Source organism: Haemorhous mexicanus, chromosome 5, assembly GCF_027477595.1.
Source record: "Haemorhous mexicanus isolate bHaeMex1 chromosome 5, bHaeMex1.pri, whole genome shotgun sequence".
Taxonomy (NCBI): Eukaryota; Metazoa; Chordata; class Aves; order Passeriformes; family Fringillidae; genus Haemorhous; species Haemorhous mexicanus.
The window spans coordinates 14191846-14319324 of NC_082345.1; the positions used below are offsets into that span (position 1 = coordinate 14191846).

At 41.8% G+C, this 127479-nt stretch overlaps 2 protein-coding genes across 7 annotated transcripts in view; both read left to right on the forward strand.

Annotated features, from left to right (window-relative positions):
• Positions 1-19263, forward strand: part of SLC37A3 (solute carrier family 37 member 3) — a 22667-nt gene extending 3404 nt beyond the window's left edge. For 4 of the 5 annotated variants that reach the window (XM_059845960.1, XM_059845964.1, XM_059845962.1 and 1 more), the window contains exons 2-15: positions 411-584; positions 677-791; positions 2817-2909; positions 3338-3421; positions 4594-4739; positions 5353-5449; positions 6486-6570; positions 7612-7796; positions 10224-10365; positions 11561-11662; positions 13181-13228; positions 14044-14195; positions 15920-15985; positions 16794-19263. In XM_059845960.1, the coding sequence (XP_059701943.1) occupies positions 411-584; positions 677-791; positions 2817-2909; positions 3338-3421; positions 4594-4739; positions 5353-5449; positions 6486-6570; positions 7612-7796; positions 10224-10365; positions 11561-11662; positions 13181-13228; positions 14044-14195; positions 15920-15985; positions 16794-16886 (1582 nt within the window). In that variant the 3' untranslated portion in view covers positions 16887-19263. Of the gene's footprint in view, positions 1-410; positions 585-676; positions 792-2816; positions 2910-3337; positions 3422-4593; positions 4740-5352; positions 5450-6485; positions 6571-7611; positions 7797-10223; positions 10366-11560; positions 11663-13180; positions 13229-14043; positions 14196-15919; positions 15986-16410; positions 16705-16793 lie in introns of those variants that run through there. The other variant, XM_059845961.1, reaches the window with a different exon arrangement.
• Positions 19264-46223: 26960 nt separating this feature from the next.
• KDM7A (lysine demethylase 7A) lies at positions 46224-108157 on the forward strand. 2 transcript variants are annotated; one of them, XM_059845967.1, is made up of 20 exons: positions 46224-46392; positions 71872-71957; positions 77897-78014; positions 78870-79030; positions 80712-80853; positions 81116-81302; positions 82164-82326; positions 85000-85087; positions 85829-85935; positions 88518-88609; positions 91772-91861; positions 92738-92947; positions 93539-93663; positions 94178-94335; positions 97488-97585; positions 100087-100235; positions 100374-100582; positions 100940-101025; positions 102150-102426; positions 103150-108157. In XM_059845967.1, exons 1-20 carry the CDS (start codon positions 46277-46279, stop codon positions 103242-103244), a joined length of 2757 nt encoding a protein of 918 aa, XP_059701950.1. In that variant the 5' UTR covers positions 46224-46276; the 3' UTR covers positions 103245-108157. The 2 variants fall into 2 exon arrangements, with proteins under 2 accessions (XP_059701950.1, XP_059701951.1); XM_059845968.1 differs by having other exon boundaries at positions 100090-100235.
• The last annotated feature ends 19322 nt before the right edge of the window (positions 108158-127479 follow it).

Here is a 127479-nt window from a genome sequence, read left to right on the forward strand (position 1 = left end):
TGTCCAGCCAGGTAGCAGCAGAAAGCTCTTATTTATGGTCGTTCTGTAGTGCACCATGTGTGTAAATGGTGCACAATGGTCTGTAATGGGAGAATGCTGGAAATTGGTAGATCCAGGGGGTGTTCCTTTGGTCCTGGGCACTGAAGAGGCACCTACTTGGAGAGAACCAAAAAAGAAGTGCCATGAGGGTACTGGGAGAATGGGAATAACAAGACACCTTAAGCCATAGAAGTTACTGAGGAATGTACAAGTGACGAATGGGTAGTGGTGTGGAGCAAGTTGGAAAGGCATGGCATGGAGTTGTTCCATCTGGATTCAAGCTGTTTGGGGAACAGAGCTGTAATTCATACTTGTGTTTTAATTCAAATTGGTTTTCTCTTCTCCTCCCTTCCCATCTTCTTCTGTTTAAGGGAGAAGAAGAATGACTTAATCACCATCCAACCCTCGTGGCAAGGCAGGAGCAGGGCTAGGGCTGCCAGGAACATGGCTGTGCCTGGAGGCTTACGGAGGCAGCCTGCCAACAGAGGCCTTGTGTCCCACTGCACCCACCATCATATTGTTGTGTTCCTGCTGACCTTCTTCAGGTAGGCTGAGTGTACCTCTGCTCAGAGATTTGTATTTCCACCCTTTCTCCAGAGGAGATTGGGCCAACCTGTGTCTGTGTGTTTCCTGGCAGTTATTCCCTGCTCCATGCCTCCAGAAAGACATTCAGTAATGTCAAAGTCAGCATTTCCAGACAATGGACTCCCTCCTGCCAAAACAGCACGGCCCCCGAGCTCCGGCCGTATGAGGTAAGGACACAAGGGAGAAGGGAGTGCTAGGAAAGGTGGGCAGCTGCCAGTGGGCTGAGCTTGTGGAGCTGAAGAAGCCCCTTTAGGTGTTCCTCACTTCTCAGAATGTGAGTGGAAGCTTCAGGTGCTGGCATTGTAGTTCTGTGGATCACCAGGTGATGCTGAAAGCTTCCCTAATGGTGCCCAGAGAGAAACTTCTCAAGAAGCTGCAGTGTTTCAATGGAAAGGGGAGCCCAGAAGAGTCTGCAGTAGGCAGTAGCATGGAGGAGGGGGAAGAGGGACTCTTCCTCTGAAGGGTTGGAGGCAATAAACCAAAGCAGTTAATGGGCTTACAGAGTCCTGTGAAATCCTGGCTGTGCTTTCTCTGCAGCAGTTGCTGCTGCCACCCTCTTAAAAGGAAAGCCAAACTAGGAGAGAAGAGAGCTGTCTGACTGTGCTAGCTGTTATCCTCAATTGATGGTGAAGAATGACATTTGATCTTGCCTCTGAAAGGCCTGGTTTCCATCCTGAACATCCAGTACCCCTTGTCTGTAAAATCCTGGTTTCAGTTAAAGCAGTGGGAGTTTTGGCGGTGCTTGCTTGGAGGAAAGGAAGTTCTAAACTGCTTGGTTCTCACAAATGGGAAGGCAAGAGCTACGTCCTGGTTCCTATCATGGGGTTTTTAGGGCTTTTGGGGTTTTTTTGTAGTGCTTTGTCCTGATGCTTTTGAGAAGTGGAAGAAATCTCACATCGAAAGCTTGGCCACAGGCCATGAGATCTATTAGGGCTGGGAGTTCCAAGTTAGCTGCTGGAGCATTGCCTGTGTTAGAAATCATTGGTTAGTTGAATATTTGACAGAAGGAATAGAAGGATGATAAATGCTGACTTCTTGTGATAAGTGAAAACAGTACATTTGGCTTGTAATGTGTTCAGGATTTTATAGTATGGCCAAAAGGAGTGAGCACCTCAGAGATGCTAAAATGAAATGCAAGGTGTTTATATTTAGTTCTTTAACTAGCATTCAAACAACTAGTATATTTTGGAAGCTGTTTTGATTTTTTTAAATATATAGATGGTTTGGTGTTGCTGGATGTTGAGATGCATGTGTCTGATCAATAAAAATGGTCAAACTGATCCTTTAGTTACCAATTTTTGTTACATCTGTTAAACTAAGTGGATGTATGTCTGTACAGGATGTTCTCCTGGAGAGGTAGAATCAAGCTGAAGCTGATGATATTTGAGTTAGGCACATCTGTAGGTCAGGCTTGTGCTGGGTTTGTTTTCTAATGGAGACATGGTGGGAAGGGAAGAAAACTTTGTTCTGATTATCTTCATTAATTCTTCAAATTATCCTCAAAGCTTGCTGGGTTTTTTTTTTATCTGATGTCACTAATCTTTCTTTGGGGACAAGTGAGACTTTTTCTCTTTTTTTGATCATACTGAAACTAAAGTGAAACTCAGAGCAAGCACAAAACCCAACAACATTAGTGATGACTGGAGTTTGTTGTAAATAGTTTCCAGCCAGTCTATTTCTTTCCCTTGTTGCTTTTGTGTTCTTTCTTTTCTGTTTGTTTTCTGTCATTTCTTATTTTGGCTGCTGCCACAAATACTTTAAGGGAATTATTCATTTAGTGAAGACAGCAAGAGAAGTACAGAGGAGATGCTGCACATAAAACAGAATATGCCTTTATTGTATTATTCATTAAAATGCTCATCAGTGTTTCAGAGTAAGAAGCTGTCTAACAGTTGCATGCTTGTTAGAAGTAGAGTTTGTTTTGCCTCTCATTTGTCTTGATCCAGGTGAAAGGAGCATTTCTCACTTCTGGTTTGTTAGCTTGCATTTTAGAAGTGAAGCAGAGTGTCAGTGGACATTTTCTGCCCAAAGATAATGCCAGAATTGTTAATGATTTGATAACTAAAGTGTTGGAGAAATGGGAGGTTGCTTGGGCCAGATGCTGTTCTGCTTTGGAGCTGGGGTTTCCATTGAAAAAAAGTAGAATGAGCTGTGCCTCTCCCCACTTACCTGTCAAAATTTTCCCTCTGTAGCTCTGGAACAGCAGCCATTTATTTCCAAGTGCAGAAGAAGCAACTCTCTTCCTGGGAACATTGGACACCATCTTTTTGTTTTCCTATGCTGTGGTGAGTAAAACTAACCTCAACCTTTGGTTGACTCTTGTTGGGAAGATCACACCCACAATAAAAAGCTTAGATCAGAGACAAACCTCTTTCAGTTTCTGTTAGTTCTGCCCATGCCTGTCAGTCATGTGAAGATGCTTGTTAACAAACACAAGGGAAATACTATCACTTCAGAATTTCTTACAGCCCTGTCACTGGGGAGGACTAGTTCTGTCTCTCCAAGAGTTCTCAGCTGAATTCTTTTAAACAAGAAATGAAATGAGCAGCTACAAGCAGGGTTTCTGTGGTGGCAGGAGAAGTGGTTAGAATCAAACTGTATGTTGATGTAACAGCAGTGTTTGGATTAGTATGGCCTTTCTATGTGGTTTTAATTCTTACAGCTGTAAGGTGCAAATCCTCTGGCTTTGTTTAATGCTGTGGTTTGTTCTCAGGGTCTCTTTGTCAGCGGCATAGTTGGGGACCGCCTGAATTTACGCTGGGTTTTGTCTTTTGGCATGTGTTCCTCTGCTCTGGTGGTAAGTTGGAACATAGTAGTGGGATTTAAAAATCTGCTTTAGAGTTTCTGGGTAGGGTTTTGCTGTAGGGGAGAAGAGGCTGTGTTTCTGTGTGAATCTGCTCATGAGCTGTAGCTGTACCTCAGTGGCTCATAGCCTGCAGGTCTGGCTTGGTGCTGGGTGCATGTACTGCACTATCTAAAGCATGGAGCATAGATGACTCTCCCCTTCCTGAAATGTCTAGCTCTGGACACTGTGTCAGAAGGAAATTCCTGAGTTTGAGACACTGTCTAGAGACTTGATGAACAGCTTTTGTTCAAGACTAGTGTATTTGGGCTTTCGGGGAGTGTTTTGTAGTATAACTTAATCTCTTAAACCGTGTATGTTGTTATCAAGGCTTTTGCTTCCAAACACAATCTTTACTCTGTTCTTTAAAGGACATCCTAACAATACCAGGCACTCATTTACTTATTTTATATAATTGCCGGGAGGGTATGTGTCAAAAAAGAATGTCTGCTTAAAACAAAAGATGTTTTGTGTTCAAGTTCAAGCCAGTTCAGATAAGTGTAAATCAGTTTTATCTCGTGGTTTTCTGGTTATTAAAGTAGTGGTAAAATGTGTGGAGTGTGTTTGTTTTACCAGTGGCTACAAACCCCACTGTGGCCTGTTGGGCTCTGCAGACACATGACTGCAAGTGTGCATCAAGCACCCTGTGCCACAGTGTGTGTTTATTTTGGGTTAGAGCACTTGGTAATTTGAGAGCTGGCTGTAGTATTTGTGTTAAGTTTGGTGAAGATACATGACCCGTGAGGGCTCTGTGTTTGCAGAGAGCCTCACGGATTAGCATGTCAGTACAAGAGCAGATCAAGAGGCTGCTGTATTTTTAGTGTTGGCATTGAAGCTATTTGTGTCTTCCTTCTCTTCTCCTGTTATTACTGTGCTGTTTGGGGAGGCAAAAGTCTTTCGGAGAGGAAGTGCCATGACAGCACGTTTGTCTGGAGTCAGAGCTGTGCTGGCTCAGCAGAGGGTGCTGTGAGCCCTGTGCTGTGTCTCAAACAACGCCAGCCTGGCCTCTGCCCTGGCCCCTACACAGCTCCCTGATAGCTTGTTCCTCTTTTTAGGACCCCACTCCTGCTTCTCTTTCAGCAGTAGCCTCAGGGTGTCTTCTCTGTTTTCCCCCTGCTCTCCTCTAGGTGTTCTCCTTTGGCACACTCACAGAATGGTTGCATTTCTACAACAAGTGGTTCTACTGCTGTCTCTGGGTTGTGAATGGCTTGCTGCAGTCCACTGGCTGGCCCTGTGTGGTTGCTGTCATGGGAAATTGGTTTGGAAAAGCTGGGTAAGTTGAGTTTTCTTCAGTGACTCACTTATCTGACATGCTGAGTAACAGATTGAGCTGAAATCCTCCAACCAGAAAGGCCAACTGTTAGATCATAATTAAAATTAGGTAGGATGAAATATGCCTTGTTACATTCTCTCTCTCTCTTTCACTTTTTTGTGGAGCCACAGAACAGCCTGGTGTGAACACAGCTGTATGTGTTAAAAGCAAAGGTTCAAACTTCAAAAATCTCGTAGTGTAGAGTGACTGAATTTTAATTTTCATACCACTGAAAAACCTGTTTCTGTCAGCAATAGAGAGAGCTAATGATAACTGAGTCATCCTAGGCTCTACTCTCACTTTGGGGTGTTGCAGATGAGCTCTAGTCATAGTTTGTAACCTTGTTGCCAGCTCACTCTCCTTTAACAGAGATGTTTCAGGGTTCCTGGCTTGTCTGTTTTGCACCTCCAAGTTGTTATGTGTTTTGTTTTCTTTGAGCCCCTTTGAAATGGAAGGGAAAATGGTGTAACTTCATTCATAAGTTAAAGTTCACTTGCATGTTTTGGTTTTGTCTTGTTCTTAATGTCATCTGTCCTTGCATTTTCTGCTTCAAATTTTTTTTTCCCTTCTACAGGAGAGGTTTTGTCTTTGGACTCTGGAGTGCCTGTGCATCTGTGGGAAATATCCTTGGGGCATTCCTTGCCTCCTGCGTTCTCAAGTATGGCTATGAGGTAGGTATTGCTGCCTGGCTTCTAGCTACACCTGCATGTCTGAATGGGACACTGGTTTTTTATCCCATCTTTGAGAAATAACAGCCTCATGTATCCAGTTTCATCTTCCTAAATTCTGTGGAGGCAGAATAGAAGAGCTCTTCCTTTCCTGACTCTTCCAAGCTGGGAGAAATGAGCCCGAGACTCCTCTGTAAAAGGGACTGATGTTATTAAGGAGCTCTAGTGTCACATTATACCTTCTTCTGGTTTGGGTGGCTTCAAGTGCTCTTCAGAGTCATCCATCACAGGTTCTGAGTTGACTGGAGTCCGTGGAGCCGGAAGGGCATGGAGGCATAGCTGCTGTGGCTGGCAAGAGGCCAGGCTGTGTGGCAGTGGACAACTGAGCATAGGGAATGGGAGGGACCCAGCACATCTCATAGCATGGGGCCTCTGAGGACAGGCTGGCAGAGCTGAGCTGCCAGCTCTGGACATGAGAGGGCTTAGAGCACCAAGAGCAACCTTCCAAAGCCTGGGAGAAGTTTGCTGAGAAATCAGAGCCAGACTCTTTCCAGGACTGCACTTTGAGAGAGCAAAAAAGCGGTGGGTGTAAAGTGAAGCAGGGGTGGTTCTATTGGATGTTTGGAAAACCATTTTCCTATGATGTATGTTAAGCACTGGAGCAAGGGGACAGACCCTGGAGGATCTGTCTTTGGAGGATTTCAGGAATCTGATTGATCAAGGCTCTGAGCATCCTTGTGTGAATTTGGTGCTTGACTCTTCTTTGAGCAGTCCCTTCCAATAGAGCTGGATCTCTGGTTGTGTTGGCTCAGCTCCTTCCTCACTGCTGTCACCTCAGTACAGATAAGCCTAGATAGGACCCAGTCTGTTCAGGAGATGCAGAGATCACTTGTTTCCAGGTGTCATGGATGCAGTCTGGGTTGTTGTAGCTGGGTTTGCTCTCTCATGAGGTTGGAATGTAAAGAAGCCCTCATTAGAGAGGGAGGTGTATGTGACTGAAAGTTCTTTAAAAAAGAATGTTTTATTTATTTCTGCTCAGTATGCTTTCCTGGTGACGGCCTCAGTGCAGTTTGCTGGAGGAGTCATTGTGTTCTTCGGGCTCCTGACGTCGCCGAAGGAAGTGGGTGAGTGGAAGAGCTGTGCTATTTCAGTCCCTTCATGGAGAGCAGATCTGCAGCTTCCCATGGAGTACTACTCATTCTGACAGCATTTATCCTCAGGCCTCTTATCAAATGGTGCTGCACCTTAGTGCATTTAATGGAGCAAATGCTTTACTTGCCAAGATCACACTAAATGCTACCATGTGTCACGTGAATAGGGTCAGGATGTTTTTTAAAGCAAAATAAAACAGCCTGGCTCTAACATCTCCACTAGCATATGCCTAATTATCCTAATTATCTGTTTTTCTTCACGTGAAACATCAGTATTTGTTAAAGAAACAGCAGGCAAACTGATAACTGGCTATTGTAGGAGAAAACTATGGCAAGCCTTAAGTGTGCAGTGGGAAGGGAAAGTAGCTTTGGTCTGCAGGTCTCCCACAGCCAGATAAATAACTCTTGGGTTGGACGTGTTTCTTCTCTGAGAAGGTGGTAGGCAAGTCAGAGTGCAGCAGGGAAACAAAAGAACTTTGGTGCTTTGACAGGGCTGTGGAGGAGGTTTTTCAGGTGCCTGCAAAGGCTGTAAAGTTGGGAGCTCTAAAGCTGCCATAAAGTGTGCTCGTAAGAGTGCTGTGCATCCCAGGAAGCACAATGCAGTTCCCAGGCCTTCCATTCCAGCAGAGGCATTAACAGGCAGCAGGTGTCTGAGTCTCAGCCTCCGCGCTCCAGGGAGGTGGCACCCAGGGCCAGGGCTGAGGATACAACCCCTCAATAAGGGGGGAAGTGCACTAATTTGTTGTGTCTTCCAACTAATGGCCAGACACTCAGAGCAGACAAAGCCAACGCCAGGATCACACAGTGCTTTCAAGAGCCCTAGAAGACAAAGGGTAGAAACTGGCGGCACTGCAGAACACCATCTAGAAGCCAAAGGAGGATGGAGGTATGGGAGAGCAAGGGAACTGCTGGAAGGTAGAATTGCTTAAAAGAAGTGAGCATAGCTTTAGAGTGGGGAGAGGGTGAACAGGCCTTGGTCTCTTTTTCCTGTTGCTTATTCCTTGTAAAACTTAGGCCTGCCTGAGCTTGGAGCAGATGAAGATGAAGCCAGTGTCGAAGAAGATGCCAACAGACCCCTAATGGGCAATGATGATGTAGATGATGATGACCAGAATTACTCCATTCAAGCAACTGACAATGACAACCAGCCCAAGGCCATTGGCTTTTTCCAGGCTTGTTGCCTTCCTGGTGTAATACTGGTGAGGACACAGATTCTTTAGTAAGAGCTGAATTAACTGTTGAACATAAAGCTGTCTTTTTGTGTTGTCAGGATTTGTACACATCATTGTTAATATGCTGACCATATGTTGTAGTGGTTGGTGTCTGATGTCTCATGCTGTTAAAATGTTGGGGTTGGATCTGCTATCCTTGTGTACATGGATGATGCTGTCTGGATGTGTGGTGTGTGTTGCTCTTCCCATCCTGCTTGATGAAATGCATGTAATGAGCTAGTGCAGCAGAGATCCTGCCCTTCCTGCAGGATCAGGAAGGGCAGTGAATTTGCAAGGGAGGCCATGGCCAAAGGTGGCTGTAGGATGCTTCCTTGGTAAGGTAGATGCCTGCCCTGAGGAGTGGGGTTTTCGCTCCTAACTGAGCATCAAACAGAGCTCTGTGGCACTGACTCTGAGATTTGGAGGTTTTAGTTATTTTAAAGCAGAAAGCTGGCCTGAAAAGCCTGAGTCAGCATGATGTAACATCTGGCAAAGTGTGCAAGGTTTTTTATGAGCAACAGGAAACAAGGTCTGGTGATGCAGTTCCCACATATCCTTGTCCTGTCCCTAGAAAACTTGTGCTTCTGGATCAGCAGTATTGCCCAATTCATATTCAGCTGAGAAGTTAACCTGTCATTAAAAAACAATGTTAACCTTCTGCAGCTGGACACACATTCTGTGTGCCCCTGAATACTAGAACCAGTATAAGAAAGGGGGCAGAGTGGCTGCTCAGCAGAGCAGTGGAAACTGCCTGGATTTACCATGGAGCAGAACTACTGAGTGGGCAGTGTTGTCAGGTACCCTTAATGAGCAAGGCAGTTGGGTGTTGTGATTAAGGCAACAGAAAATCTGGAAGGGGTGGGTGCATTGTCAGTGTGTTGAGTGCAGGACAACCACAGTCCTGTTGTTAAGGCTGTAGTTGAGGGATGGCAAAAGAAAGCAAACCCATCTTGAGTTCTTTCCTACTCTGGATAAATGCCTCACAGAAAATGTTAGTGATGGTGTCTGCCTCAGTTGATGTGTGACTTTTTTCACTGGCCTGAGCAAAAGGAGATGGCAGCACCTGAGGTTGCTTGCTTTGAACTTTGGGTTTTGGGAACACGTTCCACACCCTAATCCAGCAACCCGAGCACCTCTGAGCTGGAGTTTATCTGATGTCAGCTGAGTGCCCTAGCCAAACAGAGCTACCATGTCAGATTGGTGAGAGACCAAATACTGAGAGAATCTCCAAAGCCTTGTCAAGATTCTACAAAGAATTTATTTGACATATTTTTTCTGTAGCTCCTCTCATCTCCTGCTGAGTGATACAGTGGAAGAGTTTTAGTACAGACAGCTTTCCCCTGAGCCTCTAGGAATTCAATGTTTAATCACTCAGACAATCTGGTAGACAGTTTCTTAGTGTGTTGTAATAAATATCACTTTGTACAGTGCACTTTTCACACCCAGAAGCAGGAGAACCCTACCAAACATCCCCTTGTCTTCCATGTATGGTGGACATTAGTTTGTGTACTGTAAGAGTGAAAAAGCATTAATAATACAGCTTAGAAGTCTGTACCTATTAAAATAATATAAATTCAAAAGAGACGATTTTGTGGAATTTAATATATAAAAAGATCTGCTTTTTGAAATTCAAAGTCAGGTGTCCATATGCACAGAATCTCAAAGGCTGTGCTTTAACATCTTCATCCTTGTTTGCCTTTACCAGTGGGTTCCTTGAATTGCTGTCTTTACTGAAGTAGGGTGACCTGTCCCTCTGCATGCTGGGCCAGCAGTCTCTGAGAACTAATCTCTGCCAACACATGAAGGCTCTGTAGGAGGAGATCTGCTAGCTAAGGACAAATTGAGCCCAGCAACCAAAAGAAAGTTGTCTCAGCTGTTGGGTTTGGAAGCCTGTGCTCAGCTTTGGCCAAACCTTTCATCCCATGTCCTGGAATACCTGCCTGGGGATTATGTGTGAAGCTTTCTCTTTTGGTGCTGTAAGCAGATGAGCCTTCTGAGCAGCACAAGATAGCACAGAGCAACCACTTCACATAACTTTTCTCAGCATGATGCACAAATGACTAAATCTCAAGCTTGTTTCATGTCACGTGGCTGGCTTCCTTCTCTTCAGAAGGTGAATTAAATTTTCTTCCTTTTTTGAAGCCTAATGTAATTTCCTTTCAAGATTACACTGAAAGTGCATTAACCCATTGGATTCAGTGATAAAAAAAATAACCTTCTTGACAATGATTTTTGTATTCCTGGGTTCCCTTTGATGTTCAGCATTAAACTTTCATGATGCTGCCTTCTTACATGAAATTGGGAAGTGCTTTCCCCTGAAAGCTTTAGCTGGATCCAGTGCTTTATGGAAATAAGCAGAAATGCTGTTTGCATTTTTCAAGTGCTAACTGCTTGCTGGCCCTCTCTTTGTTCCAGTACTCCTTGGCCTATGCCTGCTTGAAGCTGGTGAATTACTCTTTCTTCTTCTGGCTGCCCTTCTACCTCAGCAGCAACTTTGGATGGAAAGAAGCAGAAGCTGACCAGCTCTCAATCTGGTATGATGTGGGAGGAATCATAGGTGAGTGAGCAGGGGAGTGGCACCTTGCAGCTGCCTCCCTAGTGTTTGAGAATGAAAGACAATGAATGCAGCCAGAGCAGTTGTGTTCAGTGGGATCTAGCTGGTCACTTAATGTGGGAAAAGTCTAGGTTTGTTTGTGGCTGCTTGGCTTATTTTTTTTCCTTAAACACAAAGTATATGACCCCCTAAAGAGTTAACATATAACTGAAGGGCATTGCCATACCCTTGAAAATTACCCCTTTACTGACTAGGACTTGTAGAAAAGTTCTGTGTACAAAATGGGGCCCCTGCTTGCTACTTCCTTTCTGACAGGTACAGATTGAGATCTGGCCTTGGTGGGTTCGGTACTGTCCTGTCTGTCCTGTGTTTCTAAGGACAGACTCATTGAAGATCTCAGGAGAGCAGGCACCAACTGGGTTATGTTCAGAAATTAAACCTAATTGCTTTTATTTCTGCTGGCTGCAAAACCTGACCTGGTTCCTCCAGAATCAAGAGTATATTCTGTATATGTGTTTAAACTTCCACTGTCCTGTGCTCAGGTTCTAGCTTTATTCCCTTGTCCTATAGCTTTCCTATAATAGACATCCTTGTTGGGATCCATTCAGGGTCTGGTTTTGCCTCTGTGGCATTTTCTGCACTAGGCTTTCTCAGCATTTCTGGCTTTTACCAGCTGAGCAGTTCCTGCAGAGGTACCAATGGTACACAAGGTGATTTTTTTTTGACCTTTGGTATTTGTTACATTCAGTTGCACCTGCCCTAAGTAGGTGAGAAAGCAGAGAGTGTGAGGCCCCTGTGTGATAATGTTTTCCCTGTGAGAAAGAGCTGCCTTTTCTTGTACTTTCAGTTAAAGGAGCCAGCCACAGCATTCAGCTTGCTTAATCCAGGGTTGTGGTGGTCCTAGAGCTGTGGTGGTCCTGTAGGGGAAGAGAAAGGAAAGTAGGAGCATTGGCTAGTGGCATGCCAGAAAAACAAGAAGCAATACATTCCCAGTAAAGCAGTATGAGTAGTTTTCTCTGCTTTATCTGAGACTTAAATTTACTGTTGTCTCTGTGTCTGGGGCAGTAGGGGCAGGAGGCTTAGCTCTCAGGATTTAGAGGGAATGTGGATTGATGAGTAGACCACTGCACTCAGTGGAATGAGCTTTGTTCATGGTATCAGCATCCTGAGCCTGACAGTGAGACTTCTTTTTTAACAGGTGGGACTATCCAGGGCTTGATTTCTGATGTGCTGCAGAAGAGAGCCCCTGTGCTAGCAGTGAGCCTGCTCTTTGCTGTGGGCTCTCTCTTTGGATACAGCCGTGAGTACTCGTGTGCTGCACAGGGATAAGAGGCTCATTCAGTACCTCCTGGAGAGAACCAGAGCACAGCCTGTTCTCATTATGTTTTCTGGTCTTCAAACTGCTTCTGGATCAGAATGGGGCCTTTTGGTCTATTTTGCTCAAGTGTGGCACTGCACAGAAAAAAATCTGTTCTCTAGTTAACTGGGTGGAAATGAATTCTCTGAGTGGCTGGATTTCCCTGTAGTGGTGAGTTATGGTACTGATGCTTCTGGTACTGATCCTTCTCCAGTTTCAGTGAGATTTTTGACATTGTCATTGTGTCAACACCATAACTGGCAGAGTAGGAAGTCTCAGGTGCATCCCTATACTATGAGGAAAGAGAATCTGTGGACAGATCTCTGCTCAAGTATATATTCACTACTCAGAGGCTGGAGAAGCTCTTAGACTTCACTACTTAGGCTTCTGCAAATGCTGAAATTGGAGAGTTTCTGCCTCTTTTGTGATAGATATAGTTCTTGGTGTCTGTTTTTTGAAAGAAATCTTGGGAAAACAGAGTATGAGGAGACAGGAAGATGTAATTTCTGTGAAACATCCAAGAAGCACTTCTAGGGGTGACAGGTTTGTGTTTTCAGACAATGTCCTGTGGTACAGAGTGATTTAACTCACTGGGATTTGATTTCACTTCTCTGTGTGTTCCTCCAAAATGGGATGGTGGTCCAGACAGACTTTTATAGAGCACTTTGAAATCTGTGGGCAGAAATTTCTGCCTGATCTGGAAATGAACAGTGGCTTTTGGAAGCATGCAGGCTTACTCAGATGGTCTTGAAGTAAGGTCAATAAGTTATTATCATTGAATAGCATTGATTTGGTTTGGTGGAGTTCTTGTAGGCTCTTGTATTAATTCATTGCTTTAAAAAGTGAATTGGAAATAAACATGAAATTATTGCTGATTAAGTTTGTGACTAGGTAGCAGAACAGCCAGAGCCCCAGGTGCCTTGTACTTAGTTCAAAATGTACTACTGTCCAGGCAGATACAGAAGCCTCAAGTGATCCAAAGTTCTTGCAGTGTGGTAATTCAGCTTCCATCAGCCAAACCAGGAAACCTTAATGTGCCCATACTGTGTTCCACACAGGAGTGATAACGGCCTGAGAATATATGCAGAGGATGCACCTTGCCTTGTGCAGTAACTCACCATGTGTGGGCCCTGAGGGGAAGGGAGTGAGGAATTCAGGTGATGCCTGGAAGTGAGATACCAGGGAAAACTGTCTGAAAGGCACTGAGGGGCTGTAGTGGAAAACTAGCAGCATGTACACATGCTGCTGGAAAGGCAAGGGGAACCTGTAGGTGTTCAGACATGGCTTTGTAAGGAAGAATTAGCATTTTGGAAAATGTAGGAAGAGTGGAAGGGTTGATTCAAGTGTTGAATACTTTGGGATGAGAGATTTTGAGCTGAGTCTGACTTCCCCAGAGAGATAAATGAAGGATTCTCTTACTATTCAAGTTTTATTTACACTCACCTGGTCTTTCTCTTGCAGGTTCCCCAAACAACAAACCTATCAATGCTGTGATCATGGCAATTACAGGTAACTTCTCAAAATCCACTGTTACACTGGTAGACATCTAAATTCATTGCAGAACAATCAGTAACACCAGCCAGGTGGTGATAAGGTGTTTGTATGTGCTGCCATCTCTGCTGGTTTTGCAGAAAGAGTGAAACTGGGCCCCAGTTTCTGTTACCTTTGGAAAACAGCTGTAGGAAAACTGCCTTACAGAGGGAGGTATAGAATACAGACCGTATAGAATCATGGCCTGGAGCTGAGGGGATCTGTCTTGGCTCAGTGTGGTGGAGGTGGATTTATGCCAAAATACCTAGCAGTGATCTGGTATCTTAGGAAGTGGGGATATGGCAGAGTCATGAGCTGCAGCTCAAACTTGAGGGTGTTTGTCAGAATCCAAAATACCCTGTGTGCTGTGAGAGGTCACAAGTTTTTTGTGCTGCCACACATACTGTGCTGTGTTATGGAATTAGGCCTGCATGAATAGAGCCTTTCTTTCCAAACACTCTTATTTCAGAACTCTCTGTCCTGTTGTTGCAGAAATTTTTTTTTTTTTGCCTTCCATATCTTCCATGAAGCCCTGGAGACTGAGGCTCTGGCATGGGCATCCATGATAATTAAAATGTTCTTGTTAGCTATTTCTGTGTGACTACTCCAGATATTCAAGGTGTTCCATGACTCTGTGTTTCAGGTACCCCTCTTCCTGCAGTTTGTCACTGAGCACTGTCCCTAGACTTAATTCTGTCCTGAGCTTTCATGGTAGAAAATCTGTGTTTTGATGGTGTTTTGTTGAGAATCTATGTATTTGTTTTGCACCAAGGCTATTTTCCTGTCACTTTCAGGATTTTTCATCGGAGGCCCTTCTAACATGATCAGTTCTGCAATTTCTGCTGACCTGGGGCGTCAGGATCTGGTGAAAGGCAGCAGCGAGGCTCTGGCAACAGTCACAGGAATTGTGGATGGAACAGGCAGTATTGGTGCTGCTGTGGGCCAGGTGAGGCTGCCAAGGAAAAGAGAGGACTGGAGAAGGAGGAAAAGTGTTGTGGTTACAGATGTTAGTGCATTCCTCAATCTGAATTTTTGTTGAGGGAGAAAGAGAGGGTTGGGAGTTTTTTAAAAATAATTACTTTGGAATCAACCAAGGGAAACCTGTCTGTTTCAACAAAGTTTCCTGTGGAAACAGTATAATTAAGAACTAAACTAAGTATTCACAGTGCTAATGTTAAGGCACTTTGGTAATTCAAGTGAATTTTACAGACTTTCATATCCTGAACTTCAAAAAGCTTTGCATAGTGTGAAAAAAAAAATTTTGAAGTTTGGGGTTTGTTTTTTTTTATTTTGTTTTGAGGTGATAGGCAAACCTTCTCTTACAGAAACATGTATCTCTATAACTGAGAAGAATTAGAATACCTATTATGAATGTTACAGTGTTTATGAAGTGATGTAAAATTTGCTCTTATTTGTGCTCTCTCTTTTTTTCTGTGGATGTCTTTTACACCTTGTAAACCCAGCCCCACTTGCTCCAGTAGTCCTTACAGTCTGAGGAGTGGAGTGTTGCAGAGGAGGAAGCTGACAGTGTGCCCACTGGGGGTGTTTTCTTCTCGAATACAAGTGTTAGCTACGTGAAAGAACACAGTGGGGCTTCGGGGAGAATTTAGTAGAGAGATTGGAGCCAGTGTTTCTCCAGGCATCCTCCAGTGGTGGTAAAATACCAAGGATGCAGGCAAGGCTTGCGAGTTTCATTTCTAGAAAGAGCTTTGGGTTTGTGCTTGCCACTGATTGCCTGATAAATACAATCATTCAGTTGCTGTTTTGTAGGATAGATGCTGCTTATCTCCTCTGAACATGGAAAATTACAAGTGCTTTGAGGACAAATATCAGTGCACTGTTACACTCAGTGTTCTTCTGGCATCATCTCAGTGTTTTTGTCTTCCCACACACATACCACCCAAACTTACATCATCATAAAAAGTGGGTCTTTGCTTCTGAGAGATTCCACCTGCCTCCCCTTCCAACACTGCATTTATTCCAGCAGAGACAACCATGACATCATTCCGGGGGTGTGTGAGTGACAGCAAATGCACAATGAGCACGTTGGAGATTCAGATCCTGCTCTGATATGCCCAGGGGTGAAGAAGGAGGCCCTTGTGCAGCATCTGAGTATAAATCTGCTAATAAGAGATAGGTTTTCTTGTGTGGCCCAGGCTGCCCAGTTGAGCCAGGGTGCAGCTCAGAACAGAGTGTAGTCTCAAGTGTCTTGCTTAAATGAAGGGTTAAGCAGTTACTGGTAGCACAGCTCTTGTGCAACAGTCCTGTGTAATGTGTCCTATGTAATTTATAACCCATTCTAGAGCTTTTAGTTCTTCTGAGAGTACTTACATCCACTTATGTCCCAGTGTTCCGTGCAAAACCTCATATTCAGCAGAGTCAATTTGTCACCCTTTGAAACTGTAGTTCAGTTCTGCCTTTGTGCTGTTCTGAGTTACTGTAAAGCTTCAGGGTGGTATCTCTGCTTTGCTGAAACTGTCGACTTTGTACAGAAAAAGGCTGCTGTCCTGAGTCATCCCTTCTGACAGGAAAAGATCAGTTGGAAGATTTTGTGATCAGCTCTGTGTGGAGTGCCAACAGTCCACAAAGTCTAGAAAATGAAAGTGTCATGCCTGAAAACCATGTTTATCTTCCCAGTTTGAATAATATTTTTTTCCTCTTTCTGTTTAGTATCCAGTGTCTTTGATCCAGGAGAACCTGGGATGGATGTGGGTTTTCTATTTCTTCATTCTAATGGTAAGAAATCACCTTTTTAAAAAATTCTTTGTCAAAGCTCAATTTGCCATAGGATGTTTTTGTGGGAACATGAGAACTGTGACTTCTGATACCATTCTCAGAGTGGCCTGTGGTGTGGCTTTGCCTCAGGTTGTCTAAGTCAAATGAGTTCATTTTGGATCTTTTAAAGTCATGTTACCCAACAGGAACTGAGATTGTAGCAAAGACACAAAAGTACTTGCCCAAAAATACCTGTATGCATTTCCTAAAGCTCATACCACCTGACTTCCAAGGTGGGGCTTCTCCCTCCTTCCTCTCCATGATACATAGTTTCTAATATTTTCAGAGAGCTGAAGTTTGTTAGGTTTTGAAGATTAGTGCAAAGAGTGGTGAGGGTATTGAAACTAAACTGAAAATGCCTTGGCTCTGTTTTGCTGCTGAGGCAGAGAGCTGTTGAGGCCCTGATGTCTTCAGCGTCACCACAGTGGTGAACACTGCACAGTTTACTTGGTCTTCTCTGCTGGAAGTGCTGGGAGATGTCTTTGTATCTGTGCTGACAAGGGAGAAGGCCACTTTGGTAACCAGCAGAGGTGGTGAGGAGCAAGGTCACTGAGGAGCTGGAGAGCTCATCTTTATGAAAAGGTGATCATGACAGCTGAAATTGTATGAGCTTTCCTGCAAGCTCAGCCCTTCCTCTGCTGTGCCACTCTGTCATTGCTCCTCTAAGCCTGTGTCTTCCTGGGATGGCCTTGGATGCACACTGGAGCAGGGGGGGACTGCAGCTCTGGTTGCTCTCTGCTCATTGTCCTGGATTTGCTTCTTTCCACAGACAAGTTCCACAATCCTGTTCATTTCACCCTTGATAGTGAGGGAAATCAGGCTGCTGCTGCACGAGCGGCGCCTGCGGATGCTGGCAGGGTGACTTCTGCTCCCTCTGCCTGGACTGCTGTATGGAACTGACAGCTGGGACACTCATCAAAACTCTGGGAGACTTGTTTGTTACATCCTCCAGGTTTGGACTGATTCAAAAGGACTCCACGAGACTTGATTGACTTGCCTGTGGTGAGCTCAGTCGTGAAGCACCAAATACCTGTCCTGAGACCAGCTGTGTCACGGAGCTGCTGACCTAAGCCAGACAATCCAAGAGACTGATGGATTGTCCCAGCCTCCCAGACCCTTCCAGCAGTCACACCAGGGTCTTCTGTTGGGTGTCTCATTCCTATACCTTTTCTTATTTATTTCTGGATGTGCTGACCAAAGTCAGCTCTTTGAAACTGACAGTTTTCAGGAGGCTGTCTTGCAATGAATCTTGATGCTCTTTTGTGCTGGTGAAATCATACAGTGCAGTTCATGGATAGTCCTAGATTTCAGATCACCTTAGCTTTTAGAAAGGGCAAAACCAATTACTTGGGATTTATGCTGTCCAGTTGTTTAAAAACTGCTGTTGCTAAATCTCTGCAGAGAGGGACCTCTGCTATCCCCATCTATTAACTGTTACATATTCCAGTAGAGTCACATGAAGAAGTTACCTCTGTATTTGTTTTTAACATTTTTTATAATGTTACTAATCTCTGAGAAATGAGATTTCATTTTTTTAAACTATTGAAGCAGACAAATAGTGTGCAATACTTTATGTAATCTCTGAAATAAGCCTTAATAGGTCCTTTATGTCTAAAGGATCCTTGAATGGCTTCAGGGGTCAGTAATGGGACACAAACACTTTCACTACTTTGTTTATTGAACCTGACCAATACTGACCAAAATGGGTGTGAGGTGACCTTTTGAAGGAAACTGGTGTCACTGACTTCATACTCCTTGGGCAATTGCTCATCTCTAGCAAAGCAGGATCAGAATAGAATTAAAGGAATTTAAGGGACCTAGGTGCTCTCAGAGAGGGGCTGAAGTGTACTCATGGAGTAGCATTAATGAGCAACTGCTGCTGTTTCCCCTCATGCTCCTGTGGCTATGGCTGCATGGGGGACCTCAAGCTCCAAGGTCTGGAAGCTTGAGTTGTACCTTGAAGGGAAAGGTAGATGCAAGTCTGCCTGCAAGCACTAAGAACAAGTGGCTGTGCTTGCTGTGGTGGTGTTTGAGTGCTTTTCAGTACTGTGGTAAGTGAGGTGACCAACTGACAGCTCTAACATTTATTGGTGATGTTAATAGATCACTGAGTAACTTCTCAAAAAAAAATGTTTTCTGTTTATGCCTTGAGATATTCCATTGTAATAGGTCTGTGTTAACCTGCAGAACTTGTGAGCAAACACTCTGCCTAACTAGTCAGTGCCTGGATGAAGGTAGGGAGCAGCAAAAATTGGAGCTGAGAATTTGAAACTTTTTTAATGGGAACAGTTGCCTTTTCAAAATGTGCATTGATTTTATTTTATTTTTTAATTGATGAATGTCAATTTTTAGTCGTGTTGATTGTAATGAGTGGAACATCATTAGTGCCTTACGGTTTTACAGTTTTGAATGGTTGCTCGGTGATTGCTGCTTCTGTAGTTATGTCTCCATGCACAGCTTTGCTTAATGTGGAACTCAGTTGCCCCTTTTTTTTTTTTTTTTTTTTTTTTTAGTCTTTTTCTCTGGGTGTAGGTGATTGTTGCATCTTTTTGTTGACCCTCAAAGTATTTCAGTGCTTGGGAAAATGATGCCATTAAGCTGATATGGGGCCTGAGTCCTGTTCTTGACTCCTCTCATTCCCATTCCAATTTTTGCCTATATAATTAGAGCAGGAGACTGAGAATCAGTCATCCTGTTCTCAGAATTATGCCCTGGGGTTAGTGTTCACATCCCAAGCTACTCATTAGCCCCTGTACAAACAGAATGAAAACTCCCTGAAATTTAGTTCTAAAATTGATCGTGGCACCGTTTGCCCGAGCCACAGCGTCTGAGAATCTCTGGTTTCAAATTCCAACCTGGATGAACTTTTTGGCTGCCTCTCTGGGCAGCAGATAAACTTCTGATGAAAGGTGGGGTGGGAAAGGGACGTTGCTGGGGTCGAGGGGGAGGAGAAGGCCAGCCCCTGTAACAAATGGCTTCCTGTAAACAGCTCAGTCCCCTCTTGAGAAGTGTCAGCAGTGATGGAGCGCCAAGCCCAGGCTGCCCAGCCGCTGCACTGAGCACGTGGTGCTTTGAGGCCACCCCTGATTAAGGAGGTGTGTCCAGGGCCTTGGGATTGCTGCTGTGCTTGTCCTGGGTTTTCAGTTCTATGTATTTCTCCAGGGTGCTCTGAGGGTGAAAGGTTTTCAATCTGGTCATGTCTGAACTGACCTCACATGAATAAACATTCTTTGACTTGATCTGGGCTTGTTCTGTGTGCTTTATTCCACTCTTCCTGGTGTGGTTCTGCTGAGTGTCCTCCTCTTCCTCCCTTCCTCCTCCTCACAGGTCTGGCTGTAGCAGCTGCTTTCCACTCAGCTGCTGTGAAGACCTGAGCCCTGACTAATGCTGAAACCAAACCCTCATCCCAGCCTAAAGGGTGACCATCTTCCCAGGGCTGCAGTTTGGCACTCTTCCTGATCAGGCTTACAGGAAGTTTTGTGAGAGTCCCCTAACAGAGATGGTGTAACTAATGGTCCTAAAGGAACCGGACCGAATATTTGGTTTTATTAATTTATTTCTTTGTTGATCTGCATGTAGAAGTCAGGTGTTCTTCCCTTGGAATTAAATGTGCCATGTGGCTGTGGGCCCTGCTGTGCCTTCTCTCCTCATTAAACATGAATCCATGTCTTTGCTTAGCTGTGTTTAAATGGACACAGTGGGAGACTTGGTAATTGTGTTTGTGTTTTATAGTTTATAATAAATTCTGAGTAGAGCACAATACCAGACCACTGGAGAAACTCCTGTGCCTGCATGTTCTGGTCTCTCAACTCCAAGTAGTTTGGGGGTGCTATCATGCTGTTCCTCAAGGAAACTAACATGTTTTTACTCCTTTTCTGTCACTTTTTTCCCCCACCTACTCATCAGGAACTTCCCAGCCTACTCTTGAAGCACTCTGAGGAAGGAGTAGAGCTTTGCTTGAGCATCTGAAAAAGCTGACAGTAGCAAACCCCCACACCACCACTGTGACTGTGATCTCCAGAGCGTAATGTGTGGGCAAGCAAAAGAGTAGGAATTGCTTAACTTCAGAAGTGCAAAGGAAATGCATAAGGAACTGGTCTCTGTTTCAGACTGAATTCCAGATACGGCAGACTGACCAAAGTGATACTGAAAGAAAAGGTGTACTTCAGCCCCATGACACTTGTCTGTGCCAAGGAAGGGCCTTGCAATAGATGCCTTAGGAACAATGCTGCTGTGTCCTGGTTTCCTTGGAAGCCTGGAACCCAAAAGGAATGGATGTCTGCCTAGTACGTACTACCGTGCTCCCCAAAGTAGGGAGAATTGAGCTTCTGCTCTAAGTGCCAGGCAGCCTTACAGAGCATGTGAGCTGCTTGTCCCCACCAAACCCAGGAGAGCAGCTTTCCCTTCTGCAGGAGAGTGGGAGGAGCAGCACCATGCTTTAGGGGTTGTTTTCTCTCAGAGATAGAAGGAGAAAGTATTTTGAGATAGTCCCACAGACCTCTCCAGTACAAGCAATGGCTGCTCGGGGGTGGCTTGGACACACTGCTCTTTGGTTACTCTCCTGTCATTAACCCTCTATCCAGCTGTGGCCAAAGTGCTCTGCCTAACCTGTTTGAAATTTCTCCCCCCTTCTTCTTTTCTAGGTTCTTTTCTAACTGGAATTGCCTACAGGGATGTTTTGGGTTTTGTATTGCAGAAGTTTTCTAAGGCACAGCATGCCCACCTTCCTGCTTAGTGAAGCTTTATCTAATCCTTTTAGTAAACAGCCTCCTGCTTGCAGGAGCCTGTAAATACAGGCTCTGAGGACGCTGTGTGAGGCTGGACTGGGGCTCCCTGTGCCATGTACACACCCATGAAAGCATCCCCCATCCCTGGAAGTGCTTAAGCCCAGCTTGGATGGGCTTTGAGCAACCTGGTCTAGTGGAAAGTGTCCCTGCTTACAGAAGGGAGGGCTGGAACTAGTTTAAGGCATTAAAGTCCTTTCTAACTCAAACCATTCTGTGGTTCTGTTGAAGTCTCTAAATGAGAGTTGCTTAGAAGAGTATTTAGTACAAAGATGAATTTGGGCAATTACTGGGCACATTTATTTTGGTTCTCCTGCACTGGTGATGATATTTCTGTACATTTGGACCCAGGAGGTTCTCTTGGAATTTCTCTTTTGACCAGGGCTGTGACAGCATGCAGGTGCAATAGGCAAGCTGTAATCTACTCCTGGAGCAGAGGGCAAGCTTTTTTACTCTCTTGTAAAGTTTAACAGTGCTGCCAGGAGAAGAAAGACTACTGCTGAGAATAGAGAATTCCAGGTAAGCTATTTGGGGACAATCTATCTTGTTTGTGAATACATTTTGAAGTGATTGATGGCAGTTGGAGGACTTTTAGGTGAGTTGGTGAAGTCTCTGTAGTTTTGGTCTTCTTCCCCTGTTGTGAAGCACAGGAAATCTATACAACACCACCTCTTGTCCTTGAGGGTAATATAAGTAGCAACAGAATTCAGAGTGTACCAGTGGAATGACATTGCTAAGGAGGAGGTTGCTAACTGCATTATAAAGAAAGAAGATTTAATTAGCACATGTAAGTAAAGTATTGGGGATTTAGGATGGGTTGATTTCTCTGGGCTCTTGGATCCCACCACCAGCTCAGAGAACTCCTGCACCAGGACACTTATGTCCTCACTCTTTTTCTTGTTTGTCAGCTGGGACCTGTTTCTAGAAACTCACTTGTCTGCTCTGGGGTGCATGGCAGAGGAAAGGATGTTGGGCTGACAAAAGCTGGTGCTTGCCTGCAGCAAGTGCCAAAGATGACAAAGCAATTGGGTTTCAGCCCACTGCACTATCCAGCCAGCAGGATGGGAGTGTTTGAGAGGCAGCAGTTTCATTGGGATGGGCTCAACTATCTTTACCTCTTCTTCAGCCTCCTTGCCTCTCTGCTGTAACTCCTTCATCCTTCTGGAGATAGTAAAATTCCAGCTCTTTCGTCAGTAGCAGATTCATCCCAGGACTGATAATCAAGTCATGGCAACAAGAAGGGCAGATGGCAACGAGCAGCTGTGCTTGTTCCTGTTGGATGCAAAGGAGCTGTTCCATGGGAATGAGCACAAAGGTGGGAGCCCTGCCTGTGAGAGCAGTCCTGTGGCAGCATCAGGGACTTAGGAACCAGCCCAAGCCCCCAGAACGTCCGGGCACTGCCTGTGCAGGTCTGGGACAACCTCTGCTGGAGAGAGCTTTGTGTGTATCTCTTCAGCTCCCAGGCCCATTTTAGAAAACTGTTTTGGTCCTATGTGCTCAGGTGGCATCAGGGCTGGTTTCCCTGAGGGAAGGAGAAAGGGGAACATTGAGCCATGGCTCCAGCAAGCTGGGTGCCAGCCTGGTTGTGAGAGAATTAGTCCTTTGCTCCCAGATGGTAAAATCCCAACTGCCTTATGCACCTGGTTCCACACTACTTTACAGTCACTTGCTTTGGTTGCTGTTTTACTCTCAGTTGAATGAGGATCTCTGCCTGTCTTCTCCAACTTTATTGAGTTTCTCAACTGCCTTCACTTCTTATGCAGAAAGGGAGCAGGGAGTTGCTTTGGAGGGTTTATCATAGGTTTGTTGAGTCATTTCTTTGCTCTTCTCTTCCTGTTTCCACTGTTCCACCTCAGTTTACCTGTTTGACCTCAGATGTACAGGGCCATTTCCTTAGTCCTCAGTCTTTTTTCTTTGCTCCAGCCTTTGTGGTAGCTTGTCTGCAGGACCAGAGAAGGAGACAGTATTTTCTGTGCTAACAAAGTGAGCGTTGTTGTAATGCTGTTGCAGAGTGGGTGGATGTGATTGCCGACAGATGTATTCCTTCTGCTGGGGTGTGGACTAAAGCTCAAGGTGACTTTGTTCCTTCATAAATTCACTGACTTTCCCCAGGGAACTGAAGGGGCAGGACTGGGAGGGAAGAACTATGATAAATGAAAGTGTGGGAAGGAAATGCACTTACATAGGCCACGCTGCTTAAGAACAAATGCATGCTCTGTGAGGAGCTCTTGCCATTGCCTAAGATACCACTCAGTGGGTTAAAAAACCCAGGAGGATGTTTAGCTGAGAAGTTGAGGAGGCTCCCAGCAGGCTGCTCTCCCAGTGTAATTGCCTGGGTAAGTGGATTAGCAAGCAGCAGCGTGGCTTGTTGGGGGTTAGGCAGGCTCTGAGGGAGCCAGCAGAGCCCTGTCCCCCACAAGAGGACACAAGATGTGGGAAGCAGCGTTGCTCCCTTCCACTCAGAGCTGTTTGATGCCAGAAGCTGTGGCTGATGGTTGGTTGTCATTGTGGGGGCTCGCTGGGAAGGGTCCCATGGAAACAGATCCTTTCAGAGCTATCACTTGTCCTTATCTGCTGCGAGGTGGGTATAGTGACAGCAAATCACAACTTGGGACACTTCTCTGCCTTTGTTGCCATGGGAATTGGTGTCTTCCACAGCTTTGTCTTCTGTGAAAAAAAGAGGAGTATTGTTACCTCTGCTGGCTTGCCCACTGAAATGTGCTCAGGAAGAGGGGGGGTTGTTGTGGTCAGCCACAGAGCACCAGGAGGAAACCTCAGTGCTGGGGACAGGCTGCGAGGTCACTTTGTTCAAACTCTCACCAGCCGTGCAGTCCCTCCCTCTGTGGTGGCTGCTGCTGTGGGGTGGTGATGCAGAGCACACAGTGAGGCACTCTGGCCCAGGTGGCCCTGTTCTACCAGCCCTGGGTGTCAGATGCTATCAGACCTTGCCAGAGTAACAGGGTTGGGACCTGCCCTTGTATCCGCTCCATGGTTAGGTAGAAGAATCTGGGTCACGTCTGACGTGCCAAAACATGACATTGGTTCAAAAGCCTGGCACGGCCCAGAGGTTAAATCTGGGAACTCAGGCGGGGGGAGTTTGTAGGGTATGGACTGACGTGTACCAGATTTGTAGGAAAGCTACTGTGTTTTGTTTCCCTTCCTGGGTGACTGAGTAGCCCCAGCAGGGACATGGGAGCCATGCAGCTGGTGCTTCTTTCTATACCAGGAGGTGAAGGCACTGCAGAGCCACTGAGGGGACCCAAGGATTTGCCACAAAGCAGGACCCCAGCTAGGTTCCTAACCCAGGATCTGCATCTCTCCTGTGCTTCAGTTCATGATCAAGCCCTTTTGAGTGTGGTAGGGAGCTCCCTGTGTTCATACCATACATCTCACCCCTTCCTCCTAGCCCACGCTTGTGCCATTTCTTTAGAATTGCAACAGATCTCTATTTTAGTTACACTTCTAGTGTGGATTCCAATACTCATTCAAAAGGTGTCTATCTGCCCAAAACTCCTACGTAATGCAGTGGTGGTGTTATTTCCCCAATACTGAGGAACTGAGTCAGAGGAAGGCTGAATGACACATCTGAGGTTACCCAAAGGGGCTGAGCCCTGCTGGGAACAACGTCTGAAAGTTCCTCCCACTGCGGCCAGAGCTCTCACCCTCTTCTTATGTGGCACTGTATGTGGGGCATCACCCTGCTCTGCCCTCAGCCTTTCATCTCAGCCTGGGCCCTTGGACTCTGAAACTGGCCATAAATACAATCAGCCCCTTTCAAGGGGAAGGAGTGATTTATCTCAAGCTCTAAACTTTTGGCAGTGGAACTAAAAGTAGAATTTGAACTAGTCTGTGCAAAAAAACCCACAATCACAATCTGGTGCTTTTGCTTGGACTTTGATGTTTGTGCTGCTTCATGCTACGCAAAGATACTTTTTAATGTTCAGCCATTCAAACTAGAAGTAGTTAAATGTAGAAATATAGATAAGAACTGTGGAAGTACTAGAGCAGCAGGAAAATACCATAGAAGTTTAACCTGGGATGGAAAGGAAACTTACAGTTTTCTTCAAAGTGTGTGCAAGTGCTACATTTTTAAATATATATATGAAAAAAGACCGTTGTAATAAGCTGGTTTAAGGGAGTAGTTAAAAAATGCAGGAAGTTTCACTTTCTAGTCTAAGATATTTGTGTTTCTGTATTTATTCTTTTGCATATGTATGAGTGTATACACATGTATAAATACATGAAATGCTCACACTGTTGTAGCTCAGTTTTTCTATATTTTTCTCTCTTCATATGGTGTTGCTTTTTCTCTGAGGATATTCATCCCAAAATTCACTTTAACAGAAATGGGCTTCACTTACAACTTGAAGCTGTTTTTGTTGCCTTTGACCTCTGCTTGTGAAAGAGCTTTCTTGAAAGTAGCCAAGAATATAGAAATAAAATGACAGGGTAAAAACAAAGAATAAGAGAGGGTGGGCAACTACTGAGTCACCTTGAAATACTGCCAATGGAGCTTGCTGAGCTCCAGCTCGGCTTGGTCTGGCTACCTATGTCTCATTGCTGAGTTCTTCAAAGTGTGTCACTACAGACAGCTGATGCAGCCAGCTAACCACAGGGAAATGGTACAGCTTCAAAGCTCTGGGAATAATAAAAGTCATGTCTGCCACTGTCTGCTTACTCACCCTTGAAACGAGCTGGTATGAAAGCAGCAGAGAGCAGTTTAGGCTCACAAACAGAATGACTCGTAGGCTGTGATGTGTTAGAAATTAGTCATGTTTCAGTCTGTGCTTCTGATTTTGCTCAGCAGTTGTCTTCAGTGCCTTGGTCTGTGCCTGCTGTCCTGGACATTGGGCAAGACAGGAGAGGTAGGGAGTGATGGGGACAAAAGAAGGCCTCTGGAAAGGAAAACTAAGCCCTCTGCTCTGCCCCACCACTTGTGGGGAGTGCCCAGACCACTGACCGCTGGCAAACAGCCCTCCATGCCAGCATGGCTGTGTCATTGCCTCTGGTCAGGGATTTGCACAGCAAGGGGTAAGAATTCCTGGTGCTGCCAGCAGACAGCAAAGATGGAGGTTGGGAAGTGTGTGGATGTGGTGTTTCAAGGCACAAGGGGATGCTTTATTGGTGTGGGGCTTCCTGTTCAGTGCCTTCCCCAGTGTGGATACCTCCACAAGATCTTTTACCTTTGCCAGAAGAAAAGAAAGCAGGGTTGCTCCATTATTCTCAGGTTTCAACCAGCTTTCCCTCCCTGAAACTAGGGGGCCAGTGGGGGGCTGCTTTGGTGGTGCTGTTCTTTCATGAGTCTGAAGTGGGTTAGCTTGGTTTTCAAACACCTTCCTGCAGCCTTTCCTTATTGTACAGCCATATACTGCTGCTGGCAGGCAGTAAACCAGCAGTTAAACCCAAATCCCTTTCCGGAGGGCGCCGTGAGCCCCCTGTCCCCCCTCCCCACTGCCTGGGGCTCAGCCCTGCTGGGCTGCTTTTGAAAACAGGCCTACAGAGGTGCATCCACTACAGCCTCAGGGCTTGCTGGAGGTGGGTTCTTGCTGGCTGTTCCCAGAGCCCTGTTTACCCCAGAGCACTGCAGGCACCAAGGGACAAAGCCAGCCTCTTTCCTCCCCATCCCAGGAGCACATGAAGGCTGCTGGCATTTCCACTTGCTGTCCACATGAGTGGAGACCCCATTTGGACCCATCACAAATGGGATACCAGCACTGAGAAGTGCAGTGAGAAACAGATGAGAGAAATGAATCCAGGGTGGCAGCTCATTGTCCTCAGCCTGAAGAATGTGGTGTCCAGTGCTCAGGGAGGGAACAACAATGTTGTGGTACTGCTGGTGCCACATGGAGAATGTAAAGAGCGTCAGCAGTGGGTGGTCTGATTTGAAGGATGTGCAGTGCTGTATTTTCCCAGGCACTATGAGTGTCCTGGGTTGCAAAGCCAGCTGAGACAGCTGGGTGCTGCTGGAGCCCAGCTCTTATCTAATGCTTTTTCTTTCTGCCCAGTACCAGGTGGCAGGGGACACAACCAGAGCGGTGGCACAGCAGCAGAGGGGAGCCCACCAACCTGGTGTGTTCCCCTGGCACACCCACCAACAGGTGTGGTGCTGCACGATCCCACCTGCAGCTCACAGCTGTCATGGCAAGCAAACCTGGCTTCCAAATAAGAGCTGAGCAACGCTGACAAATCTGAGCAGAAGGGCAGTGCCGGTGCAGAGGCTGTGTTTAACCCATAAGAGGCCACCTCTAAGGTGAGGGCAGCTCCCTGCTGTGGGAGCCTGCAAAGGGATCCCCACCTGGGGGGGACCTGGTGATGCAGGCACAGCCCAGAGCACTCCTCCCGTGTTGGGTTGGGAGTGCTTTGACGTTTAGCAGGCACGGCTGCACCTGTGCAGAACAGGCGGTGCAGCAGGAGCCTGCTGGCAGTGAAAAGAGAAGGGGGTTTTACAGCCCCTGCTGCAGGTGCTCTCTGAGATGTTAATGTCACATCATCTTGCTTCTACTTTTCAGAAACGTAAAGCCCAACTCGAGTAAAAAATCTTCCTGTGGAGCTAACGAGAGTCATACATCTCAGTTCTTTCTGGCATCCGGGAATTAATACAGAATATTTTATCCTTTAAAATGCTGGGCAAACATTAACTCACCCCCTCAACACCCTTCCGGGATAGGTAAATATTACTCTCTCCCAGGTGCAGAAACTAAAGAGGAAAAGTTATGTGATTTGCTTAAAGCCACAGAGGGAATCAGGTGGGGTAGAGGTGGGGGGAGGTTTTAATAGCTTGTGCCTGTGCTTGGGCTCATTACAGGTGCTACTCTCAGACAGTGTTCTTGTATAAGCTCAGCTGCAGTGGGGGGGAAGTATGCTGGTGTCCCCTTAGCACCACAAGAAATGAACCAGCTGATGCATGAGCATCCAGGGTCTGTGAAGAGCATGGGCAAAAGGAGGGGCTTTTGGGGACATGGATTCCAGGGAGCACATAGCTCTGCAAAAGCTCTCCCACTGTGAAGTCAGTTAAGTTTTGGCCCACCACCTTCAAGGCAGGACTTGAAACTTTTTTCTTCCAGGCTGAGTTTGGCATGGACAGGGAGTGCCCCTCAAGGGCTTAGTCCCAAGCTGCCTGTCTTTAAAGTGGGTGATAAATGTTGTCTGTAGAGCTGCCTTGTTATCTTTGGCATTTACATCCCAGATAGGCGGCGGGACAACCCCGAGTCTGCAGACCTGGAGGGAAAGCTGAGCGCTCATCCCGAGGAGGTGGCTGCTGCCTGGGCTCGGCCTTCCCCCAGTGCCTGCTGCTGCCCTCGGGTCAGGGTGAGGGTGTCTGTGGGGCAGCAGTGCCTGGTGCTCCACAGAACCACAGGACACATCCCTCCTTTTCTTCATGGCTGGGATTTTAAATAGCCTTGTAGCGAGGGGCTTCTCTTCTTATGCTTAATTGCACCACGCTAACCTCTCCCTGTTCCCATTCCCAGAGTGGGTTGGCTCATCTCCTCCTTGCTTGTTTTCTCATCTCTGACCTGGCCGGGGCTTTAGTTTACAGGTGGCAGACAAAATTCAATGGAAATGTTGGTGTGCCATGCAGCTCTTGCCTGCAGAGGCAAAGGTCACTTCTGTGCCTCCAAACAGTGCTGGGGGTTACCAAGTGTGTGTTTGCCCAGCAGACTGCAACCATGGCCACTTCAGGGCAGTCACCATCCATGGGAAAGCCCTTGTTTGTTATTCTTGATCCTGTTTCACATGCAGTCTGAGGTAAGGCCATGTAGTTGGGGGTCTGTGTCTGTGTGATGGGTTGCCAGAGAAGGCTCCTGTCTCTGCTGCCTTGTGCCTGGGCTCTTTTAATTAGAGACACATGGTTCATTATTTAAAAGAATATTCTTTGCTGGTTGTTTGTTAGGATCTTGTATCTGAGAGTGCTGCAGCTTGTGAGCCTTAAATTAAGCTGTAGGAAGGACACTGAGCACCTGGGGAAGGGGCTGCTGCAGAACTGGAGCCTATTGTTCTCTCCTTGAATTGTGAGGAAGCTCTTTCCCCATGCTGGCTCGTTTACTTGGGAGCCAACTAATACACACAGTGGTTTGTTTCTCTCTCCATCTGTTCCAACTTCAGTTTATTCACGGCTCTGTAGGTATTGTACATTCAGCTGCCTTTTTTTTTTTTTTTTTTTTTTTTTGGATGGGAAAGCCACCCCTTTTCATGGTTCACTTACTCATTTTGTAGGTCTCTGGCTTCCTTGTCAAGATTTCTCTTTTGTTGTATTAATTGGTCATAAATCTATAGTCAGGTGCTGCATGCATGCTTCCCGTGTACACCTTGACCATCTGCCAGGTTTCATCTCCATGGCACCCAGGCCAAATTCCAGCTCTGGTAACGACAACCTGCCTCCCTGCATTTTTCCTGTGCTTTTAATTGGCCTTAGTTAATTTCTTTTTTGTTTCCCCCCCCCCCCCCCCCCCCCCCCCCCCCGTCCTAATGTGCCCTTCCACACCATGGCAAGGGGAGGTGATCTGGGGTGGTGAGGGACTCCAGGCTGCCAGCACCCACATGGAGCCAAGGTGTCCAGCCATGACACAACATGACAACTGGAGAGTGAAATGGAGAAAACATTGCACTGGAAACAAGATGCACATTTTCAGTACTGAAAGCAGTTGCATGACTTTCAGAGGCACAGAGTGAATTTTATGTTTCCTCAAAGTTCTTTCAGGAAGAGAATAGGTAGCTTTCTGAAACTGGTGCTGTTTCTTCCTCCCAGTCCTTCTGTCCAAACAGATCAGCTGTAGTCACTGCAGGAGGGCAGAACAACAACTGATAATGTTTACCCTGGTTTTAGCACTCCTAGATTCTGATACTTTCAGGATAAAAGCTGATGCATCCAAGTGATCCCAGAATGTCCTGAAGCTCCAGGAGTCTGGCTGGTGCTGTCGCCTGGCTTATCTGGCACTTTAATAGCACAGCAGTTGTTAGCTTTACAGCCGGGTTTTGGGAGGAGACTGGTGTCTGTGTTTGGAAATTGCTCTGTGCAGCAACATGGTTTTCTGGGAGAGAGCAGGTTCTCACTACTCTTTTTGCCCCCTTTTAAAAAAATACTCGAGTCTCATTATTATTGAAAAGATTCTGTAAAAGATTCTCAAAACTTGCTTAAAAACATGGGCCTGAACTCCTTATTCACTTTGTCTCTTTCTTCCTAGCCTGGAAGTTTTTCTCTTCTCTGCTAATCCTGTTACTCCCAGCGCTAGCCCCAGCCATGGGGGTGAGCTACTGGCAGGGCCCTGACTCCCCTGTGCTCTCCACCTGGGAGTTCCATCTGTCACAGCCTGGCTCCATTTGTCACACTGAGTGCTGTACGGACAAATGTGGGCACCCAGACAGTGGGATGGATGGATGGATGGATGGATGGATGGATGGATGGATGGATGGATGCACAGCCCAGAGCTGCCAGCACTCATCGAGAGGGTGGCTCCCTGCTGAGGATGGCAGGAATACCTGCCTCTTATCCAGCCTTTCATAGCGGGTAAAATCTTACTGGTCAATGGCACAACAGTAGTAGAGACTGGATTGCAGGCAGGGCAATGAAGAGCACCATTTTTTGCTTCAGTAGGCAAAACATCCATGGGACTTCAAATACCTGCTGAAGGTTTCTACTGCTTTGGAAATACCCAAGGAAGGATTGGCATTTTGGGAGTATTCAAGAGAGTATTGCCACATGAAGTTACATCACCTTCTGGTCTTACGTGAGCCAGCAGAAGGGCTTGTCCTAGCAGAAGTCCTCTTGCCTGCCACAGACCTTCACTCGAAAGAGCATTAAGCTGCCTGTGTTCCCTTTCTCTTAGTATCACAGAATTGTTTGGGTTGGAAAAGACCTTTAAGATCATCAAGTGCAACCATAAACCTAGCACTGCCAAGAGGATAAAGTACCTGTACCAAAGTCTGCCCCAGCAAAGCAGCATTGAGCACGGAGGAAGAAAGACCAGTTCTTATCAATGAGCAAAGCAGTACAGCTAGCAATAAACCCAGGCTCATTGAAGAACCCTGCAAGCCCCAATCCAACAAAGTCCTTGCAATATTATATATTATTTGTCTTCTGAGATCTTTGTGAAGATGATGGCCTGCTCAGCAGTGTTAGGTATGCACGTATGTGCGTGTAGGAAAGTGTCAGCCCTGAAGCAGAATCCAAGTCACTGGGGCAGGAGAAGGGAAGGGCTGTGGGAATGTGTGTCATTTCCTTGAGAGGGCATAGGCTGACTGTAGTTCAGATTTTAACAGTATTTGGAAGCACAGAGATGTCGGCAGGAGGATTCCCTGAATGCTGCTTGCTGGAATGCTTCATAGCATGACCTTTGGTGCATCTCTGAGTGAATAAATGTCTTTAGGGATTTGGTCTTTTGCTTGTGAGACCTGGGACTTCAGCACCAACTTCACAATTCTGGAAATCTCCAATGGACTTTTAACCATGGCAACATCCCTAATTTGCTGCAACGTAAGGCTTCTAGATCAGCAATACACTGGATCAGATTTGATTGTTTCAGATGTGTGGGTTGGTGTACCAGTGTAGTGGGTCAGCACTGTGCCTGTGTGTGTCCTGACACCCTTGTGAATAGATCCTAGTGGATCTATCACTGCTCCTGTGAGTGAGAGAACTGCGTTTCCAATTGTTGCAAGGAGGTGGTGTGGCATTGAAGAAATGAGGATTTTAAAGTCTGTGTCAGAGAAGAAGGAGCTGGCATGGTTGTGAGCATTGCCTCAGGTGGGCTTCATCCTGCCTTCCCCATGGGGATGTTTACAGCAGGGTGCAGAGGTCTCCCCTGGTTACCAGCTCTGTCAGTGCTCCCTTCTACCGCCTTTTTCCCTGTTCCCACAGATCAGATCAGCCCTCTGTGCCACAGCCTGTCATCTGATTTATGGGAGCCATAAACTGCAGAGCAGAAAGAAATAAAAATACTAAACACTTAGTTTTTTAAAAGGCCAACAGCACATTGAAGTCTTGGTGATAATTTGCTCATAAAGAAATATTATGCTTCAGATCATAATCCCAGGCTGCAGATGGAGGCTGAGGTCTGGCCTGAATCTCTCACACTTAGGCTGTAAAAGGAAGGCAATGGGATGAAAAAAACCACATAACATGTGGGGATTAGGCTCTGCTGTCTTGCTGTCCATCACCTCTGGTGCCTGGGAGGTCTTGTGGAGAAGAGAAAAAAAATCTGTCCTGTGTTGGAAGGACAGTGGGCTCATGGACGGATGAGAGGCAAGAAGGGAGGAGAGAAAAATAATCCATGAGCAGCTGAGATTTATAGGCTGTGTGCAAGTGCCTAAGTGGTGAGCTGAGGGCTGCTCCCCTTGGACTGAGTAGAGGGGCTCATCTGCATTATCTGCAGTATTGTCAGCATGGCTAGCCAAATGCTTGTTGGTGCTGCTTGGGCAGCAGTTGCCTTTAATAATTGTTATTGAACACTGATTTTTAGTCAATGCAGATGGGTGTCTTGGTTTCCAGAGGTGAAAACCAGCCCTCTGTCAGTAAGAGCAGAGAAGCAGTAGGTATGTGAGCAGGTGAGACCTTCACTGGTGTCAGTGTTTGACTGCTAGAGAGGTCTCCCTGCTACCCCAGGCAGTGGCCTGTTCTGGGTGGATAAAATTCCTTTCTGGTTTGGCTTCCTGCTACAAACACTGTTTGTGTCTGTTTACCTACTGGGCTTGCACTGGGGACAGGCACCTGGTGGTTAAAAGCAATGCATGTCTTCAAAGGAGATCAAGGAGTGCACGGCCATTTCAGTGCAGACATATTTTCTCCTATCTGATCTTCTCCACCTTACCCTGTGAAAACCACCTATTAGTACAATACTGCCTCAAAAGAATCTTGCTATGATACTGGTAGGGTTGCAGGAGGGCAGGGAGGTTGTCAACTATGGTTTTTATTTTTCTTTTTTTCCTTCTGTCCTTTCCTTATGTTCCGCTGGCAGGAGGGCTGCTGGCAGCACTGTCTTGTGACTCGGACAACACAGAGCTTAGTAGCCTTTCTCAACTCTTCTTCCTCCAAGAAGAGTTGAGAAAGGTAGCCTCCTCAACTCTCCTTTGAAAGGAAACCTTTCTTCCTCAGATACATATCCTAAACTTGGTGGTGTAGGGCCACTTATAAAGACATGGGAACTGGGAGGGAATAGTAACTTCTGGGTTTTTCCTTTGTTTTGTTTTTTTGTTTTTTTTTTTCCCTCTAATAATAAAAATGAACACATATTCTAGGAGTTCTATGAACTATTTTCTGGGATTCATAACATTCATGAAGCATTCCAGCTCTGTTCCAGATGCAGCCCTAGCAGTGGTGAATTATGCTCTCCCCAAGGCCTGCTGGCCATGCTGTTCCTGACACTGCCTGCTGTGCAGTTTGGGTTTGCAGTGAGACCACACTGCTAACTCATACACTGCTTGGCAAACCTGTGACTCCCAGCCCCTTTTTCACTGAGCAATTACTTGGCCAGTCTGTTCCCAGCCCATGTGGATGCCTGTTGTTACTCCTGCCCAGGGCAGGGCTTTGCACTCCTGTTCCTGTGCGTCATGAGGCTGCTGTTGACCCAAAAGCTGAATTTCTCGGGGTTGTTTTGTATCCTCAGTTTGCTGAGAGTATGACCATTCTCCCAGGCTATGTTTATAAGGTTTTTATAACTTCTTGAGAACTACTGAGTTCAGCCTTGCTGCATCTCAAATGCTTGCTGGCGGTCTCAGCAGACACATGTTAATGGTAACCAAAGGGGCAGGGTACTGCTTTTCAACAAGTACTTTCTTAATTAAAATAAGAAGGCTTTAACAAAAACAGATCCAAAGCATAAGTAGCCCGGTTGAAAAGGGAATCTGAAGTATTTAACTTCCCCCACAAAGATGCCGCTCAGGCAGTTCTGGGGTGGTCCTGGGCTAAGTAATGCCTGTGCTCCAGTGGTAGGAGCTCCTTCACTCCTTGTGCCATCAGGAGGGTTTCAAACACTCTTCATCAAGGACATGAGTCCAGTTTAACTCTCCCTGGGGAAAAAAAAGAGTCACTTTTACCTTGTAACTTAATCCAGTCAAGAGTGTTCCCTCCTCTGCAGCCCTTTACAGTATTGAGTACCGTCAGAGAAACTTCTCCAGGAGAGAGGGCTCACAAGCCATTTCTCCTCTAATTAGAATAGGCAGTTTATTTTCTTGGGGAAATCAAAACTTTCAAAACTTCTGTCTGCCCCCATATTTTCCCTAGTGTTTCCTGAAATGTTTAACAGCATCCTCTTTGCCTGTTTCCCAGAGACTGAGTTCCTCTTTGCGGTCAAGGTTCCTCTTCCCTCCTCCTTAGTCACTGAGAAACAAGGACCTTGTTAATATGTCTTTGCAGGGAAAACAGATGATCCTGATGGCCAAAATACACCATTTCTTCTGGTAAGTGGCTGCAGAAGTGGCACTTCGTTCCTTTTTCCAGTTGTATTTGCTTCTGCAAACATGAGGGAGAAGGGACGATTTCTCCCACCAGAAAAAAAGTCCATTTTAAGTGTGGGGAATGCATAGTGATGCCTTGTAATAGCACACAGGAAGGAATCACCTCTGAACTTCCTTCCCACCAGACCCTGCCTTTGATTAGAGATAACAGGTGATGTGTCTGTGCAGGTTTGGCACTAGACACTAGTACCCTGCTAACAGCAATTAACATCTCACTTAAAATAGGGCTGAAATAGGGGCCCATAATGGGTCACAGTAAGCAGTAGCAGAGTGTTCTCAACTGATGCCAGAAGTGGTTGATAAATCACCAATTGCTCCGACAAAATGCTTGAAAATTAAGAATGCTTCCAGGAACTTTACTTGGGTGTTTTTAACTCTGACCTTCACAGGGCACAGATATTTACAAAGAATAATCCAATTATACTGTTCATTATAAAGCATGGACAGAAACCCTCTTTAAACAACAGAACTGTATGCTCTCTGGACATCTGCAAGTTTGGATGAGCAAGCAAGCACACCTGTGCATCATCCTGCAATTCTGTGTAGCTTTGTCTGTTGACAATCAGGCCCCATGCTGTTACCCACACTGGTTTGGGCAGTAGCAGAACAGCAAATGGAACCTGTTTGGCTCTCTTAATTGTGAGCCTTCAGGGAAGCCAAGGGTAGTAGGGGATCTTTGGTTGCTCTCCTGGTGGGGAGGGACCAGAGTGTAACCTCTTCTTGCTGGGTAACTTGATCACTGCAACAGACATATGCCAGGGTAAGTAGTGGTGATCCCAGGCCAGGCAGGATTCAAAGCATGCCACCTGCTCAGAATCTCTTGATTTGATTTTGTTTTTGGTGCCATCCTGCCCAGTGACACCTTTGAAAGACTGCACTCGGCTCCACCCATCAGTGTTTCTCTCCCAAGTTTGATCAGCAATGAGCTCTCACCTTCCTTTCCTTTGTGTCCTTCTTGCATGTCCTCTGTGTGTACCCTCACTGCATCCAGTGGGGTGACCATGCTCCACATCTGCCAGGGTCACTTTTCCCTCCAAAGGAAAGGCCCCTCAGGAGCAGCAGATAGAAAACCAGCTCTGCTACCTCTGCATTTTTTTGAAGATCAGCTGGCTTGTGTGGGCTTAATGGCCTGACAAGAGGCTGGTTGTGGGAACCACAGCAGTGCCCCTGCACACAACTCCCAGTGCTGGGGGATACAGCCCCATTGCTCTCGTCAGACTCTGTGCTGCCACACTGACTCCACTACCCATCTCTGCTTGTCCAGTGGCAAAGTGATTAATTTTTCAAGTAACATCATATATTGAACACTTTAAGTTGGAGCACTGGAGATGTAATTAGATTAGGGTACAATTCCAGCTGCAGGGGAGAGAGACTCTTAAAACATGCAGTGTAATCTGCCTTCTTGATGGAGAATTTCCTCCTAAACCTGGGGACCCTTTTGGGTGTCACTTGGGTGCAAAACTGTTTTGTCACAAGAGGAGGAAGGACCTTGATGAAGAGGGGTGCAGTAGTTGAGCAGAGCTAGCTCCTCAGGCACAAGGTGGTGAAGGAAGCCTGTCTCATGACCCCAGGTGGTGTGCAGTGGCTGTCTCTGAGCAGATGGGCAGCGGATGCTTTCTCTGCATGTTTCTTTTATTCCTAGGAAACCTGCACAATATGCTTTTCAAGTCTTCTGTTCCAGAAGAGCAACTGAACACGTGCTGAACTTTGATCTTGTGAGTGCTGGTGTTAATAAGTTACAAACTGACCTGAATGCTCTGCAGGAGCCAAAGGTAGCCAGGGGGAAGTTCTCTGCTTTTCAGTAAGAGGCACCTTGTTACACTTCATCCCAAACCCATCAGCTTCATTAACTCAGGCAGCCCCTCCAAGCTTGGATTTCACAATGGCTCTTGTATTAGCTCAGCTCTGGGCTGATGCAGCAGCCAGTTCTCCGGCTGCTGAAATGCCACTCTGCAGCTTGGTGCTGGACTGGGGGAAGAGAGCTGCAGTATCCCTTTTTGCCTGGGGAAAAAGGGAGGGGTCATGGAGAGAGGCCAGGAGCTCTCTGCCACCAACCTGCTGCCCAGCAGGTCTTTCCCCTTTCTTTCCCAGATATTTCCTCTTTCCCCCACCCTTTCCCCTTTCTCTGACTTTGTGAAGATGAAGGCCTTTTGCTTCTATTTGCCTTTTTTGCTTTATCTGCTCTCAGAGTCTTCTCTTATTTGGTGGCTTTAGGAACAACTGTCTTGCTTCTGCAACTTCGATGTTGCTGAGAATCTCTTGTCCATCAAACCTAGTATGATTCTTGCTTATAAAGCATAAATATACTTCACAAGATCTGCTGAGGCTTCACTGTGAAGCAGGAAAACTCAAAGAAGGAAGTGACGCTGTTTAGATTGAAGATTTCTACCATCATTTTTAAGTAGGAATTTTAGAGTTTTCTTTAGGAAAAATGTATTCCTGAACAAAGCTTGTCTGGACGCCTCCCTGTTGGTGGCCATAGAAGTTTTTTTCAAGAATTTATTTATAATTTATTTAAAATATACCAAATATAATGAAAAAATAGGAAGAGAAACTGCACTTCGGGTAGAGCCTTCCTCTTTAATGGCACTCCTTAGAACCAGAAACTGTCAGAAACTGTTTCCCCAGAACAAGACTGAGAAATTGACTTTTTAGTTGTATGTTGCCTCCTCACCATCCCTGTTCCTTGTGGACACCCTCAGGCTCCCCTGCAGCAAAAGTCTTGGTTCTTGTACCCGGACCCTGCTCTGTGTGCCAGAGCTCTCAGCACTGCTGTCTCAACAGTGGAGCAGGAGTGTGCTGGGTCTCCTTTGTGGTCCTAGGTGCTGTCCCTCACGTTTGGCCTTTCCTCTCTTTCTTTGCCTTTGCTCCATTTGCCATATTGTTCTAATAACACCCAAACCACTGCAGGTATTTCTTTGCGAGGCTAAGATTGGTTGTGTGAGCAGTGCCAGTGGAGAGGAGTGAGACAGCTGAGGGTGGCCAGGGCAGGGACTGCACAAGGCAGAGTGCTGAGTCAGACCTCTTTGGGGCCGTCTTGCCGGAGCTGATCCACATGCTACAGCTGCCGTGGGACCAGAAGCACTTTGTCCTTTGGGCAGTGGCATGGGCACTGCGGGGACACCCTGCTCCCTGCACTGGAGAGCATCCCTGGCTTTCCCCTTCTCTCTGTCCTGGCTATTCCAATGCCAGTGTGCAGTGGGAGGAGAGTTAGCCGTGTGCTGCAGCTGGGGGCTGACCTCTCGGGAGCGCTTGACAATTACAGCTCTGCCCTGAGACAAGACAATCTGGATCCGCCCTGCAGGACCTGGGCAGTTGCAACGCTGCAGCCACAGACGTGGCTCGCACAGGGGTGCTACAGCAGTAGCAGTGGAGGCTTGGCAGAGGTGTCTGTGCTGCTCCTAAGGTTGGGAGGGATACAGGTGGCATGATGGGTGGTCTATGCTCCCAGATCTGCTCCCTCACTGCCCCCTCTAGCCAGCGGTACCAGCCCTTGATCAGTGGTGGGGGGTTAGGCCAGCCCTCACCGTCACTTCTGCAGGACCTGGTGACCATTCCCCACCTCCCAAAGGCATCACAGGGTTACTATGGAGGGAGAAAAAGGTGCTCAAGAAGGGGCCGCCGAGTGCCATGTGTAGGTGGAGAAACACCCGTGCCCCATCTGTGTGCCCTTCTCCCTACCTGCCCTGTGGGACAGGAGCAGCGTGGGCCTGTGAGCCCAGCGTGTGCCCGTGTGCCCAGCATGGGCCCGTGTGCCAGACGGGCACGCACGGCAGGGCCAGGCCAGGAAGCTCTCCGCATCCGAGAGCTCCCTCCAACAAAGCCGTGCCTGTCCTGCTCCCACTATTCCTGCCGGTGCGGTTCGGGACCGGGGGGCCGGCGGAGCACAAAGGAGCCCAGACAATAGGGCGAGCGGGAGCGCTCCTCACACCCATGGCGGCAGGCGAACGGGCTTTGTGTGCAGCCGCGGCCTCCCTCCGTGGCGGGGGCAGGCGCTGCCGTCCGCCCCGCGCCGCTCCTTTGTTCGCTCGCTGCCTGCCAGGGGTGAGACAGGCAGGTGAGCGCCGCGCCACGCAGGGGGCTGGCGGCGTGCGGCGGCGGCCGCATATTAATGGATTTCTCCAGCCTGTCGCTGGATGTTCGCCTTGATTCATGAGGCTCCTCCGTCGGATGCGGCCGGCAGGGAGAGCCAGCAGGGAGACAGCTATTGTCTGCCAGGCCCGCGGCCCTGCCGCTGCTGCTCTGGCGGCTCCAAAAGCGCTTCGCACCTTCACCCCGCCGTCCTTCCCACCCGGCGTGTCCGTCTGTCCAGGCCGGGGAGCGGTGGGACTGTCTGGTACCCCATGCATGTCCCCGCTGAGCTGGGGAGAAGGCAGGTGGGCAGTAGGCAGCTCCCCAAACACCTCGGAGTCCAAGGTGGGCTGTGTCCGGGCAGGGCTGCGTCCAAGGAGGGCTTGTGCAACTATAACCACTTCCATCCAGTGCCTTAGTGACACCGGGAAAATGCTGTGCTTTTTTTTTTTTTTTTTTTTTTAATGGCTGCTGTAGATGTCACATTACATTTCGCATTTCATGACTGGCTATAATTTTTAAACAAAGCATATAGGCAGCTGGTGGACAGGTATTAACCAGGCAGCACTCAGCTTTCTTGAAAAGGCGGATTCAGGTACAGCATTTGATAATGCTCATGTGGGAAGGGTGTGGATGATAATCCCAGAGAAGAAAACAAACAGGACAGAGTGCACTCCATCATGCTGACAAAGACCTGAATTGTACATGCTGGGGTGCAAATAGGATTATTTGCATATTCAGCTGACTCGATCTTCTCTTTTCCCCTTCCCTGAACATAGGTGGTGCCTGACCTCCTTGGGGAGCTGTTTGAGTTGGGGGACAAATGTGTATGGGGGAGGGGGTAAAGGAGCATGTGGAGGAAGAATGAGAGCAGAGAGGATGCTGATTTTAGGGGCTGCAATTGCTAGCTAGTGGGGAAAACGCTCCAGGGACAGGGTTTATCGGACTGAATATAGGAAGCTAAGATATGCTTGTCTGACAGGCTTCCTTTTATATCCCTGACATGCAGCTTATCCCACTCGGAACTAGACATTGCCTCTCCAGAGCAAAATAAAGGTCCAAGGTCTGATTTTTTTTTTTTTTTTTTTTTTTTTGTCCTCCTTTCTTTCTTTTTCTCAGCTGTCAAGGAATAAAGCTGAACTGAGGGGGAAAGGAGCATTTATTCCCAGTGGATAAAGAGAGAAAGGCTGAAATGAAGGATTTTCTCCAATGATAGCGCTGAGCAGCAAACCTCACCTCTGAGTTTCCACTAAATCTGTTGGGAGTACAAAGCAAACCAATCCAGAAACGTCAAGGCGTATTTACTGTCCTATTAACCTGGTGCCCCATTCCCTCTCTGGCACACGCTGGCAGCACACAAAGGTGTGTCACAGTGCTGTGTGCTGGGGAGGGAGCATGGCTGTGAGCCCAGCTGGGGCAGGGTGACCAAATGTCTCCCAACTCCTGCTCTCCAGCCATCACAGCATGGAAAAGGGGTGCTGGAGGTGAGCCTGTTCTGGGAAAAGTGGTGCTTGGGGACCACTTTTTGGGGACTGTGCCAGTCCTTTGTGCTGTCTGCTCTCAACGAGGCAGAAATTTAATTGTAACAAGGAACTTGCACACACTTATCTGCAGCTGAAGCCAAAGCAGCTTCTGTTGGAGATCACCTAGGTTTGACTGCTGTCAAATACTGGTTTCAAGTAAGATGGGTTTCCTGAATGCCATATTTTACTTGGTGGCATATCTAGAATTTTTGGAAAGAGGTTTTTAAAGTAAGCTTGTCTTTAAGATTTTTGCAGGTATCTTTTTTATTTTTTTCCCTTTTTTTCTTCTTGTAAAGAGAATTGGACAATCACAGAATTTTGATGAAAGTTGCCTCTTATTCTCTTGCTTCATAGCTCATGGCCATCCTGAAAAATAAAGGAAATGCTGATAAATTTGGTATATTCCCCATCTAATGCTCCTCTATGCTGTCTTCAGAGCATGTCCTGCCCCTAGTTGCTCTGTTAACTTGTCTCTGCTTATAACACTTGGTACATAAAACACAACTGGGCACTTTTTGCTCTGATTAAAATCATGCTGTGCAATAGGAAATACAAATTAGCTCTGGCCTTTGGGCTCCTGACAAGTTTCCAGCGCGGCTTTCAACACTACAGAGATTGTGTAACTCCATCTGTGCGTGCTCTGTGTGGTGACGTCTCCCCCTCCGTCATGAGCTGGGCCGGCTGCCACTCATCCAGGTTCAGCTGCTAATACTTCAAGCAGCTTTTAGAACTGAAGGAGGAAGAGATGTTGCCAGCAGCTGGGTGAAATGCAGAAACCAGCTTTTCCTTGCCAGAGGATTTTGTGGGGAGGGTTAAAAGGAGGAGGACTTCCTAGGTAATTCCCCTAGTCTTGATGTTTGTGCAAGAACTTCCCGTTTGAATGAATGACTGGGGAGCTCAGCATAAGAGAGCCAATGGTTCAGTACAAGATTAACCCCTGAAGGAAGAGCACAGTAGCCTCTTATTTAAACTACAGCTTAAGTTAGTGTTGCCGTGAAATGCACGCCACTTTCCTGCCTCCTCCAGAGATTCGAGCCAGGCATGCTGTGTTACATCATTTCAGCATTGCTCACAGGAGGGCTGAGGCTCCAGCTACCGTGTCACATTTTCAGCAGAAACCTTTTAAGTCTCGGCGACTTCCTGTGAGGATGCTGAAGCAAACAGTGTCCAGACCTGTGAGTGAACAAGTTGCAAATGACATCGTGGGTTTGAAACGGTGCGTGGGCACAACGTGGGCGATTGTTCCTTGCACTGGGTGTTTTCTAAAGGTCTCTGAAGCATGAGGCATGACTGAATGACTTCTGCTTTCTTTAAATGATGAGTGGGAGAATTCTGAATCGTTGGTCTGCTTTTATTTTTGTTAAATGTGTGTGGGCTGACAACATGACTCAGTATTGTCTCTGCCGATGCAAAGATCACACTGCCAATTCTGGGTATATTTCAGACAGTTTCTTACAGAGAACTGGAACAGTTTTTCAGCCCAGAGCTTTGTTTTTAAGCAAACTTAAACCTATTGATATGAAAATAAGTGATTTTAAAAATGAGTGTTTTGCCAAAATGTACATAAATACACTGAAGAAATGACCAAACATGGGGAAAGTCCCTCTACCCCCATGTTTTCCCAAGAGTTTATCTGATTTTTTTCATGGCTATCAATGTCTGATTTTTCTTTCTGATTCTCTCTAGCCTGAGTTGCTGCTGGGCTGTCTCTTTGTTTGCTGGATATCATCTCTGGTGTTTATTTGGCCATCCATGTCCTGCTGAGTGACAGCCACCATCCTGTGACTGATGGTTGCGAGTTCTCCCCTCCTGCCAAGTGACAAGTAGGCATATTTGTGGGTACCTGTATGTGGTTCAGCCAGAAGTACCAGAAAACTCCCCTTTCTCCCTTCTGGCAACCTCCCTGCCCCGCTCTCCTACTTTATCCTCCCTTTATGCCGTGTACAGTGTATGGCATGTGCTCTGGGAGATACACAAAGCCAGGCATGGGCTTTGGATGCTTTTATTATGCAACAATCAGTGCCCTCTTCTCCCATACCCTCTTCTCTACTAATGTACAGTGTGCTGGTGATTATGTTTTTGATAAGAAGAGGTTTCTTGCTAAGACCCTCACCTGGAGTCAGCATTCCAGAGCTACCAATAAACCACTTTTCCCTGCTGATAGCAGCCCTCAGCCCTGTGGACCTTGCTGAGGGTCTGTTAATGGCTAGAGAATAACACACTAGTGGATGAAGGATGTTGCACAGCAAAGGTTGTCTGTGAAGATGACGTGCCTGTAGATTCATTCTGTAGAGCATGCAGAGTGAAATGAATTCCATACACTCTGCTTATTTGATTGTTAATTTCAACCATAGAATTGCCACACTCAGTCCCTAGCAATGGCCTGATGTGACCTGTACTTGGCACTATGACCCAAACCCCACAACGATCCTGACTCCATACAGGCCCATACAACAGTGAGCTGGACCTAACCCATTTATTCATAAGCTTGCATTACAGTACTAGGCAACTGTATCATCTTCCTATCATTCTAGTTCCTCAGTCCTAAGATTTTCTTCCTATTCCTGGAATTTTCTCTATCTTCCACTGTCCAGCTGTGGCAATATTTCAGCCCAAACTTAAGCCTGAGCACGTCCATCATCCCTACAGATCTCACTGGAAGCCATTTGACGTGGTTGACTCAAGTGCCTTTGCAGGTTTATCTCATAATGACAAGAAACAGGGATCAGGCCTTATAATTTCTGCACAATCCTCACATTATTCTGGAAGAATCCTACATTTAAAGCCCTATTTACCCTACAGCCTGATTCCAGCCTTAAGGATAAACTATCAGCCAGCATTCCTTGAATCACAAGCAGAAGCATTGGGCCTTACTGAGCACCAGCACTTAGGCTTGCCCTGAAGAGCAAGTAGAGTGTGCTCTTTAGTCCTTGGTGCCCCAGTCTCTAACCCTGACTTCAGTGTCTGATGAAGATCCAGTGCTCCTTACTTACAGTCCTGTACCTCTGAGTGCCAGAGCCACTCACCCCTGCCAGCTCCAGCCCCATACATGACTGTGTTTCTAACATTTTTGCTGGAATCCAGGCATGGAGATGGAGGCACTGGGACTTGCTTGGTGTACAAGCCGTAAGTTGTGTTTTTCAGAGCTTGAGCTTGATGGGGCAGAGCACGTTTTGGTGGATTTTAGGGTGGAAAGATTACGTTTGGGCATGGCTTGAAGAACTAACTGGCTTGATCAGCTGCTGAGGGGATGGTAGGCTGGGTACAAGACAGAGCACGGGGCAGTGTGACAGTATCTGTACATCAGTGAGTGAGCAGGCAGTCATGGTCTGTGGCACTGATCACTCTCCTTTCCTAAAACAAGCTTCATTGTTCCCACCTTCTTAATTATCATTGCCCTTCTACTGGTTCCCTCCAGCCTTTGGATTTTCAGAGCTACCAGCTGCTCTAGAGCTGGTTCTTCAGCCCTCCCCAGCTCTCTGTCATTGCTGCCTTGCCTGGTTTTGGCAGTCAGAGCTCAGCCAGAGGCCAAGCATATGAACCCTATGCTGCCTACTAGAAGGTGGTCTGCACACTGTATTTCACATTGGTGTGTCTTGCTGGTTGGGAGACAAGAATGGAGAGTGCTATGGCCTCAGGTGTCTCCAGGTATCATTGTATAGCTGTGAATACTGAGCTTGCTTCTGAAGCTTTTTTGGGATTGGCCTTTAAACTTGCTTGATTTAATTTTTTATATTGAAGGTAGGTATTGCATTTTTTGTTTCTGAACTGTGTTTACTAAGATTGTCATAGAAAAGCTCTCCAAGCTTCTGGAAAGAATACTTATTAAAAGGGGTTTTGTAATTGTTATGGTGTGTGGTCCTCAGCTTTCCTGAACTTTTGCTATGTTACATTCAAGTATAGTCTAGTGTTTTTGAAAGACAGCTTGGAAAGAGAAAAGCTGACAGCAGGTCAGAGGGAGGTGGAGCTGGTTTATGCCACTTTTTTTGCAACAGATGAAGTTGGCATTCCCCACCTGATTAAGGTGCAGCAGACTGAATCACTAACACACCTTGTTCTGAAATAAATCACAGTGAAAAAACATCATTGCTTGTGGCAGTAGGCAAAGTGCTTATCAAACAGCAAGCTGTACTTTGCATGCTTAAGATCACAACTACTCTTTTTCAAAAACAAAAAAACAAACAAGCTTTTTTTTTCAAAATCAAGGCCAGTGAAGGGCAGGTCCCCACAGGGTGCGGAGTCCAGCCTTCTCCCTCATTCTTTGCACTCTCACTGATGGGTTGCTTTCTTCTGTGTCAGGCAAAGACTTCCTCACGCAGCCCGGTAGCGCTGGACTGGCCCTGAGCCCTGCCAGGGCTCCCCCCCTCGCAGTGCAGCCCCAGCCATCTCTCCCGGGAATACCCACCCTATTCCCGCGTGCCTTACCAAGGTGGGGCACAGCGGGTTTGTCCTTTGCAGACGCTTCCTGATACACAACACGTCTGCATTTTTATGGCCAATTTGGATAAAGACATGACTCCAGCTGGTAACTGCAGCTTCCAGATAAGACTGACCCCGTGACAATGTAAGAAACACCCACCTAAGGAGCAAGGAATTGTCCATTTTCAGGCTCCATGGTGGCTACATAGGCCAACTGTTTGTTGCACAAACACAGAGTAACCACTCTAACTGGAACAGTTCTCTTGGTAGTCCTTATGTTATCTGTAATTGATTCTGCAAGAGTTTGCAGGCCCTACTATTAGAAAGCAACTTCCTGCATGTGTCTTTGAATCAGATTAATAAAGGGAAACAATATTTTCAATGACAGAGCCTCTTGGTATGTATGTATTATTTCCTGAAACTCTGAAATTGTCTTTTGTTGCCTTACTGGTTTTTTTTGCCGCTAATAAATTTTACATCAGCTTTTTAGAAGACTGAGTGTCTACGGTTCCATTTTGAGTTGCTGAAATACCAAGGTGTGTTCGAAAACTAGAGTATTGAAACATCCACAAACAACATCCTGCAGGTCAGAACCTTGTGCACTTTCTAAATAGGTCAGGGTTTCGTTCCAGAATCTGGTATTTCTTGAAGATATTCTTTACACTTCCTTTATTTCTCTGTCTCATTCACCATTCAGTCACAGAGCCTGCGTGTTGGATTTATTTGTTTTACATTTCTTTGCTGTCAATTTTGCTGCCAAATCATCATCTCGTGTTGCTTGTCTTATATAAATGTTAACATTAGCAAGCTTCACAATAACAGTCTGGAAAGGAAACATTTACTTCTGAGCTTCCCTCTGCCAAACAAACCTACAGCGTTTGCTTTTTTGTGGCTACTAGTGGTTAATGCCATGGGTTGTAAAATTATAATGCTATAGGCAATGTCTATTACAGTTATGATCACTGTAACGCGCACTTGGACACTTGGACATATTTATTGTTTCGCTTTTTAATTGGTACATTCAGTGTGGAGGACGTGGTTCTCCATTCTCTCATACAATATAATCTCCACAGGTCCTCGAAAGGCTGCAGGAAAAAAAAAACCTCGGTTTTAAAATCTACTTTTTTGTTCTCGATGACACATAATGAAAGCATCAGTGTTACTTTTGTGTCCTGAAAGACAGGGTGACGACATGGAACAGAACAGCGCATGATGCGCACGTAGGCAGAGAGCTTGACAAGAAATAAACCATTGCAACACCGGCTGGGCAGCCGGCTCCTCGGGGGGGGTGTCCGGACAGACCGGCCCAGCACCCGACGGGGCAGGACCCTGCAGGGCACCGCAGGCCGCCCCGGCCGCCCCAGCCGCCGCCACTCTCGTTACATAACGGGGGACGGGGGCGGCGCGCGCCGCGTCCCGCGCCCGCCTCCTCCCGTGTCCTCGCGGCACCCCCGCCCCGCCCCTCCCCGCGTGACACCGCGGAGGGCGGGTCCCTGCGCGTGCCTCCCCGCGGCCCGCCTCCCGGGAGGGGCGGCACGTGCGCGCCCCGCCCCGCGCGCTCAGCGGGGAAAATCGCCCTTTCCCTTCCCGGCCCGCCCGCGCACGCTCAGTTCCCGCCGCTTCTGGCGGCGCGGGGCGGGGCGCGGACCGTTCCGCGGGGCGCAGGCGCGGGGGGACGGTCGCCGGGCGGGGCGGCCGGGGCGGTGCTTCCCCCCCACCCCCCTCCCATTGCCGTCCCCGTCCTCCTCCTCCTCCCGCCTCCACGGGGGCCGGGTGACGCACGTGCGCGCGCCCCCGCGCGCTGTTGTCCGCTCGCTCCCGTGCCGCCCGCCCCGTGCGCGTGCCAGCCGGCAGCGGGGGGCGCGCGCGGCGTGCGGGGCCGGCACGCGCGCTGTTGTTATTGGCGGCGCCGCCGCGGCCGCGGCGGAGGGAGCGGAGCGGGGCGGGGGGGGAACGGGACGGGACGGGGAGGAGCGGAGCGGGCGGCTCAGTCAGGGAGTTCTTTAAAGATGGCCGGAGCGACGGCCGCCGCCGCGACCCCCGTGTACTGCGTGTGCCGCGAACCCTACGACGTGAGCCGCTTCATGATCGAGTGCGACATCTGCAAGGACTGGTTCCACGGCAGGTAAGACGCCGGGAGCCGCGCTGGGGCCGGGCGGCGCGGCGGGGCAGCCGCCGGGCAGCACCGGGCACAGGCGGTGGCAGTCGCCTTCCCCCCTCCCGCCGTGGGGGGACAATGGCTGCGCGGCGGCAGCACGGGGGGAGCGGCGGGCGCTCGCCCGGTCCGGCTACCCCCCCCCCCCCCCCCCCCCCCCCCCCCCGCCGCGGGGACAGTGCCGGCGCCGGCGGCCGTCCCCGGGCACATGGGTCCGCGGCTGTGAGGGGGCGGACGGGCCGGGCCAGGCGGGGGGGGGGGGGGGGGGGGCTGGTTACGAAAGAGCAACAGATGCGGGGCTGGCGGGGCCGAAGTCACCCCGAAGTTGTGCCGACTCTGCAGAGGTGTCGCGTGTCCCCCCGCGCCCCCGGGGGGTCTCTCCCGGGACAGGGCGGTCTCCCGGCGGAGAAGTGCGGACACCGGGGCTGTCCCCGGCCGGGTGCGAGCTCCGGGCTGCCCGTGCGTTTTGTTCGCGGGGCGGCGGATGCGGAGAAAGAGGGTCGCCCCGCGCCTCTCGCCGCTTTGACGTTTCCAGCCCGGTCCCGAGCGGACGCCGCCGCCGCGCGTGTGTTTTGCGAGCCGAGCGCGTGAATAATAAAAGGCCCGTCGGCAGCCGCTGCGAGCGGGAGGAAGCGGCGGCGGAGGGGATTCACGGGCAGTTAAACAAAGGAGCAAGTTGGGGGCCCGCGGCGGTGGCGGCGGCGGCTCGGCCGGGCCGGGGCTGCGGGGCCGCTCGGTGCCGCCCCCGCCGTGCGGGGAGCGCCGGGGAGCGCGCGGCGCCCGTGATTGACAGCCCGGCGTTTAAATACCCCGAGCGGCAACAACAACAGCGCCGGCCGCCTGCGCCGCGCCCCCTGCCGGCCAGGGTCCGCACCGCCGCCCCCCGAGCCTGCCCGCCGGGCCCGGCGCTTGCAGCGCAGCAGCGGGGGCCGTGCGCGGGGTCGTAGTTGTTTGGGTTTGTTGTCCCTTCATTTGTTTTCCTGTTTCTTCCCCTCAAACGGCCAAAGACAAACGCCGACCGAAAGTAGGTTGCGTATTTAGGTGTTACTTAATAGTAATTGTTACACACGGGTGTTTTGTTGCCACGTTTTAGGAGGAAAGGAAGGCTCGCAGCGTTTCAGATGTTTACTTGTTTGATTTGTTCTTTGTACATGGGATTCTCCCGTCTCAGACTGCAGTATAATAGAAAATGTGAAAAGGACTTTGTAAACCATAAAAACTGGCAAAGCAGGATTGTTGTACATTATAAACAACCTCTCATTAATATTTTTAACTAGACTGCTACTACTCTTGCCTGTACTGTTGTTTAGAATGAGACACACAGCAGCTCTTCTGGGTTCCAGCAGCTTAATTCAAGTCTGTCAGAACTCGGTCACTGCCTGCAATGAAGGTGCAGGCATTGCCTGAAGTGTTTGTGGGGTTACAGGTTCTTTCTCTTCCAGGTCTTCTTCTGCATTTGTGTAGTTGCTCTTTCAGAATGTCCTGGCAATTGCTTGGGTTCCATGCAGGCATAACTTAAATGCCAGCCTTTGTGCATCAGTATTGCTGGGGTATGGGTGAACTAAATTTCTGAAACTGTTAGAAGGAGGAAAGCATTGCCTGATCTAAAGGTGGGACAGACCACTTGGTAGCTTTCTTGGATCTTGGTGTGCAAAAAGCTCCCCACAGGTTCCTGTGACTGAGCTCTGTCATGTAATGGGTAGAAGAAGCCTGCTAGCACTGAACTGCCTTGATAGTCTGAAACCCTAAGAGTGGAAAATAAGCAAGCAGGCCAGCAAGAGCTGCCAACAGCCATGCTGCTTTGGGATTTAGTTGCATGCTCACCCAGTCTCATGACTAAGGGGCAGGTTTTTGGGAGATGCATTGCCTCCTGCCAGCTGTGGTCTGCTCTGGGGGTGCCTTTCCCCTTGCTTTAAGAGTGTCTGAAGACAGTTACGTAGCTTGTGAAAGAAACAGACACACTCTCAAATCTTGAAGTTTTTGGTAAACTTCTTAGTTTCATGTGTTCTTGATTTTATTTTTTTAAAATTATTTTTCCCTGGCCTGTGGAATGGGACTGATGTGTGTTCTGTCTTAAGAAACATAAACCCAGGCTGTGGTGTGCTAGCATGATACCTAGCACATGTTATTGGATTATGGACTCTTTGCTGCCTTCCTGTGTATAGTCAAGAGGGTGCCTGAACAGTACAGTGGAGGCTGTACAAAGTCTGTTCTGGCAGATTGTTACTTAGTCCCTTCAAATTTTTATGTGATTTCTTTTTTTCCTATGTGTTCTTCTTGCACTCTCTGTCTTCAAATGATTTGTACTTTGGTTTGCTGTTATCAATATATTAGTATTATGAAATATGCATTTTATTGCTTTTGGCAAATGTTTGTGTTAAAGCAAATGTTTTGTTATGCCTGGCAAGGCTGTGAACCTGCTTTGTGGGTTTCAGTTACTCTCTGAGTGGGCCTAACATCCAGCCACAGTCTGGTGTAATTACCCCTCGTGAACAAAAGAGCGTAACACGGGTGCCTGAGCGCTGTTTGAGGCTTCGTCGCCTTCCTGAATGGCTTGCAAGAGTGCAGAGACTACGGAGCTTTAGATGTGACAAACTGTCAAAGCTTTCAAACGTGCAAATCAATTTATATTTTACACAATTTTTGTGTTTTCCCCATCATTTTATCTGCTTTAAATGAAAATGTTACATTAAGCTGATTCCCGCTTTCTGACTTGTCTAGAATATACTCCAGCTAGAATGAAGCATAAGAAGTCTTTTATGCTGCTCCGTGTGTTCAACTTTTTCTTGGATCTGTTCTGTAGCTCTTGAAACCTCTTTAATTTCTTGGTTTCATCTTCAAATGATACATGTCATTCTATGATACTTCTTGTGCTGTCTCTGCCTTCCTTTGTTTTTTGATGCTTTGCCTCAGTTATTAGGTTAACAACATGCTGTCATCTTGTTTGTGTTTTTTTGCTGTGATATATTCTGTGCCAAAGTTACATATCTTTTTTTTTTAACTGCTCTTGCAGTCAGCTCTGTTCTTGAAATATATTTGTGAAGTTTGCAGAAATCCTGTTGAAATTTTTGTCCTTTTTTCTGTCCATGATACATGTACTCAACTAGATTTTTGTGCCTTGCATAGATGTGATTTATTCCTGTAGATTAGATCTCAGGTCAGAACAAACTGAAGTTTAGACATATAATTCAGTTTTTGTCTGCACAGTGTAAGGTTGTCTGTGGTATTTCAGAAGTAAAGCACTGTATAATTGGCCTTTTGAGGAGGCTGGCTTTGTAAAGCTGCACTGGTACTGTACTAGTTGTAAAGGAGTGTGGAGAAGTCAGTCAGGTAAACTGAGAATTAAAAATGAAGGTGCCCCTATGAACTCCTGTGTGTTGCAGTTTTCTGGGGATGTTTTGTTTCTCAACAAACATACAGTGAACTTCTAGCATGTCTCAATGGTGAATAGGTTAAGAAATTATCAAATGTGTGCATTTCAGTTACAGATCTCTGCCTTTTGAAATGCCTGCAACCTTTCTAATGTACTTTTACATTACAAAAAGGTGTAATGTAAAAATTTCTTTTTAATTAAACAAAGGAAATATTTTACTCTTCAAAGTTAGAGCAATGGGGTATAAGAAAGGGAGAGCATCCGTTTTTTGTTGTTGTTCAAAATTAGTAGTTCACCTGAAAATTTCATAATGGTGTCAACTTAAGTGTTTTCCTCTCAAGGAGAAAATGTTTTATGTTTACAGAAATAAATATTTAATTTGAGCAGCTTAGAGGGCAGTCAGGGAAGTACAGCACTCATCTGTATGTAGTGTACTTATGTACATGCTTCTGTTGCAAAGCAAAGTCAAATTGATTAAATTTATATGGAATTGTTTTTAAATTGATAACTCTTACTCTCAGGATTAATTTTGTATTTTGTAATCTAGAAAGAATTAACTTTGCCCTTTCCTACAGCAGTTCATTGGTGGTATTTTGCCATTAAGTGTTTGATGTTTTTTACAGCTTTGTCATTATTAAAAAACATTTAACAACATAATTTGAAAATAAAGGTGATTTGGGTACTGTTTGAAGATTATCATTCAAGCTGCAGATGCCTTGGGGCCTTTTTTCCTCTCATGAAGGAAAAATTCAGTGCCAAAGTCACATCTGAGGGAAGTTCACATAGAACATCTTTTTTCTGATATCATATGGGTTTGAACGTGTCTTTGTTTGATCTCTGAAGAAACACAGAACTTCTCATCCCTGCCTTAATATGATCTCGATGTAAAATCAAGGTTTCCCTCTTGCAGCTGTTAGGTTCCATGGTACAGGTCTGTCTGAACACACTGATTTGTACTCTGAAGGCAGGCTTTCTCCTTAAGAAAAGAAGGAAATGCAAGTGCTATAGTGACTACTTTTCCTGAATTGGTTCTTTGTTTTGGAGCTTTATACATGAGGTTCTGCACGATGGGCTTTGCTAACTCTTTGCTGCTGAAAGAGGCTGTCCTGCTCCTGGCTGTGTGCTACTATAATTCCTCTTTTGCTGGTTCAGTCCTTGCCTGATTGATAAATCAACTCTGCTCAGAAAACTGACAGAGCCCATTCTCTTGCTGGGTTAGCTTTTTGTTGGGTTACTGAGTTGAGTGGGCTTGTCAAAGGCTAGGATGAGTCCTAGAGTGTTGCAAAACACTTGAAGGAATGTGTTGTTGGAGGTGATACTGGTGGGAAAAGATGGAAGAGTTGCTCATTTTTTCCTCACTGCCCACTTTGGGATTGATAGCTCACCCAGTTTTGTAGAGCCTTGTTTTTGTGCCTCAGTCACCATGTGTGATTCTGCCCGGGCCCAGTTGCTCATCCAGTGGGGTCCAAGGGTGCAGCTGCAGGACCACAACCCCAGAACATCATCTGTTTGCCAGGGTAGGCAAAGCTCTGCTGTCTGTCATGGAGTTGGAGGACCAGGCATGGTAGTGCTCCTGTCCTGGGAATGTGGAGGTTGCAAAGAGACTGCTTACAAACATTTTCTGGTGCAGACCTTCTCTTTACAGAAAATTAAGTCCTTGTAGTTAGAAACATTCAGGGACTTGAACTGAATCAACAAATCCTTGTCTGGTCAACAGAGTTCTGGTCTGGCACCAGAGAACTTTGAAGTTGACTTTCTGGCTCTTGTGATGTATAAGCCTTAAATTCTTCATGTGGCAATTTGGTGGATCTTAGGGAAGTGTTTTAGATCTCAAGGGAAAGCTGATGTGTTTAATCTTACTTTTCCTTGGCTTAGCCATGCTTCCTCAGAAGTAAGATGGAAGTCTCAACTTCAGTCCAATGAGCTGTGGTGCCCTCTGCCAAAGAATTAAGTAACTTGAAGTGACTTCAAGCTCTTCTAACAATACAAAAGCTGAAACAGTTTTGGTTAAACTGAAAAGAAACTTGTTATAATGAGGATGCCAGACTAGCACTTGTGTAACTGGATGTCTGTTTCCAATCCTTTTATATTCTTCGTTTGGACAAACCATTTTTTCCCTCTTGGTTCCCATCTGTGAAGTGGGAAGGCTTATTAATATATATTAAAGTTTGATGTGTTCTACCATAATAAGCACTGAAGAGTTGCAAGACTTCAAATTGCTTCAGTTTTTGAAACTATGTAATAACATGTAAAACTGTGTGCAAGTTTTTCTTTATGGTTTTCTTGAAGAACTGGCTTTATTGGAAGTGTACTTTGAAAGTTAACACTCCTTTCCTTGAGATCTGTAATTTTGTATTTTTTTTTTCCTTTGTTCTGGAAGAAAACATAGATGGTTTAGCTTATGCCTTCTGATAAAGTAACTAGGACAAGAAAAAAACGTATTGTCCAATAAAGATGTGTAAGAGAACTGAATGGTACACAATTCAGCTTTTTAAATGAGAGTCCAACAAGATTCTAGTGAGTTTGTAAGCAGTTATTTAATGGTAATAGTTCTAATTTCTAAATTATTACCTTTTCAGTGTTAGTTAAAAGAGAATCAGATTTAGTTATTTAAACACTACCTCTAATTTTCTGTAATATTATAGTTCACCTATATTTCTGGTATAATTGTTTTGTTTTGGTCTTGACTGTGCAAATGAAGACACTCTATGTGTAATTTAACAGTGAATTTTTTATTAGCTAGTTAATTTATGATGATTTTATATTCTGAAATGTTATTTGTTGATGTTTATGAAGCACTTCAGTATCTTCCTTTCCCTTTATGTTTAATACATAAGTGATTTGAGGAATTCAGATATTTTCAGAAGGTTCAGCTTTGTGACTTCGGTATCTAAGAACTAGAGATGTGATAGGAGTCTGCTTGGTGGACTGATGCTTGGTGCACCTAATTTCTGTATATACCTACTAGGTGCTGCAGTGCAGAACATGAAATATATTCTTTTTATTTTAAACTTATCTTGATCTGCTGATAATGATGCATTCTTAGAGCAGCACATTCGCAGTAAAATGGCTTAAGCTTTACAGTGGAGTATCACTCTGTTAACTGCCAGTGGGCAAAATCACATTAATTTTGTTTTCATTCTTCATTTGTGGTTTCTAGCTTTTTTTTTTTTGGATGGTTTTCATATTCAGTAGCAGTTTGGTTTTTTTTATGATCAGTGCAGTTTGTGTGCACTTTCTGCATTTTTTTGAAAGATAATGCAATAATAGTGTCTCCCTTCCATTCACGTGACAGTCTGCCCAAATTGAAGATGAACTAATACTCTTCATGTAACTATTTGTACTTTCCCTACATCCTACATCACTGTAAAATAAAATACCATTGTCTCAAAACAGCTCTGAGTAATCAGTAAAGATTTCCATAGGTGCAATGCACATACTTAAAACCATAAACATGCTCAAATGTTACCTTTGTCTCATTGCTCAAGTATGAAATTTCAGTTAACATCATTGCTATTCCTTTATTATCAACATATGAGAGGTATTTTAGTGAAATATATAGCTTTTAAAAAGCTGAGCTATTTTTCATTTTGTCAGTTGTTTCTAATGTATTACAACATTAGCTCATGAATACACAGAACTAACAATCTATGGAGTATGAATTGTCTTGAGATGTCTGTTGTGTGGTGGTAATATGGATTTATGTGGCTGGTAACCCTCTTCAGGTCAATTCTGCTTTTGAATGGAATTAATATTTAATACGGTTTTCTCCATTACTTCAGCATTAACTAAAGTAGACTTCAAAATGGGCGTTTCTTTTTGAAAATACTGTTCATTGTTGCTCAGGCAGGCATAAATGCTGATGTTCGCCACAAAAGCAAGAAAGTTTTTTTTTAAAATCCTCCCACATTATTCTGTCTTAAAAGCCAATTGGAATAAGTATGATTGTTCTAGATTTTTAATATATTGTGGTCTGATGTCTATTTATTTTCATCTGAAACTGTCAGCTGACATTGTAGCTAGGCTGGGAAATTAATTTCGTAAATTTAATTGTGTTTGTTCCATTTACATGAATACTTTATTCACTTAAAGGCTCTTAAAGCTCTCTTCATGAAAATGAGTGCAAGGAAAGGTGACTCTCTGAGAAATGGAATCTTTGATATTGAAGATATGTGATTGCTCTGTTCTGTCATTCTTACCACTTATCAGGCTGTCTTTTCTAAAGAGAATGACATTCTTCTTTTGGAATATTGATGTTTGCCAATAAATTAAGTCCAGATGAGATAAATGAAGAGCAGCCAAAGAAATTGCTGTATCTTATTACCCAGCAGTACTTGTAAGACCTCTGGTTGTCTTGCTCAACATACAGATTTTTAGTTTTGTTTCAATAACAAGAATATTTGGATCTTTTCGCTGAAGGATTACATCATGCTGTTGACTTGCAAAACTTGGTGTTAAGAGCAAGCAGAAGAAGAGAAATGAGGTGTTGCAAGTCAACACAGGGCTTTCAGGATACTGCTGGGCACATCTCTGAGGTGCAGAGTGCTGTACAGAGCAGTCTAGAACAGTACCAGAAGCAAGGTAGCTGTGCTAATGGGGTGCTGTGCTCAGGAAAATATTGACAGTCTGCCCCCTCAGCAGAGTGTTATCCCTTATTTCATGGAAGTGTGCAGTGCTGACATATCACAGCCTCAAGCCCACTCTGTCCTAGGTATTTCTCTGTGCTTCTATTGCTTATGTAACAGAGGACCAAAACCATGTCAAGAAAACTGGTGTGCACATGTAGTCTCTTAAATCTCAAGCTACCTTCCGACTGTGGTATTTGTCTGCCCAGAGGACCCATCAGTGTGAGGCACAGGTGAGCAGCAACTTGCTGCCTCTGATGCTGTGCTCTCCTGTTGGAGCAGCTAGGACATCTCAGGGCATCCCTTTGCATCTCCTAACACTGCAGTAAAGTGTGCGCCCTGATGGGATGAGTATCACAGAAGTAGTTCAGAATGCTGTTCTTACTCTCGCTGAGAACAGCTGGAGCAGCTGTAGTATTGAGTGATTGGCCTGATGTCCTTGCTGAGAAGTGCTTATTTAGCACTTGAGAACTGAGTGAAAGCAGATGCCTTGGCTGTACCTTCTACTTCCAGCATGGTCAGCTAGCTTGTGCTTGAAGGATTTAGATATGAACTAGGGTTAGAGTATCATTTGAGTAGATGAGAAATTGCTGAAGCAAAGGTGCAGCTCTGAAGACTTCCTGCAAATGTTACCTCCTGACTTGTATATTTTACCTGTAAGGGCAGATTCTAATTTCCCTTCAGTTTTTGGAATTGATAGCTCAACTAGCATCGCCAGTGAGAATATACTGAGCATTCTATTTCCTGCCTTATTTGACTGTGGAAATAAAGCTATTGTCTAATGAAAAAAAACCTCAAACCCTCACTTTAGAGAAGATGAAACCTTTTTACTCCTGGTTGGTTCTGATACTGAATAGATAGATCTATCACTGTAAGAGGGAACAAAATCTTGTATAATAGTGAAAGGAAAATATCATTGGTACCAGTGTTCAGCCTCTCAATGTCAGGTGCTGTTACTTGCTTCCTATGAAGATGCTTTGCATACAAGTGGTCTTTTCCTGCAGGTAGTTCCTTATATTAGAGAAGAGATCTGCCATTTCTCTACAACCCGGTTTGCTTATTGCACATTAGTGCTGTTGTGCCTTTTTTCATTCTCCCAGCATATGAATGCCAGTGCTTGTGTCTACTTGGCTGGATCTTTGTTTTTCTTAGGGTTGCACTGTGTCTAATTCACCTTTTTTTCTTTGATGTGTGAAACAGTGATGCTGTGTGGGGACTGGGACAAGGAAATAAGCCAATATCATGAACAAGTGGTAAAACATGGGGAAAAAATAAAGCTTTAGCCTTTCATTATGATCAGTGAAATGATGTTGAGAGACATCTTGTTTGTCTGGACTAAACCTACATGAAACAGCCCCGGGTACATTTACACCATGTGATTAAGAGTGAGCTGCAGTGCATTCCTTACTGCATCTGATACACCTGTGCTGAGAAGGGAAGTGAATGCATCCCTGCAGTGTGTGATGGCAATTCTCAATGCAAGCTACATGGAAAATTCCCAGGTAGTTGCTAGTGGACCACAGAGCAGCTTGAAGCAGTAAAGCCTCTGTTTGCAGTTTTCCAGTCCTTTCCAGGGCAACAATAGTAAACTCTGACATGGTTTTCATGACACATTATTAAATGCTTTGAATAATCTATTTTTTGGGGTGGTGGTTTGGTATTTTTTTTTCCTTTCTTTTTTTCTTGTTCCTCTAATAGGAGATTTGGAGATAGAAGTAGCAGATAAATGTTTTATATAAATGTGTTGGTTAACCTAGTAAAATAAAATTCTATTTCTTATGCCAACCTGAGGAAGCTGGACAAGCATCTTTCTAGTGTGAGCATGTGCATTGCTCTGAGCCCATGAGAAATCCATCAGCTTTCTGTGAAGCTTGTGCACCACAATATTTTGGAACGAGTTTTTGATAGGAAATGTGCTCTATCCCTTAATATGCTTGCCATGTGTTTAGAAGGAAAACTGTAAATCTCGGAATTATCATTGTTGGAAACATACTGACTATGTGCCAAGAGGATGGGAATAAAGTAGATACATCCTTTTCAAAACTGTACCAGACACAAAATAATTCAATGGAACTTATGGTTTTCCGGTGTCTGAAAAATTGGAACTGAGATCAGAAGATTTTTCTGTTCACATGGGTATCTACAAAGGGGGTAAGCAGCCTTGTGTGAGGAGTCTTGTAGGTGAAAAGCTGGATGGAGAGATCAGGAGAGTAAAGACAATGTGAAGAAAACTTATCACAACTAAGAATATGTGGAGAATATTGACTTGTACTGCAAGAGTGCAAAGTTTTAAATTTGAACATTAATTTGTGATTGAAAAAAGCCTCTGTGCTAAAATGTCTGCTGCAGTGACCAGTCTGAAGTGATGTGAGGAAGATCCAAGTTCTAAAGCAGCCAGTGGGTTTGGTAAAACTTCCTGATACAAATGCATGGTTGAGTTTTTGATTGGCTGGAAACCCCTTTATGGTGTGCAGAACATAAGAAGTGATGATCAACATTGATTCAAATTTAAAATGTAACTTTGAGTATCTTTCTCTGAATGGAATCTAACCTGAATCAGCTGCAGCTAGTCCAGTTTTGATTACTGCATTTTCTGAAGATAAATACATAGTTTGAGGTTGTCTTATGTAACTCTATGTCTCAAATTGATAAAGGAGAAAAGATGTCTTTTTAAAGACTCTGGGTGTATTTAAATTGATGTACTACAAATTACATTGTAAGGTTGGGGAATTTTTTTTAAATTTTATTTTTTAGTATTTTTAGTTTCAGTTTCATAGCTGGTGCTATGTAATATAAACAAACTGATAAATAAACTTTTCTCCTGTAATTGAATTGTAAGAAAATAGCTTAATAGTTCATATTCAGCAATATGTCAAACTCATTAAAGGCTCTTTAGAGATCATTGACCTCTAAATCTAGGAAACACTTCTGGTAAAAGATTATTCTTCTGTCAAGTATTTACTACTTTTTGCTAATTATCGAAGAAGAACCTCTTTGGCACTTTCACATTATGTTAGTGGAGGTTGTAAAGAAAAGCAAAACATCATTATCACGTTGAAGCCAGAAAAGCAGCACCTGTTAAGTGTTACTTATACTCCAAAAAGCCTTCCAGGTATGCAGCATGTCTTTGGCAAATTTCAAGTCCTTGCCAGTTCCTGAAATACTTAGAGAAATGGACAGTTCTGCCTTTTTTAAAAGGAAAACAGGTGCATTAGTAGTCCACGGGATAGACTACTATATTTCTGTAGGAAGCACTATTAAATCTGAAAACTAAAAAAAAAAGGACTAATGTGTCTTAAGACTTGGAAAATGTTGTGCTGCAATTCATGCTCACTTTATCTATTTATTCGCTGATGTCAGGAGCAGGGACCAGAACTTAAGATAATCTTGTCAGTGTCCAAGGGTTTTAACCAGACCCTTGTGCCGGGGTCATGTTACATTCTCTTCAGGGCCCACAATTCTTGGATACTTTTCTGTAGAGTAAGAAGTTCTGAGTGGGGGAGATAAAGGGTATCTTTACATAAAAAGTGAGCTGGAGGTGAACATTCCCCTGAGATGTGTGGGCTTGAACTCTATTAACTTGAATAAGCATATCTTGGTTGGAAAAACAAAGTAACTTCTCCCTTCATAACAGCATTTTAGGGCCCAGCACTTGGACAGTCTGGCTTAGACACCACAGAGGTGGCACATGCTGGGTGGGAGCACAGGGTGAGCCCAATAGGGGGTGCTTCTGGAGTTTTTGGGTGAGTGGTGAGGTGCTACCTGAGTGTAGGTACTTCTGAGGTTAGCTTTCTTCTGAATTTAACTATACTTTAGGGACCAGCATTTTAATTGGATATTGCCCTAATAGCCATATATAGATGAATGATTTCTTCTGTGTTCTTGCAATTTCTTTTTTTTCCCCTGCTGTTTAGGTGGATTTCATATGCTTTCATCTGTGGCCATTGGCATTTGTCCTGTCTGTTACCTTTCCCCTTCCATCAGGGCAATTTTCACACATTGATATTTATACATATTGATAAGGTCAGAAATTTTCTCCCAAAGAATTAATTTTGTGTTTTTCACAATCAGTGAACCATAATGTCTCCTGTAGTTTTTATAGGAATGGTAAATCAGAATTCATCTCCAGGGGACCTTTTGCAGTAGGCCTTCTGCTTCATATTTTTCCTGTGCATTTCTTTGAACATTCTTGTTGGAGTCATGGGAATTTTGCCCACTATGAAGAAGGTGTTTTAAGAGATACATATATGTGCACTACACGTGCACTGATATATGGATAAAATCATCTTCTTTTTCCCCATATAAAAGCACTGGAGCTGAGTAGCACAGACTATGAAGTCACGGTTACCTCTAAATGTGTGTGTGTGTCAAATTTAGATTGAAACATGTGGATTTGTGCTTTTGCAAATACTTCAGATTACTTTAAATAGCATATGTAGAGCAAAAATGGTTTTGGTAACCTGGATCTGAACTCATAAGAATTTTAGATTAAAATCAGTATGTCCAATTATATCCAGAATAAAAATAATGGATGCAGATAGAATTAAGTGCTGATGTATCTCAACCCCCAAACTCTTTTTAGCTTTGTTCTTCACTATTTGAAGTTTCCACATGGTCTAGAAATTACTGTGCTTCATTAATTCCATCTGAAAAGGATTGAACTGTTAGATTCCTGTAGCTAGAATAATGTATAAAAGTAACTTCTTGATATGTTATGGACTGCATGGGTGCAGTTTTGACCAGCATGCCTCTCTGGACCTCTATAAGCAGCTGAGAATCCAATAAAGATCTCTAAATTACAGGCATTATCTAGTTGATTGAAGGAGCTTTTTCTACTTACTGCTCTGCCAGCCAGCCAGTGTAACATCTGATATTTAGACTCATTATCTGTGTATCTGAAACAGTTTGCTTGTATCATAGCTTAAATAGAAGTTAATGTAATCAGATACTCCATCTGCTTTTGAAACGAGCATGGTGAGCTAGAGATGAGCCAGTTTGCTCTCAGATTTCTTCAGAAATGAAGCATCTGCCTCTATTTGCTATTGACTGCAAATCTATTCGCCTTATACAAGTAAGGTGTTTCAAAGCTATAGGAGGCATCGTGTAAATTTTTGTGTTGTGATCAGAAGATTCAGAAATTGTTCAGCTTAATAAAAAGCGTGCTAAAAAGTCCCTAGCAATGTCTGAAAAATATTGAAGGCTGGAGGAAGAATTACTCAGTTGAGAAGAAGATGAGTTGAAAAATGTGCTTTATTTTTATTTTTCATTTTTTATTTTTCTTAAAGGAGAGGTATTTAATGAGTTGAATTTTGAAGGCAAAGGAAGCTTTATTTCAGGTACAGCTGTAGAGGCTCTAAATGCTACTATGAGTGTTAAGTTACTTAGTAGATGGCTCCAGGAGGTCTTTAAAACCAATCTGGCTAAGAAATTTTTTTAACCCAGTTAGGTGGTAAAGTGTTTTTGGTGTAAGGAGCCAATTTAAAGGTGTGTAAAGCAGGCTGAAGCCAAGTTTGCTGTTGCTGCAGGCTGTAAAGGAAGCAAACAGACACACTGTAGCTCAAGAATAAGGGATTTGCAGTAATAGAATTTTAAGGTTGTGCCAATATTGGTTGCTGGTGCTAGAATGTGGGAGACAGAAGAATGTACCTCCTAATGTTGTTAGCAAAAAGTCCTATTTTCAAATCATTCCTGACATCATTTTTCAATTGTTTTTACACTGTGCCATTTCAATCGTAAGTGTCCTAATCAATCCCCTCAGGCCAGGAAGTCATTGTGGGTTTGTTGTTGTTCACCTCCAAATCTTTTTTTATCACTTGAGATACTTGAGAACAAGACAGATCTGATGGTGTCTACTGACAGTGTTACTAGGGATGTTGTAAGCTTTGTAGACTGTGCATTGCATAAAATAACAGTGCTGATAGTACTTGTCAGGCTTCACAATCTTTTTAAACAGCTCATCTTTATTAAGCAACATGATCTTTGTAAACAACTCATCTTTATTAGACAACCAGAATAACCAGCTTGTACTCTCTCTGTAGGAGTCTGCAGTCCGTGCACTTTGTAGATGAGGAACATTCAACACTTCTAGCTGTTGAGAAGGAGATGGAGCTGCTGGAGAAATAGCAAAAAATTCCCAAATGGATTAAAAAATGCTTAGAGTGCAGATTGCCTAAAAGAGGTGGTTGAACTATTAGAGATACTTGTTACATAAAAATGATATAATAAATGGTTTTTTTGTGAGACTTTGATGTAGGTAATTATGGAATTTAGGTACTGCTGAGAGTATGCGAGAACCATGAGGGAGATTTTGGTTTGATCAGTCTCTAAAAAACACATGTATCTTCCCACTTCAGAGTGGTCCTCATGTCTCTCAAACGAGAAGGTGGGAATTTAGCTGAAGGCTTGTCCTTTTGATCCTCTCCTGCTTTACAGAAAACCATGTTTGATGTGGTTTAGAAATGTAGCTTCCAAACTGTTTGGATTATTTGTTTTATAGTTCCTGTTGTACTTCAGTGCATTACTGGAAAGAATTTTTGTAGGCAAATAATACATTGGTAGTGGCATAATGTCATACACCTGCCGGGTACTTGCCTTAGCTACTGCAGTAGCTGGAGCTACAGATACCTGGACTCAAGGAACTGATTAGACACTTCATCAGAGAAGGATGCCTAAAAGAAGCCAGACTAAGACCATCTTAATGCTGTGCTAAGAAAACCTTGGTTCACATACGACATCTAGAGCCAATGTATGGGTCTCTTTGACTCAATAATGCCTCTCTTGATGTGGTACAGGTGTATGATTAAAGTTGAGGAGGCTTTTCAGGTGTAGGCAGGGATGTTCCCTGCAATCTTACTGGTAAGTTATTGGCAGTGTATCTGTTAATCCACAGGAGGTTCTGAGTCTTAGTGAATAATGAAGTCCCAACAGTAGGCCCAGCCAGGTCTAGTGACTTCCACTGCTGAGAGGAGCAGTCCTACTTCCCGTACCCTTCTCTCCAGGTTACATAGTCCTCTTCCCTCTCTCATGGATTGCCTCTCACAGTTGCCTCTCAACTGTGACTTGATAAACAGGCAAAAGACTGGCTAGGTTAGTTTCTGTCAGATTAGTGAATAAAACCAGGTTGTCTTGTAAGCAGACAAGTGTCAGGGCCATTGCAGGGAAGGGAAATGGGGGTGCTTGCTTGGAAGGGAGTGGGTAACCTGCCCTCTTCCAGGAGCTGCAAGCCATTGAATCAATACAAGCTGTGTCATGTAATTTGTTTGTCATTTGGGATTAGACCTCAGTTCTCTTCATAGGGTGTGTTTTTATAATTCTAATAATTTGTCTTTTTTTCTTTCTCTTCCAATGCCCTCTCTCTTTGAGACAAGTAACTAATATGTCTCTTCTGTGTATAAAAGGCCCTTGCTTTACCTGATAGGAAACTGCACTGGAAATGGAACTGAATTTCCTGTTAGGTCAAAAGACTTGGTTGGGGTGCAAATAGATCTTAAAACCGTATAATATGCAGTATTTCTTTGAGATGGCTAGTGAGAATTGACAGGAATCTGTGCACAAGTTGGAGCTGAGGAAGATTAGGACAAAAATCTAAGAATCTATAAGTTGAGGCAGGCAAATGAGAGTAGACTGTGTATCATTGAATTGTTAAGGTCAGAAAAGACCTTGTAAGATCATTTGAGTCTAACCATTAAACTACCACTGTCATGTTCCCCACTAATCCATGTCCCCAGGCGGCACATCCACATGTTTTTTGATCACTAAGAGATGGTTATTCCATTTTGCATATATATATATTTATTTTTACACTTGTAATTAATAATCAGGGACATGTAATAAGCAGCTTTAATTTGCTGTGTTAAATTGCCATAGTTACTTTGCTCCTGAATGAGTGAACATTTAATTAACTTGTATACTGATTTCCCTTTTCCACCCTTTTATTACCTCTGTAGAGCTTAGGATTTCTTCGTTGTTTCTTCTGGGGAAATAATGGTAGCAGTTTTGGGTAGTAGTTTGTTCTTTGGTAGAATGCAACCACACAGAGGTGCTCAGTTAAGATATCTGTTTCAAGATGGGTGTGGAGGCTGCTTTAAATGGTTAAAGATTTTGAAGTGTGGTTGGTTTTTTGTTTTATAGGATTCAGACAAGAGTGTTAGTTTTGCCTTTAAACCCTCTGATTTGAAAGTATTATTTTAAAGTACCTTATTTTTGCTTATTGTAAGTTCAGGATTTTTTTTTTTTTTTATTAAGCACGTCTAGAATAACCCTGTCTGAGAATTGAAATAAGACAAATAATCTAAATAAGATGTAGTTATGTATCAGGGCGGTTTACTAGGTTCTGTTTTATCTTAAGGGGAAGAGGTTAGCTGATGACTTGGAGTCTTGTGTAGGAGATAAAAATATATAATTGAAGAACATACTTAATGGCCTAGAAAACTTTTGTCATTAGTGTACACAGAAACAATTATTCTCTCTTTTTGTTTCTCCCTTTCAAAGCCCTCTCTCTCTAAACCAAATAACTAATGTGTGTTTTCTTCGGTGTGTTTAGGGCCCATAGTACCTAATACTGCTTTTACACACAGTGCATTATAACGAGAACTGAAATTCATGCTGGCTGTGGTCAGATAAATTGGGACTCCAGTGTTCCTAGAATTAATTGAAATCCAATGTTAATCCTTTTTCCTGCATCAGTTGTGGGAAGGACAGGATAGATTTCATTTATTTCAACAGGCTTCATGCAGTTGCAACTTCACTGAGACACAGTGCCTGAAGTCAGATTGGGCTATTGTTCCTTCTTCTCTTTGGTCTGTCAGTCTGGCCATGCTGGGAAAATGAATGGAGAAAGAGGAGTCTGAACTGCTGCAGAGAATTTTGCTGAATTCCTGAGCAGTGTGTTTTGCTTCATATGTGTAGGGTTACACAGATTATTGGTTTTAAAGTGCTAAAAAGAATTTCTTTGTGTCAGATCAATGTATATTTTTTCTTACTTTCAGATGAATCTTGTCATGATTCACTTGCTGGTATCATCTTTGTTTCTCTCAATGGTTTCACACTGAAATAAGGCCTTCAGCTATCACAGCTGCTTTTAAAATGTCTCTTTTTTTCTCTGCTCTCTGACAAGTTGTTTAGTTTTGAGGTCTGCTTTAGTTTTCTTAAATCTTATTTCTTTGCTTGTTTTGAGGCAGCTTATTTTGCCAAAATCTACACTAGAAGATTCAGGTTCCTTCAGACCTTCATTTCTGTAAAACAGTGTTTTTAAAAGGATCCAAACAGAATTAATTGTAAGTACTGTTTTAAAGCAGCTTGATCCATTCAGTCTGGTTGGTAAGAATAAGTAGAAATCTCATTTGGCATAGGAAGGATGAAGAATTTGCTATATGCTTAATAGACAGCATTAAACAGAAGGAGTACATCAAAAGTACTTCAGTAATGTTAATTTGGCTCTCTCAGGAATAGGAAAAGTAACTTCTCATAAAGTTGCTACACAAAATACATTATGGTGGCTGCCATTATGGGTTAACTTGGACTGTGTATCTCTTCCTAGAAGTCATACATTGCAGTGAAAAGGTTGTTTGACCTCAATGTATATTTTTGCACATAAAACTATTTGGATTTTCTGAGCATGTAATTATTTGACTTCAGTTTGAACAGTCATTTGACTTAATTTTGCTTAAATTCCTAATTGTTACATGGAATGCTTGTCTGGAAAATCAGCTTTCCACACAAGCATTTCAGCAATGGTTAGAAATAAGAACATGTTGATTATGCCAAATATTCTGTTGTCAAAGTATTTTCTAAAAGTAATAACTCTCTCTTACCTTAATTCTAGCAATTTCAATAAATTGAACTTACTGTACTTAAAAACAGATCTTAGAAAAAAACTGTGTTGAGTTTGAAAACAATACCAGTTTGGTTTTGTTTGGACTGGAATTGTGGAATGGAGAAGTCAGTTTACAAATAATGTACATCACTGTTTTTTCCTGAGATTTGAGGCAACATGATGATTATGTAGATTATGTGGCTACTTTCTCAATGCAGGTAGAAGATTTGTTGTATTTGTAACTGAATCTATTTCATTATGTAACTCATATTTCATTATGTTCCATTGACCATAATTTTCCTATTAGGTTTCTACATTTCAGAATCTATTCTTTAGAATTAAACTTTTGTTGACAAGGTATCATATACTGATTTTATTTATTTTAACCTCTGTGCTTTGAGGGAGTGAAAAGCACTGTTACTTGAGAAAGAAAATCAGTATACGTAATTCTTTCTCAATAGAAAAATGTGCAAGAGTGTTGCCATTTAATGTGTTTTCTGAAAGTACAACACTAGCATCACTATCAAACTTTAAAGTTTTTTTTCAGAAGGTGCAAGAAGTCTGAACCTTTGGAAGGTCCTCTGGAATTCAAAATAGATCGTTATACCTGTCTGCATGTTTGTGTTAGTGCAATACCTCATTTCAGAGAAATATTACATAATTTAAAAGTAGTAGGGTTGAATTACATTAGGGAAGTCTAAACCTATGTAATGAACAATAACATTTTTAATGTGCAGTTTGATGGTTAATCATAAGTAGACCAAGGCCTTTTAGGACTTTGGAAGTATCAGAACAGATGTGTCTGAGCAGTCAAAGGTCAGAGTTTTTTGTATATTATGGCATTCAGCATTAATTTTCTTGGGATTCTTATCTGTGTTGAAGGATGATGCAATATTTAATAAGTTAGTATATTTTTAGGCATTGTGAGAGTTGGGCTTACATGTCATTTTTCTGAAGTTAAGAACATGGTGGAATGTGTGTGAGTGAATGTGTACAAAAACTCGGTAAACTGTTGGGCAACATGCACATATTCTCTACAGATCTTAAAACATTGTGGGTTGTTTGGTTGTTATTGTTTTGGTTTGGTTTTTTGTTTTCTTTCCTGGAGAAAATGGGTAGGTCGGGGGAGTTTTCTACAGATAGAAAAACAGAATAACTGCTATTTTAAAAACAATTTTAAAGTGCAGTTTTACATGTTGTTTGTGTTGTGTCTGATATTGGTTGCTTCCTTTTAAAAGGCATTTTGTTTTGCGAAGTGAATATGGCAAAAGCAAAACCTCTTGGGTTTTTTTTTTTGTAATTTAAAGCAGTAATTCAGTATCTAGTGTATAGAAGTTTGTCCTTTTCAAAACTTATTTCATTTCTGAATTAAATCCTTGTAAGTTTATTGTGATTCCAAAACTGTTACCATGCTTATCACGGTAAGATGAAGAGATAATGGAAAAAAACACCTTGTTTCTTTGTGGCCTCTCATGTTGCTTTGCAGCTTCTTTTGGTCTATTTTCTTTTCTTTGGTGTAACTGCATGCATTTTGAAGAGTGGGGCTGGAGGGGAAATCTATCTGGCCTAAAGTCCAGATTTTAAAAGCGCTCAACATTTATTTTAAGTTTTAAACTCTTCTTCAAATAAGCTTCGTTTTTTCATCTGTTCTTGTGCTGTGGGATGGTATGGAGTTTGTCCATAGTATTGTCACACTGACTTTGTCTTTCTCTTCCTAATTAAACATTTTAATATTGTCCCTTAACAAGTGGCAGATGTGGCTGGTTGTGGCAGTGACATCTTTAGTGCTTCCATTGTTTTAACCTGTAAATACTGCCTTGGCATCCTTTTCCCACTTGCAAAGCATAGGCTTAAATTAAAAGACTAACCAGAATTCCTTAAAATCTGCCAGACAGATTTCCTACCCTATACTTTTATTTGCATTCTTGGAATGGAGTAGGAGAAGCTAATGTTTGCAAAACTTGCAAGTTCACTAACTAATTTTGGCAATAATGGCTATATTTTTTTTTTTGTTTTTTTCCTTTGTTGTGCTCAAACAGATTAGGACTGAAAGTAGCAAGTGCAGACCTTATTACAGGTAAAATGAAAAATTTGCTATAATGCTCAGTATATTAATAGAAATAGCTCTCATCCTTGATGATTTGAAATTCAATATTAAGGCTTGATAGTAAAAGGTATATCATAAGATTGCTAAAGAATAAGGAGATGACCGTTTAACAATCATTTTAGAAAGACAAAGAAGAGAGGAAGTAACAGAATATTTTCTTTCATGTGTCTTCTTGAAAATAATATTGTTGTATATTTGTTAAGTGCATATAAATGAAACATGTATAATCTTATTTTTTATTTATGGAATTTTACTGTCAAGGTTTCTAAAACCTATCTGAAAAAGTGAGTTGAGTGGCAGTTTTTTCCTTCTGGATCAGCTTACTGAACTGACTTGTCATGTGGCTGCCTGATGGTTTAGATCTGGTGAGAGAAACAATGGAAGCCCATGGTCAGGCAGTTTGGAGGAAGGAGGGTGGGACCTTTTTTCAGCAGCACCAGCTATGTTCAGTTTAATGCAGTGAGAAACTGTACCTGCCGTGGTGACTTTGGTTTGGGGACAACTCAGGCTGTCCTGTTACTAATGAATCTTTGCTACCTCCAGCACTGCCTTGTTCGTGTCCACATCACTGTTAAGACCCGGCAGAGTCTCACTATCTCTGTATCTTGGCTGCCCTGTGGATGACTGGAAATTGAAAAAGGATTTTGGCCATCTGCTCTGTCAGATAATAGGAAACATGCCTATACTCCTAGTAATTGTCTATAGCCCTGTGTTCTTGGTAACAGGAACATGCTTTAATACCCCTAGTATTTTTCCACTCTTTCCACTCTTCTTTTTTGTTCTTTTCTTTTTTTTCCTACTGGATGTCAAGACCTGTGCTGTTTCCTTCCTTTTACAGATAAAGCCTAGAGTGTTCACTGGGGCATATCAGGGAAAGGTTGTGGGTGCTGATGCAAGGGTGGACAAGAAGAACGTGCTGAGTTCTTGCTCAGAATGAGAAAGGATGGTACAGAAGGAAGAAGGTTGTCCACAGTGTTTATTCATGGAAAATATAAGGGGGCAAAATGTAATTTTTAGTAATTTTTTAGCTTGGAAAAGATGCAAGGGTTTGGGCATAACTAAACATACTGGCAAGAACCCCTAACCTGCATTTTTGCTGCGCAGTGACCACAAAAAAGTCCGGTTGTTTGGGTTAGACACTGGAAAACCAAGAGATCTTGGGGCCTGAACTTCATGTGTCCCAATAATAAGTAAGAAACTTTAAGAAAAAAGGCTTAGTTTTGAGCTGTAAATCAACATCTAATTGTAAAATAATATCTATCCAACAATATCTGTTGAAATAATATTGGACATGCCTGTGATGGCCTGCCCTGTTTCCTCATCTGCTAGCTGAAGCTTAGTAGGTGCAAAGTATGGTGCTAGTGTGGAGTGGAAGCTGTTGTGGGAGACTTCCTAAAAAGTCCAAGTGCATCTAGAAGCATGAGCCTGTTAATTGTTTTGCACATGCTGCTGAAAGGTGGAAAAAGACCTTGAGGGAATTGAAGCAGTAGGGGGAGGGAACAGAAGAGGGCATCCAAGAGGATGATGTCCCATGTACAACCCAGCCTCTTGACAAATTAGCTCTTCTTCTGAAGGTGATTCCTCTGTTTTCTGCTGTCCTTTTATTAGATCATTGAGAATTGCTTGTATCTCTCAATTTTCAAAATTTTATTCTCAGCATGCCTCATATACAGGAAATCTTGGAATATTCCTAGTAGGAATGTCTTCCTGGTTTAATCTAGGAATTAAACTAGGAAAACGGGCATCCACACTTTGCTCATTTCTTGACTTTTGTCAAGTCAAGAAATGGCTTGAGTCATTGAGTGCTTTTTAATGTAAGCATTCCCTTTTACACTGGGAATTTTATATAATGGTAGGGTACATATACTATTTGTTTTAATAAACTAGTTTTTAAAGTAGCTATATACCCTTAAGAACACTGAAAATAAGGCTTTTAATCAAGAGTGCTTTGGATTTTTTTTCTTAAATCAGGATTCTTTCAGTCATACTCGCAAAGGCAGTTAAGCAGTCCCTAAAAATGATTTTGTTGTGCTTGATAATATCAGAAGCAGGGAAGAGAAAAACCAGGCTGGGTTGAGAGCAAGCAAGTATTAGATGCAGAAGGTGCAGCAGCCTGTGTGGTGACTGACACGGATCCAATATTTATTCACGCTGTGCTGCTGTAGGGGAGATGTGCCAGGTGCCTTGGGTGGCTCACAATGTACAGCCACGCAGCCTTCAGGGATAAAACTTCCTGTAACTGTCCTGGACTTCTGCAAACTCCTTGTACAAGACATTCCAGCATAATTGTGAAATGGTTGTTTAATCTGTCATTCTGAATTATCAGTACCCATCTCTTAAAATCTAAATTAATAAGAATACTGAAGAAGAGAATAGCCTCTGCTGGACTTCTCCCTGCACTGTGAAAGAAGCCTTATTTGCCCTTTATTGAAAAGCAGGGGTCTACTGGTACTTGTCAGATGTTGGAGTCCTCTTCTGATTGTTTTTGATTTACACTTGCTGCTTTTACATAGCTACAAATGTAGTGATCAAATGGAAAGCTGAGACTAAATCAAAAGCATGCACATGCACCTTCTGGAGAGACTTAAGTTGGGAGAATGAGTTCCTCAGACTTAAAGTAGCAGTGGATTTCTTCAGATTCCAGGGATGGACATATTCTTGTGTGTGAAAAAACTTTGCACTTCTGCTACCTCTTATTGACCTTCCCTTGATACCATGGGAAGTTTGGAGTGTCTGACTGCTGTAACAGAATATATTTCTAACTATTTCTACTTTGCTATTCTTTCTAGAGCATTGCAAGTGAAATTGGGCCTGGTTAACCTTTTCACCTTCATGAACATTAGAATAAAAGGTGTATTTTTAAATAGTCTTGTATGGCTGTTATGGTTTCTTTTTTAATTAGTATTATTGTATTTTATTGTTTAACACTGTAAGCCTTCCACTGTTCCTGAGGATTAGTCTGTGACCTCCCTGTAGGAGATAAGCAATTCAGAAGCTAGGTAATATATACTCAAGACATTTCAACTCAAATGGATTGGGTTGATTGCAAGGTGAAGGGTAATAATATTTCATACAGGAAAACATCAGTAGATTGGGAGTTGCAGTGTTTGAGTATGTTAATGTTTTCCAGGCTCTCTGCTACCTCTTGGTGACCTTGTTTTGATGTGTGAGGTCTGAAGTTGCATTTACCACAGTAATTGATTGCTTGCTAGTAGCCAGAGTGATTAATGTCAGATTCATCTGTGTATGTTGGAGAAAGGGACACGGGGAAGTGACTTGTAATGGTGCTGTGTGTGATTGATGTGCTCTGTGGCATCCTTGGCAGTGCTTGTTCTTGCAGGTGCTGGCACCTTGCTTGCCCTTTGCTTCAGTCGAGCATCTGCTGCTGGATTTGCTTCCATGATCTCCAGTTAGTGTTTTGTGTTTCCAGTGCTGAGTTTATGGGATAAATAGTAGACTGAAAATGTTTGCTTCCCTTATTCAGTGACTATTCCAGACATTATAATACCATTCCAGTCTCTGTACACAAAATCCCATGTGCCTTCATGAAAGGTTATGGAGTTAATCATTAGTATTAAGCCTGAAAATAAAGCAGAAATTCTGTTATCTGTAACATTTGATAAGAGACAATAGAATTAAGATTCTTAAACAGAATAGGACAAATAGTTGTCAAAGCTATTTTTACTATATTTTTATGCAAAATTCTTGTGGTTAGCAAGATAATCTGATTGGAATGGTGATGAATGTATCAGATAAACACCGAGAAAAAGGGAAGGGAATAAATGAAGTGCAAACTTGATCAAGATACAGTTCAACATAAATATCTTTAGCTGTTCAAAAATTAGAAATTTAGCTAAAATAATGAGATTCCTAAGGATGTATAAAACCAGCCTTCTGATTTGGGGCTTTTAGAATGTACATTTTAAAACAATTTTCTTATAATGCATAGGATTATGAGTCATTCATCTATTCTATAAAAAGAGAGAGAACACAAGCAGAAGGAAATGGGACATGCATTTTTAAAGACTGCTTCTGCCTTCCTTTTTGTTTATATGTCAGCTGGATTTTCATGTAACAATGATTCTTGTAGCTGTGGTCTTAAAGCAGATGCTAAATATTGCAAGAATTGCGATGAACTATGGCAGTTGAGTTTTGTATTTAGATTTTAAAATAGTATGCATATAAAAAAAGCGAAATAATTTCTGGATTTCATGTGGGATGTTGGGAATGGGGAAGTAGCTGAATGTTTAGTGGGAACTCAGAATGCACTTCCCATTGATAGCTACATGGGAGATGCTCTTCAGTTTCAGATTGGATTTGCTCATTGTGCTTTCAGTGCTAGACTGTTTCTTGTATTGTTTTGGCAGCATGTACTGACACTTGCTGGAGCGTGTCAGCATTTTGGCACAGGGCTGCTGAGGAAAAGACTTTGTGTAGCTGGATCATTTCAAAGCTTCAGTGTATAAGCACTCATTACACTTGATATGAAATGGGTTACGTGACTGGGGCACTGTTCCAGTTCTTGTGTTACTAGAGTGCATTGACTGTACGTACCTAATTTTGGTGTAAATGTTCAGGGTTGTACACTGTTTTTCTGTATTAACTGTAAAGTCAGCAGTTTTGTAAGTGTCAGTGAACTTTTCAGAGAACGAAGAACTCTGCCAGGATTCAGACCAGCAAGCAGGGATTACTTGTGAGGTTTTTTTTTTTCCTTAAGAGCTTTGTGCAAAAGCACATGTTCTCCAATTAACCTCTAGTGTTTCAGCTTCTAACAAAATGTACTTAATTGACTTCAGCACTGTTGTTTAGGTATCAGCAGAGTAGATGCTTTTCATGACTGTTGCAAAAATTTTGCTTTTAATCACATTTTGACTGTTTTATCTGGGAAAAAATATGCACTGAGAAAACATTACATCTCTCAAGCACTCTTTAAAATTCTTGCTGCTATTTTAAACCAACACCAGTTCTTCTAAGTTATTTATGTGGTCACTTGTGTAGTTTACAAATCCAGTTCTATTGTAAAGATTTCAAGGATAACATGAAAGTATTCTTCATTAATTTCTCTTAGGGGGTAGGAGTCAGTTACGTGATTTTTGCAGAAAGAAAAAGAAAGATAAGGAAAATATCTATTATGTCTTCTATAATTTAGCAGCATATAAACCTCAGGTTTTTTTTTAGACTCATAGCTTCTGTGAGGAAAACTTCTTGAATGATTTTGTAAAAACTGCTTCCTGTAATTAGGATCAAGGTTTTCGGGGTATATGTTGGTGTATATATTGTGGATTTGCTCATTTTTAAAGGAATTTGATTCTTGTTTTCTGTTCATGATTTTTTAAATGGCATTCTGTATTCAGTGATAAATTATTACTCAAAATTTATGTGGCAGCCCAGTAGTGGAGATAATCTGGTATCTCATTATAATTCTGTAGAGTAAGCACATTTTAATAAAAACCTAAGATTTAATTATTTTTTAGCTTGAAAAGTAAACCCTGTGTGCATTCTCATTAACATGTAAAAAATATTATTCCAGCTGCGTTGGGGTAGAGGAGCACCATGCTGTTGACATTGATCTATACCATTGTCCCAACTGTGCAATTCTCCATGGACCTTCTCTAAGTAAGTATGGGTAATTCAAATTTCATCTTACACCTTCAGATTGTTTTCTTCCCATTTACAACTGCAAAGGACTGTTCAGAAGAATATTCAAGATGAGTTTGATTATTTGGAAGGCACTGGTTCTACATGACTAACTCTGAGCTGATTAAAAACCTGCAAAACAAACAAACCATCTTGAAACCTTCCCTGATGTGGAGATGCAGATAGAATACAATATAAGGCACAGCTATAGACTGGAGAAATCAAAGTGCCCAGGGTAAATAGAAAACAATCTGGACTTGGCAGAAAGTGAGAAAATGAAAATTAAGGAATCATTAAAAAAAAAAAAGGAAAATAGAAAAGATGGTTTCAAAGTTCCTATATTTTAATTATCCAAGTTCTGATGAATACCTAGGAAGGCAACTTTGAAAAAATGTACAAGTTAGGTGTCTATTCTTTCTTGATGGTTGTAGGTTATATAGTCAAACAATAGTCTACACAATAGTCAAACACAACTTTTCAGCAGTGGCAGCAGAATATGAACATCCTGTGAGTGGTGTTTGTTTGTGCTTTTTTGTTGTTGCTTTTTATTTTATTGTTTCCCCCCATTTTTTGTCCTTAAAAGTTACACAGTTCCAAATCTCAGGTTTCTAATTTTTAAACAAGGTTCCACCAGGGTCAAAATGAGTTGCTGGAAGAGTCTGAAACAGAGTAACAAGAGACATCTCCTGGGTTCTACTTTCAGTAGATAAATTTGCTGTAGAGATCTGCAGTGGGAAAATGGAAGATTTTCTTTTGCTAACTACTGAAAGGATACTGTTTTATCCAACTCCCCTAGATTTTCCTCCATGTCTCCCCTTCTCAAATGCAAACAGGGTTGTAAAAAATATTTAAAAAATCACTTTTTCAACCATGAATTAAATTTCTACATTCAGACCTGAAAAGTATTTATAAGCAATGTGTCTTCCCCCTCCAAGCACTGAGACATGGTCATTTGTGTTTCCTAATGTGCATTTGTTTGTGGGTTTTGTTGTTTGTTGTGGTTTTGTTTTGGCTTTTTTTTGTTGTTCAATTGTTTTTTGTTTATTGGGAGTTTTTTAGTTGTTTTTTGGTTTTGTTTGTTTGTTGAAGACACCACATAATGTTTTATAGTTTATGCTGACTTAAATAATATTTTCAAATCTGAATTTACTTTACATTTAGAAGTAAGTTTAAAACCACCCTCAGTGATAGTCTTGTGGAGTATGAGCAGAGTGATTAAGCATCAATAGCTGATATAATTAATACATGTTGTATATGGTTTGTCACCTAAAAGGTAAGATAAATACTGGTTCATGTACTTGTAGTTTTTAGTACTTCAGTGGTCATTTTCTGTTCAAAATGTGCATGTTTGTCTTATAAATCAGAATACCAACAACAGCCTTTTTTTTTCCTTAACTTCTGTCCCTTTTTTTTTTCCCTGTGGAATAGAGGGACTAGGAATAGGGGTAGACAAGAGATAATATCAGGCTTTTCAAAATAAGAAACTAGTAAATTTGGAACTTCTTTTATTTTCTTTATTAGTGAGAACTAGTCTGCTTCACTCTGATGCCTGTAAATAACCTTTCCTGTAATGTAAGTGCTGTCTCACCTGCAGCAATTAGACAGTGAGATAAGAGGGATTTTTGTTTTGGAAGTCTTTTCAAAAAGACAAAAATCTGTGGTAAAAATTATCCTTGTTATTTCATATTGCCTCAAGTGTGTAGATCATCTAGATTTAGTAGAAGCTTCACACATGTCAGTTACCAACCCAGACAGAGGTGATATAATTAAATATGTCTTCACATTGCATTTCATTAATTGTTCTCAGCTGTCAGAATCAAATCTATGGTAGTTTGTGGTTTGGGCCCTACTTCCTTCAGTTTTTAAAGAGACTGATAATGTCTCATGACTTCAGGTAATGCAGAAATGTTCCAGAGTACTTCAGTCATATGAAATTATGTATATAAGTAAAAACAAGCATTTTAATTTACAGCTTCATATTTTAAAATCCCTTTGCTAAAGAGTTTTACAAGACAAAAATTCAGCTGTTGAAGAGGGCAAGTATATCTGTGGTTTCAACAGAATATGTAATCAAATGAGGTAGTGCAAAAAATTTATTTAAAATACACAAGAAACACATACTTTACAGTACAAATAGGTGGTTACTTTCAGTATCCTACAAAATTAATTGTGTAAAAGTTCCAGTAATGAAAAGAAAGCTACTGCATAGTTAGATGGAAAGATGAAATTAACAAATCAATTTCTCTGTGTATTTAAGAAAAAAAAAAATCCTCATCATGATTTGAAAGAACAATTTTACAAGACCTTTAGGAAGCAGCCATGTGTATAAAATGCTAAACAATGAGTCCTAGAATCATAAATAATTTAAAAAGAGAGAAATTTTAAAAAATAGTTATATATCGTGGAGGGGTTTGTTTTTAGATTATTTGATTTAAAGTATTCATATTAATTTTGTTAGTTTAAAAGTTTTCTCAGTGACCCTTAAGTCTAAAAATGGTCTATTTGTATGAATGCTGTGAGTCAAGTGTGTCACCAACTTGTGGTGTCCAGAGCTTTGAGAAAGCCCAACGTTCAGTAAATGCTAATAAGACTGTAGCTGTCAGGACATCACTTTCTTTATCTGGTTTTGCCTTCTCAGTTCTGTAGCTACCCTCCAACCAGTAACTTTTCGTTTGTGATATTAATGCCTGTGCTTAGTCTGAGCTGAGAATGAGATGTTGGACCAGGCCTTAGCAGGGTGTTCTGTGATTTACTGACTGCTCCTTAAAATCTTGAAGTCTTCCTGTGCCAACATTGCTCTTGCCTTTTTGGCCACTGGGAGTCTCCAGTACCCCTTCCAGGACCTGGGGCTTCATTGTACATGTGTACATCTCTTGATGGTCTCCCTTTGAAGTCTAGCAGGTGGTGATCTCTGTGGGAAGCAGTCCAGTGGTGGGAGAAGGCAGGGAGGAGTGTTTGCCTAAGTAGAGTTATTGGCCCGTTGTTTTGAGTGTAGGAGGGATGTAATTAAAAAAAAGGAAAACTAATCTTTCTACTTAATTTTCATGAAAACTTCCAGCACACTCTTCTTTTTCTCACCCTCCCTGCAACTGTTTGTGTAGTTCTCAGTGATGTCACAGCAGGTTTTACATCAATTTTTATAAACACCTAGGGTGAACACTGGTTCCTTCCTTAATTTGAACATTAGGATCCATTCAGTTAAAATGTTTTTATTTTGCAGTTGTTTCTGTAATATCTTAAGGGGTCAAAAACTCTAGAATGAAGGGATAGTTAAGCAGAGAAAGTTTTCATTGCTCTTTCCTCTTCTTCCGTGTTCTCTTATGAAAGGACGATATACATTGCCAAGTATGAGCAAAAGAATTTTATTTTCTAATTTGTAAGTGTTGGAAAGACAGACTTTAAAAAGTGTGTCTGTGCTATAAAATCTCTTAAGCAGCTGTATCGTCTTACAATTTTAATGAGCTGTTGTAACAGCAGTGAATTTATGGGAAACTACTCTGTTGAAAATTAGTATTAGCCACTAATTTCTTGCATTATTATTTATGACTGAGAAAATAGCTTTGAAAACTTAATAAACCTGTCTTCATTATTTATGAAGTTTTACAGTATTTGGATGGTTGGCTCATTAAGCAGCTCTGGTTTTCAGGTTAGCAAAGATCTATAAATGTCAATTTATTCTCTTAAAAGTCATCTGAAGGGTCCATGTTGTCATGTCTGTGGGAAACAGCACACCAGTAGAAATTATTTTCTCTTATGTGTAATGACTGTAAAGGTCCATTATTCCTGTATAACCAACTGTTTTATCTGGAGAAACAGCAAGTTTTTTTTCTTTTTTAGAAACCATTTTCTTTCCTGATACATCCTCAGCTTCCTATTACAGTGAGCTGTGTTTTCAGTATTGCTAGTGCTTTTTTACATTTTTTTTACATTTTGGGTGCATCCTGACTTAGTGAATTTAAGAATGAGCTCTGCCATGAAGTTAAAATTTGTATTAATGCAGTGTTTTTGCTGGTTGTTGTATTTCAGGCTGTTTGGCAGGCAACTGTAAAACAATATTTGTGTTGACAAATAACATTAGCTTTTTCCTCTTCTGAATTTCCTGAGCATATGCAACTAAATTTCTGTTTAATATTAGTGGTTAAATTATAGATCTGGTGTCAGTAAATCTTCTTGGGGCAGTCTTCCAGTAGCAGCTGTCTAGCTGTGGAGCAGAGTTTGTCTTTTTTAGGAAGAACTGAAATGCAGCCTTAAAATCATGGGACCCATAGTGTGTTCCTTAGTACAGTAAGTGATAAAGGTAGGAAGTTCAGCACTCTTGGAGTTTGTTTCCCAGATGGTGAGATGGTGGTCCCTTTTGCAGAGGCACCTCTTGATGATTTAATAGGGCTTCTCAGCCTGTTGAGAGTTTGAGGATGAGAAATAGAGGTTTATTTGTATAGGGGGAAAGTGCTCCAAAGAGCAGTTTACTAACAAACAGATGATAGAACCAAGGGCTTCCGCTCAAGGCTGTAAGCTTGTTTTCTTTATAAATGGAGATGAAAAATGAGTGGTTAAGGAAGCCAAATCAATGAAATAACCATTATGAAATGATTTGTTATGAAATTATGAAAATTTGAAGAGGCATTTGAGTTAACCACAATATCATAAGTCACTTTGTCCTCTCCTTCACTCAAGGTCAAAAAATTCAAATGGGTAGGCTACATACAGCTCATTATGTTTCATAGAACAACTTTCCAATATGTAAAAGGGGCATGTAAGAAATAAGATGACTTTTTACTTAGGTCTTTAGTGGTAGGACAATGGGTGATGGCTTTAAGCTGAAAGAGAGTAGATTTAGATTAAAGAATATATTCTTTACTGTGAGTGTGAAACACTGGCACAGGTTGCCCAGAGAAGTGGTGGATGTCTCATCTTGGAAGTGTTCAAAGCCAGGTTGGATGAAGCCTTGAGCAATCTGGGATAGTGGAAGGTGTCCCTGTTCTTGCCAGAATGTTGTAACTAGATGATCTTTAATGTCCCTTCCACCCCAATCCATTCTGTGACTCTGTAAAAGTACATACACCTTTTTTACACGTTCTTTTTTTAAATTTGGATATCTCTCATTTGTCATAGGGAGATCATCACAACAAGTTTTTATGAGAATGTCTAGTGTTTCAATTTCCTTGGCCCTCAAAGTATAAGGAGCAGTTAGAAATGTAGTTTTGCTACTATGGAACTATCAGTTCCATATTCCCTAAATTGTAATAGAACTTTAATTTATCCTTTCTTTTTTATTACTGTGCTGTAGCAGTGCATTAAAGCTTCAAACTGTTAAGAAGTTGTATGTCTTGGCGTGCAGTGCAGTGCTTTTGTTACATGTATTGTCAAGGTCACGCCTTTCCACACAAAACTGTAACATAAGCAGTAGAAATGGTAGTGAATAGCAGTAATATTATCAGACTGGATATGGGTGTGCTTATGGGATGTAATAGCACAGTGGGATTAAGTCTTGTAACCTTCTGTGAATATGTAAAATAAAGTCTCTGGCTATTCAAGAGGTGTGATTCTTTCATTTATTAAAAAAAAAGTCTGAGCTTTAAGAAATTCAAGTTCAATTGTTAGTTTTGTAGCTGTCTTTTTGAATTTGTACAGCTTTCAGGCTGCACCTGTTTACTTGTGTTGGACTGGATATGGAGTCTTAAATTGTGTATAGTGTGCACTGAAATTCTCACATAGAAGGAGCTATAAAAGTACAGAGAATTACAGTGTCTTGCAGATGTAATTTGTTGGAAATAGGTAGAATGTCACCTGATTACTGTGATTAACAAACCGTATTTTTTAAATGAGATTAAAGCATGTCTGTCTCACTGATGGGATGACTGTTAATCTGAGCCATCTGATTTAACTAATTCCATGTTTAATCCTTCTGAAACCTGTAGTGAAGAAGAGGAGAAACTGGCACAGACATGACTACACAGAGCCAGATGATGGCTCCAAACCAGTGCAGGCTGGAACACGGACCTTTGTTAAACAGCTGCGGGCTCGCTCTTTCCCAAGGTACAGAACCTTCCTTACATCCTCTGGTGAGAAAACACAATGAAGTGTCATCTGAGGGTGTCTTAGATGAAGTGACTAACATTTCTCTGCTTCACATTTTGAAGGTTGAGGATGACTTCCTCCTTCAGAATTCTTCCCAGTGCATCCCTGTTTCAGATGGATACATTTACCTTTTCATGCAGTAGCTTCCCCTGTTCAGTTTTGCACTGGCATGGGTTGTCTGTTGGGACTGCTGCAGGGTGGTCTGAGAGGTTTTGAGATTTGGGGTGGTTTTGGTTTGGGTTTTTTTTTTCTTTTTTTTTTTTTTTTTGTTTTTTGGTTTGGTTTGTTGGATGTTTGTGCTCTTAGTGTCAGAATATTTCCTGTCTATTCCTTTAGTTCAGGAGTAGTTCTCAGTTTCATAGAATATTCACATGAACTGGTAGAGTCTATCTATTCTTGCATGCTTTAGAAGAAAGTGGAGAAACATGATTATACTTTAATCCTGAGTTTGGTCATCTATCTCACTGAAATACCATGACTTAAAATTCTTTAAAGCAGCTGGTGGTTGTTGTTAGCAAAATATACTTTAATGCCTTCAGTGAGAATTCCTTTTCCCCATCCTTTTAAGTTTCTCTCTTTGGTCATACAGAAGGACTATGAGTTTCCAGATACTGCATTACAGTAAAAATTTCTTTGCATGTTGAGGTTATTTCCTTGGTCTTTTAGTTAAAGGCTTAATAAAACAATTCTGTGTATTTCTTTTTGATTCAGTTATAGCCATGCCCCTCTGTCCTCCACCAAACTGAGACTTTTTATTTCAGTAGTGCTTGGAGGATGTTTTTCTGCTAATACTCCATCCTTTCTTACCACCAGTGCTGATGAAGTAATTTTGAAAATGCATGGAAGCCAGTTAACACAAAGATATCTGGAGAAACATGGGTTTGATGTTCCCATTATGGTTCCTAAATTAGATGGTCTGGGACTCAGACTTCCTCCACCGACTTTCTCCGTTTTAGATGTGGAACGCTACGTGGGTAAGAGTCACTTTGGAGTACTTACTAAAATGATCCTGTCTGTAAATTAAAATAAATACTTGCTAATACTAAATGATTAAGTACTAAATGATTATAAGAGCTTCCAGAGTGCTAAATATTTATTCTAAATTCAAGACTAGGAGAGAGTAAAATCAACGCTGTGGTTTGGAGTGGTTTTTTCTTCCCTCCCTTTTTTTTTTTTTTTTTGTATGTGTCTGTCTGTTTGGTAGATGTGTGATAGGACTACAGCCTTATGTCTCAACTTTCAAACCTGTTAATTTCAGTGCAAGCTGTATGTGGAATGCTGAAGTTTTTTTCTGCTACATGTAAGCCAAGGATAATGGGAATTCAATGAATCACTCTTGGGATTAATAAATTTAATCATTGGTTAGGCTATGACAAAGCTTAATGTTTTGGACTCAGTATATTGGCCTTCCTGCAATTTTCCTAACTTGGCACCCTTGGCCAGGAGAGGCTTCCCAAGAACCACTTCTTTCTTATCAGATCTCTCACCATTCTGTAATTGTGCCAGCCTGATGTAAGTGTGCAGTACAGACAGAGGCTGAGCCAAGTGCAGCAGCATATTTCCTGTAACACATGGTACAGCTGAGAGTCTGAGTGTGTTCTCATGATCACCTGATGTAATGATGTGTGCTGAAAGTAGGTTTTCTGTCCATCAATGTTTTACAAAGGCACCAGAATATGCAGTGTTGTCACCGTTGTGATGATAAATAATAATTGATGTGTGTTCTGCCTGAAAGAATAACTATCATGGTGATATTTCTGAATCTTTTTTTCTGGACTACTGCCCTTTTGGATTCAGATAGAAACTTGACTGTCTCATCCTGACCTGCCAAGTTTTCCAGTTCAGGGGAAAATTGGAATGTCACAGATTTATCTTCCTATTATTGAAATTAAAAATAAGAAAACTCAATAAGTACTGTTTCAGCTAGAATTTTTCAAGATGATACAAACATACAGTTTTAAAGTGAATATGTTTATAATGTACATCTAGGCATGTTTCCAGCATTCCAAAATGAAGTGTCAAATTTGGCCATTGTGTAACTAAAATGACATAAACCAATTGCTGTTATAGTGGTGGTGTTAGTCCTTTCTCTTGGCTTGTCTAGTTATTTATAAATGTATCACTTCAGAACACATGGTGTGTAACCCCCTCTCTGTTGTCATCAGAAACAAAACACACTTGTGATAATTATTCAGTGAAAGTACTGCGTGCTTGCAAGGTGTGCATGTATGTAAGGAAGGAGGGGGTTTGGTGATGCTTGATAGGAAAAGTGAGGAAGAGATCTGCCTTGATAGCTTTCTGCATGCTACTCTTTGCAATTGCAGCCATAAACCTTTTTTTTTTTTTTTTTTTTTTTTTTTTAAAAACAGATGGAGCCATTCTATACTACTCTTTCTTTTTGGTTAACCACAGGAAAGAGGATTTATTTTTAGAGTGTTTTCAGTTCTGTCCTTGGCTGATTATAGTAATTGAAGTTAAACCTAATAAAAAGTTGGTTTGTACTGATCTGTCTCTCTTCCAAGAGAATAATGATAGTAGTAGAGTTTTTCTGCAGAAATGTTTTGATGAAGACTGGAAAAAAGCTAATTTTCTCTAAAATTCCTGAAATGTCTTTTATCTGTGATAGCCTTAAGAAGGTCATCCTGTTTTTCACAGGTGGTGACAAAGTGATAGATGTCATAGATGTAGCAAGACAAGCAGACAGTAAAATGAAGCTCCATAATTACATTAAATACTTCACAAATCCTGACCGACCCAAAGTATTGAATGTGATCAGCCTGGAATTCTCGGACACAAAGTGAGTATTGACTTCAATTCCTTGAATGTAGGAAGTGGTTTTCACTAAGCTGAACAATATATGTGTAGGAATATAATGCCTGTAGTGGGAAAGACAAGAGGAGGTGTATTTTATGTAGACAGCCACTGTCACGTAATGTGGATATAAAGCGTATTTATTAGTTCATAAGTAATGTCTTTGTAGGAAGCTGTCATTTAAAAAGAGGTGTGCTTACTCCTGCTTATATTAACAGTTCTTTTTTGTTTGTTTGTTTTTTTAAAAGGATGTCTGAATTAGTGGAAGTACCAGACATTGCCAGAAAGCTTTCGTGGGTGGAAAATTATTGGCCAGATGATTCTGTCTTCCCTAAGCCTTTTGTTCAGAAGTATTGCTTAATGGGTGTCCAGGACAGCTATACAGATTTTCATATTGATTTTGGAGGAACATCAGTTTGGTACCACGTTCTCTGGGTATGAATGCTGCTTGATTTACGTAATCACAGAATATGCTGAGTTGGAAGGAACCCAGGAGGTTCATCGAGTCCAACTCCTGGTCCTGCTCAGGACATCCCAAGAGTCACACCATGTGCCTGAGAGCATTGTTCAAACACCACTTGAGCTCTGTCAGGCTTGGTGCTGTGCCCACTTTGCTGGGGAGCCTGTTCCAGTTCCCAGCTACTCCCTGGATGTCTATGACTATGTGAAACAAAAGTTATTCAGTGTGCAGCCTTCTGTTGTGGCATTATCACCCGCACGAAAACTTGGGCTTGCAATGCTAAGGGAGGAGGTTGAAAGTGAATTATTCATCTCTGGTGTTGCATTTTTATGCTTTTATTTTAGCATGCTGTTGGTGACTTGTAGACTGTAATTGGTTGACTGATCACTTCAGTAGACCTGTGGGTGAAATAGTGAGGTTTTAGCAGGAAAAAAATGATTGAATGAAAATCATTGGCATATTCAATTTTTTATTCTCACTAATCTGACCATGTGTACATCACAGAAGAGGCAAAGTGGTTTTATCCATTCATTTTCTCCTTTGGTAGGTGTGTGCATATCCATGTATTGTTTATAAAAACTGGATATTTTTGTAGTCCCATGAAAAGTTCTGGTTGGTTTGTTTGCTTCCTTTAAATCACAAGACACCACCTGTTTAATATGCTGTATCTAAGCTCTTGGTGGATTGCATTTGTGAGACACTGCCTAAACATGCCATAGTGGGAAGATGGAATACTTTTCATTTAGGTCAATCTGTTACTTCATTAGGAGTGACTGAGAGGTTGTAGTGTACCTAGGAAAATATTAATTTATTTGTTTGGTGTATTTGTTTAACAGGGTGAGAAGATATTCTATTTAATCAAGCCCACTGATGAAAATTTGGCTCTCTATGAGTCCTGGAGTTCATCTGTCACCCAGAGTGAAGTATATTTTGGGGACAAGGTTGACAAATGTTACAAGTGTGTTGTGAAGCAAGGACACACTTTATTTGTCCCAACAGGTAAGACTTTACTTTTGGTATTAGGATTTAGCAAGTTTAATCACCAGGAATTAGGAATATGGTAAAATAATTGCATTATCAACATTTGATATCCTCTAAAATTATGGATAAGAGAGAATAATAAAACAATTAGAACTTTAGATTTTCAAGGCAAGTAATTAGCTTTTACGATTGCCTGACAGTCATAACAGTTACCAGGGAATGAAAGGGTATTTGTTACTCAATTAGAAGACAACAAATTAAAATTGATTTTGATTATCAGGGAAGTAGTTCCAGTTAATAAAGCACAGATTGTTCACTATTTGTTAAGTATTCAGACTGAATTCTTACACTAATTTTATAATACAGTTTTATTTTTACACATTTCAGTATTGCAAGGCCTACTAAGCCTAATTATTACAAAAACGTGGCATAAACTTCTTATGCTGTAGGCTAGAGTATTAAGAATATGAGTTGGGTGGGTTTTTTTGTTTGCTTTTGTTGTGAGAAATGTCAAAACAATTCTTCAATAAAATAATAACAACCAGACAAATGCTTGAAACAAAACACCTCACCCTACACAAACTCCCAAATGCCGTAAGCTTACAAGTCTTTAATAAATCAAACAATATTTTGCTGATAAAGTGACTGCCAGGTTTTGGTATTTTTGCTTATCCAACCTGTTCCTATAAATGCTTTTTAGTATTTTATTATTGAAAATTTGTACTGGGTGCTGTCTTCTCTTTTTTGAGCGGAAAGAAAGCTTTAAATAAATACATAAGGCAGGAAAATGTTTTACAATTCTAGTTCTGGAAGAAGTCTTGAAGATTATGATCAGTACATTATTCCATCCTGTACTTTCTAGACTACTTCATTTTTCTCATAGCTCAGTTCTGTACCTGTGAGGTTCAGTGTTTACTGTTCTAGTACACAGCTTGTGCAGAATAAGTACTACCTGATGAGGCCCTCTGTGTGCTCTTGACATTCCTGAACAGCCAGAGGTTTTAAAAAATGTATTTCCAGCAAGAAATAGCATTAATTGTCCATGTGTGTAAGTTGATAAATCTCTGAACAGAGAAAGCAGAATTACAGAATGACAGACTTTATTGTGACTGACAGAAAATAGCTTTCTATGTAATCAGCTGAATCTGATCTATCACTGTAATATGGCCATGAAGAAGAGTATTATCAGATAATAATTTCTCATGTGTACATGTATTTCAATGTGTGTACACATAAAAGGGTACTTTCAAATACACATATGGGTGGATGTGTATACACACATACTTATTTATATACATATGATGGAGTGCAGCAAAAGAACCCGTAAATTAAACTAGGTTTTGAGACAGGTGTTTAAAGAAAGGGAAAATTCTGCAAGACTGAGGAAAGTCTTTGACAAAAAAATCCCCTGATCTCTGGTGCAAATCACTTGCTGTTTCTGCTTGCACTGGTTCTAGTGGATGTCATAATTATTTTATAATCTTGGAAATATGTCCAAAGTAGTCTTCTGATCTTAAATTAATCTTGCATGTAGGTGAATAACATCCACTGGGAGGCTCTTTAAAGTTATTTAAATATTATACAAGGTATTGTGTGGTCTACACCAGATTTTCATTCCTTGTTATGTAGACCTGGATTAAAAGTGCAGCATAAAAATAACAAGCAGGAAAGAAAAAAAAATTAAAATCTTAGGTTGATGCAGGTACGCTGTGAAACTGCTCATTATTGCCTGAATTAGGGCATAAATTTAATGCTAGTCTGTAATATGTAGTTGTTTGTGATTTGGTCTGATCTTTCCTCAAATTGGGAAGCTTCCTATGTTTGTCCATCTTGCTTACACTCAGTGAAAGCATAAAGCAGTCTGCAAATGTCTGGCCAACTCATCTTGTGTCAAGCATCTGTAGGCATGCAAAATCAGATCTTGACAGAGAAAGTCTCCTTGTAGTTTACTTACACTAAAGCTCCACAGTATGAATTTCACAGATAACTATTTTTAATCAGGCAGCTCATGTAATGTGTTCTTTTGTGTGCTTAGTTGAAATTATCCCCTAGTAATTAGCCAGATCTATAGCCTAATGTTGGCCATGCTTTACCATGTTGAATAGTGGATTTCTTAAGGACAATATTTCAATTATGTGACAAATTTTATAACGTGTCTAGACTGGGTTTTAAACTGATCATAATTTCACTTGACTTAGAATGGCTGTATTTAGAATAATTTATAGGACCACTTCTGAATTCCTATTTGAGAAACTTCAGTATTGCTAAATGATTTTATTTTGTGCAAACAACCCAGTTACTGTAAGCAACATGTAAATACTGAAAGACATATAATTTTATTTTTATGACTTGATCTTTTGTTCAGTATATTTTTCCATTACTGTGTTGTTTATATTTGTGGATTGGAGTGAAAACTTTTGGAATTTTTACTTGACAAGTTGGCTTTGCATCCTTACCGCCCCCTCCCAGTGATAAATGTTTTAAGCTTAATTATTTCAGAAAACTTCAGTTCCATTAAATTTCTGAAAAATTGTGGTTTACATCTTGTTAAAATTACTTGTTCCTAGCACAGAATACAAATCTGTTTCCTTTTTTTCTTTCAGGAACAGCATTTTTACTTATATGTGTATTTAAGAGCAGTCCTGGAATAATTCATACGTGTGTATTAAGTTTCACCATCTGTCATTTCAGGCTGGATTCACGCTGTGCTCACATCTCAGGATTGTATGGCTTTTGGAGGAAACTTTTTGCACAACCTCAACATTGGCATGCAGCTCAGGTTAGTCTCAGCTCTTCCTGTACTTGTTCTCCAGTAAGTAGGATATTCTTTTTATAGAGATTTTTCTTCATGCGCTTAACCAGGATCAAACTGGTACAGGCTCTCTAACAGACAATAGTGGCATTTTCAGTTAGAATGTATCAAGCACATTCTCTTGTTTTACTTCTGCAAAGTTTGTTTCAAAAGCAAAATGAAGGCTGTGCAAGAATTTAAGTGACTGAAAGGAGGAAAAAAAAAAAAAGAAAAAAAAATCTACTTTGGAGATTAGTATAAGTGAGTAAAACAAAACTAAGCAAGCCCAGGTGTGCGACACTGAGTTGAAATGAGCATCCTCAAGTCAGCATTCCTCTAAGGGCAGCTGTATTTAGTTTTTGTCCAAGATGTAGAGCTGTCTTCTAAACATATTGTTTTTATTTATTACAGTGGAATCCCGATAAAATTCCATCTGTTAAAAGATCACACATTGGGTTTGTATCCTAGTTTTATGAAGTCCAACTTTATTCTTAGAAGTGCCGCAGTCAAACTTGATAAGGTCAGAGCCTGAATGAGACCAGAGTTCAATCTTGTCTGTGGTCTTGTTGGGGTTTAACTATGTGGTACTTGACTTCTTTTATTTATCATGGCCATGGTTATTTTATTTCATTTTATTTTGGACATTGTGTCAATTTGAATGATTACATAGTTGAATAATGAATTTGATAATTAAAACATTCATGTTTTGTAATATTTGCATTTATTCAGGTGTTATGAAATGGAGAAGAGGCTAAAAACCCCGGATCTTTTCAAATTTCCTTTCTTTGAAGCCATCTGTTGGTTTGTGGCCAAAAACTTACTGGAAACATTGAAAGGTAATGCATGCTTTAACATATGCACATATACCTGCTTTTATAATTCTTTTTCTCTTAAGTGATAATGGACCATGGCATCAGTTTTTCTCCCAGGCATCTTTAATATAATTTAAGATCTTTGAATATCCTTTGATAGCCTTTAAGCAAATAGTTCTATGAAATGATCCCCCTAATTTAGATCTATGAGTTTCTTCTTGGTGGTTTCATAGCCAAGTTTTCTTGCACTTCTACAATTTTCTCTGACCTTTCCAGTCACAGTGCCTGCTGTCCTCTGCTCCTTGCTGTGAGGGCTTTTGTAGGAAAGATGTACCAGTTCCTATGGGCTGTGTTAAATCACTTGTATCAGTGTTTATGCAAGAGGTTTCTCAATAGCCTCTGCTTCTTAACAGTTGCTGTTCTCCAAACTTCCTCACCCATTCCTTAATTTCTGTAATTGTACCCGTGTATATTCGTGTTTGAGAGAGTACCTATCTCCTTTCACCTTTTTTTCCTCAAGTATCTTGCCCTCTGCCTGCTCTGTTTAATCATAATAATATGATGTATTTCAAAGGACAGAAGTCAACCTTCAGAAGAGGCTGCTGAATTCAATTTCTGTTTTGGAATAGATCAGAATCCCACATAACTTTTTTCTAATGGGAAAACAGTACAAGTTATTGAAAATTATCTCATCTCCTTTCACCAAATTAAAGCATTGAACAGATTGCTAAATGAGCATTTAAAGTCTCGCAGTGACCCCAGAGCAGCTCAGAAATTTTACCAAACAGAACAAACTCGCAGAAAACTTTTCCTTCCAAAAAGAGTATTTTTATCTTGAAAGCTTGCTTTGGTTTCTCTCATTCATGCATATTTAATGTTTACAAACTCGTCAGAAGCCATAGAAACTGTGTTCCTGCTGGAAAAGCACACATATGTTTCTGTAAGATCTAGCTAACTATAAGCTGTGTCTGTTCACCCCACTCTTCCCTCTTCCTTTTTTATCCCATGACTCCTTGAGTCCATAGCCTGTGAGCCTCTTGAGTCTTAGGGAAGGGCTGTGAAGCTTATTCTCATGTTATGTTTAATCTTTGGTTTAGCAGATGTTTTGTCACTGAACAACACTATGACCTATAAACATCACAAAAAATAAAAACTGATGTTTCCACGGCTGGGGTGAAGTTTATATTTTATTTTGGCATCAAGACTCATATGAATTAGGTGTTAGTTAGTCAGAATCCATTGTTTTATGAATAAAGGATGATGCCACTTCAGTTTTGTGGGGTAATGGTGATGCCCAGCTGTTAGCAGTACTTTTTATGATATTCAGGTCAGTGAACAAAATCAGCACAACATGTCTTTCTGCTTCATTTTATAGAATGGTAACAGGGTTACAAACATTTTGAATTTGACTTTTTGTGGGCAGAACGTGTTTCATGATAAGTAGTATTGCATTCACCTAAATATTTTTCTTAATTCTTGAGGTTTCAAAATAGACAATGTGTGCTGTTGTTCATATATGCTGTACTCACTAATTTGAATTACTATTAGTTCGTGCAGTTGTTTCTATTGCATGTAAAAGATTCAGCCTGTGGTACTCCAATGTATTCTTAAAATTATATCAACTGAGTCAGCTAATGGGCAGGAAGATTTCTGCTCTCCACTGCCTCTCATACCTTTTAACAAGTAGGAGGCCTTGGAGAGAAGAACAGCTGTTTACTCACAGAACCTTCCTTTTTCTGCCAGCTTCCTAATACATAATCCATAAGAATGGTGTTTTATTAGTGTGTTCTTTTAAGGGAATAAAATGAGCCAAATGGTTCTAGTATTGATCCATTTGCTATTGACAAGTGGAAATATTTGTCAGGAACATGAGGAGAGGTTTTAATCTACTTTTGGCTGTTTATGGAGGATTTCTCTTTTCCCTTCTTTTTTTTTTTACCCCTATGAAGCAAAAGAGAGAATGAAAAAGAATTGCAATCAGTTGGGAACACCAACTTCCCTAAGAAGAGAAGGTTCTGAACCAGAGTGGTTTCCACCCCCTGTCCCTTTGATTTTGGGAGTAAAAATGTAAACCATATGAGGAAGAACTGTGTTAATTGGAAGGGTGACAAAAAATGTTTGGGAAATGGAAGTATGCTAGTGTGAGCCATTTGCATATGTATGGAGATAAGCAATGCAAATTCTAATTTAGAGATACATCCCACATCCTGCTGGTCCCCTTTGACTAAAATACTTCTCCATGAAATAAAAGTGATTTCTTTCTTCAAATATGTTATTTTTTGTTCTGTATTTTAGATCTGGTTTCTTTTTCCCTAAATGACCTTTAGTATGTCTAACCCTGATTCATACAACTAACCCTAATTCATACAAGAATAAGTTTAGAAAAAGAAGATTTTATGTAGAATCACTGTGGGGTTGGATTTTTTTTTTTCATGGTCATTCTTGTTACAGTATGCACATAAATGCAGCATACCATGTTTCATTTGCTTGCACAATTTTTCCTTTACTGTGCTGTTGCACAATGGCAACTTTATTGGCTGAAGGGTAGGTATCATTCTATTTTCTCTCTTGATGTGTTTCTAAATTGGTTTCTGTATCCTTTTTAGAACTGAGGGAAGATGGTTTCCAGCCTCCAAGCTATTTAGTGCAAGGAGTGAAGGCTTTACTTACTGCTTTAAAATTATGGATGAAAAAAGAAGTACGTATAAGTGATTTTGTTTGCTATTTTGGTGAGCTCTGTTCTGATTTAAAACTAAGTGAAGATCTATGCCCTTTTAAAGTTTAAGATTATTTTTATCTGTTAATGAGTACTGAAAAAGTCTATTGAAAGTATATACTGCTGATGTGGGGAGGAATCATAATGACAAGTTTATATTCCATGATTAGTCACTGAACAACGCTATGACCTATAAAACTTCATAAAAAATAAAAACTGGTGTTTCCATGGCTAGGGTGAAGTTTATATTGGATTTTGGCATCAAGACTCATCAAGACTTACATTCCAATAATCATGATTCCATGATTATTCCAAGTCTATTAGGCCATTTAATAAGCTCAAGTATTATAGCAGATTGAGGTAGAATCTTGCATTACCTCAGGATAGGACAAGAATGCCAGAGGTGATAAGGTGGGGAATTTTCTAAGAAATGTGTTTATACAGTCAATTAATTCTCATCTGAGGCAGTGGAGGGATGGAATGCCATGGTATTTTTCATTTTCCATTCATGTCAGTGGTGTGGAAAGCACATTTTAGCTACACCTGCTGAAGAGTCAGTTTAGATTCAGATTGAGGAATACTAACTTCAGTTGAATACTCTCCTAGCTCAGTGTTGATTGACTCTTGTATAATCATAAGTATGCCATCAGTGCTGGCTTTGCTGGTGCTCTTTTCTCCAGGAAGACTTGGTTTGGTACAGAGCTGGATCTGACCTAACTCCATGTGTTTTTTCATGTGCCTGGGCTAATAAACCCTCTTGGAACCAGCGCTCCTGGAAAGTGCTGATCACTGGCAGGCAGTTTGGTTCTGACTGAGGGTATTAATTCTGCTTTGTTGCTGCTTGTGATAGTGATATTGCCTTGCTGCAAGCCAGACTTGAACTGGCTCTTTGAGATCTCTCTGCTCTTTCTGCCCTCAAGTTCTACTTGTAAGAGAACTTAGCATGCAGCACGTATGTATGATATTATGTATGATAATTGCACAATGCTGCATCCAACAGTATGAGCTCTGTGGAACTGAGCATCAGGTGTAGGTGCAGAGGTGGTTTTTGTGTGGAATGTGCTGGGGTCCAGCCTGTGTAGCATCACTGATCCCAGATGAAACTCTGCTGGACCTCTGAGTTGGTTCTCCAGTGTCTCTTGGTCTTTGCTGTTCTAGATGAAGGCTTGTTAGCAAGCAATGTTGCAGTGTTTATGGGATGTTGGGCCTAAGCTCCTGAACCCTGTGTGAATCCAAGCCATCTTTGCATCTGTGGCATGGATAATAAGCAAGCCAAGTGATCAGGCTACTGAACTGAGATCAAACACTATATAAAATAAGGCTATATAAATCCTTATTTTGATTTGAAATTGGATTAGCATTCTTTTTTTCTAGATTGCTGTAGAGTAGTATTGTAGTATTTGTGTACTATCTGGTAGGTCATTGAGTATTTTGATTCATGTGGAATGTGGTACATTCTCTTCTTCTCTGTGGAAGAAAAATCAATTGCACTTGCTGCATTCTGAATGCTTATTAATGAGACCTTTGAGTATTCCTAAACCACTGGAGGCACAGACACAGCCATTGTGAGGGAAGTGCAGAGCATCAGTGATTCAGCCACAGTGTTGTCTGCTGTCCACCAGCTACCATGTTTCATACCTTCCATCCATCCTCTCTGACTGCTGCTTCATCCCTGAGCCAGCCCTGCTATGCAGCAGACCACGTGTGTGATAGGTTTGGAGTTGTGGGCAGGTGAGGACAGGAGGAGCTTTGTGCATGGCAGTTTGAGCTGCTCATGCTGAGGATTTCAAGCAGTTCCTGAAAAATGGCAAACATGTGCTCCTCAAATGAGAACCCCTCTCATGAGCTTTCATGGAGTATGTCTTTTCAACATAGGTGAATTATCTTAGAGAATTGTTTTGTGCCATTTTCTAAAGAATTTCAAACTCATCTTCTTTTGAGACAGTGAAGTAGGAAGGATTGAATGGTCCTAAAATGACCAATAACTTGATGGAAAAATTATACAGTTTAGTGACAGAGCTGCTGTTTTCTCCAGGGTGATTGTGTAGAGGTGTGATACATTCAAAGAATGAACAATGGTAAATAATAGCAGCTGATAAAATCTTCCCTGTAGAATTAGGGGCACTGAAATGAATAATCATATCATGATTATATGTTGGTGTTGGGTTTTTTTGGGAGCGGGAGAAAGAATTTGTTTTAATGACTGAGAGGAAGCCAGGTTCAATGAAATGCACATACAGTATTGAATTGCTTCTAGCAATCATTTTACTGCTGAATCTCATTTTTGAAATGTGGGTAGCTGAAAGTGTTGGGAAGTGTGTGGTAGCTGAAAGTGTTTTCCATTTAAGTAGTTGATTACAGGAATTCAAGGCAGTCATTCTAGCCTGTGTGTTAAGTGATGTTTTATCTGATTAATTCTAACTAAAATTGTTCTAAATGGACATTTAAACTACATACAAAATATTTTTTGCTGGATCTAACTAAAGAGTATTTGAACTTTTGTTGTGTGTGTGTATATATATGAAATCTGTCTCTGATATGGTTTCAGAGGATTAAAGAGAACATAAACTCTTACAACTTCCTACATTTTTTATAAGGAATAGGGGTTTTTGTCTGAGATGCATTTTCCAACCTGAGAGATTTTAGATAAGCTAAGAAGGTAATTTTAAGAATTGGATGTCAGGAAGATGTCTAAAAATCTGCATCTTGGTTATTCATGATTATTCTTGAGATTAAATTTTTGTCAGGGTGACATTCCCTTAGTATTACGGTGTTTCTAAAGACATGACTAATGAATTTCAAAGTATTGCTCTATACCGACCATGGTAAAGGGAAAAAAGGTGATTACTGTACTGAGGATAAAAAAAAATATGTGGTTGTTAGTATGGCTTTCTGTTACCTCTTCTTTGGAATCTTGGAGACACTGAGGAATATCTGCTGGCTACTAAAGCTTGGACTGGAAGCTACTGTATGTGTGTATCAGTCCTGGCAGTTTGTGGTCATTATTACAGAAATGAATCTGGGTTTTATTTACTTTTCTTTTTTCCCTTGTAGTTTTGTTTATTTCATATTATTTCTGCTTTTATTTGGGAAAAAAAAAAACCCAAAACTAAGAAGTATCTTTTCTTCTCCCTTTGCATGCAGCTTGTAACAGAACATGCCTTTGAAATTCCAGACAACATTAGGCCTGGGCATCTCATCAAAGAGCTCTCTAAAGTGATTCGTTCTGTAGAGGTAAGAACAGAGGCAGCCCTATGTAAGTCTTCAGAAAATAAATCTTTGAATCAGGCAACTCCATTAGAGTTATGCTTCTGGGTGACCATATTCACCTTTTATTTATTTACCATTCATTTAATAATAGAACATCAAGAGGGAAACTGTTTGGAATACTAAGCTATGGTTATTTTAGATAAAGAAGATAAAGAAAATGGATAGTATTATTATTTATTATTATTATTATGTATTTTTTGTTGAAATTTAGATTTTAATGGTGAAATTATTTGTAGTTTAGCATTTCTAAAATGTAGGTACTTATGACTACTTAAAATTATTTTTAATGTGTGGTTGAAGACTTAAATTTTTTAATTTGATATTCTGTCCATATTCCATTCTCCTATCTACTTGTTAGTTCTGGTCCAGTTGTCATCTCTTTTGCTCACTCCTCTGTTTTATGGCTGTGTGTAATACTCAGTGGGGGAGGGTTTCTCTTTTTTTTTTTTCGTTGCTTTCCCATACCAGTGTTTTGCTCCTTTATTCTTCAGTGGTTATTGATTCTTGAAAAATTCTCACATTTCCGTGTGAAGAGAATGGGTCTGAGGGGATGTGATCTGTTGTGTACAATACATGTCTAACCTGTGCTACCTTCCTGAATAAAATCATGTGTTTTGGTGGCACTACTCTTGTGGAATAGCATCAAAGCCTTAAATGAAAAAGAGGTGCAGTAGAACTAAACTTTGTACATTAAATCCGAGTGAAACGTGTAGTTATTTCACTAAAATGTATTACAATTTTCCTTCCATAATTTACATTTAATTAGATGAATAAGAAGTAGTACTTAAATATGTGGATTTATTCCTCTGAGACTATTCTAAAAAGTGCTTTTAATTGCAGGAGGAAAACAGCAAATTAGTTAAAACTCAGGGAATTCTTGGTGTGTCTCCAACTTCACGATCTTCACATGAAACAGCTTCCCCTCACCACTCCAGGCGGAGGGTGAGGAAGCTGCGAGACCATGCTACCAAAACTCCTTCCAATCTGGATATCCTGGAACTTCACACTAGGGAGGTACTAAAAAGGCTGGAGATGTCACCATGGGAAGAGGCAAGTACTGAGTTATGTGCAAGGAAAAACAAAACCAGAGTAGTTTTCTAATCTCTGTTGAAAAGAAAATGGTTTTAAGATGCGTAAGAATAGAAACTAGAACTCTTTGTCATATGAGATATGGATAGATTGTTTCAGAGTTTATGTCAAATGTAAATTGCTTTGAGCTAAGAAAGTTCTGCTTAAGGCAAGTTACTTTCCATTATTGATATTTTGCTGTCCTTTAAATCAGTTCTGAGATATAATATCAGGGAGCACATACCTAATCCAGGAGTTGCTGTAGCAGTTCCAAGCCCAGCTTCTGGCTTGCCTGAATGTATTGGTATTTCTCCAAAGGAAACATAAAAGGAGTATTATGGGCAAGTTGTATTTGTTTCAGGTGCTTCAGGAGAGTATAGATGATTCAAGGAAGGAGAAGGTGCAGTCATCTCCTGAAGTTCTTTACATCCAAACATGTTTGTCTGAGCTTTTTTCAGTTGGTTGTCCGTGTGGTAACCATCCTAGTAGTGAATTTAATCTTTTATGGATTGCAGAAAAAACAACTGACTTCATAGGAAGAAATAATAAGCAAAATTGCTTTTACTTCTTTAGGATATCACAAGCTCAAAAGTGAACGGGAGGTTTAACAAGCCGTTTCAGCCCTCTTCTACAGTACCTGAATGGAGAACAAAAGACAATGATCTTCGCCTTCTGCTGTCAAATGGAAGAATAATTAGGTATAAAGGATTGCTTGTGAACACTTTTTCCTGGTCATTATGGTCTAGAGTATGCTAATTGTTACTATTTCTATTTGTAGAGCTCTTAAGTTCTTACTAGTAAGAGTCTGGTTAGGAATACTGAAGGAGTGTCTGTGTCTGCTGTCCCCTAGTGGAGCCACAGTTAGGAAGTGAAGAGGAAGGGATTCTTTGCGTGTTCCTTTGTTACAACATTTCATTCACTTACTCTGTGGGGTCTGTACTGAAGTAGAAGCTTCAAAGTAGAAAAAGTTGTTTTGAATCTTTTTATAAGAGTGCTTCTCATTAAAAGTACTCTGGTGTTAAACTTCATATTTTTATGGAAATGACAGTTGTATAGGAAGTAAATGGGAATACCTACAATTCAGAATGAGGAGATGAGCATAAGAGAATATTACTGTTACATTTTGAGAGTGTGTTGTAAATAATGGAAGGAAAATGGTTGCTTCAGGTTTTTAAGAGTAAAAACTGACTTTTTTTTTTTTCTGGTGAGAAGAGACGAGAGACGTCCATTTACAGATCGAAGTCTTTATACAGCAGACAGTGAAGATGAAGATGACAGGACAAGGTCAAAAAAGACAGCTGTGAAGGTAGAAGAGCAGCCCTCAGGATTTGAAGGAGAAGGGAATGCAGATGCCCAGAAACCACTGAACAGTAAGATTGTCTCCAAGTCCTATCAGTTGAATATTTTGATGGTCTCAGTGAGGGTCTAACTACTGTTTGTAATATTTCAGTCTGACTGAGTATATAGAGGATAAAGAAATAAATCAGAGCAGTAGTATTAGAAGTTACACAAAACATTTCTTAAATATTTGTCTATTGAAGAAGCTAGCAGGATAGAGAGGAAAAGTAAAACTCATCTTTTTGTGTTAGTGCTGTCTTGAATGCTATGGAGAGCATTTTTCACAGTGGAGATTTCATTGGTGTTCTGGATGAGTATTTGTTACTCTAGGTCTGCTTCATAATGTAAGAATGCTGATTGTTTTTTTTTTTTTTTTAAACCAAAATATACCTCATTGTGAAAAGCTCATCACATCATTTCACTGTAGAGAATGAAAGATCATAATACATAGCCAATTTTAAACCTGGCAATTTCACAGTTGATCATACAATTTTGTATGTTTTACTAATGAATTGCTTTATTCCATACAAGTGAAAAGACATAATTTAACATTAGTGAAACCTTATACATTCGACCTTTGTAATCTGCAAGGTTAGGAAAGAATTTAGGTTATCTGTAAAACACTTTCATTCCACTTTCCAGTGCTTTAAACCACCCTTCACTGGGAGCTAATCTTTAGTGGTCTTTTGGTAGCCTTCTGCCAAGTGTTCAGCAGTGATGATCACACTGTGTATTAGTAAAGTATCAATATTGAATGCCTGTTGCCAATGCCTGTTTTCAATAGCTCTTACCTGTGTGCAGATAGAATTAGTCCTTGACATAGCTTTTCAGCTCCCTGCTTAATTATAAGTCACATCCATTCACAGTAGAGCTTAAAAGGGCTCAGGAGGTGTCTGTTACCAAACTTAAGTCAAAAGATGATAAGACTCCTCTGGAGACTTCCAGTTCTCTGAGTTTCCTGCACAACAGACCATACCATTTGACTCTGCTGTCAGCCTGAAGAAAATATTTAATTATTTTCATTAACAAGGCAAATGATAATCCCTGTTGACTGTGCTTCTGTGTGTCACAGAAGACAGTATTAAAAAACCTGCACGTGAGAGAAGTCTCTATTGGGTATTCTTGAACAGGGCAAACAGCTTGTTGAGTGAAGGCTTACTGTAGTGGTTTTCCACTTCCAAAATTAAACTAAGTAAATCAAACTAAATTTTGCACTTGAATCAAAGACTAAATCATACAGAGAAATGATAACTTTTCTTCAAAATTATTGTTCTTATTTGATACAGAATGAATATGGCAGTGAGTATCCAAATGTATTAAATGTACTTAGAACTATAAGTGAATGTTGAGATTGTTCTTCCAAAAATTGAGCACTCAGGACTAATTCTGATATTTTTAATTGAATATTGAGTGTCTTCAGACTTCTCTGAGTGTATGTTATGTGTGATTATTTTACCTTAACTGAGACTCTAGAGAGAGAGGAGAAGCTATTGTCTGCAGAGAATTCTGGAAGAGGAACTACCTGTTCCTAGAACAGCTGCCAACTTTGGTTGTTCTTACTGGGATTGAGGCCAGGAGGAATGTCCACAGACAGATGCCTTTAAACAGATCTAGCTTTGTGTGTCATGCTAAGATCCTGGTTTTAAGTGGTGACTCAGTGTTAGCAGAGGGACAAAGATCAAGTGCTGTCCTTAACTGAGCAAGATGCTTGGTGTGAATGAAGGGAAAGTGGTTTGAGATCTTTCTTAACTCTCAGTGTCTTAGCCTCATCTCACAGATGATAACTACTCTCATTCACCCAATTTGGGGAATATTTCTCCTTGGCTCTGGAGGCATACAGAGCAATATAGTTCCTTGGAAAAGATAATAGTCTAAAGAAAAGTTCTTTTGATCTCTAAAATTATGTTTTCTGTATTGTTCGTGCTCTTGCTTATCCTAGAATCTTATTTGCCTTTTTGAAATGAGCCAAAGGCATGAGTTATAGTCAGAAATCCCTTGGGTTGTTTTGAGCTGCAGTAATTAAAAGCATTAATTTATTGTTATATGTTGAGCATTACTTTATATAGCTTAATTTCCTATACAGTGGTGTTGCTCATTTAATGTACTTGGATATTCCTCGTGGCTCTTTCTAATACTCTCTTAAGTTTAGTTTTCTTCTCTAGCTTTTGGTCCCAGCTGTTCAATTTACTCACTTTCTGATGACAAATCTCATGTTAGCTTTCTTCTGACTCTAAAAGTAATTATCACTGTGCAGAGTTTAGAAATCAATAATATCCCTTCAAATATATTTGATGCCTAATTGTGATCTTTACTACAGTCTTCAATAGGAGCAAACCTCAACTAGAATTGCATTGTATATACATAGTATATACATAGGCACATCCTGTATGCTTGCATAATTATAGTTAGGAAGAATTGTGTTCTTTTATGTGATTTCATGTAAAACTATGCTGAAAACAAACCAGCATTTCAATTTTATTGATCCTCCTTCTAGAGTTAATTTCTGATTTGTGCAGCTTTGCTTTCAGCATTGTTTTGTATGAAACTTTGCTTTCAGCATTGTTTTGTATGAAACTAGAAGTACTTTTAAAGTGATGTTTCTTTCTTTAGACCTTATTTTCTTGACACACAGTCATTATTTTTTTTACCCTGTCTTGCTTTTCTCCAAAAAACTTACGCTACCTGAACTGCACATTGTCATCTTTAACAAATTTGTACTTAATCAAAATTTTTGCCAGCAGCGTTGACCCAGGTATACATGCAGCTCATTCCTGGCCTTGAGCCCTGGAATCCAAACACTTAGCAATGTGTTTCCTGCTTGTGGTTCCTTGGGACAAATGCAGTCTTTTAAGGGAACATGCTGGTGAGAACTGCTCTGACTCCAGTCTATACAAAAAAACAGAAACTGCCCAAGTGGCATCTCTGAAATGGGTGCCCTTTGGGAAAGAAGAAATATAAACTGTTTTTTCCTGTCTTCATCTGCTCAATTGCTTGAGGAGTCTATTGGTCAGCAGCAGAAAACTCACTGTCCTCCTAAGCAAACTTGTGAACAAGATCAGTGTGTGCATTTGCCTTTGTTTACAGACTGTTAGAAACAAAATATGTGTTTCTTGGGTTTTACTTCAAAAATCATTGTTAAATATTAACATAGTTAATGTTGTGCCTTATATTTTAATCTTTGCAGTGTTCTTTGAAAGTGTGAAATCAGAACTCAGGAATGGATCCTCAGAGTACTCTGATATTTCTGATTCAGAAGAATCTGAGCCTGATTGCACTACACAGGTACATATAAAAAAAGTCTCAGAAATTAATGAAGCAATTAAATATAATTTTGCTCACATTCTTCATATTTGTCTGGTCAAAGTTTGTGTTAAAGCAGCAATAACAAAGTATGTAGTTCTTGTTCAGATTAATATCTCAAAAATGTGCTGCTTCATTCATTATTTATTCTAGGGATGAGAAAAAATATAAGATATGCTATCTTGCCAAATTTTATCTTCTTTGTCTTTGAGGTGGGGTTGGCAGAGGATATGCCCTGCTCTGGAACAAGCAAAGTCTGAGGAAAGTCAGATCCTAGTTGCATTATTTATTTCTTTATTAACGAGTCTAAATTTCGTAATTCAAATTATGAGTATCTACCACACAGTTTCCTTTTAGAGCACAGTTAATAGGAAACCATCTTACAGGTATTCAGTTTTGTAAATGACCTGAAGTGGCTAAATCTTTTTCAGTGATTTTAGACTGCTGGAAATAGATGGGATTCCTCCATTTGAGGGTCTACATTGTGGTGATTTCTTCAGAATTAAAGGAAGTATGAATGCACACATATGTATAGATATTTGCAAACATATTTTTAATACAACTTCTCGAATTTAGAGTTGTGTGTATGTGTCTATAAACACTTTGTTTGTTTGTTTGTTTGCAAATTGGGTTTGTACTCAGTAACTTAAATTTTTATTGGTTATCAGTAAGGTGAAGTGATTACCTGACATTTTTGTTTCATGCTTCTGGAAGGCTAATGCCTTGGTCTTTCCTTCAGTTGTCAGCCTATTATATGACTTTTCAAGAAGTCTTCATATTCTTACTTTTTCCATGGTGGTCAAGATTTCTTTTTTGATGCTTGCTGTCTTTCATAATAACCTAATGTAAATGTTGGAATAAGTGATAGGAACCTTCATGGTGTGGTTTCTTATGGTTTCCTAAACTGCATTGCCAGCAGCTTTGGCTTAGGTTTCCTTTTCTAAGACACAGAATCAGTGGTTACTCAGAAGTGATATATTTCATCTTTGCAGGAGAATATAGCCAGTTTTGTGTGACTTTGTGAATGAGTGAATGTTTTATATTTATGCTATACTTACTCTCTTAGTTTTTTCCATATTCTCCTGCTTTTTAATTTTAGGAAGCTGCTCATGTGAATGAAACTATTGTATAAAAATACCTCTTGGTGGTAAATTGCACTTCATTCATTCCAGTTCTGTTTTTGATGGTGGGGGTAATGGTGTCAGTCTTTAAGGATTATGAATGCTCCGATCTTCTGTTTTCAAAACCTCTGTTGAGTGTCACATATATTCCTTGGCTTGAGAAAAAAAATTGTGATGTTCTCTGTACTTGTTGAAAATAGATTAGTCTGAATTACCAAGAAGGAACATATGTACTGTAGCCCTTGCTTCCTGTAAAGGCATATTGAGTCACATATGGTTGCTCCACCTTTGAGAAGCTCCTGCCCATACAAGCTGTAATCTCAGCAGGAGCTGAAAAGCTCTTTCATTCATGAAATGAGGCTGTGCCTCTGTTAGAGAGGCAACAGCTGTTGTGTCTCTGTTCCTGCTGTCCTCTGGATTTACCTGGGAGCATCTGTCATTCATCAGAGATGGTGCTGTTGAAAGTTATATTTTGTGAGAGCAGGAGCCAGAAGCGGTTTTGTGGGGCAGAATGTGTCCTGTTACATATAATAGGCATCAATTCTGGCTGCTGCTTGGAACCATACTTCTGTATTTTTTCCCTGTACTTTGAATATTGAGGGTAAGAATAATTAATGCACTCATTAAAGAGAATGCAGTGATTTGTGTATGGTGTAATATGTGAGGTGCTTTGTGAAAGATGGATTTTGGTGATGCGTTCTGTATTGTGGAACATGTGCTTATCAGTAATACAATATTCAGCCTCTGAGCTGCTATATTCAGATTATTGCATTCTGGATACTATAAGTTTAAAAACAGTTGGACCTTGAAGCTTTTGAATTCTTCACTTAAATTAAGGTAGTGATGCCTTGTGAAGGCTGACCTAGAACAGAGGCTAGATAGAGCTAAAGGAATAAAGTAGGTATTTATTAAAAGGCTTTAATAGATCCACCTTGGGCAGCACAAGAGCCCAGCCGGGGCTACACCCAAGATGAACCCAAAAATGGTCACAAAATGGTCAACTGGTCATGGGGTCTCACACTTTGATAAGTTCTGGTCCATTTGCATATTGGAGTTAATTGTCCAATTATAGCTTAGGCTTATGAAGTGCCATCCTTCTTGTTTTTCTCTCTTCAGTCCACATTGTTTATGTTCTTAGACCTGGAATTTGGATCATTTGTCCTTGGTCCCAAACTAGGAAAGGAATTGTTTTGTCTACCTACTCTGTGAAGAGAGCTTACCAGCCCTTAATATGAAGCTCAGAACTACACACTAAAGCAGTACAGAATCTGAAAAATATAAAAGCTAAAACCTAAGGCATCAGTAGAGTCTCCACTTAGGAGGTCTGGTGACCATTCTGTATACTGTTTCCTCTTGTTTCAGCAGAAGGATTCCTCCACAGAGGAGTCAGAAAGCTCAGGTGATGAAGAGAAGCAGGAAGTAACATCAAATTTCAAAGAAGAATCTAAGGTCACAAGAGACCTTTGTCAAAATACCCAGAAGCCATCCAGAAATGAAACTCCCAGTAAAAAGTAAGCACATTGTGGGCATTTTTTATGAACTGTTAGATCTTTTAGCATGTATTTATGGTTCTACTTTATAGCAATGTAAAAATCAGTCCTTCAAAGGGTTCTGGTTTGAACTGCTCACTACTCCCTTGATTTTCCTAGGGAATGTCCTACCTCGACAAGTACAGAAGAAGAAGCTATTCAGGGCATGCTTTCTATGGCAGGATTGCACTATACTACATGTTTACCAGGTCATACTCAAAGCACAGACTGCACAAATAAAAGAACCTCTCTTCAGGAACACAGAAGCTACCCCAGGAGTCGGCATAAAGACAGACAGCCATCTCAGAGCCACAAAACCATGGAATGTGGTAGGTATCTGAACTAAGGAAATGCTGCTCCCTGCTTTTGGCACAGTGCTCAGAATAGTCACTTAAAGTTACATTTTTAGATTTGTAGTTATTAGATTAGTAGCTTTTAAATCAATCAGGCTGACATTTAAAAAGGTGTATTCTGTGGTTTTGCTTTGTTGTTTTTTTTCTATAATAAGTTAATATTACTTCTGAAAACTAGAGCAAACTTAGCTTGTCATATTTAGAAAGGGTTTAGAAAACCCTTTCTAAATATTTCCATCTAAAAGTTGTGTGGCATACTTACAAGAATGGGAAAGTTGTAAAGATTGAAAGATAGAAAGTTTTAAAATTTAAACTTGTTGAACTTCTCTTTAGGTAGGTCTGTGAAGGAGGAGGAAGGAGACTTGGGAACTTCAGCATGGACTAGACACCTGAATGATGCTTCGAGGATTACCCCTCAGGTAAAGCAATACTTAAAACATACAGAACACATTTTTACAGGAGAAGAGATCATGAAATTATAAGTACAGAAGGCATGGTGGGCTGGTCTCTAAACATTGTGTATCTGATTGATACTTCTGGTTCTCGTAACTGGGTTATTTTTGTCATGGATTTTTTTCACCGTTGTTGTTTTGGGGTTTTTTTTCAAATTCTTTCTCTCATAGTGCCTAATATTAAGGTGCTCAGGGCAAGATCTTGAAAAATAAAAAATGATGCATTAAAAATGTGTGAATTTATAATAATTTTAACTGGGGAAGCACTTTGTTTATTCGTTGTTATTCCTAACCAGAACATCAGAACAAGTGGAACATGTTGATAGTATGTATAGTAAAAATACTTGCTTAGGAACTTGGTACTGCTAAACTGATAGCTTTCAACAGCTAGCAGGTAGGAATATTTTTGTTTTTTGATGTCCAAATGGAATCCAGCAAGGAATGAAAGGTTGTGTGCCTTACCCCCTCTGACACTCTGAGCTTTTCTACACTGTGAATTTTTTTAGTATTTCTGACCTTGTTTGTATTAGAAGTATTAGAATAATTAATTAACCAGAACAACTGAAGTTACAAAATTACAGCTGTTAAATAGCACTGTTTTTAACTGTGTGCTTTGTGGTGTTTGCTTTGTAAGAATATTTGACTGCATGGTACTCCTTTGCAGTTTATAATTCCCAATTTAGTATTTACTCTTTCATCAGCTGAATATTGAAAACAAATTACCTATTAAAGTAGTCAGTGATTATGGCATGGCTTGTTATAGTGGCTGGTTTAATCAAGAACCAGTTGCATTTTTTTTGCTCACTGCAAACTGAAAACAAGAAGTAGAGGAATTGAGTGCATTAGTATGTGTACCTAAACTGTAGCATTGCCCTTAGGTGCTTATGGAAAAGCTTGCAGAGAGACTATGTTGCAGGTTATCTTTAAGAGGTATCTATTCTAAAAGAAATGATGGACTGATAAAATGGCCAGATACTGGTGGAACTGAAATACCTGTTTTAAAGACACAGTAGTATAAATGGGAAAACTGGAGTGAACCTGTATCCAGAAGCTACTAACTTGTACATCTTTTCTTCTCATTTCCATACTAGGATGCAAATAAAACTCAAAAATATATCAAGAAGGAGGGTGCATCAGAAGCCAGTCTTAAGGTTCAGGAAAACAGAAGCATAGTCCACAGCAACAGCTTGAGTTTTCAGCATGGCAAATACACACGAGACTCCAGCCTGATGCAAGCAGAATGTCAGCTGAGTGATGGCAGCCTTAGCCCTGACAGGCCCTATGGTGAAACGTCCTTGTCTGTACCACTGCACCCAACGAAGAGGCCAGCCTCAAACCCACCCCCCATCAGCAACCAGGCAACAAAAGGTAATGCTCATCTCCAGCCCCTTGCCAAAGCAGGCCGGGGAAGGGATGTAAAAGACTAAATGCAGAAACTGAGTAAAGGACAGGATTAGACCTTGAGGGAAAATAACAAGTGAGCATGCTGTGGACACTCAAATTTTGGCACAGATTATCGGGAGGTGGAATTAAGAGAGATCTAACTGGCCTGAATCAGATTAACTTACTGAAATGAAAGTTTAGAAACTCTTAATACTTCAGAAATAATCTGATGAGCATACTGTGTAGGTTTTAGTTTCTGGTTTATATTCTGTAATTTGCTCAAGAATAACTTGAGTAAAATTCAGGAAGCTCAGTTTAAGTTCTCCCCTACTACACCCACTGTGCTTCCTAGACTGGAAATGTTTGTAAATATTTTTGTAAATTTGTAAATAATAAAAGTCTTAACTGGTCCATATATATAAGCATTTAAGTAGCTTACTGGTATCAGAATGACCATTTGTGTCAGGCTCCATACAGAGCTGATAGCAATAATACACTCATTTTATTTATGATAATTCTAGCCCGATTCAGGGAAAACAGTTCCTGGGGGTGTTCTTTTTAACTATTCTGGTTCCCTGATTGTTTTTCAAACTGATTCTGGTGAAAATTTTGCTTCCTTCAGCCTGAAAGCTGGGTTTCACCATTGTTGTACAATGATTAAAATTAATCCTGAAATTCTTGACTGAAGTCCTTGCTTGGATTTTTCAGGCAAACGTCCAAAGAAAGGAATGGCAACTGCTAAACAGCGCCTTGGGAAGATCCTGAAGCTGAACCGGAATGGCCATGCACGCTTCTTTGTTTAATGTAGCTGCTACTTGTACTACTGCTGTCTTTCCTACACAGACCAGTATTGAGGGCAACAGAGCCTGGAGCTGCTGTTATTCCTCTGCTTGAAGCAGACTTGCATGTACCATAGAAAACACTGCCTGATGAACAAAAGAAAGACAGAAAAAGAAAAAAAAAAGGAAAAAAAAGAAAACCCACACAAAAAAACCCAACCCAATGCTGCATTTTCACTGTGCCACACCTGCTCAGCAATAACCATACGGGAACGGGGAAATCTTCAGAGAGACACGGACTGTGAGAAATAGTCTCTCATCAGGGCTTGAATATCATTTGTTGCTGGTAGTTTCTGACCTAAATTAATGAGGGGAAGATGATGAAGGTGGTTTATCAATAATTTATTTCTGATAGATTTTTCACAACTTTAAAATTCATTTAAGAAACTATTTATTTGGAAGACTTTTTCTGGGGGGGGGGGTTTATTAATTTAGATTTAATAATGTGAAAGTTTTAAATTGTTTTGATAATGTGTGTTTGGTGCAGTGGAGAGCCACATTAATTGTGATTAGTCTGGACTCCTAAATTTGATATTCAGGTTATAGTCTTAAATAGGGTGAGATGCATTATTAATTATTTTTTAAATTAAGGCATAAGGAATCTTATTTTTTTCCTGCTTTTTGTAAGCTATTGGCTGGGCTTCTGTTGACTTGCAAGTTGCATATTCTCTGCCAGCTTGATTATTTTTTGACCTGTCCTTTTTAATATCAGATTTATTTATTTAATGGACTAGAAGAGACTCCTAAAGACAGAAGAATTTTCTTATGTTGGTCCAGTAACTAACTTGTTTTAAACCGCACCTCTTTCCTCCAAATCTGAGTTCTTATTTCTTTCCTCCTGATGATCTGTCTGTGATGATTTTCTTGTGTAAAAAGACTCCCTGAAATTGTATTTGTACTAGTTATTTAAGAGTTGGTACAAAGGAGGAAGACCCAGTATATTTTTGGAGGAACGGGGACATCAGTTAAGATAAATGTTTCTTCAGAACAGTTGCTCTCAAATAACTCCTAAGATACACAGTGCAGTTAAAAGATTTGACATTTTGCTTAATGTAGCATGGAAGAAGCATTAAAGTGTTTTTATTGTACGTTAAACACATTTTACTGAGGAGTCATGAAAGCAGGAGAATGTGTGCTGCTTTCAAAGCTGGGCAAGACAGCAAATTAAAAGTCTTAACTGGTCCATATATATAAGCATTTAAGTAGCTTACTGGTATCAGAATGATCATTTGTGTCAGGCTTCATACAGAGCTGATAGCAAATGCCAATTCTGAATTACTGTAAATAATTTTGATTTAAAATTTGTATTTTTCTGTAATATAAAATTAAATATTTAACTTTTGAGGGTCGGGGATGAAGGCAGAAAGGGGAATACTTTTACTTGATTCTGGAAAAAGGGCATTTTGCAGGGTCCAGCCAAAATGTAAATGTCAATATGCTAATGACAACAATATTGTTGGTTGGGGTTTGTTGTTTGTTTTTTTTTGGGTTGGTAAGAGTAAAAATACTCCTGCATAGCTGTCCAAGTCATCAAATTGATTTTAATTTTCCACACCAATTTTTCCTTCCTCCATATCCTATACTGGAATAATTTTCTCTTGTGGTTTAATGACAAAGTCAGTTTTATTTTCCAGAATATTTGTGCAGAGTTATTTTTATTTAGGCTAGATTATGAATGCGTTTAGAAATTTGTGGAAATAGTTCTGATGTCAGGTGTTCTTTATTGCTGCAGGGTCAGAACCAGTTAGCACTATGTTATCCTGTTTCTAAATGGAGAAACATCAAAATGTAGTGCCACTGCAAAAAAAAGTCAGGTAGCTTTCATAGCTTTACTTTGTCTAAAGCTTGGAAATTAAAGTTTAGGAGCATTTTTGCAGCCCTACTTTTACATTATGATGACTTAACTTCTGTGTCTTGTATGGGTGAATTTTAAACTTTTTTTTGTTTGTTTGCTAATTAATGTTTCCCAAAACCAAGCTTTTAGTCTTTTAATTTTTTAAAATTTAACACAAGTTATGAATTTTTAGAATATTGGGAATGGAGGTAGTCAAGGATTTCTAAAAAGCAGAAGATAAGCTAAGAAGTATTCTACAGGTGCTGAAAATGACTCTAAGGACTTGCTGTTCTCAGGTGCTATGTTTTCTAGATGGAAATAGTTAAAAGAGAATATTTTAACTATCTTCTAATATGTTCTCACCAAAGTAAGTAAAAGAAATAAACTATGTTGTCAATATTAGTTAAAATTATATACCCGTATAAATTTTCTCTTCATTTGAACTTGAGAAAATGGTTTAATGTCTGCCAGGCTTTGGAAACTGTTTCAGCTTTAGCATATTGAACCAAACTGTTTCCTTCCTGCTGGCTGTGCAATTTCTAATGATAGAAAATTCCAGTTTAGGGCAGCAGTCAGATTCAGAGCAAAATAAAGAATGAGTTCTCTCTCCTTAAAGACAGATTTTTGTCTAAAGAAAAAGTATGCCAGAATAGAATCTGGAGCAAGGAATTTTCAAATATAGAGCATGCTTTCTTGTACATGTGATTGGTTTATACAAAGTCTCTTTTCTGACCATCCACACAATTTATCTGTATCTTACAGTTGAAATATAGATATGGCTGGACCCATATATATTATTTCTTCTTGGTTTTATCCTTTCTATTGCTCTAATTTTCCAACTTTTTTTTTTTCCTGAGTGGCTCTCCACTGTCATGAATTTATGTAATAGTCTCTTCACAGGCTGTCAACAGGCAGAGGTTCATTCCCATTTTCTTCAAATATCCATGCTTCCAGCAGAAGTTAAATCTGGTGTTCCAACTCAGAACAAGTAATTCAAAAGAAATTGCCATGTTGAGCAGTATTAAAAAAAAAAAAGAAAAAGAAAAACAACAAACAAGAAAAAAGAAGTCTCCTGGTAGCTTATGAAGAGGATGTGGTGACCTCACTTGTTTTGTGTACTTGTATGTAGAGATATATTTATTGTATTCTAGCTGAACTCACTTCTGCACCAGTCTTTCTGTAGACGGACTGAACCTTGTGTTGTTGTAGTGGAGAGAAAAAGCCCAATTTTTTTCCTTGCTGTCTCACTTGGGGTGGAAGAGGGAGGGAGTAGGGAACACTGGCTGGACAACAGCAAAATGACACCTGCTATGGTAACTTTTTTCAAGGGTAATATTTTTTGAAAAGTCAGAGAACTTGCATTTGTCATAAAACTCAATTTAATTTTTTTTTTTTTTGTAGGCAGAACAATAGGAAATGAAATATTGTAGGGGTTTCCCCACTCTCTTAAGTTCTCATGTTCCTACAATTGCAAAAAAAGAAACAAATATGAAAATGGAAAGACCACCTACAAGCTATATCAAAGATTCTTCCAGCAACTTTCCCTTTTCTTTTCCTTTTATACTTGCTAATAAACCCTGGCTACAGGGTAGCCTTTGTTGACCTCTGAGGTAGATTACCTATGCAACCTATAACACTCTACATAAATTCATTCTTAATGAGAATTTTGGAGGGGTTAGATGTTGAGAGTTAAAATAGTTGTTTTCTGATCACATGGGGGGGTTTGGGGTTTTGATTTTTTTTTTTATTTTTGGTGCTTGTGTTACCTTTTGTAGAGATGTATGAGAGCACAGTGTCATGACCACATTTTAGACACTTTGGCTTTGCTCTAAGGCATAAGCTACCTTCACTCATGAGACCATAAAGTTGCAAGTGTTGAAAATTTTTGCAGGATTTCAAAGCCAGAACTGGTGGGAATCTTGCCTACCCCTTTTTTGGTAGCTGTGGAGACTAAGCAGCACTAGAAAAACCCAGTGGCTAGTGCCCTCTTTAGGCTCCACGTGTCCACCTGTCCCTTCACACTCCCACCACGACCCCCAAGCCTTGTGTCTTTCCAGAGTGTCATTCACATCACACTTCCAGACCATTAAAAGCTGTTTGTAGTTCTGGGGCTGAGGGAGCCCAGCACTACTTTTTGACAGAAGAAATATAAATGGAACCAAGGGCCTTACTGTTTATTGTTAAACAAGATGAAAAGCTGCAACATCCATTTTTCCAAAAAATAAACCCAACAAAAAACCACCCTGGTAACCCTCTTTGTGGGAGAGTATGAATGATAAGTCATGCAGTGGATGGGAAATGAAAGTAGCACTGATAAGGAGATGCATGTTCTTCATAGGCTGCATTTCTGTTTGGGAAAAAAAAGGACTTTTTCTACTTTTAATATAAATTAAGCCATAAGAGTTTCATGCTGTGGGAAGGGAATGAAAGGGATCACTTTAAGAGATTATATTGATATGTATTGTCACTTCTGCTGGGAAATGTCTATTGCTGCCAATGCTTTGGTGAATCTTTTTTTTTTTTAAAAAAAACAAACATGGAATTTGAAAAAAAAACCCAAACAAAAACGGGGCTAGTTCTTGGCTATATTTACTAATTTTGTAGTAATGTTTTGCTGGCCCATTTGTCTTTTCCTCCTTTTTCTACTCTCATAGTATAATTTCTATCTTTCCTTCTTAATGTTTCTGAAAATGTTAGCTTGTCTGCTCAGTAGGGGTCGGTGTGTGTGTGTCTTCCTTTTTACAGAAACGCACTACTGTGTTAAGTATTTGGCTGGGAAATGGGATGCTGCAGCTTTAAGAGCATTTTTTTCAATTCATAACAGTATTTCCCATCCTCTTTTGCCTGCAGGCAGGGAAAGTGTATGTACAGTATTTATTTTGATTTTACTTTAAATTTGTAAGTTTCTATAAGTAGTTCACATTGATTATTCTAGGGGAGGACAAGTGGCTTTGTTTAAATTTGTATTTGATATTCATAGTTTCCACTTTCTGTACTTAAAAATACTGAAATTAAAAAATTGTATGCTTATGTTTTGATTTTAGCACTGGAAAGCGTTTAATTTCTTCAGACTTCTCTCATTTACTTCAGTGTAAATACAGTAAAATGTACGGAGTATCTTCAGGAGAAAAAAAGCTTTTCTAGGTCCAATCTCTGTGCCCTTTGCTTGTTACATTTTAAAGAAGAAATTTTGTGGAGAAATGTGAGGGAATATTCTCATACCATTTTTTTAAAAAATTTTTTCAAAGTGCAAATTTCATTTCAATCCAAGTATATTATATGGCAACTAAATGCATTTTGTGAAGATGGTGTATATTCTTTTTGAATCCTAATATAAAAAAGAGGTGGAAGTGTTTGTGATTCATCATATTATCAGATCTAGATTTGTAAGAAGAGTGTCAAATGGTATTTTTGTAGTCTTGCTCTGGTTTTTGTTCAGGTTTGTCTCATGCTACTGATGGCTGACTCAGCTCTTGATTTATTGGTTGGTTTGTTTTTTTTCTTTTTCCTTGAAGTGTGTGCAGTTTCTGAAAGGAGAGCTTTCTCTTTCACACTTACATATGCTTAGCCATACTTGCTTTTATCCTGGAGGACTTCCCTGCTGCTTTTTCCCTCCAGACATCATTTTCTGGTTTGCAGCTGCCAGTGCTCCCTATTTTGGCTCCTGTGGCAGTGCAGTGTTTGCATGTGGGTGCTTTCCTGGGGTGTTGTAAGCATGGCTGCCCCAGCCTGCAGCTTGGTGTGCAGCCTTTTCCTCTGCCCCACTGACCTGCTGAGGGTCAGTCAGGACAGCCTCAGATAAATGATGCACCAGTGGCACTGGAAGAAGCAGATGGCAGAAGGGTTTGGTATCAGCATCCTGTTCAGCTGCTCAGGTTTGCTCCTTAGCCTGGCTTCCAACTGACAGAGAATTTCTGGGTGGCTGTAATGACTAGGAGATCTGAATTGTGCCAAGTGCTTAACAGAAAAAGAACAAGAATGCTGACCTCATCAAACCACATACTGCTTAATGGGACAGTTGAAAAGCCATGACAAACTGGGAAATTTTGTGGCCTAAAGTTTAAAACATGATAGTGTTGCAGATTTGGGAAGCAGAAACTTCTATGCTGTTTCAAAAACAAATTTCATTTGGGTGGAGGGAAAAAGAGAGTCAAGTACAGGGGATGATGATAAAATATTTATACTTCAGATATCAGTTCCCATTGTATTTTGACATGCCTCTACATCTTTTCAATTAATGTGTTAAAACTGATTTTAAATTTGGTTAGCCCAAGATTTGCCAAAGATCTGAAAGAGCTGTTTGTCTGTCAGAGCAACTGCATATTTTGAAAAGGTCTTAATCACTGTGATTGAATAGCAATGCTACAGCCTATGCATTTCCATCAAATACTCATTTGGATTTGTCACACTCAGCTCACTGCTCAGACCAATGTTTTGGTCTTAAAGTGATAGACTTGAGAGCTCCTTAGTGGGCCACAAATACAAGTTCCATACCCATATAAAAACCTACACAAGCAACTTAACTATTTGCCCTTTTGTTTTTGGCCAGCTACACTTGAAATATTTTTTTTCTGTCTCAGCTATTTAGTGGATGACAGGATAATACACTGGAAAATGTGAAATGTCTGAAGTGCTGCTTTAAATGCTGCTGGATAGCCTTCAGCAGCTGAAGCCATATTTTCATGAAAAGTCGGTTTCTGGTCTGTATTTCTGTTTGCAGAGAATGGAGGAATAATTACCTGGATTGTTCTTTCCTGAACAATTTTTAAAGATTTCAAGGTTTTAAAGATTTCAAGGCTACCAAATCCAGCAAAAGAATTGAATTTCTAAGGTCAGGGAATGAACAAGATACCCATCTTGGTGTCTGAAGACTAAAGTACTGATTTTGGTCTTTAATCAATAGCATTCTGCTGTATTTGAGGTAAAGTACCCACTGGTAAAGTGCCTACAGACTGGTTTTCCATTTCTGTACATTTAGTGACATTCAGCTCTCTCCAGAGGGCTGCTTAAGCTCCTTAAGGGCTCCTTAAGCTGTGAAGCTTTTGTGGTGGTGGATCATGAGGTAATGTGTTCAACCAAGCCTTTTCTGGTTCATTTTGTTTAGGTGGACCTTTGGATTCATGATGGAAACATGACTAATAGCATGAACACGGTGAAGTCGATCATTCTGAGTGTTAGTTTCTGTAGAAACTTAGTTTTTTCTTTATAGAAGTATTTGTCCTGGGAGCCCTTGAAATTACACTTTTAGTGCTGGTAAGTAGTGTCAGCTGTCTCAAGCCAAAAGTTAATGAGGACTGAAACTGTAAAACCAGAATGTAATTGTTACTCCTGATACAACCAAGACTGTTGAACACCTAGGTTTCTACAATGGTAGTGACTGAAATTTTTACCTGCAGAAAAAACAGCTGGTGATCAAGAAAGACAGTGAATAAAATTTGTCATTGCCAGAGCTTGTAGTATTCTACCTAAAAGCTGGCTAATAGCACAGTTTGCTCTGTCTAGACTAAGGTCTGAGTTCTCAAAAGCCAATAATATTCAGTCTTTAGAATAACTACTGCAATTTTTCAAAGAATTGTGTTTGGCTTAATAGATCTATTTATCTGTACTGCTTCTGCTGTATTTGCTTTGGTTTTGGAAAAAATACTCTACTTTGGAACTTTTAAGTCAACTAAAAAAAAAACAGTATACAAAGAGTCTGCTTGTTTGTGATGCTTTGCCCCAAAGTTTATTCCTTGTAAGACATTTTTGCTGCAATGAGTGTGAGTAAAGTTCCCATCCATACTTGGAGAATGTGATATCTGTCTGTCTGGAAAAAACATTTGCCTATGAATCGTATACCTTGATGGTAAGTCATAAAGATACAAGTTTGCTTTTTGTTCTGGTTGAGCTAAAAGCCAACAAAACTCTAGAAACTGCTGCTCTGGTCTCCTCAAATAGCATGTGGGCTGTGGAAATTTTGGCTTAATTTGGCAGCAGTTTCAGCTAAGTATTAATATGAAGATATTAAATCTTGTGCTTCATTCTTAAGTTGATTTTTAGTTACAAAGGGTTTTTTACTTTTTTACAAAAGGTGTTTGAATTGCTTTGTCACAGTTCTGACCAGGTAGAAATTTTCCTGTGCTCAACCAGCTCTTGTAGAAAGAATTCTAAATTCCATCATGATATGGTTATTGAACAGAGCTGTTCCCATGTGTTAAAGCATTGAAGGAGAGCATTCAAAGTGTATTTCCCGCACCAGCTGTCATAAAAGTAATGTCAGAACTTGTTCAGGTGAGGTTCTTCCTTGAGTGGAACCATTTTGCTTCCAAGTCTGTTCATATTCAGCCCAGGGCTGCTGGGAGTGGGGAGAAGAGAAATCTGTGAGCTGTGCAGTGCACTACTGTGAATTGGGTAGATTGTATTGCAGAGACTGCTGACAGCTGTGCCTGTCCTTAAGCACCACGAGTGATGCTGACCCGTAGTCTTGGGAGGGAGACCAAGCATTAAATGAGACATGGCATGTGAAGGATGCCTCTTTCTCCAGCTTTTGCAGCAGGTCAGGAAAGAGGAATTGGTGAGATGATTTGGGAAAACTCCAAACCACTGTGTAACAAACCTATTCTGGAGCTACAGGAAGTTGTTTTAGACACTGGTTCTGTTAATGCGTTCTCTTCACTACTAAGAGGATTTCACTTTAAGAAGTTCAGTTTATACCGAACATGAAAGATACCTTGTGTTAGACATCCCAGTTCCCTTGTGAATGAGGTTTGTAAGCAGAAGTGATTTGTGTTGGAACAACTGAAGTATTTGGAGAGTGGGAATTCCTGTGCAGCACTCATGGTTGTGATGTAAGACATTTCCTTCATACAAACCTTATGTACTCTCAATACAGGGCCACTGCTGTACCCTGATAGCTTATAGACTGTTTTCAGTAGTGCTGCCATTAATTTTCTCTTGCCACTAATCTCAATTTTGAACAGTATAAAATATGAGCTACCAAACTCTAGTAATATTAGCTCTAATTAAAGGAATCTCTTCACTAATTCTTATATTACGCATTTCAATAGACACCAAAATAGTGCTGTCAATACTCTTAAAATACTTAAATTCTTTTCCCCTTGGTTGGGACATTTAGCCATTTCTGTATTTTTTTTTTCTGCGCTGATGCAAAACTCTCACTGTATTTTACAGTTCATGGCTTGAAGAAAAAGCTGAGTTACTAGTCTGTGCTGCACTATTGTGGTTCACTGAAAAGAACTTAAAGATTGGGAGCAACACAAAGAAGAAATCACTGATCTGTTAAACATTCTGTGGAGCCCATACCTCCAAGTCATTAGCTGAAGCACTAGAGCACAGGTATAACTTGATATCTTAAAGGTGTCATGTTGACTCATCAGATCAAAATGTACATAGTGGTAGAGAATAGAATGGAAACCATATATATATAAAATGAAGTAATTTTTTATTAATTAGATGCAGGAATACTAGATTTTTCACTCTCACCTGCATGAAGGTATTGAACTGAACAGGCGTAATACCTGGAAGACTAGGTTGATAGAAATCACTGCAAGTAACAGGGTCATAATAGGATTAACTTCTAGCTAGAAGCACCACTGGTTTTTTTTTTTTTTTTTTTTAAGGGAATAATTTGCTTTGATTTGCACACCATGCCTACCCTTTACTTCTAGCCAGTTCATATACTGAACATGCATGTGATAATTCTGATGAGATTAGTATTAATGCCTCAGCTGATAGAGTGGTGTATCTTTAAATATGTAGCTGTTCTTCTGAGGCTTTTCAGGTGATGCTGTGGTCTGCTCTTTTGGGATCCTTGGTCAAGATTTAGGATAATTCAGAACTCCCAGTAATCTTCTGGAAAAAAAGTGATCTTGCTTTGTCCTAGCCTGTTGTGGGAAGGAGGAAAGATGACCTCTGCTGCCCAGGAGTTGCTTTCTCCTGTGCAGGAATTCTTTGAAGGTGAAGGCTTTGGATTGTGCTGCTGAATCTAAACTTTTGTTTTGCTAATGTGATGAGGGCTGCAGGGATGTCCTGGTGAGGGAAGAGGTCAGAGGAATTGGAGGTCAGCAGAGTATTCCAACCCTGCCAGCTCCTGTGTGCAGGGCATGGAAAGGGTAGGACCCTGAAACTCATCCCTGCCTCCCCCTGGCCAGGGCGTGAGCAGCAGCCCCGCCTGGGGCACCTGAGAGGATGGGGAAGGGCTTTTGGTGTTCCTTCCCTTCAGTGGCCTCCTCTTGTCCTTTGCATGGATGTCAGGTCTGCAGAGGTTAAGCACATTCCTGTGATAAACATGACAAAAATTAACCTGGAGTTATCCAAGCTGTACCTGGAATGGTGTGAGCTTTCTGATAAATGCAACCCCTGAGGTCAGCTTGGGTTTGGAGCATTTTCAAGTGTTACTGAAGTCTTACTTTTCCAAACCAGATTTTCACTTAGGCTACTGTCATAATACGAAGTGAACCTCTCCATTTTGCAATTTTGGAAAAGTTATTTCTAAACCATTGCCATTTTGGTTTGTTTCATCCTTCCTTTGTTACTTTGAAACTGAGTGGAATGCAGCTTTGTCCGGTGTTCCAGTCACAGAATAATGGAGCAGCTTTGCCTGGAAAGTTGTGTTAGTGGCACTGAATCATCAACACTTCTGTCACTGCAGTAACAGGAAGGAAGGAGGTTGAGCAGCACATCATGCTTTTGTATAAAAACATCTAAACTAAGCCTCTCTTGGAGACTTGTTTAAAAACTCTGGATCCCTCTGCTTGAATTTCTTTATTAGCTGCCACAAAGATTGGGCTATAATGGGTCCATATTCTGGTTGGTTTTGCAAAGGATCTGAACTGGAGGATATCTACTGACTATTTTTTAAAATATATTTAATTTCTCATGGTTTGACTTGTATACTGTTGCAACCAAGTTTGATACAAGTTGAACATGAAAAATCTGATAAATTTTAAATGGAATATTTTTATATATTTTTAGTTTTTGTAGCTGGAAGCTACAGAATCTCAATGAGCATTTTAGAGATCTATATTGATTTTTACTTCTTCTCTGCCTAATTTTTTGGCTATGCTTTGCAGTATTTCTGCAGTGAAGTACTGATTCTTTCTCACTGATGTGGTTCTCATATGTAAACCAAGACATCTCTGGCCTTCCCTTCTACATTTTTCAATTTCCCCGAACCTTTGGGGATGTTTCTGAGTGCAGCTCTTGCTAGCTGATTGTCCTCTCTCCTCAAATGCTATTGATATTTTAAAGGGCTAATTAATGACACAAGATTGGCATACCTGTGAACAGCTAGTAAAACTCAACAGCCCAAAGGACTTTCAAATCAATATCATCAATAACATCAATACCTGAGAAATTTAAAAAGTGGAACAGTAAAATTTAGAAAAAAAGAGGGTTTATTTCTCTTGGAGATGCTATGGCAAGGGACTTTTGGACCACTTTCAAACATAGAATATGCATCATTTTTATTTTGCAAGGTATCTTAGAGGTGTGCAGAAGAAAAGATGGATGTTTGTGTCCATGTGAATGCAGCACATTTAATACATATTTTTCCCACAAGTAGGGGTTGACTTGTGAGGTAAATACTGTCTTCACAGGAATGCAGTTGGACACAGGGCCAGGCTGTGCCTCTTCCACTTCTCTCGCTCTGTGACAGAACCTGAGCAAAATCTAGGTTTTGGAAGTCCCTGGTTTGCACCTCAGATATGGAATAAGGGACAGTGATCATGTAGAAGCAGCAAAGGAAAAAAGAAAAGGAAGGGATGCTGAAGATTATGGGGGGGAAATGAACCCTTTGATGTTACTTAGGTCAGCTGTTGAACAATTCTCTGTCATGTCATCAGAAGGATGTCCTGGACAAAACATTTCTAAAAGGAGCCTTTCTAGTGCAAGATTTAATTTAATAGCTCTGATGTGAGGCATCTTGGGTGTGTACAGAAAATGGGCAGGATTTACAACAGTTTCTATTAGCACACCCTGAGGACACTGCCTGATGCCTCCTTCTGAAATTTCCCTGTTGGTTTTTGATGGCAAGGCTCTGAGCAAAGGCAGATGTGGTGCCAAGGTTATATTTCTACTACCTGGCTGGTAGAGTGTGTATAATAAATAAATCTAAATTAATTTATACATGTATTCACATAGTCATACATTTAAATATCTTTATAAAGAAATCAGAAAGTGTTCTGCAGTGCTATAATGTCATATTTTCATGGCCAGCCAGAAGGGGAGTGGAGACCATTGCCAAGTGACAGTCTTTGCAAAAACTTTTGTTTTTTTTTCCTCTCTCTTGTTTCACTTGGGTGTTACTGCTTGTCCTTTGTGATGTATCCTTTCTGGGATGGCAGCTGTTGGATGCTGGATCATTGTGCACTGCCTACCAAAGAGATTCGGTTAACACCTCGGGCCAGAATTAGTCATAATTCAACTGTCATATTTTTACCCATGCTATTTGAGTAGAATAGAATTTCCCATTCTATCCATTCCATTCAAATCCCAGAAGATGGTAGGGATAACTCCTTCCTCTTTCCCTCTTGTTGTCCTGCAGATTTAGCATGGAGAATGCTTCAACAGACATAAATGTTTAGGAAGGATGTATTTCCTTGGCTGTAGGTCATGCAAGACTGGAAAGCACAGCAAATGAAATCAATTCTTCTGCTCAGAACAAAACATGAAACTTGTGATTTTTCTGAAAATTCCCCAAATATGAGGGGTAAGGATGTGTTCATTCCCTTTAGCCACATGTGCAAGCAGTGAGGAATGAAAGTTTTTACATCACTCCCAGAATATGTGGCTCATTTTACGTTTCCACTTTATGTGTTTGAGCTGTAATTTTATCCTTGAGCTCTTGGCACGAGGAAGTTAATCCGGCATTCCTGACCGCTAGGAGGAGCTCAGACACAGCCTGCAGCCTTCGCCTCCTGCCTCCGAGCCTGGCAGGATTCCTCCAAAGAGGGAACTTAAATCGGAGCAGTGCAGGGGCAGCCGTCCCCTTGATGCTGTCAGTGCTGGCATTTGGCGTAGGAATGCACAAAATAAAACTACACCTGGAAAAGGTAAAACGAGCCAAACCTGAGGGCAGGTGGGACAATGCCATGGGCAGATGCTGGGAACTAAGAGAATGTGATCATCCATCATGCTGTGAATGGCTTTGTTTATACAGAGAATCCTGGCCTCAAGCTTAACTTCCGAAATCTGTCTTTTTCCCCTTGGTTAAAAAAAAAAAAAAAAAAAAAAAAAAAAAAAAAAAAAAAAAGGCAAGGTGGCATAAACACCAGCTGGCAGCCAGAAGAGGGGAGTGTTCCCATGGTACAGTGCTTTTAAAAGTTTTAGTAAAGCTCTTTATAGGCTAGTCAGTAATGCCACCCTCTTCACTAATGTGAATATTCCCAGTTATCCGGGGGCAGCAGAACAAATTTGTAAGTTAAAGCCTGGAAGTTTTTCTTGTGGAAATGATGCTTGATTTCACAAAGCACAGAGCTTCACCTTGCAGCTGCTGATTTTCCTCTGTCTATGACAAAGCAGGACAGAGCCTTGAAATTGATGAAGGAATTATTTTAACAATTTTCTGCAAAACTGCAGGGTGAATGAGGAGAATCCACTGTCTGTCACATCTGTTCTGCTCTCTATTTGTGTACTTGTTTTAAAATCTAGTATTCAACATTGCCTCAAGACTAACCCATTCCCTTTTCACTGAGGCAAGAGACTGATGTCTGTAACCCAGTGATTGTGGGTACCGTTCTTCTTGCTGAATGAAATTAGTACTGAACAGAGTCTTTTTTATCATAGCTGAGCTCTTATCAGACCATCTCCCTTTATATTGCTTCCTTCCCCAGCCATTGTGGAAACAGACATCCTGCCCAAGGCATCAAAATCCGCAATCTGCTGCTTCTTCTGTGGAGCCTCTGGAATTTTGCCAGCAGCCCCTTGAGGTGGTCCCAGATGTGATTGCTTTTTCTGTGCTACCCTGAAAATATCCGGTGGAAACAAAGGACAATTTCAGCTTTGGAGGCCAGCACTTCCTCTGCTCTCAGAGATGTACAGTGGGAGATGTTAGGCACGAGGTACCCCAGAGAAATCATGACTAACATGGCAAGGTCACAGTCAAAGAGATCTTCCTACAAAAGAATAAAGCCAATCTTTTCATTGCATCTCTCAGCTGGTCCTCAAGTTTACCTCCAGTTCCCTTGAACTCAGGAGATGTGTATGGGATGTCTTTCCCACAGCATTCATCTGCAGGGAAAATGCAAATTCCTTGCACCTATGTCATGTGTGAAAGGAGATTCAGTTTTAATACTGCCCTCCTTCAATGGGGGGAGGGGGGAGCAAACAATTCTATTTTTATTTCGAAGTAACTTGGGCTTAAAATAGCCACTGCCTTAAAATAAAACCAAAATGTTTTTTTATTTTCTTTTTTTGATTCAATAGCTTTTTTGGGGACAAGGCTGTGGGAGAGAGGAGGCAAGTGAAAATACCAACTCGTGACAGTTTTTATGTTTTGGATATGTGGGGGGGTTTGTGCTATTCTGGTAGGCTTGGATTTTTCAGCAGTCCTGTCTATCAGAAAACCAACATTGTAGTCCTGGCTGTTACTGCCAGTGGTTGAAGATACCCATGTGAAGGCAGAGCAAATGCATCTTCCTGATGGGTTTCCCTGTGTAATGTGTTACAACCCTTTTTTTTTTTTTTACTTGGTTCTTTGATTTTCCCTGTAGCTTTCCTGCTCCAGGTTGCCTGACAGAGTTCCCCTAGCCTACTTCACTCCATAGGTGTTTGTGCATGCTGTAAAACTTTCAGGAGGATTTTAGACCCATCATCAGTTTATAGGCATTCACTCCTTGAGGAAGCACGGGTGAGGATCCAATGCCCTCTTCGCTGCGGCTTTATGGTTGTGGGTTAAAGTGAGTGTTGAGTGTCACAGGAAAGAAAGAAAAAGTTCAAGTATCTCTTTGTTGGGATCCATCTTGCAATCTATCTGTCACTAAAATGAAAAGATTGGTGGGAATTCAAAAGAAGAGAAGAAATAAAATATGGTTCCCAGGGAAAGCTACATATGTCGTGTCTCAACAGTACTATAAAGCCATGTGTTGTTCAGCTGGGCTGAGGAATTGTTACCTCTGAAGGCACTTCATTGCTACTTTAAACTATGGAAAACCTCTGGTCTGCAACTTGTTTTCCTAACTGAAATACTTGGATAAAGTTGATGTTGCACTTGTCCCTTGGGTTTTGCAGTGTCTTTTGGAAGAATGTTTATGTAGACCCTGAAATTACTACAGTTTTTCAGGATTGCAATTTACTGTGTTATTCTTCCTCATGTCTCCTCACCAGTCTGCAGATAAACCCAGCCAGCTTCCTGAGATGCAGCTATGGCTGTCCTTGGGGCCATGTGCTAAGGTTGTCATGTTGGGGATGTGAGGGCATGTCCCATATGGCCTTCAGGTTTATTTCCTGAAACAGAAGTGTATCTCTGTGGCATCTATTCTGTTAAATATTGACTTTCTATTGGCAGTGTTGGGGGTAAGGAACCTCCCTGGAAAAAATCAGCTCATGGGGATTTGCATGGTGTTTCTATGACTGGAGCACAATTTTTTTAGTTTGTTTTTTAATTAATTTTTTTTAAAGTTGGAACAGAGAGGTGTTTTGAAGCATCTTTTTATACAAGGCAGGAACATCAAAAACACAAAGCACAAGGGCTGGTACTCAGTCCTTTGCAAGCAAGACTGATAAAGCAGAGCACTTTAGTGACTGAAGGTCTGAGATTCATTTTAAGCAATGCCTGCCTATTTGTTGTTACTTTTCAGAAAATGCCCTGAGCTTGCAGGCTTACAGATGGGTTTTTCTTAACACTGGGTGCAATGCCAGCTCCAGCCAGAAACACAGCACCCTCTGTAAGCAAACAGCCTGAAATAAGGGGCCAGAGGTGGGTTGTGAAGAGTCAGAGAGCTTGAGCCCAAAGCATGGTGAAAACTTCTACATGAGAGGAAAATGCAAAGCTAAATCTGATGGTCCATGAAAAACTGGTGATAGCACATAATGGATGTGCAGCCAAAGGAGGAGGTAAGTTCATTTGTGCATTTGCAAGCACACAACACCTGTCTACAATTGTTGTATGTAGCACAGTCTTGACTCTTTGCATCAGAAGGGACACTGTAAAATGCTGTGAGGTGAGGTCTGTGCCTGTCCCTCTGCCTATGGTGTGAACTGACTGCTAGTCAAGGAGAGCCCCTGCCAGCTGATGGGAAGGGTACATGTCAAAGGGCTGATGCACCACTTGATACCCATTTATTCCAGAGCACTTCTGCCAAGGCTTCCATGAGGAATGTGTGGGTGGGAGCTCTTGCCCCATCTCTCACGCATGTGTGTTACCCAAACCACAGCAAAGGAGAGACATGGAAGCAACACTGTGCTGAAGAAACCAAAAGAAGCTGACTGCAGAGCAGGGACCTCTGTTGCCCCCCCAGGTCCCCAGCCTGGCAACCTGAGAGTTGGCTGTAGCTATTTCATTTCCAGGAAAGAGGCTGATGCTATTGACCCTGAGTATTATTTGCCTAATGAAATACAGGGAACTGGGGGCTAGATGTGAGCATCTGCTGCTTGCTGTTTTTCCTCCCTCTCCTTCCCTGGAAGTGTTTGGCAAGAATGCCTCGGCACTGCCAGAACACGAGTGCTGATGATGGCTGGTAGAGACATCCCTGCTCCAGGGGTGTCATACCAGAGCAGGAATGCTCTGCATTGCTGCCTGCAGCCCCTAGGGATGCAAACCATGTGGCTGAAGCCGTCCTGCCCACCTGGAGCCACAGTCTCAGTACTGCAAGGACCTTGCAGCAGGACGGTGTTTTGCCAGATGCTCTTAGCCCTCAACGGTTCTAGAGAGCCCCTCGTGTCTGGGGCCTGCCTCTGACACCGAGCCTGGCTGTCACCTTGTCTTTGTGGCCCAAGCAGAGCAGGGACTTGGCTGTGAGAGCAGACTGGCCTCAGCCTGTGCTGCTGGACCAGCTGGGCTCTACCAGGGCTGCTTGTTCCAGCAGCTTTGCCACTGAAAGCAGAGGGGGAGGCAGGTCATGTATCAAGCTCATTTCTGGATAGTGTGGCATCTTTGTTTGCTAGAAAGCCCAAATGGATTTGCAGATTCCAAAGAAAATGCCATCTGCCTCATTACTGAGCTGCATTCTGTTTCTGCTCTACACCCCCAGTTATATTCCCCAACAGGGATTTATTGTTCCTTTTCAATCTGATGTTTTAATCTCCAATTCCTCTGTCTTCCTGTGGTTGCCCCTGTTGATTCCCTTTCCAGAGCTGCTGCCCTCACTTGCGTCTCCCCTGCCTTTGCCTTTGGAGTGAGACACTTGAGAGGTGAGACACTTGCTTCCCTCAGAAGCAGCTTTACCTGCCCACTCCCGCTGTCTGCCAAAGGAGAGGAGCTACTCTGGAAACACAGCAAAAGAAAATGCAGCCACAAAGTTGCACAGGTCCTGCCCTTCCCACCGCATTCCTGTGAGCCAGATATTAAATGCCAGAGCTGGCATGATCGGGCTCTGGGCTTTTCAGGAGACACCAAAACCGGGGTGTGGGGGTGACATTGTATCTGTGCTTGCCCCAGTTCTTTGCAGGACAACTCTCTCCAAAGAGAAACAAGGGAGGAGAATGTACACATAGGCATTGCTGCAGCATGCACAGAACTTGCCCAAGGTCCATGCTGCCTTCATGCTTGACTCCTTGCACTAAAGAACCTACAGCAAAGGAGGAAGAAAAAAGGCCCTGGCTCCTTGCTTTGCAGAGATTAACAGTTGGTGGCAGCTGAAAATGAGGCTTTTAGTGACAAGGTTGTCTTTCCCCGCAGGTGGAAGCTCTCTGGGAGGAAGGACGAAGGCATTCTGCATTTGAAGAGCTTCCAGAAAAGCCTGACAATTACAAATTTCAGAGCAGGTACTCTTAGATGAATAACCAAAATATTTAAGGCTAAGGCAGCAGTGACGTGGCACAGCAGGGACATAGCATTTGCACTCAACTGCCAAATCTACACCCCTCCTCTGTGTCCCAATGTCTCTGGCGTGTGCTGTACAAGAAGTCCTTTCTGTCCCAGAAGGGGCTGTGTTTCCTGTGGTTTGTCCTGCTTTGCCTATTTCTCAGCTTTTCCTGCTGAGAGGATGCAAGAGGATGCCATGGGCTGGAGTGGGAGAGCGGCAGCGGCAGAATCGTCCCTGCTGGCTCGTGCCAGGCCTTGTGCTGCTGCAGGGCTCGGTGCCAGGGGCAGGGGCTCTGCCTGTGCTACAGAAAGCCTGGTTCAGCAACAAAACCCTCAAGCTGTCTCCAAGGCCTCCTGGGAAAACCATCTGCAGACATCCCACTTGGGTGGGAGCAGTCACAGCTGGATGTACTTGCGGGCTCGTTCCGTCTCAGCTCAGCATGGAGACAGGGCACCCCAAAGGCTGCACATCGAGGATCCCAGGCTGATCAGTGCTTCAGGGTGTGATCAAAGTGCAAGGGTTTGTCTTTTCTTTCCTTCCTTACCCTGGAGGTCTTTACCTGAAGAACCTTGCTAAACCTGTGGAAAGACTTGTTGGCTTCTCCATGGACTGAAATTATGGCTTGCTTCTCCATCAGCTACATGTCTGTGGCATTCTGCTGGTGCCTTTTTAGGTTACATTTCTCAGGATAAAACAAAACGTGTAGGGGAGGAAGGGGAAAAAAACCCAAGAAACATTTTCCTTTATCTTTCCTTCGCCTAAAAGCATGCTAGGTGGCTGGGGTGGGATGAGAGAGTTTACAGGGATTGCCAGAACTTAGTGATTTGGTATCCTCTGTACCTGCTGCTGAGCAGCCACCTGTTAAGTAGAAACAGTTGGACACATGTGGAATAATCTCTAAATACTGTTCCTACTGTCTTGTCTCCACTGATATACAGGATGTGTTGCATTTTCTTTTACAGTAGGAGGCTAGATGTGTTTTGCATGTGAGTACAGTTGCATAATGCATGACCCATTCACCTGGGGCTTGGATCTGAGCTGTTTGAGCTGGAATGGTAACTTTTCCCACCAAACTGGTACTAGGATGCCTGTTGGGGGCACCCAAAGAGGCACTGGGAAAGGAGAGGGTGATTGTTTGACAACCTTGGCCATATTGGTGAGTCCAGGGAGGAGCACTGACCATGACCTCCCTCTTTGTTTGTCCCTGAATCTCTCCAGAGCTCAGTACCAAAGGGCCAGGCCAGCTGTTATCTGAGGCTGCACTGGGATGGAAAGTGGCTGCCAGGGACTGGCAGCTCCTGGTAGTGGTGGTGAAGTCTGGGGATGCTCCACATCTGCTGATTGAAAGCAAAATCTCTTGGTGGCCCAGAGGTCCAATTCTGAACAGGACTGAGGGGTATTCCTGACATCTGTTTAATTCACCCCAGTTGATTGTGTTTCAGTCCCAAGCTTTGACAAGTGCAGAAGCCCAGACTGTGGCCAGAGGCCTTGTGCCCCTGAAAACCCATCTCTGTGTGGCAATAGAAGCCCACATGGTTCACCAGCACTGTGACAGGGAACAAGGGCTTGGCCCCAGCTGTGTAGTTGCTCCCCTTGGAAGTTTTTCCATTTCTGGAAGGAGTGCCTCAGCTGGTGCAGCCCATGCTGGTCCCAGTGACATGTGGAGGCTGTTACGTGCTTACATCAATCACAGCATGCTAGTTTATTTTCTTTCTCCTTAGATGTTTTGTAATGCCTTCTCAATTCAATGGCTAATATTTTTCATAATTACATTTCAGCAGCTGCATCAGTCTGGAATTTGTACAGATGTCCTGAATTTTGCCATGTTCTCACTTGCATGAGGCACCTCTCACAAAGCACTGATGCCACGGAGAGGGTGTCCCACGAGGCAGCCAGCACTGCTGACAGTGCTGCAGCCCCTGCCAGAGCAGTCATCTTCCTCAGGCTAATGGTCTCCTTGTCCTTGGTCTCCTTCCTCAGGCTAATGGTCTCCTTGTCCTGCCTCTGCCTGGGGAGCAGTAGCTGCCCTGAGCAGTCCCCTTGTTCTCCTTGTCTCACATTGCAAGTCAGCTGGGGATAGAAACAATCAGGGGTTTGAGCTGCTGGTGCCTACACAGCAAGGACTCCCAAGATGGAGCCACGTGGAGATGCCAGGAGCCAGGGATACACTGGCTGGTATTGTTTTAAGGCATCCAGGAGAGGAGCTGAATTCAGATCATCCATATTCAGGATGGTTACTCCTTGGTACTGGCCACAGTGACCCCAGATCCAAGTGCCTCACAGGGCTGCAGCCGAGTCCTGTGAGGGAAAGTCCTCCCTTCCTCTCTCCAAGCATATTCTGCATCTGTGCTGAGCTACAGTGACAAGGGAAAGAAAACACGTGGTATTTCTTCCTTTGTGCAGCCTGCAGTGGAGCCTTGCTGGGCTGCCCTGGCTCAGCGCTATGTGCAAAGGAAATCTCCTCCTGAGACACCCTGCAGGGCTGAGATTTGCCTCTGAAGCAGGAGCTGCAGTGACCTCTGTTTCAGCATGAACAATCCTGGTTGTAGTTCCTGCCCCTCCACGGGTGCAGGTCTTTATTAGAGCTGACTGGGACCATAACCTCTGCTGGCTGCAGGCTCTCCCAGCTGCTGGTGCCGTGTGAAGTGCTGTTTGTGCTTCCTTCTATTCATGCTGACCTTACCTGCCAGGAATGATGCAATCATGCCAACAGGATCAGAGGGAGGTTCAAAGTCCAGGATGGAAAAAGAAGAGGGAGGGGGAAAAAAAAGGCACCAAAAATAGAGTTTCCAAGGCTGGAGGTTATTTCAGTGTGGGGTTCAGGGGACATCAGAGGCATGCTGGAGCCTCCAGACTGGGGGGGAGCATCCAGTTGGTGCCTTTCATTTCCTGCAGCTCTCTGTACTTCAGCAATCTCTGTACTTAGGCAATGCAGCAGTGTTGAGTCCACAGACCTCAGGGAAACCCAAAGAGAAGTGAATCTCTGGGGGCTGCTGGAGAGGGAGAGGTGGCAAGGACCATCAGCAAAGGCTGCTATGAGCTGATCTGTGAGGGGAGCTCCTGGAGGCCTCTGGAGGGACAGATGACATGGCCGTGGGTAACAGCCACAAGCAGTGCTTGGGATATTCTGAGTGGCCTTTGGGAGAAGCTTCTCCACAGGATGATGGTGCAGCACTGGAACAGGTTACCAAGAGAGGTCAGGGACTCTGGAGGGGGTTTAAGACTTGGCTAGAGAAAGCAAGGGATGATCTGAGCTAGTGTTGGCAACAATCCTGCTTCTTCAGGGAGAAAGGGCCAGAGTCACCCAGCAGATACTTCCATGACTGTACTTACATTAAAATTGAATAAACATGCCCTTGTGTTGACTTAACCTTCCCAGTGAGCATGTTGATCTGGTTTTGTTGACATGCTTGTTCCTAGAACCCGATTCTCACTAAATACAAGTGAAAATGGGGGGTGGCCTGTATGTTACCTGAAAAAAATAGGAATTGGGTGTTTCTGGTGCCATCCCTCTGGCTCTGGGGAGCTGGCAAGGGCTGCACTGCCTGAGATGATATGGTGCCATGTTATATAAAAAACCACATGCTGTCATTATTAATCACTGCTCCCTGTTACCCAGGACAGAGCAGGACGTGTGTTCCTGTGCTGTCCCATGGGGGGTGAGGTAGGGGTCAGAGAAAACCTTTCTTGTTCCCCTTCCTTCCATCAGAGGCCTGGAAAATGGTAAGGAATTAATCTGAAACTTTGTGTAGTAAAATATAAATCCCCATTGCCTGCAAATTGCTGGATAAGAGCCAAAGAGGCCTAACAATTATGTTCCTTCCAGCATAATTGTATATTTGGCTTTTATTTTGTTAAATGAGTAACAGCTGAGCAGAAAGGCCAAAAGGAGAGACTCCCCCCACCCTGGGGTATGTTCAAGGCAGGGGTTGGGCTGTGTGTGAGTTAGGTGCCAGAGAGGGTGATTTAGCATAAAACACTGAAGTTTAACTGTGGATTAGACTGTGTGTAGCAACCAGAGTGAGTGACTAATGCAGGTGCAAAGGGTTGTTGTTTATTAATGTTTGAATTTCATTTTGAATTCCTTGAAGGTGGGAAGAGAAGGAGCAAACCCAGGCACTGAGGTCGAGTCTGAAGGGAACTGGAGGACTGAGGTGATAAATGATCAGCTCTGCAGTGAAATTGAGGGGGAAGCTAACATAATATATGAAGCAATACAGAAAGAGGAATTTTATTACTTCAGTCAGCTCTCAAAGGATTCCATTCCAGATGGTTAAAGCAGGGTAGATCAGGAACCCCTATCGATGGGGCCCGCCATCTGACAACAGCAAAAGCAGCAGAAGGTTTCTTCTGACTCCAGCAGGAGTTTCACAAGGAGAGACCTGTCTCTGGAGCAGGATAAGATAGCTGGTATTAGTGAGAAATTACCTCTTGGTGAGGAAAGCTGGTGATGAGCATGGCCATTTTGGCATTTTCCCCCATCCAGGAAACGTGTCTTGTTCTTGCAGAACATTTATGGAGAGGCTTAGGGATTTGTCTGTACCTCCAAAGCACTGCCTGGTTCTGGATGATGGTGCCATGGGCCTGTTGCTGATGGGAATACTGGCCTTGATGAAGAGCCCACCATAGCAGCCCTGCAGAGCAACAGCCCCAGGGATGAGTAACAGCTCCTGTGGAGCAGCCTGAATCTCAAACTTGTTTTTTTCTAAGTCACCAAGTAGTGGCTAGAAGCAGTGTCCTTTATAGCCCTCAGCTAAGCCCTGAGGTAAAACAAAGGCCTGGTTCAGGGAGGAATTTCCCCTGCAGGAGCAGAGCTGTTGAGCATTGGCACTGCCCAGCCTCAGATCAAAGGCAGACAAATGCCCAGACCTCAGCAGTGATGCTGTGCCACAAACCATTGGAATGAGCAGGGATGTTTCTCTCTATGGATTTTTTTTTTGTTTTTAATTTGAAGTGCATGAGAAGAATTCTCATTTGGGGAAAGTTTGGCTGTACTTTGCTACAACATTAGACTTCTCTGTTGGATGTCTTCTGCTAGAAACGTTTAGATTTATTTTTGTTTGTGTTCTGTCTTACGCAGCTAAGAAAACAGTTTTGAATAGGACAAATTGTCTTGTTCCAGGGAGGAGGTCTGATCTGGAGAGTGAAAACAGCTTGCTACTTGGAGGACTGTCCACAAAAGAACAAAGCTCTGAGGACACTTCCCTGCACTGTGCCCCGCTAGAGATAATGTAGAGCCAAGATGTTGGCCTCAGGAAACACAACTATGTGAGACAGTCTCTTGTTAAGTGTTCTGTTTCTTTGTTTTCCTAGGATTCATGTGCTCCAGTGCCTGGTACTCTGGATGTTGGTGCTCCTTTGGATCTGATGGGCTGGGAGGCAAGTGCTTGGGTATTCTCAGCTCCTGGTTGTAAGAAAGAGGAATCATGTTAGCTCATCTTACAGGGATGCTGATGCTGTGGAAGAAGACTGGAGTCTTCTTTAATCGGATGTGCATCTCTCCAGATTTGTGTCTGGTGTGTCACTGGCAACATGTGAGGAAGAAATAGTCATGAAAGGGCTAATGTTCCTGCACAACAACATTAATGGGAAATCAGTTCTGGATACACAGAAATGGAAGTTCCTTGTGGCATCTGAATGGAGTTATGGATGCCTAGAAAAGTGAGATGACATTGTATGATCTGTGCATCCTGGAAATCAATCAGCACTACAGTTATAAAACATCTCCACTTGTCTGCTTTGGCAGACTAGTCATAATGAAGAATTTTAAACTTGGTGTAGAATATAAATCCTGGTAGCAAGGAACTCTCAAGCCAACAGGAATTTAGCTGCTTGAAAACCCTGGTCTTGGTTTAGTCCAATTTTTAGCCAAAGTGTGGATTTAACACTTTTAAGTTCTCAATTAAAAGGTAATCCTCATATCATCAAGCAGTCCAGACTCACCATACCATCAGCTTGTTTTCCAGAAAAATCAGCCCTGTTAGGAGGACAACTGGAAATGCCTAAATGAGATGACAGAAATTCTGTGACCTGAGCCAAAAGCAATTTTGCTGTCAAGGCAAAAAAATTTTTCATTCAGACAGAAATGTTAGGAAATAGTAGTCTTTTGATAGACGGTTCACAAGATGATATTTGTGAAACTCTGTAGAAAGAGAAGCCAATGGAAATTATTTTTACATTTACACCTAAGGCAATTGCATGGATTTATTACTGCATCTGGGGCTGCAAGCCCGAGCCTGATTTATTAACTACTGTCCCTTTTGGTTTCTTATCCAGGGTGGCAAACCTGCTGTAGAATGCTGAAAAGAAGTTGAGCTGCATGTCTTGTCCTTTCAGCCTGTTTCTTGTGTTCATTTTGGTCTATAAACAAACATCTCTCAGGTCTCCTAAATAGATTTTCTGA

What these genes read in the sequence shown, in the direction of transcription:
- KDM7A (XM_059845967.1), top strand. Translation starts at nt 46,277, where the DNA reads ATGGCCGGAGCGACGGCCGCCGCCGCGACCCCCGTGTACTGCGTGTGC. An exon ending in AAGGACTGGTTCCACGGCAG is followed by an intron (nt 46,393 to 71,871) that starts GTAAGACGCCGG and finishes ATATTATTCCAG; the next exon opens with CTGCGTTGGGGTAGAGGAGC. An exon ending in TCTCCATGGACCTTCTCTAA is followed by an intron (nt 71,958 to 77,896) that starts GTAAGTATGGGT and finishes TGAAACCTGTAG; the next exon opens with TGAAGAAGAGGAGAAACTGG.